This window comes from Pipistrellus kuhlii, unplaced genomic scaffold, assembly GCF_014108245.1.
Source record: "Pipistrellus kuhlii isolate mPipKuh1 unplaced genomic scaffold, mPipKuh1.p scaffold_m20_p_8, whole genome shotgun sequence".
NCBI lineage: Eukaryota > Metazoa > Chordata > Mammalia > Chiroptera > Vespertilionidae > Pipistrellus > Pipistrellus kuhlii.
In genome coordinates, this window is record NW_023425584.1 from 19,913,607 (window position 1) to 20,057,785 (window position 144,179).

A 144,179-nucleotide genomic window follows, 5' to 3' on the forward strand; every position below is an offset into this window, starting at 1 on the left:
CTTCTAAGAATATATCCCAAGAAACTAGAAACACGAATCAGAAAGGATATATGCACCCCTATGTTCATAGTTTTTAGTAAACTTTTATTTTTATATTCAAGATTAAGCATGTACACAATTGAATGTGGAAATAAATAACTAGAAATGCTTTGGAAACTTTTCCATTTCTCTCTCCAAACTCAGTTGTTTTATAAACTCATGAGTCTTTTTACTTGATTTTAAAAAATATGGCAACTATAATAGCAAGAAAAAAGGAACCACAATTTTGTACAGAAACGTGTAGCCACTTGACTATAGGGTTTCAGCTTAACAACAAAAAAGCACACCAGACACAAAGACTCTTCAACAGATTTACTCAAACTGCTTCGCTCGAGAAGAAAAGGCACAGATTTAAGGGGGTGACAGTGATTATGAAGAATACGGTAAATGGAGGCTCAGCCAGTGACTTTATAAACTAAGTCAAGAAAATGAACTCCTTCCAATGATCTGCCTTCATTAAAATGAACTTTTAAATTAAGCTGTATAAACATATGATATAAAGTCGGTACTCAGGAAGTGTCGTTGTATAGCTCCTTATGTACAAATCTTTGTATACAACTTCAGTGTTCCTTATGCATTTCCTGTAACACACTGAGCCACAGTCCCGAGTCTCCAGGGCCTTTGGCAGCTGCACGGCCCCTGGCTCTGCCAGATAGCAGGGAAATAGGGCCCAGTCAAATGTAATCATCTTCGACCGGCTCTCCATTGACATCACAGTAGTGGATAAAAATTGCCACCACTCGCTGAAACACCCCCTTCTTCATCTGACGCATCTCTGAAATTTCTTCTCCGATTGTCTCCATACAGATGTCTGCTGACAGCTGCCCTTTCCTGCGAGGAGCATAGATGGTGCCTTGGAAATTAGAAAGAAAAGGGGAAACATTATTATCAGATGCATTTGGAAAGCAGCTCAATTAAGCTGACCCATGAGATGTGCCTCTATATGGTCACGCACTGCCATTGAGAAAGGTACCGCTCATGGACTGGGTCCCCGTCAGTTTAGTTACATGCCCCATTTGATGCTAAGACAGCACGCATGCTTAAAGGCAGGGGTGGAAATGCCCAGAGAGACTAAGTCAGTCACAGATGTACATGAGTTTTAAAACCCACTTACTTACCAATTAGTTTTTGAAAACATTCTGCAAGTAGATATTCTAGTATGCTAACAACTAGGATCTTTGTCCCAAAGGTCTCTGGAAGGCCTCTCTACCTTTGGGACAAAGCTGAGGACTTGGCCAGCCTGCAAACCAGCCCCAAAGGGCCCTCCACCCCACACCCAGGATAGCCACGTCCCTCCGCAGGGAACCCCACCCTGAAGGGGGTGTGGCCAGCTTGAAAACAGCCCTCAGCCCTTAGCCCAGGCTGGCCACGACCCCAGCGGGGACCCTCACCCTGATGGGGCACAGCCAGCTTGCAAATGGCCCTCAATCCTTTGCCCAGGTCGGCCACAACCCCAGGGGGGACCCTCACCCTGATGGGGATGTGGCCAGCCTGCAAATGGCCATCAGCTCCCTCATCCAGGCTAGCTACGCCCCTGAGCAGGGACCCTCACCCCAATGGGGGTATGGCTAGCCTGCAAAGGGCCCTCAGCCCCTCACCCAGGCCAGCCATGACCCCAGCAGGGATCCTCACTCCAATGGGGGCACAGCCAGCCTGCAAAGGGCCCTCAGCCCCTCACCCAGGCCAGCCATGACCCCAGCAGGGATCCTCACTCCAATGGGGGCACAGCCAACCTGCAAACGGCCATCAGTCCTTGCCCACGCAGGCCCTGCCTCCCAAGGGACCCCACCCTGATCTGGAACTCCCATCCGGCCCCCACCCATGCACCAGGCCTCTATCTATACTAATAAAAGGGTAATATGCTAATTATATTGGGAGACCTTCTGGACGTCCTTCCAGACAAAGCCATGGTGGCGGGGCCAAGACAGAGGTGGTTAGGGGCAATTAGGCCACAGGAGGGGAGGCAGTGGGAGCAAGCAGGCTTGGCAGGCAGGTGAACGGTTAGGAGTCAGCAGTTCTGGATTGCGAGAGGGATGTCCGACTGCAGGTATTGGGCCTAAACCAGCAGTTGGACATCGCCTAAGGGGTCCCAGATTGGAGAGGGTGTAGACCAGGCTGAGGGCCACCTCTCTCCCCTCACTATGCACGACTTTCATGCACTGGGCCACCAGTCTAAATCACAAGTTCCTACATACTACCTAACAAGGAGCTGCTCATAAGTTAGTGTAATGGGAACACATTGGAAACAATATAGTTAACAATAAGGAGTAAAAACATAAACAGGTAATAAAAAAAATCTAGGTAGAAAAATCTGCAGGAATCCTTCCTACCAACCTTCAGAGATCCCTAAGATTATTTATTGCAATAACAGAAAACTGATGAAAACATTTATATGGGAAGTGATTCAACAGCCACACTGCTCCCAACTCCCAAACAATCTGTAAGTATCTAACACAGCAGGACACGCTCAAGCCAGCGAACACAAATCAAGTCAGGTCATACTTACTCTCTTCATCGTCTTCGAAATCGTATCTGGCGAAGCTGTTGGGTTCTGCTGCCCGTAGCGATCTCAACCAGGGGAAGTCAGAAATCATGGAATACGGAGCACCATCCACAACCCCTGCAAGGAGACAGAGACAGACAGTGCTACTGCTGCGGAGGCAGAACGTGAATGTGCTTCTGTCCCTCCTGGCTGAAGAGCATTGGACCAGTGCTGGTTTTGCTCTAGCTTGGTCACGGGATCTTGCTTACCCTTTGCTGTCATTAAGCCTCAGTATTTTTCTCTCTATATGTCTAAAATAAAGAAGTTGAAACAGGTGCCTTCAAGTCACTTCCAACTCTCAAACTGTAGCAAGTTTCCATTTCTTTCTACTCTTTGTGTCCACACAGTTTCTGATTACCTTAGGGACGGTAAAGACTCAGACGTTTACCTGGTTCCTGCTACCTGCAGACATTCTCCAGGCGTCCTCAAACTTTTTAAAGTGGGGGCCAGATCACAGTCCCTCAGAGAGCTGGAGGGCCGGACTATATGAACTACTAATTCCTACTGTAACACCTTGGCTGCGCTCACTGCCCAAAAAACCTGATGGGCCGGATCAGACTCCTCTGTGGGCCGCGTGTGGCCCGCGGGCCGTAGTTTGAAGACCCCTGTAAGCCCCATCCTTCTGCCTAACTGTGAGGCTCCCATCCCATCTTCCTAAGGTGTGTCTCTCCATGCAGTCAGTCAACAGCTCTTCAGCTTCCCAACCATTAACTGCTCACCTTCTAAAGTATAGATATCCCGGCCCCAGGGGTACTTGGGGTGCTTCTTCAAGTCATCTTCAGTTCGTGAGGCTTCGGGGAAGAATTCATACTTAATGAGCTCTCTAGAGGCAACAAGAAAAATCAAACAAAAGTTATAAAACTGGAAATAATGTTGAGATGTAGGGCAGAAAGGAACTGTCAAAATTGTGGCAGGCCCAGATTCTAATGAACATCTCAAAAATTAAATATTAAATACCTAACGGAAGAAGGGTACACTCAAACTAGAGAATACATATCAAGCCAGGTCAAAAAAAAAACTTTACTATCTTCAAAATTATATCAGGTAAAGAAACCACTCTCCAATCAAATAGCTTGTGTGTGGTACTTAATGTTTATATATCAAATGCCTAAACATCAGTTTTAAGATTTTTAATCTGACCTCTTTTTCCATGCCTTAGGGTTAAAGAAATGAAGTCAAATATTCATGTACAGTCTGTTCTTGGAATTTTTTTTACATTTGAAAATAAAAAGCTGCAGATACACATGCATGCTTTTTAATTTTAAGTCCTCATTCACTCAGTTGCTCACATTACATTTCATGCTTCAGCACCTAAAAAGCCCCATGAGATCATTTAAAATAAAGAATAACTAGGCCTTGTTCCCATGGCCCTCCCTCGCAACAGGAACGACTGAAGAGACTGAGTGCCACGGTTACTTACTGATTGATGTTTGCTATGGTGTCCATCCAGCTGCGAATGCGCACCTTGTTGCGCACATTGGGAGGGTTACTGAACTCATGGATAATACAGATGTGGTAGGGGTAGGGGCCACTAAATAGCTTCTGCTCCAACGTCAGTGTGTCCACCTATGGAAGACAGCAGAGTGAGCTGTGGGCCAGGGAACAGAATTCCTTACAACTTTATCTCCTAGAGCTTGGACAATCTTTCCTGGGACCTACATTTTAAATCTCTGGCTGGTTTGAAAATCAAGTATCACATTCAGCCCCGAACATAGCTTGCCATGCTGGGGGTGATGCTTAGCAAATTATTCTGTCTTACAAGCTAAGCAACTTACATTTCTCTGTTAAATAAATGCCTATTAATCAGAGAATCCAGAATTAGGTAACTGATCCCAGGAACTCACATCTGAATATGTCCTCCACAGGCTCAAGTATTGACTGCATCATAGACTGAGTGTGCGGTACCAGATGCCCTATTCAGTCTGGCTGTGGCCTATTCCAGCTGCCTGCCCCCTCGCAGCCTGTGTTCCCACTGCTTGCTTCTCACGGAACGCCGCCTCCTCACCTCTCCTTATGAAATCCCATCTGCCATCTTAGTGATATTCACGCCCACCTCCTTTTCAGAAAGACTTGAAGGAAGAGTCCTTTTCAGGCCCAGAATATTAGAGACACTCAACAAGCAGTTTGTTCAAATATCTCTTCTGGGGCCAGACTCTGACATTGACTAATGATTCCTTTCAGCTTTCTTTAGGCATTGAGCACAGTCTTACATATAATGTTCACTTTATTTTTTGTTTTGCTGAGAAATAATTGACACACCTCATTGTATTGATATAAATTTCAGGCACACAGCATGTTGGGCTTGGTTTATGATTATTATGAAATGATAGGTTCAGCTAACATCCATAATTTCTTATAGGTACAATAAAAAGCTTACTCTTCATAATAATAAAAATAATTGCTACCGTACTACATGCCAGCAACTGCTTAGCATTTCACACATCTGAAGTCTGAATTAACCATCACAAGAATTAGGTGTTTATTCTACTTTTACAGACCGAACTAAGACAGAAGTTAAGTAATCAGCTACAGGTCAGTGAACCAGGATTTGAATCGGGCAGTCTGAAAACAGTCGTGTTGAGTAATAGCTGCCCTCATCACAGAACTTGCTAAAAATCCACAGAGATCTAGCAGAGAAGCATTAAGTGAAGATCGGCAAAATCTTCTAGCTAGGTTAAAAGAACGCTGCAGAATCTAAAGAATCATCTCTGTGGGTTGAGTATGTGAACATGCCAAATCCACAAAAGTTGAAGACTAAGAAAAAATATCACTGCAATACATGTGTCATCAAAAAGGGGCCGAGCTTGGTACCTGCTGCATTGGGCGTAGGTATATGATGCGGTTTCTCTCAGGAGGCATCCGCAGTATCTGGTCTAGTACCTGATCCATGTTCAGTTTCTTGCATTGTGCATAGTCAAATCGGTTTACAAGCGGTGCACTTTCTACTTTTAAATGTTTCAGCACCCTGCATCTGGTAGCTACAAAATGAAAACAATGGTAAGCTCTACAAATAATTTATGCAAAGTAATAGAGCAATGTATGGCCTATGTGGCATCATCTTTGGAGGACTGGCCCAGCTTCCTTAGCATAAAATACCAAATGTAATAAACATCTTTAGCAAAGGTCACGTAATGTCACAAAGTACAACTGACAGTTATCACAATAATTTGAAAATGTGATTCCATCCTGTTTAAAAGAAGGTGGTCATTCATATATATGCTAAAAGGATTTTAAACTCTTTTTCTATTTAAGAGTTTACTGGCAAGTAATCTTAAGACCCATAGAATGAGATGCATCAACATAGGAATTATTTAGGAAACATTTATGGAAAAGAATGAATGATGGGATTATTAAATTCCAAAATATTATGGGTAATGATCAAACAAACCTGGAATAATTGACATATATTACCTTACAGTCACCCACAGAAAATGAGAAGAGTTGATTTTAACTCCCATTGCAGGTATAAAAGCAGAACCTTAAAAGACCCAGAAGTATTTGTATGTTGGTCTAAAGCTGGACCACTAGCCACCTGCAGCTATTTAAATTTAAATGAACTAATATGAACAACCCAGTTCCTCCAGCACTAGCCACAGTTCAAGTGTTCCACAGTCACATGTGGCCGTTGGCTATCAAATCCAAGAGTACAGGGATAAAATAGTATGCCACGTTAAAAAAAAAAAAAAAAAATCTACTTTTTCCAATCTCAACTTTCAATCTGTTCCATTTTATCCCAGATTTAAACCTGGTCCAGCTCAGGAGATGATACTATAAAACTATAAGGCTGATATGCCTCATCTTAACTCTTTTTTTGTTTGATTTTTTTTTTTTTTACAGAGAGGAAAGGAGAGGGATAGAGAGTTAGAAACATCAATGAGAAACATCGATCAGCTGCCTCCTGCACACTCTCCACTGGGGATGTGCCCGCAACCAAGGAAAAATGCCCTTGACTGGAATCGAACCCGAGACCCTTCAGTCTGCAGGCTGATGCTCTATCCACTGAGCCAAACTGGTTAGGGCTGATCTTAACTCTTTAAGGGCATCTTCTATAACACCTTTGACCAAAATGTCGTCATCGTCCTGAGCAATCTGGCCCTGTCACGAACTTGATGTTTGAACAATGAGCAAGTCTCCAGCCTTTCAGACTCATTTCATCCTTCTGTGACATTGCAGGACAGGAAAGGAGGAAAGACAGAAAGAGGATAGATGGTGATAAGGGTTCGATGGTCCTCTGCTGTAAACCCAGACAGGACGAGGTCGGTTCTAATCTCACTTAGTCATCTCAGCCACCATAATTTAGCTCGTGTCTAGGAACTGAGCTACTAATCTAAAGTCCTCTGTCCCAGGAGCTGAAGAACTATTTGGTTTAAGGGCAAAAGGCTGAGCCTGAAAGTCACGTGATCCATCTCTACTTCACAGAAGATACAGGGAGAGTCCAGTGAAGAGAAAACCAGTCAGATTCTCAGAGCACTCATAGTAGAAAAAAGGAATGAAAAGTCAACCCCTAGAGAAGAAGGGTTAAGAGGTAGATTCTCAGACCTCAGAGATGCAAGCATTGCTACCTTAAACTAGGCTGGGTCCCCCTGCTGTTACGATTGTCTGAGCTTTTAAAGGGCTCCTATTCTATTTCAGGAGGATACTACAATCTATATATATGAAACCTAATACCCAAATAGATTGAACAGAACTGACCGGTTGCTATGACATGCGCTGACCACCAGGGGTAGGGTGCATGGACATGGCGTGCGTTGGCCACAGTGGGGTGGTAAAGCAGGTGAAGGGAGGGGCGGGGGGGGGGAGGGAGGCATCAGGCCAAGGCAGGCCACCAGTCGCTGTCATTGGGGCAAGCCTCTGGGGGCTACTGAAAATTCTTTGCTTCTGTGCGTCACGGTCCTGCCCAGCACAAGCACCTGCTGCGGGCACTGGTCCGCTCACACCACTGTCAGCGCCTGGTGCCGGCCCCAATCGCTCTGCACCATGAGCAGGTGCAAGCAGCGTGGTGCTGTCAGTGTGTGAGATTGGCATTGGTGGGAGCAGAGCTGCCAGCAGACAGGGGAACAGAGGCCATGGTGGGAGGGGCCCGGTAGGGGCACAGAGGATGGGCCAAGACCTGCCCCTGTGCCTACTGCAGCCTGCGGTGCACAGCTCCTTTCAATGTGCACGAATTAGTGCACTCAGGGGTAGGGGGGACGGGATGTCCCTCAACCCAGCCTGGGCCCTCTTGCAGTCCAAGAGTCCTCAGGGGATATGCTACTGCCACAGAGGCAGGAGAGGCTCCCACCACCACTGCTGCGCTTACCAGCCATGAGCCTGGCTTCTGGCTGAGCGGCACTCCCTATGTGGGAGCGCACTGACCACCAGAGGGCAGCTCCTGCATTGAGCGTCTCCCCCCTGGGGGGTCAGTGTGCATCATAGCGACCAGTTGTTCTAATGTCAGGCTGAAACCGGCTCTCCAACATCTCCCGAGGGGTCCTAGACTGCGAGAGGGCGCAGGCCAGGCTGAGGGACCCCACTGGTGCATGATCAAGGCCAGGGAGAGACATGGGAGGTTGGCTAGACAGGGAGGGACCCTAGGAGGGCTCCAGGGTGTGTCCAGCCCATCTTGTTCAGTCCTGATTGCCTGGACCCCAGCAGCAAGCTCACCTACCGGTCAGAGCATCTGGCCCATGGTAGTCAGTGCACGTCATAGCGAGCGGTTGAGTGGTCTTAGCATATCATTAGCACATTACACTTTGACTGGTTGAATGGCTGACCAGACAACCGGACACTTAGCATATTAGGTTTTTATTATAGATGATTAGATGTTTCAAGACCTCATTGGTTGGAACAGAGAAAAGTATCACCTTTTCAGGGTGAAAATGAATCTAGGGTTCCCAGGTCTGGTGTTTTCTAGAATTCAAGAGAGTGGTTAAGAGTTTAAATGTTTTATTTCTCCTTTCTAAGATTCACCTAGCAAATGACAAAATGTTTGGTAAGGATTTTCTTGTTCTGTTTACTACCAGTATTACAGAAAAAGTACAAAGAAAAGAAAGCCCCTAATTATTTTCTTTGCAATACTACTGTAATAGAAATTAACATTTACTAGGCTTTTACTAGAGGTCAGACCCTCTACTGTATGTGTATATGTTATGTACATATACAAACCCACATATCAATCACTACATTTAACCTTCATAAGTGCTTTATAAGGTAAGCATAATCACGCATACTTCACATACTGGGGGGAAAAAATAACCCACAGAGCATATATAACTGTCCCATGGCAAGAGACGAGTCAGAACCTCATAATTTTGCATGGATAGATATCAAAAATATAAATTTGAGTGCAATGGAAAAAATTGTTTAGATCATGTAAAGGACAAATCATGTACCTAGAATTTTAAAAGCCCACATAAAATAAAATCCTATTATTTTTTCAGAGATAAACATGTATACAAGCATATAGATGCAAGGATATGTATTAAATACACAAGCATAAATGGAGGGAGCCGATGGGATGGCAAAGTGGGGCAGGGAACATGGAACTATAAAAAAAGCAGGGCTTGGAATAATGACAATATACCAGAAACTGAGGTTATGTTTCATCATGTCAACCAACTCCAGAGCATTAGGCACTCATGGCCTTGTTACCGCTTCCCCCCAAACACTTGCACACAAAACATGTCCAACATCACAAAGCTAGCAAACGGCAGAGACAGGCCCCTCACAAATATTACTGAGTAATTATCTGAGAACTACAGAACAAGGACAGAACTAGATATAATCCAACATAATGATTCCTTTATGAGTCCTTAATTCTTTAACCTCCTTCATGATGCTCTTGTATGACATGGGCCCAAATACATACCATGGATGAACATCATCTTGGGACAGTCTTTTAGCACCAGATCTGTGATTCCACAGTTGGTCATAGTGACTCCAACAAGATTTTTGGACTTCAACACAAGGACCTATGGAGGAGAAAATTTTTTAGGTTAGATGTCTTTTTCGGTACTTTCTTTGGAAAACTTAAATGTTTTCATTGGCACAAGTGAGAAGCCATTGTTACCAATTCCTTCTATTTAGGGTACAAATAGTATATAAAGATGGAAAATTTAGTTCCTTTACATTATTCAGGACCTTGGCTGGCCTGAAAGGTAAGGGAGGGCTTTTTCTTCACCTGCACATGGTCATCCTCAATCACAGGATCACTGGTACTGGTGGACTTATCTGCTGTCCGCTTCCGCTTCATGGTATGCCGTGTCTTTGTTTTAGCAACTTCTAGAGAAAGCAAGAGGAACATGGTCCCCAATGGAATACAGTCAGACCACTACTTCCAACTGACTGTTCCCAAACAAGATCATCTCCATTACCTCAAACAGGGTATCCTTTTCATCCCTGGGGCATTCTGACAATCTAAGGAACATTCCCATCTCTAGTCACTCAAACCATCTGGAATATTATTGGTGGATTAAACATACCAGTTTCTTGCTAGACAACTGTAAGTTCTCGACTACTGCTTAATACATGCATTTCAATGCCTGACATCTGCAGCTATGCTCTGGCTCCACCTGTTCAGTTTTATTCCACACCATTGTCCAAGTAATCTCCCATTGCCAATGCCTCTGACACTATTAACCATTCTAGCTCCATCTGCCCAGAACAACTTTCCAGACTTCACTTTTGAAAATACTACCCTTCCCTGAATAGACCATCTCAAATGCTACCTGCTCTAACCAATCACCTGGATTTCCAAACCTGTTTTGTTTCTCTATTTAAACTTAAAGCTCTTTGAAAGCAATATTACTGCCTTATTTCATTTTCGCATTGTCAGCTATTAGCAACGAGCTAAAATGAACATTCATTGAATGAATGGCACTCAGCATTCATTGAATGAATGAATGCATTAGAGCAGCAGTCGCCAACCGGTAGTCCACAGACCACCGGTGGTCCGTGAGGGCCGAAAGGTTGGCAACTGCTGCCATTAGATACAGTAGGTGGAATAATAACGACAGCAAATATTTACTGAGCACCTTCTCCATGTCAGGTACTTTTTAAAGGGTTTCTTAAACAGCCTTTTGAGATAGATTTATTATTCTCCTTATTTTACAAATTAAGAAACTGAGACATAGGAAGCTTGTGAAGGTGTAACTGGTGGAACCAGGAGCAAAACTCAGATAATCTAGTGTCAATCACTACGTTACAAAAACTTGTAATTCTTTATCTCCCAAACCCTGTTTGGTAAGGCCCTAACTCATTTGCTAGTATTGTTATATTGTTTAACTTGCAAAGCAAGTAAGATCTTAAATACAAGTTCTGAATTTATTTCTAAAACTTAACAAGCACATATATATTCTAAACAAGATTCAGAAAGTCAGTCCTACTTTTTGATAATCATTCTGTAGCAGAGCAGACACGGATGAAAGACTGAGATTCACGAATCAAATCCTACCATATTGCTCTTTCACACGCAACTACTAGACTACAACACTCCACTTGGTAATTCTTCAACTTCAGACATGAAAGATTCCTAAGAAAGGTAGGGAAACAAGGTGCAAATGTTGCAAATTCCCAAAGGCTTGGGATTAGGTGGGAACTCTAAAGAGTTAGTCCAAGTGTGTGTTTTTGACATACCAGAACCTTTCCTCCACCATCTGAAACCTTTGGGGAATTTTACCATGCAAAACAAATGAAATCAGCTGCTTTGGATGAAGCTTAAAAGGGAAGTCAAGAGTTCTTTCTACCCATCAAACTTCCTAAAATGACCCAGAACCCAAGCAAAGCCCAGAGGTTCTGGGAAAACATAAAAACTATTGATCTAGGCAACCCAGTGAAGGCTGCTTTCCACAGTATACCTGAAGGCCGCATCCCACAGTATTCCGTTCCTTTGTGACAATGTTCAGAGCAGAATCTTCTATTAGCATTCTCCTTTCACAATTTTCAAACTCTCACATTCCTGGATTGCTCTCTCCCCTCCTCTTTAATTCATTAAAATATGTGGTTCAAAGTTAAATGTCCTGCTCTCTAGAGTGCCCACATTGGCTGCTTATGTTTCCTAAGAAAAGTTATAAAACTAAATCACACTTTATATACCGATTACCTTGAAAAACAAAGGCTTCCCAATGTATTATAAAAGGAAAACAGAGTTCACCCTGTTATTTTCTTATGCCACTTTCTTTGTTTAGGAAAAAATGTTAGTGATTTCATACATCACAGCGACTTCCAACCTTACTCATCTCATGACACATACAAATATCTAAAATTCTGCAGCACACCAAAAATGTATTTTTGCTGACAAAAAGATGGGTATAATTCTGTATAATTCTGATTCATTCACACTAGATGGCTAGTGTGTTGTTTGTTGTCAATTTTAACTTGACAACCTTAGGGAAAAGAGGTCAGTGTCCCTAACTAAATAGATATTGCTTATTTTAAAAATTCTTGCTACACCGGTTAAAAATCGCTGATCCACCTGTACCAACATACTTCAAATGATGGTTCCTACCACTGATTAAGTTCACAATTATTCACTGAGCCCCATTATTCTAGAAGCTGGACATATAATAGTGAACAAGCAAACATTGTCCCTGCCCTCATAAAGCTTATAGTCTATTGGAAAGACAGTAAAACACAAAATTACAACATAGTGTAGTTAACATTAGGTTAGAAGGTGCTACAGAAACACAACTGGCTTGCTAAAGCAAACCAATCCAGTGTTAAGTGTCAAAGAAAGAAGTTAGTATTTTATGAGAACCACACCATATCAATCCTAAATGTTATTCTTTGACAATTCAATTAGTCAATTTTGTGGTATTTATTTTATAAAGTATTATACAATGAGGATAAAAAAACTTAAGAGGATTTTATTATCAAAATAGGAATTCACAAGACAAATAACTATATTAGCTTCTAACATAGTTTTAACACTACATAAGGTCATAAATTGAAAACTAAATAAAAAACTCAAATGTTTTCTTTCAAGTAATTTTTTTAAAATCCATAACACTCAATCAAGTTTGTTCCTTTACGAGTTGGATTTTTTCTCCTTAAAACTTTTAAAGCATGATGGCTGATAGACATAAAAAACGTGCTAGATTAAAAATAAGATGAAAGCCATCTAAAAAAACTAGTTTTCATCTCCAAAATATTTAGATAATATTAATAGCAGCACTTTGACATTTCTCCAGGAAACTGTTATTGAAAGTACATAATCAACCAAAGGACTTGTATGCATGTATATAAGCATAACCAATGGACACAGACAGTATGGGGATGAGGGCAGGTGCTGGGGGGTGGGAGCATCTGGGGAGAGATCAAAGGACACATATGTAATACTTTCAACAATTAAGATCTTAAATTAAAAAAAAGTAAATGGACATTTATATTGTGTGTAAAAAATAATAAAAAATAATTAACCTACTATTTACACATCAACTACATACATGAGAAGTCTTCTCAAATTAAAAAAAAACACCACAAGATAACAAATGTAATTTACTTAAAAAAGTAAAAAGCGCTATAAGAAATCTTTTTTTTTTTTTAATTCTTGGGAATTATTTAATCTAAGAAAAAGGTCTAGTCACAAATCAAGTCAGAAGGAAACAGTAAGAGGGATAGCAGAACACAAAACAAAAAAGAAGCCAAAGTCCCCTATCTCCCTGTAGTTAATATAAAGGATCTATGCTAAAAACAAAAATAAAACAAACCAAAACCTCCAAAATGGTAACTAAAAAATTTTATGGGAGACTTAAGACAAAATAGGAGAAAATAAGTTCTGAAATAGGAAATCTCAGTGCTACAAAAATGACAATAATCTTTTCAGTCAATGTAATAGAAATCCAAATCAAAACAAGATTTGCTTTTAGAGCTTGACAAAATTATTTTAAAATACAACTCTAAAAGTTAAATGATAAAATATGACAAGTCAAGGAAATTTTGACAAACAATAATGAAAGAGGATAGAACAATAGAATAGAATTGAATGCCCAGAGACAAACTTAAGTGTATCAAAGAGACAAAAGAGCATTTCAAAATAGTTACACGAGAATGGATGTCAATAAATTGTACTGACACAACCTGGTGACAGTTTGAAATAAAATATCAAGTTAGTTCCCACAGATTAAAATAATTAAAATAATAAACAAAAAATGAATTAAAAAATGCAGAGATGTGAACAATTATTTGAAATAGTTGTAGGAAAGGCCTTTCATACCATAAAAACAAAGGGAAAAAAACATAAAAGTAAACACATAGATCTGACTTTACAAATGAAAAAATTGAACAACAAAAGTGTCCTAATGGGGAGTTTCTATTTAGTGGGGAGTTGCTGTGTATGGGAAGTTTCTATGTATGGGCACAGAATTTGTTTCGAATGATGAAAAGTTCAGATGGATGCTGGTGATGGTTGCAAATATATGAACACACTTAATGCCAACGAACTGCATATTTCAATGGTTAAAATGGTAAATTCCATTATTCTTAAAAAAAAATCATAAAGCATTTAAAATTCAAGCTTTAAATTCAAGGAAAATTCAAGGAAAAAAGTATTTTCATCATATGACCAAACTAAGTTTTTGCGAAGCTTAATGAAATCTTTAAATAACTCATATACTATATGTTTTAATATGTTTCTGCTCCTATGAGAATTAGCACGTAATTAAGTTCTCATATTTAACTTATAAAAGCTTATTTTTGTTATTTTAATTCCATATGAAGCAATCAGGCCTACTTAGAATATAAAAAAATATAATAATTTTATGTTTTGCAGGGGATTGAAAGATTTTTAAATTGAGGGAAACTTGGGTAAAATTAAAATATATTACTAGTAGCCTGGAGCATGAAATTCGTGCATGGACTAACCACTCACCTACCTGCCTGTCTGATTGCCCCTAACCCTTCTGCTTGCCTGCCTGATTGCCCCTAACTGCCCTCCCTTGCCGACCTGAACTCGCCCCCAACTGCTCTCCCCTACATGCCTGATCTTGCCTCCAATGCCCTCCCTGCTGGCCTGATCTTGCCCCCAACTGCCCTCCCCTGCAGGCCTGTTTGCCTCCAATGCCCTCCCTGCTGGCCTGATCTTGCCCTCAACTGCCCTCCCCTGCCAACCTGTTCTCACCCTCAACTGCCCACCCCTGCTGGCCTGGTTGCACCCAACTGCCATCCTCTGCTGGCCAATTTGGTTCTGATTGGTTGGTTTCTATGCCAGTCAAGGTCAAAAGCTCTGCCTCCTAGGTAGCCATTGGCTCCTCACAGTTCACCCAGATTTGGTTCTAACTGGTTGGCTTCTATGCCAGTCAGCATCTCCAGGCCTATCTCTGGGCCTGTTTAGAGAGGAGGTGCTGATCAGCAACCCCTGCTGGCAAAGCCCAGAGAGAGAGAGAGAGAGAGAGAGAGAGAGAGAGAGAGAGAGAGAGGGAGAGAGAGAGAGAGAGAGAGGCAACAGCAGATTAGCAGCTGCCATGGAGACTGCAGATCAGACCCTGCCTCTCTTTTTGGGCCTGATCCACAGCCCCCTTGGCAATCAGTGCTGGGTCGCCACACCTGCAGCGGCGGCAACCCAGCACTGACTGCAAGTATGACATCCAGTGTTCAGTGAAGCCTTCAGTTGGTCATTATGGACCCTGGGTTTTTATATATTAGGATTCATTGATGAATGAATTAAGTCATGAGCACATGACTTAATAAAGACAGAGGTAACTTAAAAATAAGGTCTGATATAAATAGAATTATGACTAAGAAATGTGCTCACCCCATCCAACTCAATTCCTTAGTGTTCATATTATAAGTATTAATGAAATTATATATATGTTTGAGTATAACTTTACCAAAATAATCCTTACCTAAATTACTTACCTGCTTATATCCTGGCAAATGTAACAAGAAACAAAACTACACTTCAGAAAAAATTACTAGGTAACTAGAGGCAGATAGAGGGGTATATCCATACATGTTCCCACAGCCCCAGCAACTTCAGGTCCTTACCTTCTGGCTAAGGTTCAAAATTTCACCCACAGTAAGATTTCCCTAAGCATGGGATGGCAGTAGAAGGTTATCTATTGGGGCTTACACATCGGAATCAGTGTTGTGTTTAGGGGAATAAACACGGTAATACTTTTTTCTTAAAAACAACTTCTTGAGTTTTTCTGGGTTGGCTGCTTTATAAGCTTTTTTACACACCCTCTCCAACCCCATCTGCTGAAAATTAGCTCAAATTTGTAGGATCCCAGAACACCAACATAGAATTCATTTGCCCCACTGGATTTATGTAGGAAAACGTGTGGAATGAGCTAATGCCCTTCTCCAGTCCTAACCTGCAGTTGCTAGTCCTGGCAGCATTGTCATACCTGACTCAGATACCAGCGGTACATGGGAGAGTCTGCTCCTGGCCCTTGTTAGGGGCCTCCGAGGGTAGTCTTCATTAGACTGCACGTCACAGCTCTCAGGCTGGGAGCTCCCCCTCCTGTCCTCACCTGTAGCCCCAGAGCCACTCCCATTAGTCCTCTCATCATGTGCTGGGCCTGAAGACCCCCCTTGTGGCAGAGTCCTAAAGGAAAAGGCGGATCTCGTACCATCCGGGCCATTCACAACACAGGCTCGGCTGGTTGAAGGACGTTCCTCATCAGAACACCTGCTAGTTCTCCTTTGGGATTCCTGGGGCCTGTGACAGGAGCATCTGGGGCAGATAGAACTCTCTGCATCTCCCTCCTCCATGGAGTCCTCTGACCCAGCAGGGGAGCAGACACACTGCCTGGACACATCCGCTTCTGCAGGGCTAGGCTCGGAAGAGCCGCTGCTGTTCACCGTCCTTACACAGTCAGGGCTTTGAGAAGCAGTGCTGAGTGAGCTGGAGTTTCCCACTGTGCTGGCGGAGGTGCTGCTGCAGCTGGGATACACATCCTTGTTTTTTTTCTTTTCAGGAATATCCCTAGCTGCTTTCATATCGGCTTTGATCTGCTCACTGGTGACCTGACAGCCTTTCTCACAGCTGCTTTCCTCGAGGGGAAACTGCTTCGATTGGCCCATCTGATGGGAGTTGTACCTCTTTCGAAGTGGAGTCTTGCCTTTTCCACTTACTCCTTATAGAAAAAGAAGAATGGCCCAAGGAAAAAAAAAGATTTCAGTACAAATTCTGGACAAAAGGCAAGAATAAATTTGGAACAGGAAATAATGTACACTAATTTTCCTAAAGTATAATGGTGACATCACTCAGTTACTAAAAAAATTCTCTATGGCTCTCTAGTGCTTTCCAGGTTTATATTCCTCAGTTCAGCCTTCAAGGCTCAGTAGGATGATTCCATACTTACATTCTATTCTTCTCCCCTCTGTATACATTCTATAACCCAGCCCAAAATTTTCCCCAACTATACCCCTGCCTTACTCCCTCAGGGCCTTTGTTCGCATCAATTCTTCAGCCTTGGACCTCTTGTGCCATCTGTTCTGCACCCCCCCTCCCACACCACTGTAATACACTCCCTGTGGTATTATTATACATGTTTCAGACCTGACACTTAAACCAGGCTAGAGGTTCCCCAGGGAGATCATGCCTTGCTCATTTCTATCCCTCATGGCATCTAATACAGTTCCTGGGGCACAGTAAGGCTCAATGAATATATAAAGGGTACATAAAAACAAATCATGTTTTATCAGGCTGGCAGAAGACCTAGTTTCTACATTCAAAAACTGAACTTTCTAGGAAACCTAAGTTAACCAGCTAGTCACATTACTCCTAATTTCCGTTTCCATTAAAGCTCCTTTCAACCACAGTGTAAAGATATCTGATTTTCTTAAAAGGCATAAAATAAGGATTGTGTGATTAGTCAATGGTGAGTAAATTTCCCAAGTCTGAAGAACTGAGCTTTCCATACACAGAAGTGTGTGTGTGTGTGTGTGTGTGTGTGTGTGTGTGTGTATATATATATATATATATATATATATATATATATATTCCAGGTTTTGGGTTAAATGTATAATGAACTATGCATTCAAACATATAAAGGAGAGAGTACCCAAGAAAAAATGAGTGGAGAATTTTAAAACCTCATCCTTTGCTGAAAGTGGTAAGCATATGGTTCTGAGGAATAATAGGGAAGGAAAGACAAGGAATTAAGAACCTAAATATTAAGAAAATTACAGTTTTCTGATGAAGCAAATGGCAGACGGCTGTGGACCAGATTTGAAGAGGCAGGGGATTACAGGAACATACTTAAAAGGATTCCCCAAGCACCAAACCAGCCACCAACATTCACTAAGCACAACTGGACAGGTTATGAGCTGGGGACTGTCTGTGTGTTCATTGCTCTGCATGGTTCATTGACTAAGCCCTCTCTAACCCCTAACCCCCTGACATCACCACTTCCTAAAAGCCTAGCAGTCACAGTCCCCATGTCTGTCTTTTCTTCCCAGAGCCCTGACTCCACAATATTTTTGTTGTGCTCCACTCGCCCTAGATAGCACACCCGGATTGCACTCTCCCTTGGGCTACTGCCTTTCCTGCTCCTGTCACATTTCGTAAGGAAATGTGAACTGCACCGCAAGCCAGGGTGGGGCATCTTATATAAATAAAGGCCATGTGTGTCGGTTCTCATGACTCTCACTAGTAGGTCAGGGCATGACAAAATTTCTCACCTGACAATTCCCTGGACTGCTCTGACTCTCTCTTTTTTTCTTCCCGCTCAGAGTAACGCCGAGGACCATTCTTAGGAATCCAGACTTCTTGGAGCTCTAGACTATCTTCCTCATCATCACTCTCTGAATCATGAACAGTAATTGGAGTTGGTTTTACTACACGCTGAAGACCACTGGGTCCTAAAACAAAAAGCACAGGCGTAAGTTATTTTTTTGCCCAAGAAAAGCTCTCATTCTAAGTATTTGTTTCTAGGAACTTGGGCTCACACACATGCTTTGGCTCTATGGAGCCTCCCTTATCACTCATTTTAAATGGAATATACACTAGCATGAGATACTGTGAAAGCATTTAAAGTGTTATGTAAACATTAAGAATGATTAATATGTCAACAAACTTTATACATTTCTAAAAACAAATTAAAACAGATTATATGGCCTCTCCCTACAGGATCTTCACTATTTGAAAATGCCACATAAGCCGTCCTCACCACTGTTGCCCAATGGTTACAACATCGGCCCATACACCAAAGGGTCTTGGATTCGATTCCTAGTCAAGGGCACTTACCTGGGTTTCAGGTTCACTCCGACCCACATTTGGGGTGCATGTGGGAGTTAAGCAGTCAATGTGTGTCTCTCAGCATTGATGTTTCTCTCTCTTTCTTCCCCTCCCTCCCTCCTCCCCTCTCTCCTTATCTCTATGAAAAGCAATGGAAAAAACATCTTCAGGTGAGGGTTAATTAGAAAAGAATAAATCATGTAAGACATGCTAATATAATCAAAATAACAGTCATGATAATAATTTTTAAAATAGGCTGTTTTTCCAATTTTGCAAATGTACAAAGAAGGCAAAGGAAATGAAGATGAACCTCAGACACCTATGGGACTCTCCACATCCTTTAACGGAATATAGATTTATCTCACTGGATGCACCTAAAGGCTAGCTGCACCGTTACAGTTTGGTTGAATATTTACAGGTATGTAAAGAATGTTTAATCTGCTTAGCACTACACACAGTAAATCCTTAGCTTCTATGAGCCAATTTTCTCTAGAGAATGACTGATATTCGCTCCATCAATAAAATGTAAGCTCCAAGAAACCTCGCCTATCTTTTTCCTGTTAATATTGTACAATTCCTAGCAAAGAATAGGCACTCAATATTATTGGATAGTTAAGTGACTGCATCTGTAAGACACTTAAAATAGGGTAAACATATTTTCAACTCAAAGACAAGGTAGCCTTCCAATAGATCAGGAGTGAAATAATTTTAGTTATAATATCAATTCTGTCCCTTGCTCATTGGCTGAGTGGTCATGGGCAAAAACTTTCACACTTGTGGAAGAATATTAGTTTCCCTACTGCAAAATAAAGGATGATATTAGATCATCTTTAAGGGCCTTTGACTATAGCCTGCCATAGTCAACCAGAGCAAAAGATTAGATCTTGATCTATTTACTAAACCAGGTCAACTCTCCATTGCTTCCCCTAAACACCAAAATGAAGGGAGAGGAGAAGCAAAATATTTGGTCAGGTCATTTATTTTCCCATCAACAATTTGAGTGCTTTCTTTCTCTGCACACACACACACACACACACGGCATGTGCCAATAATGTTGTCACAGTTACAAAAAATTAAGAGCAAACTTTAATAAAATACAAGTAGCAAGGAGGACCCAAATATAATATAGTCATCAATAATAAATTACAGGATCATTAGCCATAATGTAAAAAAATAAAATTAAAATTAAATTAACCATTCTTAGTGTTTTACTTCATTAGTCTGGCCCTAGTTTTCACAACCATGACTGTGGGAAGTCACATGGTTACCTGCTTGTTCCTCATCAACATCCACGGGAAGAACTGCCTGACTATGAGCTGGAGTCTCATGTCCACTCTCAGCCATCACCTCTCCATCTTCTCGTACCATGTCTTCCATCTCATTCAATGCTTAAATAAAAATAAACAAAGTCAAACCTGAAAAGGTCTAAGAAAACCACAAAGGCAGCCCAAACAGGGCACCGCTGAGAAACGAACACGCCCCTGATTATTAGGCCCACTTTGGAAAAATATCATAAAATTGTGCTTCACTATATATATTAACTTTAACAAGAAGTGGCCAACTGTTCTGTAGGAGAGGAGGGATCACTTGGTGAAGAAAGCCCATTACTGTAAGATGAAAGCAGGAACAAAGGCACACAGCTGAGAGAAAACACCATTTTCATTCCTGAAGATGCTATCAGATGGCTGTACTAGGCAACTGTTTGTCTCCCTCTATTTAGTATTAGATCATCTATTAGATGCTATTTGCTTAGAGGGAGACAAGCAGGTAGGAAGAGCCACCTAATGGAACACAAACAGGTAGGAAGAGCCTCCTACTGGAAGACCTTAGGATCATCTTATAAGCAATTAATTTCATAGTACCTGCCAGCTAATCCAGGATGTTCTGGGTAGGCAAGCTGAAACTTTGTTTCCTTTCCTAAGCCCTAAAGCCTCTGGTATCATTTTTGGCTAATATGTGGCAAGGGTTATTAACAAATACACAAGTACATTATTGACATTTTAATAGTATTCAAATGTTTAATTTGCAACAAAGTCTTCACTAGAGTTACTAGAGCCTATCTATATATATAAAAGCCTAAGCAACTGAACAACCGGTTGCTATGACGTGCATTGACCACAAGGGGACAGATGCTCAACACACAGGATTGGGCTCCCTCCTGTCTGGATTGGGCCTGCAGGGATTGGGCTAAAATCAGCTATCCAACTTCCCCCGAGGGGTCCAGATTTCGAGAGGGTGCAGGCCAGGCTGGCTGAGGTACTCCACCCAATGCAAGATTCTGTGCACCGGGCCTTTAATCAATAAATAAAAATGTGCACTTTTATATTTTTTACAGAGGATAAGCACAGTGAACAATTTCAGAATGCTAAGCTTCAATCAGTTTACTATAACTACTAAAGTTTTAATCAGTTTACCAGTCTTAAGATAAAATGGTCACTTTTCTAAGAGGACCCTAAATAAAAAATTGCTAGCTTTGCTAACTTTTTAAAATTAAATCCAAAGCCCTGAAGTCAGTATTCAGGGCACTCAATACAGTACCCCCTTAATCCCTAAATCTGTGTGCCTGATCTCAGTATGAGTCAAGATAATAACAATACTATCCTTTACCCTTACAGCTCAGGCTCAACTCAGAGACAGCAGATGTCCACCCTGTTCATCACTTTATCCTCAATGCTTAAGATGATCAATAACTACTGCTGAGAAATCAACCACCCAACCATTTCTGTTACATGAAAAAAACCAAAAGAGAATATGGTTCCTTATAAAATCTCCTTAAAGAGACAAGCCAAATTAATGCAAGCTGATGAAGCTAAATACAGTAGGGTGATAAAGAGTGGATGGCTTTGCTTCATTCTGGGGTTGGTCCAAAACTCATTAGAAGCCCATGTGTGAAAAGTTTTAAAATTCTACATTAAGGAAAATAAACATGTCAATCCAAATTTTAATCTAACTTTACAAATAATGCTAAATTTGCACCTAGAGTTGAAGCATCAATGTTAGTCATACCAACTAATTCTCATTGATCCTTTTTAATTTTGAATCTTTGTGCCACTTTTTAATGGCTCAGCCTTTCATAGCACAAGATCACAAGATCTCTGATTTGACAAGATTGTACCTCAAATATTTGGTTTGTGTGTAAGTTCCACACAAACTAAAAGCTTAAGTTTCTATGTTAGTATATTTGAGTTCCATTGTTCTCTCTTAAATCAAGCACAGTGTTCTTGAACATATTTTGATTCCTGCTGCACTAATTCACAATGGGAGGCATTTTCCATTATGCACTCAGAAACATACGGCCAAGTAACTTTCCAGTGGAGTCTAGAATCTGTACGGTAAATTAACACCAACCACAACTGGAATCAGAGGGTTTGGGTGGTTCTGTACTACAGCTGCTATCAGTTTCCCATAGATGGTCTGTGTTCTCTGAATTCCAGATCCTTATGGTGCCGGTGACCAGTATGATGACACTCAGGGACCACAAGACAAAGGAGATAATACCTAATCTCACCTCACTCCCTCTCCTTAGTTCCTAGCACCTTCTGCTCTGTACTTTCTTTTTTTGGGGGAGGGAGGGTGATAAGGAAAATTATATAAGCAAAACCCAATAGGTCTTTATTAGTTCATGTGCTTAATTTGCTGGGTGGTTGTGAAGACTTAAAGATGAAAGATATGTGGAAGATGCCAAACACAATGTCAACTACATCACTGGTATTTCTTTTTCTCAGCTCTGGGCATGTGCAAGCTGAATATTCCACATCTATTGTTTAGGGACACATTAAGAATTGCTCTTTTGCCCAAATCCTGAAAGTTAAATCTCAGGTAAGCCAGGCCTCAAAGGAGCACTGAACCCTACTTCCCATAGCATCTACAAGTCCTTCCCATTTTGTAAGTAGCCTTATAGATTCTGTGGACAAGAGGCATTACATGGAGAACTTGAAACAAGCAAGTGGACAGGCAAATTTCATCCATCCCTTCATTACCTTGTCAATTTGGACCATAATGTGTAAAGTGACAAAAGTGAAATGGAGGGAAGGACAGAATAGAGTCAGAGAAGTATAATCCAAAGTAAAAATCATCTCTATCTGGAGCTCACAAAAGATCTGGGTTACCGTCGGCTGCAAACTGCTGCTCTCCTGGTTGTAGATCCGGCTGGAAGTCATTATCCTCATCTGAGTCATCTGGATTATTATTGTCATGGATGTTGGCATTATTCTGGGCATTGTTATCATTGTCGTTGTTAGAATTCTGGTTGCTGACAAGGGCTGAGGACACCCCAATTCCAGTGCCTGCACTCAGACCAACTCGAGCACAGCCCTAAGGTTAAGATAAAACCACATACTTATATCCCTTATTTCATCTCTACATAAGGATATTTATATAGCACTTTATTTATTAAATGCTTTTACATACACATACAAGAATTCATTTAAGGCTCACAACACTTCAAGCAAGATAAATTGTTATTATGCTTGATTTTCAGATGAGATGCATGATGGGAAGAGAGCTGCCCAACAGCACATGACCAATAAGCTGGAACTTGAAACCCAGTGTTCTGACCTCAAATCCACTGACTCAACAGTGGGACTGTAACCATTAAGAACTGACAAGACAGAACATATTTAGTTGAAGCATTAATTTTTTTTTTAAGGTGAGAGTATAAATTTTATTTGTTAGGCAGTTTTAAAATAACATTTTGTTCAACTGGGCAATCTCAAATTTCCCAGGATATACAACCAACTAAAAAAGACAGCAGCAAAGTAAGACATTTCCAAATAAATTCATCATCCTCATTTATATTTTGGGTTCCAGATTAGAGATTTAATCGCCCAACTAATGAGTAATAATTTGTATTAGCCCAAATTTCTGTGTTTGCTCTTACTGTACCTTCAGTTTATATAACTGATTAAGATAGCTTTTCCACTTTTTTCTTCCCCTCTTCTAGAGATCCCTTAATACTCATTTACCAGAAAGAGGCCTTGTATTATTCTGACTTTTATACCTTCACTGAGTCTGGCAGTAAAAAGTCCAATTATAACACTGTAAAGGTATATTATTAGGAATAAAACACTTGTTTTGTTTTCTTCTTTGGGTACCAAAATAAATGAACAAAAATTCTCTCAAATATGATTTACTTTGGGTGGTTCACGAAACATCTGGTCCAGTGAAATAAACTCCAGGCTCGGCAATAATTCAATAAACTGGCCAAAGGAGTCCAGCTTCAAAGCATGGCACCGCACTAAGTTGATATCAACCAATCGTGTCCATCTTGAGTGATCTGTTGAAGAAATGGCCAGAGAGAATTTAAGCAACACTTTCTTCATTACTGATGAATTTTGCTATAGATCACAAAGACTTTTGAATCTGGTTTCTTTAAATATTTTTTCTCTTATCTCTACAACTTGATAACTGTAAACTATGATCACTGTTGCCTAATTTCACTGTGGGAATCTTTAACATGTGACCAACTTAGCCTGGATTTAAACGTGATCCACTCAACAACCTACGTATCTATTCAACAATGGGATACTAAAGAAATATTGGTGCATTAATTTAACAGAACATTATGCAGCTTTTAAAAAAATAAAGAACCGAATATGCTTGATTTGGAAAGCTCTCAAAACATTCCTAGTACAAAAGACAACTAAAGGACTGCATACATAGCAAGGTCCTTTTGTATATATAAATCACTTTCAATGCTATACATGTATAGGCTGCAATATGCCCAAAATAGTCTGCCCAGAGAATATACAAGAAACCGTTGATGGTGGTTACCTTTGAGAAGAGGAGACTTTTCTTTTTGTACCTTTCTGTACTGATTGATATTGTTTGTCAAGTGCATGTATTATTTTAGTTTTTAAGTGTTAACAGTTCTGAGTGATGGGATTATAGGCCATTTTTAAATTTTCTTCTTTATATTCTTCTGTATTTAAGAAAACAAACAAATCAAAAACCCAATAAATGTTATTTTTTAAAAGTGGTCTACACTTCCTAAAGTTTGGATTTCCCAATAACTTCTTGGTGCAGCTGGGCCAGGGATTTCATTTCTGGTGGGTGAGACATGGTCATTCTGAGTGATTATCTCAACTGAGGCCCCAGAGCCCCAAAACAGGCTTGAAGACAGGCTTTATGAGGAGCTATAATATCCCTGGGAGGTGGCTCAGACAGCAGAGGAGGCAGTTCTGCAGGTGTTTGTGAGGGGGCAAGGTTTGATTAAAGAGGATATCACAATGAAAATTGTCTAGTTCTGAATTTATTTACAGGTTGAGAATTTAGGTATTTAAGAAGGATCTTTAAAGAAATAAATAGTGTTACACTCTTGGGGAGAAAAATCAACTCCCCCATAAGGAAAAATACCAAGTACAAAAGTCACAGGGGGGTTAGGGGAAAGAGAGATCTGAAATAACCTAGAATTTTAAGGTGACAAAAAATGTCTATAGCTGGGACCTGTTTGGCTCAATGGATAGAGCGTCAGTTTGGGAACTGAAGGGTCCCGGGTTCGATTCCGGTCAAGGGCATGCACCTTGGTTGCGGGCAGATCCCCAGTAGAGGGTATGCAAGAGGCAGCTGATCGATGACTCTCTCTCATCGATGTTTCTAACTCTCTATCTCTCTCCCTTCCTCTCTGTACAAAATCAATAAAATATATTTAAAAAAAAAAATGTCTATAGCCCTAACCAGTTTGGCTCAGTGAATAGAGCATTGGCCTGCAGACTGAAGGATCCCAGGTTCAATTCCAATCAAGAGCATGTACCTAGGTTGTGGGCACATTCCCAGTAGAGGGGTGCAGGAGGCGGCTGATCGATGTTTCTCTTACATCGATGTTTCTAACTCTCTATTCCTCTCCCTTCCTCTCTGTAAAAAAATCAATAATATATATATGTAAGTTAATGTGTAATATGTCACCTAATTAATGTTAGATATATACCCACTTTGCCCTTTCAGATAATATGCCATTTGAAGGTAATTCAGAGAAAATAACTATAATATCCCAAGCAACAATTTCTAACCTTCATTGTCTGTGCCTGGCCCAAAGAAGTATATATAAAGATCAGGGCACTTGAATTCATAACCTGGACAGTACAAACTTCTGAACAGAAATTGTAAGGAGTTCAAAAAGGCACTGAATATACTTCTTTCTTTGTTATCAAAAGTTCCCAGAACTTGTATGAATAATCCAAGTAAAATATCTACATTTTATATTACAAATGCAATACATAGCACACACAGAAAACAAAGATACATATTATCTCAGCATAAAACACAGCCAGATTTAAGCCTACAGTACCTGAAATCCAATTGTATGGATTATGTAGATGGGGGCAATTATAAATTGCCAGATATTTGATACAGGAAAAAACTTCATTGACTGCCTTCATCCCTATATCGGTGATAATACCAGGATTTTCTACCACATCGGCCAGACCGTACTTCACCAGATCTGCATTAGCCATTCTGCCTAAAAAGAAAAATACTTTTTTTTTTAGAAAAAGGGTTAAGTGTCGAGGAGCATTGCCAATTCTTTATCTTAGCATCCAGTACAATCACTCTCTATGATCATTCTCTGTCATGTGCCCATCATTGTTTTCAGGTTCTGATATAGTTTTAATTAGGTATATTGTACGAATGGACATTAAAGTAAGAATTTATATTAAAAATTAAGGGGGGGCAGCTAATAGGAAAAATCATTTCCAATTATTTACAAAAGGCAAAAAGCAAGCAAAAATTCTTAAAGCAAAACTGACAGATACATTGTATTAGTTCAAATCTATGATGAAGTTTTAATTTTATCTTTAAAAGAAAAATAATACCTTAAAAATATTACTCTTTCACAGTGTGAGGATCATGTTTATGGAGCTGGTTGTGGCCATATGTAGAGAAAAATAAACTTAGGGAATTCAGTTTCATTTTTAGAGCCCATGTTATTGGTTGGTAAATCTGTATCTGTCCCCAAGGCATGGACTTCTAACTCATACACACCCATTCTCTCTGCCACTGAGCTCCTACTGTCTTATCACAGATGAGGGGGTAAATATAAGTTGAAGAGGTCCCTCCATTCTAGTTTATGCCACTGGAAATCACATCTCCTCCCATGTTCCCGATCAGTGTTTCTTTGTCTATCTTCCATCTACTCTCCAGGATGGTCCAGCTGAACAGTATCTAGGTCACATTTCCATTTTCAATGTCCAGCACAGGGCTGGGGATATAGGAATTCAAACAACATCTCTCCCAGTCCTTGTAATCAATTGACACAAAGCACAAAGGAAACAGTTGCTCTGGTGAAACTGCCCTGCATACTACAGGGATTTATACCTTCAGTTCGGAACATGCTTAAAACAAGCAACCTACTCCAAAACTCTTCCAATTTTGCTTTCTACATAGTTCACAATCTCTCTCCGATAGTACCCTTTCTGGGCCTTTATGGGCATTTCTTGCAGATTACCTGAACCCATCCTATACCATTAAGCTAAGCAATTTTGAACCCATCCTTTACCATTAAGCTAAGCAATTTTCTTCAGGCTTCTGATAAAAAGCTTTTTCTTGTCCACTGGACTTAAAACTTGCCTCTTCTCTCCTCTGATCAAGTAAATCTTTAACTGGCTCTGTTCCTTGGGTGCTGTCTTAATAAACAGCCTGATATGAGAAATCCATGGCCCACATTCACTCCTTTGAGACTACTAGCGGACTCCTGCTCTTGGGGTCTCCTGACTGTAACACTCCTTCAAAACCCTGAGGACATCACCAAAGACTCATTTTTGTTTCTTTTTTAGTTCAGCTCATAGTTCTGCTAAAAGTTACCATTACTGAATGCTTTCTAAATGTCAGAAATTATAAGAGCCCATGTTTTCTCATTTGTTAAATGAAGATAAAACCACAACAAATAAGAAAACATAGACTAAAGTAACTTGCTCAAGTCCCCACAATTAGTAGGTAGGCCTCAAGTCCATCTCCTACTCTCTCTCCAAAGCTTCAGCACTAAAGATCACTCTGTACTGCTTCTGGTTTTCAATGAGTGTTTGGTCCCTATCACATTCACAGGAAGCTCTGAGATCATCAATCTATGTAAACAAACAACGCTTCTCTAAGTATTCATCCTTGGGTCACTTTTCTTATATTCCTAATACATAGCATCTGCTTTTCAGCATGTCCATTTCCTCAATCTGGCACGGTCACTTCTACCATAAATGTCTGAGAAGATTTTTGTCTCTTTTTATATTTTGCCAGATTCCCTGAAACAAAAAAAAGTGACTCAAGTTTTACCAGGGGCCACCCCCACCTCCTACACAGATGCTTTAAAATCTAAATTACTGAAGCTGAGATTTAGTGACAGAGTGTGACCAGTGACCTCTCATTCCTCTCTAAATAGAGGCACCTAGATCCTATTCTGATGCAGAAAATTTTAGGCTGCCTTTGAAGAATCAAAGAATAATTATACGAGAGAAATGGATGAACTGCAGCAAATATGAAGAAGACAGCTTATAAAAAAGGTCAGAACTAAGAGACTATTACATATGAAAAAGACTGTGAAACAAGTTATTTTGAAAAGTATAAAAAAATAGTAGTCAAAGGTAAAGTTCTTTCTTTGAAAATGTGTAGGGAGGGACAGAAACACAATAGAGAAATATGCCCTGGTCAGGTAGCTCCGTTGGCAAGGTTGCAAGTTCCATCTCCAGTCAGGGCACATACAAAAGGCAACCAATGAATGAATAAATAAGTGAAATAACAAATCGATGTTTTGAGTTTTGGGGAAGAACAAAATACAAGATTATAGAAAGAACACTAATTACCAAGCTAATATTATAATTTTGTAAAGTTACTACACAGATATTACCTCATTCAAAACCAGAAAAGTTTAATATCAAATAAAGCAGGTCCTACAATGTCATTCATTACAATGTTGATAAGATACCACAAGAACTTTAATCTTGTTTATATCAATTAGCCTATGTGAAATTAGTTTCATTATACACATATTGTTTTGCCATAGTTCCAAGAACTTACCAAAAATGTTATGGAGGGACTTACTGTACACTGATTTTATATGAACTTACTATACTAACTTAGAATTTTAAAGCTACGTTGGTGAAAAGCTGATCTCTTTCAAAGCTATAAAGATTAAGTGAGTCCTGTGTTAAATTGGCTGATTTGATTGTTTTAATCCTTCACCTGTATTAATGAGAACTGCAACAAAGAAAAAGTTTAAAAAAAACACCTATTACTATGCTAATTATTAGAAATGGAAAAAGGACAACAGTCATGCGGTTTGACCTGGACTGTCCTGACCAGAGGAATTAAGCCTTCTATGGTTTTCTACAACACAAATTAGATCCAAAGAAAAAATGCCATCTGGAATGACAGTGAACAGTGTAAGAAAGACTTGTTGCAAATTACATGGGGAATAAACTAATTCTTGCAAAAATAAAAACATGCTGGTGTTCTTGCATGTATGACTAACGTCATGTGGGAGAAAAGTTTGAATAACGAATTGACATGCATTCAAACCCAAAGGCTAAGTTCCCCATTGTAAATACATTCCAGAAAATGCTGTGAACAAGCCTTCCAACAGCAATCATCATTAAATGAATACTGACCATTATGTGCTCACACTATCTGGGAAATCCAGTAGCCCCAGCGGGCTAATTATGGAAATGAAGAGCATGGGCAGGGAATGGGACCTCATCTGAGAGGACCATCAAAAGCTTCAAGAAGTGTGGCAGATCAAATTCAACAAATGGAACCAAGGATGACATTCTGTGAAAAAAATGAAGCAGAATGGGAAAGAAACTTGGGCAGCAAAGCGGAGACAATATCAAATGTAGATATGTAGATAAGGATTTTTTTTTTTTTTTAGTATACTGATAATCACTACATTTTCTATAATATGCTAAATTCAGAGGCAATATTGAAAAAAATAATCACTGACACTTCAAGTTTAAATTAAAAATTTCTTTTTTCAAGAAGTGAGAGTTTAAGTTGTCTTATATTCAGGAAAATATGGAACATCCAAATTCAGGTTTCAGTCAAGTAAGTTCCCTCCAGAAATCCTAAAGAATAAAAAAAATGGGATAAGTCTTACTCTGTAGCAAAAACTCATCTACATATCCCAGATGAAGGGTTTCAAACTGGGGGAACTCCAACTCTGCCATTTTTAGGGCAGAAAAGACGCCATCTTTGGTTAGGGAAGGCTGGATTCGAACTTCATGTAACCTATGGACAAAGATAAAATCACAGTAAAATACAAGCAACCAGAATCATAGTCTCTTCCTAATATAAGGCTCTAAAATAAGTTTATCTTACTAAAGTGTCAAATGCAAACAACTTTTTCCCCCTCCATTAAAAAATACTAGAGATGTTTCCTTTAAAGATACATATTGCAAAGTGTGGGCACATCTTAGGTGGTGCATGGAAGTTCCTATTAAATAACAATGAATTACACAGTAAGAATCTTATATCTTTCCCAGTGCTTTCTTAAACCTGATTAAGTCAAGTAAGAATCTGGTGCTGGTATTTTTTTAACTTCTTTTCTATGCTAACCATTACATCCCATTTTAACAAAGAGCATACAGTTCTACAGTAAGTAACAATACCTATTTATTTAAACTTAGAAACAGTTTTGCTTTATTCATTTTCTTAATATCCAACTGATAAATGAGTTTTGTTTTCGAATAAATTGAAAAACTAATTGATCCAATTTAAATAGGATATTAAAGTACACGTAGAGGTAGACTTTTTGATATAGCAAATAGTAGATATGGCATAGTGATAGGAAATGTGTTATAAGGTCAGAAACTTGAAAAGGCTGATTTTAAACAGATTTCCCAAACAGCAAGTAATGTTTCCAACTAACTAAACTGATTCAGAAAATCATTGAAGTTGAGACATGCTTCCTGAGAGGGCTGCAGGCGCCAGAGAATCAATGCTGACGTCTGTTAGACACTCAGGCACTTCTAGAGAGCTGACTGCCTTTCTCTGATGAGACAACATCCTTTCAGAGATTGCTGGATCTGAAAGAGCTCAACTGGTCATCAATTACAAGACTACCACTAAATGATAACTCTGCTGTTATTTAAAAACTCCAGTGTATCTGAATTCTGAACAAAGCATGATCAAACTTTTCACACATATTCCCCCAAATTTTTGTAAAACAGGAAAATACATATAATTCTAAAAGACGCAGGTGAAGAGAAAACTTACCTACGAGCAGCAGTGATAATGAGGTAACCAAGGTCTACTTCGAGAGCATTTTTGCAAGCTCCCAAAACAATGGTGTGCAAATTTCGGAAACCACCTGGTTAACAAAAAAAAGGAACAAAACATAAAACTTTTCATTTGACCACAGTATTTTTATTAAAGCATTCATTCTCATTTTAAATGATAATTATTTCTTAAAAGGAAATCTAAGTTGTTTTCCCATTCAAATGAGTATCTCAAGATGAATTGGGACTAGTAGTTATCTCCTAAGATAAAAACAGATACCTTCATTCTGAAAAGACAGTCTGATGGCGTCTGAAAATTAGTCCAATTATTTCAATTTTAAGTAAGAATTTTCAGAAAGCCAGAGCTGATGAGGGAATTGTAAATAAAAAAATCCTGATATTTTCTGGCAAAACTCTGAATCTTACATTTATAAGCAATAAAATCAATACTACTTTATTTTTAACTGGCTCTGGCTATGTTTCTAACTTGTAAATATAGAGGGGGGAAATATACAAATTATTAATGTATATAGCTCAATGAATTTCACAAAAGACTGATTTGTTTTGAACTTCTTATAAATAAGACTACACAGTATGCATTCTTTTGTGTCTGGCTTCATTTATTAAACATTTTGTTTATGAGATTCATCCATATTGTTGCCTGTAGCATTAGCTTGATCATTCTCATTGTTGCACAGTATTCCATTGCAAGAATATGTTACATTTTAATTTTCCATGCTATTGCTAATAGGCATTTGGGTTTATTTCCCTGTTAGAGCTTTTATGAACGTTACTATAAATAATTTTGAACACTCTCCTGATGAATACTGTATGTATTTCTGTTGGATTTGAAGTATTATTATCATTATAACTATTAATGACTAGAGGACCACTGCACGAAATTCGTGCATGGGGGTGTGTGACCCTCAGCACAGCCTGCACCCTCTCCAATCTGGGACCCCTAGAGGGATGTCTGACTGCCCGTTTAGGCCCAATCCCAGTAGCATTGGACATCCCTCAAACAATCCAGTCGGACATCCCTCTCACAATCCAGGACTACTAGTTCCCAACTGCTTGCCTGCCTGCCTTCCTGAATGAACCTAACCGCTTCTGCCTGCCAGCCTGATCACCCCCTAACCACTCTCCTGCCAGCCTGATTGATGCCTAACTGCTCTCTTGCCAGCCCGATTGCCCCTATCTGCCCTCCCCTACTGGCCTGGTCACCCCTAACTGCCCTCCCCTGCAAGCCTGGTTCCCCCCAACTGCTCTCCCCTGCAGGCCTGGGTCCCCCTCAAACTGCCCTTCTCTGCAGGCCCAGTTGCCCCCAACTTCCCTCCTCTGCCTCCTCTGGTTACCCATAACTGCCCTCCCCTGCAGGCTTGATCACCCCCAACTGCCCTTCCTTGCAGGCTTGGTCCCTCCCAACTGCTCTCCCCTGCTCGCCATCTTGTGGCAACCATCTTTGACTACATGAGGCAGCCATTGTGTGTGTTGGAGTAACAGTCAATTTGCATATTACTATTTTATTAGATAGGGTAATGTTTATTTGTAATCAATGATACTTGATGACTTTGCATTTATACCAAGGTTGGGGAACATCTGGTCTGGCCCTGTCAAGGCATTAGGGGTGAGTTAATTAAATGTTTGACCAAATATAGAAGGATAATCTTTAAGTTGATAATTTTGTATGGCCCTCAAATGATGTCATAAATATTTAAATGGCCCTTGATAGAAAAAAGTTTCCTACCTGATTTATATTTTGAATATCCAAAGTTAGATTTTCAGTTCTCAAGTATTAATTATCTAGCTAGCTAAATTTTTTGGTATTTCTGTTTCAATGAGATGTGATTAAAATGGAGATGATTCTATTACATATCATTATTTAAAATATAATTAAGGTGATCTAGAGAATAAAATCTTTACTTTTTTAAAAGCCATAATCTAATGGCTGGGTCTATATCCAAGTTGTAAACATGAAAACATTTTATATACTATTAATATAATTATGTTATTAATAGCTGAGTTCTTCTGGTATCCAAATCAAAAAACATCTCTTAAAACCAATGAGCATTAGACTTCCTTGTTAACATTTCTCAAAAACAATCTGAATGTAACAGATATATTAACTAAAGTATTAACAAGCCAGAAAACATGCTTTATCACTCTATTTAAGATTTAACATTGCATAAAATGGAAATGAATACTAGCTTGTGCTCATGGTTACTTACTCTCTATGAAATATACCAGACAGAAAGTGCCATTACTGACAAGCAGTTTCTTTTGAAAAGACTCAAATAGAAATAAATAATACCTTAATGATTTTTAAAAACTGATTTTTAAAATATTTAGTAACTAAAAAAACCCACAAATACCTGATCTCCAACTGTCTTCAACTACATGTTGGATAAGACCTCCAAGGAAAGGAACTCGAACCATTTCTAAGTGTTCCAAGTTTCGGGCAGAGGCCAAGCCTGTTACCAAAGGGACATATTTCAAGGAGTTTGTGGGACCTGGGAAAAAAGAAAAAAGAAAAACAAAATTCAATGAATTATATAAACAACCTTAAAGACAAACGTTCAAGTCAGCAGTTGAAATAACATAAATTCTATGTTGGAAAATAAGAGCCAAATAGTTGGCTCTTTGCCATTTAAACTTATTAGAATGAAAGCATTGGCCTATTAACCATATACTTAGCATAGGATTTGTCAAGAACATTGGATAGGCTTTTTTTAATGTTTGTTTTTTTTTTTAAGAACAAATTCTCTGAAGACTTGACATGGAGATAAAACTAACATGAAAAAAATATAAAAATATAAAAAGGCAGGCCATATCAAGTACAAAAAATAAGATCTTCTATACTTCATTTTAAAAAAAGAAGAAAGAGCACAGAAAAGGAAGTAGGAAGAGGCAGAACTTGAAGGATATATACAAGTAAAGAGGAGGAAGTGTGTTACTCAGGACATATATACAGCATAAGGAAAGCCACTGAGGTGAATGGTGGTATGGTTGTAGACAGTACGTAGGCAGACCTGACTATAAAAGAATGTGTATCTTGGAAAGGAATCAAAACAAAAAGATATCAAAAAGGGCCCTGGTTACTATGAAATTTAGAGCAAAATAGTTTGCACCTGACATACTCAGGAAATGGAGACACTGAAAGTTTTTGAACTGAAAAGGAGTATCATAAAAGCAGTGTTTTATACTTTAAAGTACATTAGATCAACTATTTACATTCAGAATGATTAGGCGACCAGAGACAAAGAAAGCAAACAGAAATCTATTAGAACAATCTTATAAAAAAGGAAGTATGAACGTGCCTGTAAGAAATACTTAAGAGACATAGTGACTCCCTGCCTCCCCCCCCCCTTTTTTTTTTGCTAAAAGTCAGACACAAATCATGTATCTCCTGTCTTCAAAACAAAAAAGTATATTTATCTTCACAAAGTAAGTTACAAAACACATAGTATAGTAGTAGCAAAATATAATTTTGTTTATGAATATAGCTATGGAGTTTGCTTTGGGTTATTTTTAGAAGAACATGTCTAATTCCACCATGACTACGTCCCATTACCTGCACAGTTCCTCATGACGAAAGTTCGCAAGCTGATGCAAAGAAAGTCTTTGAATGGCTGTGGCTTAGTGAGTCTTACCCACTTCATATAAAGGTGCCTTAACATTGGGATACAAGGAATTTCAGGAACATTCACACCTAAAACATACATGTAAAAAAAAAAAAAAAAAAAAAAAAAAAACCAAATAAGAAAATCACCAAGAAACTCTGTATTCTGTATCTAAGTTCAAGTCTATTTTCAAGTTGATAACATATCCTTCATAAATATCTTAATATCTTCTTCAGAACAAATTACCCCATTAAAGTCTATCAAGTTTGACTCACGTAAAACAGTCTTGTAAAACACAATTTAAACAAACCATAAATAGACTAGTACTTTGTTATTTCTTGAGTAAAAGCACATGGGAAGATAGGATTCTAAAGGTATTTTTATATGTTATACACATAAGTCTTTCTCATAATACCACAACCCTTCTAGGATACATTTGCCCAGTGGATATAACATAAATATAGGTTACTGAAAGCAAAAAAGCAAAAATAAGAAGATATAGAAACAATATACCAAATTATTATTTCACTACCAATGTCCAGTATCCTGACCGTGGGAAAACTAAACTTCTCAGCACAAATGCAGGCTAGCTGGCTTTAAAAATCATGGTTTCTGACTGATATCCGACACAGAGATTAAAGCTGTTCTTACAAATATATGAATTGTAAGAATTTGTAGATGTGTAGTAGGAGTCAATCAACATAATATTAAGATAGTGAGAAACCTGTCAGTCATTTATTTTAATACTAGAGGCCCAGTACACAGATTCATGCACCAGTGGGGGTCCCGTGGCCTAGCCTGTGGACATCCCCGGGGTATCCCTGATTTTGAGAGGGCACAGGCAGAGGGACCCCACTTGTGCACAATCAGGGTGCGGAGAAGCCATAGGAGGGCACAGGAGGGCTCCAGGGCATGTCCAGCCCATTTAGCCCAGTCCCGATCGTCCAGCCCAGTCCCGAAAAGCTGGACCCCAGCAGCAAGCTACCCTACCGGTCAGAACATCTACCCCCAAGTCATTGGTCGGCAAACTTATTAGTCAACAGAGCCAAATATCAACAGTACAATGATTGAAATTTCTTTTGAGAGCCAAATTTTTTTAAACAAACTTCTTCTAATGCTACTTCTTCAAAATAAACTCTCCCAGGCTGTGGTATTTTGTGGAAGAGCCACACTCAAGGGGCCAAAGAGCCACATGTGGCTTGAGAGCCGCAGTTTGCCGATCACAGCCCTAGGTCAGTGCACATCATAGTGACTGGTCAAACAGTCAGACACTTAGCATGTTAGCCTTTTATTATATAGAATTTCAAATTGATAGTTATTTTATCCTTCTGATCCATAAGTGGCTTAAAGCTGGAAATCATATCCACAGAGGACCATGTATGGAAGAAAGGGGAGGGTATCTATGGTGGGAGGAAAAGTCAGGAAATATAGAAGAAAAAAGACACGTAACTTGTACATTCTAAATGGAAGGAAGCAGCTCCAGGAACTTGCTCAAGAGTCTAAACACTGCAGGCTACAGAATAGCCAAGGAAGTGACACAAGTCTCAGAGAAATCCAAGGGTCCAGGGTTATGGTATTTCATAAGCAGCAGCTGGCTAAATCAGTTTAATGCAACTTTTAAACTTGAATCAGTAGAAGCCCTGCTAGCAATGGTAACTAGAGGAAGCAATATTAGAATATTTGAATGACTGATTCTTTAAAAACTAAGTTCTACTGTATTGCTAACTTCTTAACTTGGTACTCCCAAATAAGCATGGTTAACTTAACTTTGAATGATGCATACACATTATATGGCAACAGATAGAAAATAAAACTGAGGGTGAGACCAAAGGGAAAAAAACAGGAAGCAAGGTACAGATTGAGACTCAACATGCAAAATACAAAAAGATAAGTATGGTATTTACCATGATGATAGTAGTTCTAATTAGGAAACCCAAGGTAGCAAGGATGAGACAGATGCAGATAAGACAGTTACATCATCTGCCCAATCTATATTTTGCCCCAAAGCCATTCTATACACAAAGGACCTGTCTTCCCCAGCATGTTCATTAATTTACTACCCACATTTGTATAACCATTACAGTGTTAAACTGCTGAAATAATCAAGTGGTTTAAAGCATTTCAATTTACTAAGTACATATATTTTTGCAATGAATTGTGACAGGAATCATGAAAAACAAAAATATAAAAAATACAGTCTATGTACAGAGCTTGTATTTTAACTTCAGATATTATAATGTTATCTAAAAACCTAATTTCAAACTAGATATCCAAGTCCTTAACCAGAACCACTACTTGATCTTGTCAATGAAGGGATGCTGGAGAGCTCTGCTCTTCCTCCATAATTATGCACATAAGTCTTATTTAAGACTTACTCCTTCCCTGACAAGTTTGGCTCAGTGGATAGTGCATCTGCCTGCGGACTGAAGGGTCCCAGGTTCAATTCCGGTCAAGGGCATGTACCTTGGTTGCGGCACATCCCCAGTAGGAGGGGTGCAGGAGATAGCTGATCGATGTTTCTCTCTCATAGATGTTTCTAGCTCTCTATCCTTCTCCCTTCCTCTCAGTAAAAAAATCAATAAAATTTTATTTTTTAAAAAAAGACTTACTCCTATCATCCCTGCTGCTCTCCCTTCTACACCTGACCCAGTTTCAGAAATTTCCAGTTCAGGACCATCCCAAAATACCTGGAATAATGCTTGAAATACAGCAGATACTCAATATGTATATTTTAAGTAAAATATTTAACAAATGAATTTTAAATGCCAGACTAGAGTAACAGGAGTAATCAAAATTCCCTTCAGCAATCTAAGCCAAAGACAAATTAGATAAAATACCTGCCCTTATCATTTACTTAGGTTGAAATTATAACAATAAAACCATAATATGCTAATTAGACTGGACAGCCAAACAACCTTCCAGACATCATTCCAGATGAATCCATGGTGGCAGGGGCTGAGGCAGAGTGGTTAGGGATAATCAGGCAGGCAAGTGAGTGGTTAGGGGCAGGGCAGGCAGGCAAGTGGTTAGGGGTGATCAGGATGGCAACCAAGCAGTTAGGGGTGAATAGGCAGGCAGGTGAGCAGTTAGGGGTGAATAGGCAGGCAGGTGAGCAGTTAGGAGTGAACAGGCAGGCAGGCAGAGTAGTTAGGGTGATCAGGCAGACAGATGAGTGGTTAGGGGCAATCAGGCAGGCAGATGGGTGATTAGGGACAATCAGGCAGGCAGGCAGGCAGGCAGAGTGGCTAGGGTTGACCAGACAGGCAAGCAGACGAATGGTTAGGAGCTAGCAGTCTCAGACTGCGAGAAGGATTTGGCCTAAATCGGCAGTCGAATATTCCCTGAGGGGTCCCAGATTATGAGAGGGTGCAAGCCAGGCTGAGGGAACCCTCACCCGCATGCATGAATTTTGTGCAGTGGGCCTCTAGTTGGGATATAATACCAAAGAATATTTAGACAGAGACTATACACTGTAATCACTGCAAATAAGGTGATCTGGAAAAGACCAGCCTTTTCCCATTTCTCAGAGAAGCAGAGAAGTGGTAAGAGTTTTCCAATGACTCTGGGTTGAAGAATATAGGGGCACTTTCTGCTTGGAGAAGATATGAGTAACCTCAGATCTATAATGAAGATTTTTATTATATAAAATTAGATACATGTACCTATTTGATAAATTAACATAAAAAACATTCAGTTCCTGTTTCACTGGCCATAGTGGGTACCATATGGGATAGTACAAGTATAGGACATTTCCATCATCACAGTAAGTTACACTGGAGAACTCTGCTCTAGAGGGCTGAGCTAGAATCAAGAGGTCGATATTAGAGAACAATGGCAGGATTCTGGCTCATTGAAATGAACAAACAAAAAAAACCCAACAACTTCCAAAACTATTCAAACTATCTTCAAAAAGGAAATAGAGTCGTTGTGAAGCAGTATTTCTCTCATCCCCCACCCCATGCTTTTTAATAAAAAATTTTTATACAAATCTCATAAACTTATCTTTGCCACCATCAATCAACAAAGACATTTCTAAGGAATGGCATTTCAAGGAGTCACAATGACCTGAGAAACATGTACTCACCAACTAAATGTAAAGTTTGAATTTTTGCTCCTATAGGAATTTTCAGTTTATTTTCAGGAGGAATTGGAAATGCTCCATTACGATTCCGAAATTTCCCCAAAATATGAACATGCGGCATATACGTCCAAATGGATTCTACCAATTCCAAATGAGAAGTCTCCACACCCTAGAAAATAATGTCAAAGCGAGCATAAGAAAGACTTTTAATTTAGCACCCAAAGCTTCTATTTCTGTATCATAAGATGTTAAGCATGCAATGAAACTTAAAAGTTTGATATGGATGAAATTTACATGTGAGTGAACATGCGTTATCATTCTTTTTATTTGTTTCATCAATTAGTTGATGTCAAATGTTCAAACTAGAGGTACTCACCACTAAGTTTGGGCATGCCTGCAAAGCTTCCAGAACACCTGGAATGCTAAAAGCTTCATGGCCACGCACCCTCCGCCTCTCAAGGTATCTAGGGTGAAGGCCATATAGCTGTTCAACGTCTGGCATCTTCTTCAATAGTGTCAGAAAACTGGAATCTGTGAAGCCTGAGAAGTTCAAAGATATTTAGAGACTAGTTCATTTTTCTGTTTGTCAGCATTTGCACTTTTGCTCCTCCCCAAAAAGTACTCTCTGGTACATAAAACCTCAAGGGGTCCACAGACCCTACAACTGAAAAAAGAAAAAGAAAAAAAAAAAGTAAGATAAGCTCCGCATCTTCAGAAAGCTAAATCCCACCCCAACCTAGGTTCTTTTAATTCTAATAACTACTCTGTCCTATGTTTAACTTTCACTCTTTAAACATTTTACTTTTAATAAAGATTTTATTTTTATTGATTTTTAGATAGAGGAATGGAGAGAGAGAGAGACAGCGAGAGACAGCGAGAGACAGCGAGAGAGTGAGAGAGAGAGAGAGAGAGATAACACCAATGTGAGACCAAAACATCGATGGGCTGCCTCCTGCAATGCTCCCTACTGGAATCCAGTACTTAACCTGGGCATGTGCCCTGACCTGGAACCTCCCTGATCCCAAATCAAACTGACATATGCCCAACCAACTAAATCTGAGCACTACCAATGTCCATTCTCTTTCATTGTACAGTACATGCTGCCTCTCACTAAAATGTGGGTAAAATTCCACCTTCTTCACAGAGATGGTGTGAGAATTTAAAGAGATTGTATATGTAAACCATAATAGTACTATATAAAAACCTGTTAGCATTATTATAGAATCAGGATTTAAACTCCAGAGACAGGCCAGGCGACATTAATAAGCAATTAATGAGATCTTATTCTAGACTAGAGACTGTTTGCTGCTTTGACTCTCTTTTTATATTTTTTGCAGGGATGGAAGCCTTGGGCTCACAGGTATTTATCCCAGTCTGAAAGAAGTCAGCAACGTACAAATTCTTCTAAACTGTTTAAAATGGGAGCTCTCCTATGCTGCTTTTTATATAGTGCACTGATCTCATCTCCAGAATTCCTGCTGGTCTAACCTCCAATAAGCAAATCTAATGTAAGGAATGGCAGTCATTTTCATATTGCCCTAATTTCTTTCCTGTTATAAATGATCCCTCTCCAGAGTAAGATGAATGCTTCCCCTTTAGGATGATTTCTTTCAAGTATTTAAAGACAACTGTTCTAGCCTCAGGTCTTTGCTTAACAAAAAACGTTTAACTAACAATGGCCAACTCATAAGAGTTACAGGTGACTAAAGACTCTCTGGAAAGGATATGGTTGCCCAAGCTGTACAATATTCCAGTGTTCCAGAGGTAATCTGTCCCATGCCACATAATAGGACAGAATAAGACAATTACCTTCTCAGCCCTTCACATACCCTTAAGGCTCCCCGATACCCAGCCCCATCACATTTTCAAAATATCAGGCTCTGGATACTTTGATGAAAGGTGGTTAAAAAAAAGACATTTAAAATTGCTAAACACAGTAATCAAAGGGCACTAGTTAATGGATTTATGTTAACTGGGGTGGGGGGAAGAATCCCAATTGGCCCTTAATTTTAACTCTTCCCTTTCAGATATGTTCTGCTTTTACAAAGTCATCAACTTCCTTTTTTTTAAAAATATTTTTTTTATTGATTTCAGAGAGGAAGGGAGAGAAGAGAGAGAGAGAGACATCAATGATGAGAGAGAATCACTGATCAACTGCCTCCTGCATGCCCCAAACTAACATTCGAGTCCACAACCAGGCATGTGCCCCCACTGGGAATTGAAACATGACCTCCTAGTTCAAAGGTCAATACTCAACCACTGAGCTACACCGGCCGGTTCAACTTTCTTTTCTCATGGTCTCTTTATCGGAGGTCCGTTTCTTGTGGTTAGACTACTAACTTTGAGTTCTCTTCCTGCAGAGCCAATGTCTTATTTGAAAATATCCAAGTCCTAGTACAGGCTTTTAAAAGTGCTAAATAAGTTCCATGCTGGGACTGGTTTGGCTCAGTGGACAGAGCGTCGGCCTGCAGACTGAAAGGTCTAAGGTTCGATTCCGGTCAAGGGCATGTACATTGGTTGCGGGCACGTCCCCAGTAGGGGGTGTGCAAGATGCAGCTGATCGATGATTCTCTCTCATCGATGTTTCTGACTCTCTATCCCTCTCTCTTCCTCTCTGAGAAAAATCAATAAAATAAAAAATAAAAAATTCAAGTTCCAGAAGTGCAACTTCTGTGGCCTACTAGAGCAGCTTTACAAAAATTTGTAAATATTTTTTTAACCACAGGGCGCCATTGAAGGGGTATAGGAAATCATGAAGAACTGCACTGCAAAAAAAGGACACTTTATCTAATGTGATAAACATATATTTAATTAAGGTAATAAAAGGCTCATAAGTATTTTCTAATCATATATTTGTGGAATAGGCTGATATAGTTCCTTTAAAGAATAGAAAATGAAAGCAACAGACTATTAAAACAGGAAAGCATCAGGCAAAATATATTTTTGTAATAGATTTTTATTTATTTCAGAGAGGAAGGGAGGAGAGAGAGAGAAAAACATCAATGATGAGAGAGAATCATTGATCAGCTGCCTCTTGTACGCCCCCTACTAGGGATAGAGCCCATAACCCGGGCACATGTCCTCGACTGGAATCGAACCTAGGACCCCTCAGTCCGAGGCTCTGTCCATCGAGCCAAACCAGCCAGGGCCACGCAAAAAATGTATTTTATCAAACTAATCCAACCTTAATAATTTAGCTAAAACTCTGCCTCCCTACTTGCAAGATGATTCCAATTGCCTACCTGAAGACAAAAGGATATGATGACAAGTTACCTTTGATGGAAACTTAATTAATGCTAGTTTCCAGGTTAAATCCACTTACCACTTGGCATGTATTCCCACCAGCGCCCAGCACAGAGATCCACAACCCTCACAACTCTCAGATACAGGGTCACTGCTTCCTTTAGTTTCCGGGAAAGACATTCCATACACATGATATCCTGCAGAGGGAGGTACCTTTGTGAGAGAAAGAAACTTGTATTTATCAAGTCGTAAGGACTTCCTCTCCCTGATGGGTGATATTTTTCCTTCTCCCATTCTCTTACCCCTCAAATGAAATAAGACCTTAGGAATATTCATAGGGTTTTAAGATTAATAGGCATATACAGCTTTTTACTAAAAACAGATAAGTCAGCACTCAAGTATCCAAATAAAAAATATTGAGCTTCCTCCATAGGGCATTTGGTAGAACTTGCCTTTCTTCTTTTAAGTTTTTAAGGACAAAAAATCTCAAAAAAAAAGGTATGAAGAAAAAATCTTAATACAATTCAAAATAAGAGAATGCAAATAAGATGAGAGTACTGATCATTTTGAACATGCCCAATATTATTTTACTAGAGGTCCAGTGCGGGGAGGGGGGGGGCAAGCGCACATTATCCCTCAGCCCAGCCTGCACCCTCTTCAATCTGGGGCCTAAATTGGCAGTTGGACATTTCTCACAATACAGGACTGCTGGCTCCCAATTGCTCTACCTGCCTGCCAGCCTGATCAGCCCTAACCACTCTCTGGCCAGCCTAATTAATCCCCTGCCAGCCCAGTCGCCCCCAACTGCCCTACCCTGCAGACTTGTCTCCCTCCCCATCCCAACTGCCCTCGCCTACAGACCTGGCCCCCCTCAACTGCCCTCTCCTGAAGGCCTATCCCCCCCCAATGGCCGTCCCATGCCAGCCTGGTTGTCCCAACTGCCCTCCCCTGCTGGCTTGGTCACTCCCAATTACCCTCCCCTGCAGGCTTGGTTCCTCCCAACTGCTCTCCCCTGCTGGCCTGGCCACCCCTAACTGCCCTCACCTGCTGGCCTGATCGCCCACAAATGCCCTCCCATGCTGGCCATCTTGTGGCAACCATCTTGTGATCACATGGGGGCAGCCATCTTGTGTGAGGGCATGACGGTCAATTTGCATATTACCTCTTTATTATATAGAATAGCTTTTCCAGATCCATTTTCTGTAGTGGCTAAAAAATTCCTCTCTGCTCTCTCAACACCTCCCAAGAAACTATTTTCTCAGATATGTACAGTAATTTTATAGTATATAATTTTCCCTAGATATTTTACCTTTCCAATTATACTCTTTGATAAAAGTATTTCTTTTTTTTTTAATATATTTTATTGATTTTGTACAGAGAGGAAGGGAGAGAGATAAGAGAATTAGAAACATCGATGAGAGAGAGTCATCAATCAGCTGCCTCTTGCGCGTCCCCTACTGGGGATATGCCCGCAACCAAGGTATTTCTCTTGACTGGAATCGAACCCAGGACCTTTCAGTCTCCAAGCCGACGCTCTATCCATTGAGCCAAACTGGTTTCGGCTGATAAAAGTATTTCATAAGCATTAAGTGAGAACACTATCTGAATTGCAATTCCTCTTTTCCAACCTCATTTTATTTTCCTTCTTGAAAATTTTCAATTAACCTTTACTTTGCTGTTTCCAATAATACCAACATATATTTTGTAAGATCAGAAAATATCATTCTCTTTTCAACACCCTTCCATACACACTTATATTAGCTTTTTTAAAAAAACATACAAGCTACCCTTTATGGAGATGGTATCATGTCACAGATGGAAATCACTGCTTCACAACTTTTCAAGGTAGGCTATTCAATGTTTGCCATACAGCTCTCCCATCCTTTCTTTCCTTTTCTGCTCTGTTGTGTTCCCTATCCCTCTATCAGTTGATTTTGGCCAATGTCAAGTCCAGGCAAAGACTTTCTGAATCACCTATTTGAATTCTTAAAAGTCCCTCATTGATTCCTTTAACCCTACCCCTACCTACACTTCTCAAAATAGTCCCTTCATTAAATTATCTTCAAATTCCAACTTGGTGTATCTTGTTCCCTGCTAGAATCCTCATTGATAAAGTAGGTGTTATAATTATTCCATTTTGCAAGTGGTGAAATTGGCTCAGAAAAGAACCTGCAAAAAGTCAACAGCCAGATAAGAGGAAGAGCAGAGATGTCAACACAGCTGGGTATGAGTCTAATTCCTAAAAATTAAGCTAATTCTAAAAGAAAAATCCAACAATGTCTGATGAATATTTCTCTACTCCACTTTTTTCCTACCTCTATCTCTTCTCACTTCCCTTTTAAAACTATTTAAAGAGAATCAAATCAAATAATTTTCTTTACAAAAAAAAAGTATTACTGCTAATTTAATTTACAGTCTCCATAACTTTAAGGGAAGCAGGACAATTTTCAGAAACTATATAACTACACATTTTATAAACAATGAAAAATATTGAATTTTGTTTTGCCACTAAAACACTTTCCCCCAAATCATTGTTATATAAAGTATTTGCCTCAGTTAATATTATATTCCCTTTAAATACAAATAGGTCAGTAATCACACGAAGTTAATCTTACATTTGCCCTCAGAAAAATAAGTTATTTTTTTTCTTCACAGATAAACAGTCAATGGGCTGGAGTTCAAAAGGCAGAACAAATAGATTTTAGAAAAGATGTGTTTAACATGGCACACACAGCAAAGATTAGGTTTCTTTTAAGGAAGCCATAGTTTTACTTATTTCATGAAAACATGTTAAGTAATTATCAAAAACTAAAACATGGATCCTCAGATAAAAACTTTAGCAGCTTAAAAATAATTTTTTTAGAATGAACAGCTGATACCAAATTTAAGTATTCAGCTTAGTTCACAGTTCTTTACATTCTTCCAATTTGCTGCATGTTTTTGCATTATAACCAGAATAACATCCTTGTGCTTGACTCCAACCCTTCCATATTTAAGTATTCTATTTGAACTGTATAATGTTATTTGATCCACTCTTAACTTAAAATACGATCCAATTTGTTCATACTATGTCCTTCCATCATTCACAAATGTCTAACTCACATGCCTAGAAACAATTTTATCTTTGATTTCTTCTGGAATTTTAATAGCTTTATTGTTTATTTCATTGATGTACTTAGAATTTAGTTGTCAGCTATGAGGTAAGAACATGCTTTTATTATTTTCTCCAAATGTTTTTCAGTTTGTGACATCATCAATGAATAATAACCCACATTGCTTTTCCTCAGTGATATGAATACCAAGCTTACTATAAACAAGATCCCCACATATATTTGAATTTACATATGGAGCCTACATCTGGAGTTTATCTATTTTACCCTACTGCCTGGATATCTTCTCCAATTCCGAATCTTTAATTATTGTATATTTTTTTAATGTATTTGAATATCTGATAAGGGTACACTCTTTTTTCAAAAAATTTTGGCTATTCTAATAGAGGTTTTTCTGTAAGATGAACTTCAGTTATGTTAAAAAAAAATCTGTTATTTTAATTGAGCCACTATTCCCAGAACTAAACTAACAAAAACTACACTATGACACAAAATAATGAACTGAAAACAATAAAGATTAATACATATTTATATTAAAAAATAAAGTGTCCATGGTTCCCTACAGTAATTCTGCTACTTTTTAAAAACATCTAAATTTATAAATATTTGATAATTTTAAAAATTCAAATCATTTCTAAGTCTTCATATGGAAATTTCCCCTAGTAAATAATCTAAAATAATTTAAAGTCCAGATGCTTAGAAAAGTTCACTGCAATTGTGTAAGACAAAAACTGGAAACAATCCAGATGTCAAAACACAAGGGGTAAGGTGATTATCATGTCATAGGAATAGAACACAGTGACCAAAATGACAATTATGAAGACCGTGTAGCAATATGAAAAAAGTCGTAACACAATCATAACCATTAACACTTCCAAGCATTTAAATCATGCAAAGTGTGAGGTGCTTTAAATCTCACTGAATCTTATATAATAAAGAGGTAATATGCAAATTGACTGTCATGCTCTCGCACAAGGTGGCTGCCACAAGATGGCCAGCATGGGAGGGTAGTTGTGGGCAATCAGGCCAGCAGGGAAGGGCAGCTGGGGGTGAAGGGGGCCGGCAGGGAAGGGCATTAGGGGGGGACCAGGCCTGCAGGGGAGGGCAATTAGGGGCAACTAGGCCTGCAGGGAAGGGAGGGCAGTTGGAGAGGACCAGGTCTGCAGGGGAGGGCAGTTGGAGGTAATCGGGCCAGCAGAAGCGCAGCTAGTTGTCAATCAGGCTGGCAGGGGAGTGGTTAGGGGTGATTAGGCTGGCAGGCAGAAGTGGTTAGAGGCAATAGACAGACAGGCGAGAGTTTGGGAGCCAACAACCTCCGATTGTGAGAAGGATGTACAACTGCCAGTTTAGGCCCAATTCCCAAGGGTCACAGATTGGAAAAAGTGCAGGCTGGGCTGAGGGACATCCCCTTCCCCAATGCACGAATTTCATGCACCAGGCCTCTAGTCCTTATATAACATCTTTACTAGTATATCTATCATTGGTCCACAGCTAGTAAATGAGAGACTCAAGATTCAAACTCAGGTGTCCAACTCCAGAAACAAAGCATATTAGAATTTGTTTATTGAATGGATCATGACTGAAGTAAGAGAACAGGGGAAACTAGAAAGACGGGTTTTGTTGTTAATGTTGTGGGTTTTTTGTTTGTTTGCTTTGGTTTCTTTAACTATTGTTATAATGCAATTTGGATAAAAAATATTTTTTAAAAAATTTTTGAAAAAAGTTCATCACAAAATAACTTTCATGTGTGCACTTCATATGGTAATAATAGGTATTATTTCACAAACTTTGGATTCAACCATTTACATATATCTGAATTCTGAGCAAAAATATGTTTGTCAATGTGGATTATGTTTGTCAAAGTGGATTATAGTAAAAAAAAAAAAAAAAAAGTCAGAAATGCTGCCTTATGCACACAGCGCTGTAATAACAAAAGTCAACAAATCTTTTAGTCAAAAAGAATTCCAAGAAGCCTGGAATGTTAGCACAGTCTAGAAAATAGTTGTCCAATAGAAATTTCTGCCACAAAAGAAATAATCTTACCTAAAAATATGGCAAAGCACTTCATGTGAAAGTTGATTCATATAATCTTTTGTTTCCTCTGATACTGTTTCCTCAGGGACCTCATTGTTTCCGAGACACCTTTTAACACTTTTCTTTCGTGGACCCATTGCTGCGTTATCTCCAATATAGAAGAGCAAATCTCCCCTCTTGGTTACTTGAATTCAAAGTACCTGAAAGCAAGCAGAAAACAAAGGAGACTAAAGTAACAAATCAGATGCAGCAATTATCCCTATAAAACCTAGATACTAGTAAAACAACATTTACTTTAAAATACAGACAAAGGTAATTACAATGGTACAGATCACATTCAAATTAATAAAATGATTACACAAAAGGTACAGAACATAGTTTTCTGGAGAATAGTACAGTATATATAGCAATTATTTAGAACTAGTGACCCTGTGCATAAAATTTGTGCACATTAAAAGGGGATTAGAGGAAATAATTTAATATTACTATTTGTCCTTCCTCTATAATAGAAGTATCAGAGATGAAAGAAAATTAGTAAAATGTATATGAAAACCTTCCTCTTGTCAGAGTCACCATGAGACCCAGAGTCAAGTCCCCACCCACCCAAATGCACCTCAAAATCGTGTGATACCCAGACCCAGCTGCCCACACCCCCCAATTAGGCTAGATCCAGACCTGGCCAGTCCCACCCTTGTCAAGCCCTGCCAGGCAGGGGCATAGCCACAGGTCCCTGGCCCAGTGCCAGGTGGGGGAGGGGGGGGGAAAGCATGGTCTGAGATCCTTTGTCAAGCCCTGCTGGGTGAGGCATGGCCTGAGGTCCCCCGTCAAGCCCTGCCAGGCAGGGGCGTGAAGACTCAGGTCCCCATGCCTAGCACCGGGAGGGGGTTGCAGCCTCAGGTCTCCCATCAAGCCCCTCTGGGCAGGGGGAGCAGCCTGAGGTCCCCTAGCCCAACACCAGCACCAGGACAAGAAGTGCACCTTGAGGTCCCCCATCAAGCCCCATCAGGCAGGGGGAGCAGCCTGAGGTCCCCTGTCAAGCCCCATGGGGGCGGGGAGGGCGTAGCCTCAGGTTCCTGCTGATTGCTCGTTAAGGCTCCTTAAGGGAACTTGGCCTCAGCTGTGGGTGAGCCATCTTTGTGATGGAGTGATGGTCAATTAGCATATTCCCTCTTTATTAGATAGGATAAGCAAAAATCCAAGGAACCAGGAGTCTTAGATTCTAATTTGTACTCTGTTACTTCTTAGCTAACTTACTCAATTTCACCAAGCATCAATTTCTTCAAATATAAGGCAAGAGCTCTCAATTCCCAGACACTTGATTGCTATTCTCATCAACTGTACCGTAATATTGCTCTTGCATCCAATGCCACTGGCTTTCAGCCTCTATCAGCCCTCACCGGGGCTACAGCAATGGCTTCCTAAATGATATCCGCCACTATAATGCCAGGGCCTGGAATAAGGCCTGTCACACAGAAGGCCTATAATATGTAATTTCTGAATAAATGCTTACCATACCATACTCCACACTGAAGCTAGAGCTATCATTGTACAACATCCCTCTGATTGCTTCCTAAGTGAAAAAGGCAAGATATTCAAATTGCATAAAAGAAAAAGGACAAATATGTTAGTGTTGGCAGGATACATGATAAAATATTAACAGTAGTTACCTCTGGGGAGTAAGAACAGAGGTTTAGGAAAGCAGGAAAGAGACTTTTACTTTTCATATTCTTCTCCATTGTTCGAAAAATTTTAGATTGGTCAAGTGTAGTTCTTAAAAAACAAACAATGACCAAATCAGCCTGCAAAAAATCCTAGTTTCTAGGATAAAATCTTTCCATTGTGGTCTCAAACCACCTTCCCATCCTTTTAATCCTACCACTTGCTCCTCAGGACACTCACTCCAGCTGCACAACATCCTCGGTTCCCTCAAACCATCATTGATATTTCACCCCTAATAAGCTATTGACTCCCAACTAGAAAGTCCTTCTCTTCATTTCCTTATTTTTTTGGCCTAAGAAACCACTAATTTGTGTGTTTCCTTTAATCTGCCTTCAGAATCTATTAAGTCCTCTGTGAAAACTTCTCCCTGGGAGCTTCTACCATAGCAACTTGTGTAATGTTTTATTCATTAAGTCTCTGCCAGGAAAAGGAAAAGAAACTCAACCTCCTGCCTCTAGGTGATAACAAGTCCTTGGCTCATAATAAATTCTCAAATGCCTAATGTATAAATATCCATCAGTCCTTCCATTACTCATATGCACCCAGTAGCTTCAAGGCTGCTAAGAACCCTTTCATGTTCCTATTTGCTACCACAGCACTCAGTGACCTGAGCAGCAAGCCTATAACCCTGCAAACATGTAATCAGATGTTACTCCAATAAGGACACATCACAAACAGCTACCCTGCAACATGTAAATGACTCAACAAGACTATTAACTAGCAATCCAACCATGGGTTAATTCTCTAGCTATCACATTTTAATGTTTCACATTTAAAAGAATCTCCACAACTCTGCTCTAACCTAAGCAGGTGCCCCTGGAAAAGCTCAGGACGTAAAAAGCTTTCCCATTAAAGTTGCTTAGAACAGCAATCGCCAACCAGTGGTCTGAGGACCAGTGGTAGTCTGAAAGGTCCGGAAGGTTGGCAACCGCTGGATTAGAGCATCATTCCTATATGCCAGGTTGTAGAGATTCTGGGTACATTGGTACATAAAAGAAGCAACCAATGAATGCATAAATAAGTGAAGCAACAAACTGTGATTTCTCTCTCTCTCAAAACTCAATAAATAAATTTTTTTAAAAATCTTCACAATTCTGTTTACTCATACCATGCTGACTTTTTATCCTTTAAATAAAAGTCCTTCTTAGCCAAATCCACACCACTTCATAATTTATCCCTATCTACAATCCCACCTTTTATTGTCTCTTTATATTTGGCAATGCTGTGGTTTTGTGAGTCAGATTTAATAGCTCCAATGTACAACCTACATTTGGATTTTTAAAACATGACTGCATCTTAAATATCATTGAGTTTATAAAAGTCCACTTGTTTGGAACTTAGAGAAATATTCATTCACAGATATAACATTATGCACATCATATAGATGTTAGGTCTCCAGAAAGCCCATAAAAATCTCTTTAACCAACATTAAGCATTAACTCTCCACTAAAGGGCCTAAATTAGCAAGATTAACAAAATTTTAGGTGAGATTATATGTGCACTTCCCATATTGTGCCTAGAATTAGACTTGGTCTTGCAAGCTACCTTCCTGGCAGTACGTAGAGTAGTGACTGGCCCCTTACTCTAAGCCTTCGGTGGGGAAAGGACTTGTGGAGGGGTTTAACAGGTCCTATAGACAGGAAGTCCATCAGTCCTCTCTAACCTAAGCAGGTGCCCCTGGAAAAGCTCAGGACGTAAAAAGCTTTCCCATTAAAGACGAATTTATCTTCCCTCACATTGAAGAAGTCATTGATCTCCCCTTGCCACCACTCACTCTACAATGGACACCAAATTGTTTTAATTAAAGTTGATTCATCTTCATTTTCGTAAAGTACAGCTAGGCCATGCTAAGCATTTCATCCCAGGCAATGAGTAACAGAAGCCTGAGAAGAAAATACCAAGACATGCAAATTCACGAGTGACGATGTGGTCTCCCCTGTCCATGCACAGTCTCTCTTACATACTTTATTTCAGTGGAATGAGGATAAAAACAAGTGAAAACAGGAAATTGCCATGACTACCCTTCTATATCTTCGTTTCTTCCTATCCTTACCTCCAAAATATCACCATTTGCCACTTGAGAAGCTCAACAAAAGTAGGGAAGGTCTAAAGCAGCAGTAGGTTAAAAGGGAAAGAAGAAAGTGGAGAAATTTCAGTTATCAGCAGTAGATAAAGATGATGCATTGGAGGTGGCCTGCAGAGGAGTCAGGGAGGTTAGGGAGAGGTGAGTGTATATATATATATGGACTACAGCTTGTAGCACTAGGTCTTATTTCTAGGATTAGCAAGTTCTGGGGGCTTAGAGTCTAAACCTCAAAGAAATGTCATTCTGACAATTTTATAGAATCCTAGAATGTTAAAAGTGGGAGGGGCTTTCAGAAACTACTCAGTCACAGCGTTAATTTTTTCTGGGCCACAAACACATCTGAGACTATGATGAAAGATGCACGTCTTCTCCCCAAGAGGTAAACAAATCATACACAGACTCATGTGTGCTGAATTACACACATACATCTTCAGGGATACATCAAAGATCACCCAGAGGTCCCTAACCAAGACTGGCATCCTCAATTCTCAGATAGATAAACAGTACCAGAGAGGATAAGTCACTTGCCCAAGGGCATATATTAAGTGTCAGAGCTCAGGTTTGGATTCAGACTCCTCAACCTACACTATATACCCTATCAAGTCAGTCCTCTGCACCTTGGCTGCCTCTCTGCACTCTAGAGATATGCCCCGGTGCTTGGAGATGGGCTTCTGGATGCTGTGATAGAACTGCTGCTGACTGCAACTCTCCTCCCATCTAAATTAGGCTCCCACACAACAGTCAACAATAGCCCTGGGTATCCTAGTCATTCTGGAGCTGTCTGTTTAGCAGACCTGAGCCACAGGAAGTATTATTTTTGTCCTGGAGGCCCAAGAACACTCTAAGTAGTAAACCAGTGTTATTTGTGAGTATTCTTTTAAACTAGGGTCCTCCCATAACATAATTTCTCTTAGACATGCATGCTCTTCTCCCAACCTGTCCAGTTCAAATCTCCTCCCATCCCAAGCAAAACTAAACTATCCTCTATTCAATTCCTTTAGGTTGCTCCCAAATTTATCCCAATCTTTTAATCCTTAGAGGTTTTAACACATTTTGCACAATTCCCACAACTGCTGATACCTATAAAGATCTACATAAATTTACTCACATACTCTCTAAATGTTACAACTAAAAACTTTCCTATACCTGTTCCATCTTGTCAACATCTTCTTCCATCCCTAAACTATTCTAATTACTCCCTTACTCAGATCACACCAGACCCTCCAGGACATGTGTTTGTCTCTTACTACACACTTTATAGGGCTGAGATTAAACACCTTACAACTAAACAGAAAACTAAGGGATTTCCTTTACAAAACATCCACAATTCTGTATTAATTTCTGTTCCCATAGCTAATTAATAACAATCCTCTGGAGAAACTTCATAATTGCTACTACCCTTTTCCCCCGAAAATGAGAGTGTCTTATATTAATTTTTTCTCCCAAAGTTGCACTAGGTCTTATTTTCAGAGGATGACTTATCTTTCCATGTGGTAGGTCTTATTTTCAGAGTATGTCTTATTTTCGGGCGATGTCTTATTTTCGGGAAAACACGGTATCTATCCATCCATCCATCACTTAAGTGACCCATCCTTATAACTCAATTATTTATTTACTGCCAAAAAAGTGCTAGATGGTGACAAACTTTCTCCCCATGAATCTCACAGTCTCAGAGTGGAGATAGATTTTACCACCAGTGTCGTACAACTCAGTCATTTTAATTATTATATCTTACTTTTCATTATTCTCATCAAAAATACCTTATCCTAGCCCTAGCTGGGTTGGCTCAGTGAATACAGTGTTGGCCTGTGGACTGAAGGGTCACAGGTTCGATTCTGGCCAAGGGCACATGCCCAGGTTACAGGTTCCACCCCCAGTGTGGGGCGTGCAGGAGGCAGCCGATCAATGATTCTCTCTCATCGTTGATGTTTCTCTCCCTCTCCCTTCCCCTCTGAAATCAATAAAAATATATTTTAAAAAATACCTTCTCCCATATAAAACTACCCAGTGTGCTCATCATTCTATCTGTTCAAGGACTTCTCTGCCCTTCAGACTTCTAATGCCTTTCCTTAATTTCTATGGGCTTCAGCTTACTCCTGTCAAAGTAATCATGCTGTCAATTAATTTGGCCCCATTTCTCACATTAAGGATTTCCAATGTCTCCTAATGAGGACAGCCTCTCTTTCCTAAAGAAATGCCACACCACATCCACCAAGCTGCTTAGATAAAAAACAAAGCACAAACAAAAGGCCAGAATTACAGTAAAGAAAGGGGTTAAGAATCATCCAGCCCAACCCTTCATTTTCTATTGTAGATGAAGAAAGTGAGGTCCAAAGAGGTAAGCTGGGTAGCCCTACCTCATAAAGTAAGAAAATACTGCCGCTAAATGTACCAAGGATCCAGGTCTTCAATGCTAGTTCAAGACTAGCATTGAAGACCTGGATCCTCGCTATATCTCGCTATACATTTTATTTTATCTTACTGAAATATAGTTCTTCTTCTCCTATTCTATGCCTTAGAATCTTTTTTTTACTAAAGTGTGTACCTCCACGCACACAGTAATTTAAACACACACAAAAGTCTATTTTTCACCTAAAGCGGACAGATGATTCACAGCACTGTATATTTTAGAGAGGGAAAGAGCTTTAGGAATCACCTGAACCAGTAACTGTCAAAAATGAAAGTTAAAAATCACAAGCACAGATTTTTCAATCTATATGACTACATGTGTACCCTCCAAACCCACCCTTTCCCTCCCCCGGAAAATCATGGCCTTCTAGAGCCATTCTTCATTCTTCAGTTGTGCTGGGGTTATGGGAAAGGGAATTAAGAGCCAGTGACTTGACCCAACACTTTACTTTGCCAGATGAGAAACCTCAAGTCCAGAGAATGGTATAGATTTGCTCGAAGCAAACCGGTAAGATTTTTACGACACATAAACAAGGTCTCCTATTTTTTAACATTTTACACTGCTGATACTGGTTTATAAAACAAAGTCTTCAGGGCAGAGAGCCCCAAAGGGAGCACAGGAACCTTCCTAGGAGCCCAGCTACCCTTGGCTAGCTTGGTGTCTGAGAAGAAACACGGTAGACATCCCTTATCAGTGACCTCCTGACTATGCAAGATGCAGGAAAGACATGCTTTTCAGGTCTGTCTTCAAGGAAAGAGAGTTGAGAATCCGATTTCCTGAGCTAGGAGGGCCATCAGAGGCATCCAACACATTCATTTTACAGATAAGCAAGCAGTGCCGCAGAAAGGCTCAAGGACCTGGGCAGTCAGTAAGACTGGAACTCGGGGCTCCGGACCCCCGAGCTGGCGGCCACTCAAGGATGTATTCGTCGGGTCCTGCTCAGGGTCATCCCCTCCGTACGCGGACGACAGGCCTTCTTCAATCCCCTGGCTTAAGCACCGACTAAATATTAACGTCCTGGAATTCGTGATGCCCAGAATGAAACAAGTCAGGTGCCTCTACTTGTCTAGGCCAAACCACCCCTATTTTGTTCAAGGAAAGAGCGTGTTCCGAATGCTGGTACCTTGGACCAGGTTCAAGTGAGGAGGCAAACCCCACAAACAGGGCCTAGGAGGCCGAGAACCACAAGCCCAGCCCCTGCTCTCCCGGGAGCCATAGGCCCAAAAGGGGCCCGAGACGCACAGCCGGGAGGTCCGGGGCCCGGGAGCCGCCGTCCGGCCGCCCCCACCCCGCGGTTCGCGCCCCGGCTCCGCGGAGCGCCTCCCGCCCGCGGGCCCCCGGCCACCGCCTACCTACGCCGGCCCGCCGCCTGTTATTGTGGTCGAGAGGGAGGGAAAACTGCGACCGAGGCTTCCCGCGGCCCCCACCGACGCGGCACTTCCGCTTCCGCCGCCGCCCGGGCACTTCCGGAATGTGGTCACCCTGGCTGGGCGCGCGCCGGCGTCCATGTTGGGTGTGGAATGCAGGCGTCAGGGCGCAGGAGCCATGCTCAGTGTGGCCTCCCAGCCCCTCCCTCCCTCCCTTCACACACACACACACACACACACACACACACACACACACACACACACACACACACACACACACACACACACACACACACACACACACACACACACACACACACACACACACACACACTCACACACTCCTGACACGTGACAGTGCCGGACGGAGGTGGGTCAAGGGAGAGTTCCTTCCCTCCCTGCAGGGAGACCACAATCAAGCGCTTCACCTGTAAGCCTCGGGTGTGTCAGGTGAAAACGGACATCTTTATGGTACCTACTTAACGAACCACTGCAGACTTTAATGCTAACACGTGCATTATTATTCTGTCCTGATCCTGTGGGTTGGCCGGTTCAGCTGGGCAGTTTTAGTCCGAGTCTCATCCATTTGTGGCCGGAGGTCAGCTGAGACCATAGCTAACTGCAGGCAAAAGTGGGTGTTGCGTTGTTGGCAACTCAGGCTGGAAGCGCCCTTAGGGGCTCTGGTAGAGCTGTGCATCCAAATGCCTCCAGGGACCTCTCCCTTGCTTTGGGGTTGTCACAGACTCTCCCTTGGTTTGGGGTTGTCACAGACGGGCTCTCTGGTTGGGTTGGAAGCACTCAGGAGCAGGGGGAAGCAACAGGACAGGGTTTATGGTCCAGTCTGGGAGTCCCAGAACCTACTTCTGTCACATTCTCTGGGCAGGGAAGCCACTAAGCCAGCGTAGAGACAAGGGGAGAAGGATAAGGCTTCACCTCCTAGTGAAGGAGTGGCAAAGAATTTGTAGCCATCTTTAATTTACCAAACTACCTCATTTGTTTATTTAGTTTTATTTTTTAGATATATGTAGACTTTGTTAGCACAGGTATCAAAAAGGAAGGCTGGTAGCTCCACCAGTAAAAAGTCTTGCGTGTACATGAATGATGTTTTACATGATTTTTTAAAAATTGTGGTAAAATATAAGTAATATAAAATTTACCATTTTAGTCATTCTCAACAGTACAGTTCAGTAGCATTAAGTATACAGGGTGGGGCAAACGTAGGATTACAGTTGTTAGGAGGTGAAACACAAGGTTATTCTTGTATTATTATTATTTATTAGATTATTTTCCATGCAACTGTGAATCTACTTTGCCCCCCCCCCTGCCCCGTATTTACATTGTTGTACAACCACATCACCAGGCACCTCCAGAACTTTTCCATCTCCCCAAATTGAAATTCTGTACCCACTAAAGGGCAACTCTCATTCTACTTCCTTCCTCTACCCTCTACCCCCATTCTACTTAATGTCTCTAGGTATCTCATGTAAGTGGAATCATACAATATTTGCCTTTGCTATTTTGCTTCTTTCACTTAACATCATGTCTCCAAGGTTCATTTATATTGTAGCATGTGTAAGAATTTCCTCTATTTAAGAATGAGTAATATTCCATTGTATTTATATTCCACATTTTGTCTACTCATTAATGGATTTTTTTTGGGTTGCTCTTCCACTTCTTGATTATTGTAAATAATGCTTCAATGCATATGAGCAAATCTCTCTTCTAGATCCAGCTTGCCATTCTTTTGGATGTATGCCTCAGAGGGGATTGCTACCTTTAATTTTTCCATAGCATCTTCACCATTTTAAAGTCTCACCAACAGTGTACAATGATTCCATATTTTTTACATTCTTGCGCTCTCTCTCTCTCTCTCTCTCTCTCTCTTGTTGTTGTTGTTGTTGTTGATGATGATGATGTTTGTAATCCGCTTAGAACTGTGCCTGGAATACAGCAAAAACCCCACAAAGATGAGCTGTTATTATTTGGTTATTTGGAGGCCTCTTTTCCTTCCTATCTTCCCAGCTACAGTTGAAATTGCAAAGGCTGGTTTCTCAGCATGTGATATTTCTGAAGTACACTTTTAAAGCATCTTAAGTTTTTCCATGTTACATTAGGACATCCTGTAAACGATATTGCAGAGGTATATGTATAGAGAATTGCAGTTTTAAAACCAAACACAAGGCGAATTAGGCCAAAGATAAAGAAGAAAATAAATTGCATGGGAGGCTTCTATAAACTTGAGCTCTGAGCAAGCATTAAGGAACAAAGACTTTGCTTTTTGTTTTTTAAATTTGGACTATACTACACAAGATCGAGGTTATGTTATCAGAAAGTGAAAGCTTAAAGATGAAACTTAGGAAACTCAGCAAGCTTTCTTTTTAACAGTTAATCTTCCTCTGTTTTTTTCCTGTCACTACAGGTAGTGTAAGTCTTTTATCCTGATCTCTAGAGGGGTGGAAATAAAGAAGTTATTCTTCAGGGAAAAATCATTTGAAAAGCTATGAACTATTCACCATCAGCCAACATCTACTAAAAGACTCTATGGGACCTGGGAATATGTTCCACACTAGAGCTGAAAAAATTACTTGGAAACAGTGTCTGTTCCTAAGCAGACTGGGAGACCTTATCTACAAAGAACACTTCTGTGAAATTTGGGAGATCCTGGCACAGTGGTATGCCAGAATGTCAAAGCAGCACAGGAGGTGCTAAATCAGTCCAGTGTTCATGCAGCTGCACTTGAAATAATTGCAAACACCCTCTTCAACTCACCTTTCCTCCTCCCATAGGCTTCTGGGTCACTACTTCTTCATTGTGTCTCTGTCTCATCTGGCTTTAGCTTCTCCCACACAGATTCTTCTTTTTGCGTGTGTACATTTTGTTTTTGTTTATGCATTCTTTTAATCATAATGTGACTCTACCAAACATTTTAATTATCATCACATCTAATCCCTATGATCTCTGAGGTAAGTATCACTTGCCCCATTTATAGGTAATGCAACTTCAGAGAGGTTAAGTATTTTTTTTTAAATGTCACATGGCTAATAAATTGCAGAGAACTATTGCGAAATCTGAGCAATCTGACTTCAAAACCCATATTCCTAATTACTAAATGGTGCCCAGTGCAATTTTTTTTCTCCAAATGACAATCCAATGTATCTTTCTAAAACATTTGTGTAAATTGTGACAATGGCTCCTTTTTGCTTAGACTTTAAACCTCAGATTATATTCTTGTAATTTGTTAATCAGACATCCAAGGCCCAAAATGCTTTAGTCACAGCCTACCATTTCAATCTCATTTTCTTTCACAAACATGTCCCAGGTGCACACAGGACTCACGTCTCCCCTCACATACCTTATGATTCTCGTGCCCTTAGCTGAGGGAACAAATTGCCCCCTAGTAGGCAAAAGATGAATGAACCTCATTCATCTGTTGCAAGGAAAGAAGTGGAGGATGGTGGTGAGGTGGGCCCATCTAAGTGTGCTCAATACTAGGATAGAAATGGATGGCCCTTAAATTCCAAAAGCAGCCCAGCCACCGTGGCTGGGTAGTTGAGTCTCATCCTATGAATGAGGAGGTCATGGTTAGGGCACATTCCTGCCTTTTGGCTTGCTCCACAGTGGGGAGTGTGCAGGAAGCAGCTGATCAATGTTTCTATCTCTCCCTCTACATTCCTCTCTGAAATCAATAAAAATATATTTTTAAAATATTCCAAAAGTAACAAGGAGAAAAGTGGTGTAGTTTTCAAAAGCCCATTGTGTTGTGAGCCTGACACGGTTTATTCATTCATTTAATAAATATTTCCTGAGGGCTTGCTCTGGGGATTGGCATTGCACTAGGCCAAAGAAACAATTGTGAAAAGTTGATGTTTCTGCCTTCTGTTGGCAAGGGGACAGACAATCCATTGACCATACAAGTGAATCGAATCAATTTCTTAAAAATAAACACATGGTTGTCACACAGTTAAGTTTTGTTGAGTGAATGAATTAATGAATATGTAAATCTAATCTACTTAAATTATCCTTTTAAGCATTTAAGTTTAACAAACAAAACCTGTTATTAACAAACCCTTTCCAAATATATGTTTATTTAAACCTATAAATATGGCTAATGATAACTTCTCAAAATGCAATAATAGTCTTAATAAAAATTCTTATCCTTTAAACTTAAAATACTAGGTTTAAATCAATACTCAAAAATTTGAAATGGGAATCATAAGCCTTATCAAATTTTCTTTAATATGCTCTTTTCTTAAAATGTGACAAATAGTTTAAATGAAAATCATAGACTTTCTTAACCCAAAATACTAATATAGATGTGATTTAATCCTCAGATCTAAGCTTAAATTTAATATTTTGGGGTTATAAGACAATCACTTAAAAAGCCATTTTATTTTTCGTGTCTGGGGATTGTAATTGCCTATTAATTGGAGCGGTGTTTGGCTTCAGGATTCCCTTCTCACTCCCACTCCTTCTCTTTTTGGCCCCTGGCTATAAGGACACATGCCTCTGGTGTTAGCAACCTCTATCTCACCATGTATAGAGAGTGAGTACAGGAGATGATGAAACCAGCATTTAATGAAATTCATAGACTAAGCAAAGGGCAGAGGTGGAGATATTGCTTAAGTCTGTGATACTGCTGTGTTTTAATTAAGACCCATCCTGGCTTATCCTAATTGCATGAACCCACACATTCTTGTTTGGCTAAGCTAAGTTTCAGCTGGATTTTCATCACTCTTAACCAAAAGAATCCTGATATATTTATTATGCTGCATAAACCATTGTTATTCTCCAATATTATCCCAGATCTTCAGAAATTTTTTCACTCTAATAGCCTTCATAATGCTTGAGGAATGAAAGGAGATGGGGAGATTCTAACATGTACCGAAGTTATAGAGAGTGGGGCATCAGTCTCAGAAGGTGAAATGAGGGCTGATGGAGAACTGCAAAATTACGGGTAGAGAGCAAGTAGTGGCCATGAAAACACAAATGCCTGGTGTTCTCTGAAACTAAGAGGACAACAGACCTCTTTGTGGACTAGAAAAGTCAAATCATTTTGTATCATTACCAAAGCATGTTTTCCAGAAGGCTTAGATCTCTGGGTGACATTTCCTTGCTTTCTACCAAGATAGTAAAGTTTTTCAGCTCCTGGAAGTATCATAATTTATTATGATACAAATAGTTAACTGTAGTAAAGGCAGAAAAATAGTAGGAGGTTGAGCTTCTGGCAGACCTGAGGACAAGCTCATACCCAGAGGAGGGAAGCATGGCATCCAGAAAAGGTAGTGCCACAGCATCTGTTGTTTTTGTTTGACTTGCATTCATTTCTCCTGGCAGTAGAGCCTCCATATTTTTTGGAGAACAATTCTTTACCCTCATCTAATCCATATATTGGGGACTGCCTCACCCCTAGCTCCTGCAGCGCCATGTAATCCAGTTAATTTTAATGAGAGTTGAGCATACTTGTAGCCATAAGAACTGATTCAGTAATCTTCCAAGGATGGAGGTTGGATGGGGTGGTCAAACCCTATCTGAAAATGAAGACAACATCGAGGAAGGCATAGATGGATAAAAAATTTTAAAAAGGAGAAAAATTTCTGGAAACATTTTTTAAGACTGAATCTAGCTATGCCTGAATTCAGAGATCTTGTGGACTTTTCAGGTACAGGTGCCATAGAACCAGTCCCCTCCCATCTCCACCTTTTTTTCTTTTTATAAAAACTTCATTTACTTTGAATTGGATTTTCTCTTGGATGTCATTGCATGTGGTTTCCCCACTAGAGGGTGTAGCTCACTCACTGTATTTGTTCAGAGAGGTAATACTGACAGGCATTTACTGCCAGCCAGCCACAGAGTTCACATTTCTGATAGTATCCTTGTCTTAGAAGGCCAGGGACAGCAGTCAGATAACCAAGGGATAGAAACTGGAAGAGGAGCCGGGGCCGGTTTGGCTCAGTGGATAGAGCATCGGCCTGCAGACTGAAAGGTCCTGGGTTCGATTCCGGGCAAGGGCATGAATCTTGGTTGCGGGCACATCCCCAGTAGGAGGTGTGCAAGAGGCAGCTGATCGATGATTCTCTCTCATTGATGTTTCTAACTTTCTATCCCTCTCTCTTCATCTCTGTGAAAAATCAATAAAAAATATATATAAATAAATAAAAAAAAAAGAAACTGGAAGAGGACTAAAGTGTCAGGTGTAGACTTGATATCAAGAACCATGAAACCTCCTTAGTCTTATAAAGAAAAAAGGTAAAGGCAGGAATGGCAAATAGGTTTTGTCTTTCATATCAAATTTGATTGCCAAGGCATGCCTGGATTTCTAGGTTAAGAAAGATTTGGAGGCCACTTCCAGCTCAGCAGAGTGGACTAGTTCATACTATCACTGATTACTGGTATCTGGTATGGGCATGAGTAGAAGCGGGAGGATGGGATATAATCGATACTGCCCAACTGTGGGTTTCTCAGCAGGACTACTACTGGCATTTCAGTAGTTCAATCTTCACTGTGTTTACCTGTCCAGTAAATTGCAGGGCATTAGTCCACTGAATGCTAGTAGTACCACTCCAGTCATGGTGATGAGCAAAAATCAAGTCCCCACATACTTTAGGTGCCTCTTATGAGAGCAGTACTGCTCTATTTGAAAATCATTGTTTGACCAAGAGTGACTTGACTTGGATTGAATTACCTGAGGGTTGAGCTAGAGCTCCTAAAATTCTTTAAGACTAAAGGGAAAAAGAGTAGGGATTGAGAAAGTGAAGACTTTCCAGCAATGGGAAGATGCCACCTATGGGGACAGGGAGTCAGGTAGAACCTTAAGCAGGGAATAATAGCCAAGGCTAAGGCTGAAGTTGGTAAAGAAGCAGTCACTCATATTAGTGTAGACAGGGGATGTTGGTATTTTGTAGGTGGGATAATGATCATGTTTTCCCGGTGTTCAGACATGCTTTTGGAGTGGCGTGATCTTTGGTTACAGAGTGGCTTTTTCAGATGTTAATATTCTTTGCAATTATGCTAAACAAGAGGACATCAAGGCCCAGCTGTGAGCAGGAGGCCAACCTGTAGCAATGTCAAGGTCTGTGTATCATGGATTTTCTCTTTCAAGCATTTTATCTTTGTGTTTAATAGTCTTTCATTTTCTTGCTCCCTCACTGGACTGTAAACTGCACAAGGGCTTAGCACTGTTATGATTACCACTGAAGACCCAGAGTCCAGCTAAGTCTCCCAGTCTCATGACAACTTAAAGACTAGTTACTGAATAAATGAATGAATTGTCCAATTAGCCTATCAGACTGAGTGACTTGAAGTTAGGAGTCACTTGCTATTCAGCTCTGTATTTCTAGAAACAAACAATTCTGATGAAGCTTATTAAATATATCTTGAGTTAAAGAGCCTTTCATAAGGTAAGATTTATTGATTTTTAAAAATAAGGTCAATCTCTCTCTAAAAATAAGGTCATATGAATTCCACTTTTTGAAGGAAAGACAAAGCTCAATCCAAATGGGTTCGCTCATGACAAACGAAGAAAAATCAGGGCAGAACCAAGGGTTTTCAGCATATTCCGTTGTATTGAATTTGAAGAGTGAATTCCAAAGCTCTAAGAGAAATTGACAAATATTTAGAGACCAATGGTAGAAATATAACCTTTCTTCTAGTCATACTACAGTAAGTATTTGAAAGGAGGAGAGGCCTTGATTTGTAATCTCCTGACTTATAAGGTAGAGATTTGCCTCTCCCTTTACAACACCCCCGACACACTTCTGCTTTATAATCATGGTGAAACATTATTAGAGCTTTTAGCAAATGTGTAAACTTGTATGTTAAGAATAAAAGGAGAGAAAAACAATGAATCAATGAAGAACCCCAGAAAAATATCACTTTTCTGAACCAGACCTTACTTTAAAATAGATGCTACTTATACAATAACCATAATGGCACTAGCTGGTTTGGCTCAATGAATAGAGCATTGGCCTGCAGACTGAAGGGTCCCAGATTCTGGCCAAGAGCACATGGGTTGTGGGCTTGATCCCCAGTGGGAGGTATGCAGAAGGCAGCCGAACTGTGATTCTCTTTCATCATGATGTTTCTCTCTCTACCTCTCCCTTCCTCTCTAAAATCAATACAATATATTTTTAAAATAAAAAATAAATAAAATAACCACAATGATGGGTGCCCACTGAGATAAGTAATATATATATATATATATATATATATATATATATATATATTCTTTTTCAATTATAGTTTACATCCAATATTGTTCTGTATTAGTTTCAGATGTACAACATAGTGGTTAGAAAATCATGTACTTTACAGAGTGGTCTCCCCAATGTTTCAAGTACTCACTTGGCACCATACACAGTTATTATAATATTATTGACTGTTCCCTATGCTGTAATTTACATCCTGTGACTATTCTGTAACTATGAGTCTGTAGGAAAAATGTGATGAGTCTTTGAGGCTCACTGTGAAAGTACTCTAAAAGCAGCAAACATGAAGGCCTCATTATTGGAGGCAAAGAACATAATGACCAAGAACATGGTAAATGCAGCAGTATGGAAAGCTTAAGTGAAAACGTTTGTCTTCTTCAGCAGAAATGTAATAACAGAAAGCCAATAACTACATTTTGTGCTAAATTATAGTCAATGGACTTTCGGTATTGCATTTTTTCAGGCAAAAAAAAAAATCAATAACCACAGAGGAGTTACTGTGAAATGATAAAAACATTGTTCATGCCCTAACCAGTTTGGCTCAGTGGATGGAGCGTTGGCCTGTGGATTGAAGGGTCCCAGGTTCAATTCCGGTCAAGGGCATGTACTTTGGCTATGGGCAAATCCCTATTGGGTATGTGCAGGAGGCAAGCTGATAGATGTTTCTCTCTCATTGATGTTTCTAACTCTCTATCCCTCTCCCTTTCTCTCTGTAAAAAATCAATAAAATATATATTTTTTAAAAAACATTGTTCATCTTCTATAAATACTTCCTATTTGACATTGGCAAAACAATTTGAAGTATTTTCCTTTTATGTGTAAAAAGCAAATAATTTCCTCCTTCCTACCATGTAGTATTGGTATGGGTCTCATACTTCCCTGATTGGGAAAGTACTTTTTAAGTTATAAAAGATTTATAATCATATATTATTCACTAGAGGCCTGGTGCACAAATTCGTGCACCATTGGGGTCCCTCTGCATGAGAAGCAGAATGAGTTTCTCAATTGGCGAGACAAAAATAATGTGGCAATAGGATACAAGTGCACTAAACATCATGGAGAGGCACAGACAAGGATATTTAGGTGGCCTTACTACAGTGGGAAAAGAAACATATTTTATTTGAGAAAATTGTACTTTCTTCCAGTCCTGCTATTATCTTTGGAGGTGCTAAGAATTATTTGGGAAATTCCACTCATAGATGTATACTCAAGAGAAATGAAAACAATTTGTCTACACAAAACCTTGTATATGAATATTCATAGCAACATTATTCATATTAGCCAAAAGTGTCAACAACCCAACGTCCATTAATGGACAAAACAGTGTAGTATAACCAAAAATATGATGGAATAGCCATATGATGAATATAGTTATTCAATCATAAAAAGGCACAGAGAACTGATATGCTATACTACCTGGATGTATTCTGATAGCCTTATGCTGAATGGAAGAAGCCAGAAACAAAAACTCACATAATGCATGATTTCATTTATATTAATTGTCCAGAATAGGCAAATCCATAAAGCCAGAAAGTAGACTAGTGGTTTCCAGGTACTGGGGGGGAGGATGGTTGAAAGGAGACAACCATCTATGTATTTATTTTAAATGTTTTATATTTTTGGTTGTCTTTGTTTTATATTTTTATATTTATGGTTGTCTATGTAATAAATACATAGACAACCATCTATGTATTTATTTTAAATGTTTTATATTTTTACTAGAGGCCCAGTGCACAAAATTTGTGAATGGGGGGTGGGACCCCTCAGCCTGGCCTGCACCCTCTTGCAATCTGGGACCCCTTGGGGGATGTCCGACTGCTGATGAAAGGAGGCATATATTCCATTAGCGTAAAGGTGTGCTTGGCTCCCTCATCACAGACCAGACATCCCTCTTGCAATCCAAGAAGGAAACAAAAACATATTAACATGGGAAATATCAGAGGTAAATCTATTTTAGGTAGGACTGTCATTGAAGGCATCTATAGGGGTGAAATATTTAGGCTGAAACCCTGATGATGAAGAACTAGACCTGTGAGCAGCATGGAGAAAACATTCTTGGGGGACAGGACAGTTTGCCCAAAGATCCTGAAGCAGGAGAGAACTTTGTACTAGTATATCTGAAAATATTAGGAAGGAAGAGTGAGTATGGTTAGAAGTATATTTAGCAAATGAAGAAGTATACCTCAGATTTGTGGATAAGAACCTGAGGTTTGAAGGAATTTGGAGAGTTTGCCATGTCACTTTAGCACAGGGGCAGGTAGGGCTCACCTCAAGGTCTTCTGACTGAGTGCTGAGACTTGATGCGGTAACCTTATCTTGAAAAGGGAGACTTTTCTTACAGCTAGGATTTTCAAACATTTTTAGGAACAAAACTCGTTTTCAAATAAAATCTCATTTTAAAACCCAATGTTCAAAACAGGTAAAGGGAGGCTTCTCTGCTGGAGTTGGAGGGGGGACTCAGACTCTCAATTGTTTAGTTGTTACTACCCTCCCCCACCTCGGGTTCAGCCAGTGGAACTGAAACCCCAATGACATTGATTTTAGTTTTAAGAATCACACGTCTCCAAAATATGTGGGAGTGTCATCAGTCCCCTACCCAATATTTTCTCAAAAAAGGGTTCTGTTTAGGGTTTGTGTTTCCACTTACATCTTAGCGAAGCAGTACACACAGGAATTCGGATACGTAACATTATTAGAGGCACAAACTGGGCTGACTCTAATGGAGCATATTCGTTTTCGTTGTTCCCATTTCTGTTGATAATAACTGCATGAAATGCCCTAAAACAAAACTCACAGGTCAAACTCTCCATCCTGCAATGATCTCTTAATAGCTTGTATTATAAATGCTTGGGAATTTTTATTTTTTATTTTTGTATGCAGAAGGAAGATAATGATAAAATATGTCTCCCTTTAAATTTTGAACATTAAAACTTCCTGATCTTTGAAGGCTTAGGGCAGGAGACAGGGACAGGCAGAAGAGGTCAATGGGGGCAAAAGGGAACATATGTAATATTTTCAACAATAAAGAATTTCAAAACAAACAAAAAACTTCCTGATCTTAAATTCAGCAGCTAGATTCTTTGGAATTTCCACTTTGCAAGGCAGCTGAGGCAGCCGGATCTTTTACATTGTAATATATATTGTAACCTGTTAGAATACCATTCTGGGCAGTGACAAAAATGATTGTAACTTTCCTGGCCAGTGTGGCTCATTGGTTTGGCATTGTCACAGCACCAAAAGATTCTTGGTTCGATTCCAGGTCAGGGTTCATCTCTGGGTTATGGGCTCAATCCTTGGTAGGGAACATGCAGGAGGCAGCTGATCAATGTTATGCTCTCAGATAATGTTTCTCTTTCTCTCTCCCTCTCCCTTCCTTTCTCACTAAAAATAAATTTAAAAAAATGACTATAGCTACTGTCTAGAAATGACCATAACCACTGTCCACGTACCTTTGGAGTTCCTTTAGTTAACCATACACACACACACACTGCACCATTAAGAAGTCTGCTTCAATATCATGGGCAAGAAGTGAGTAGGACTTGAGTATGGGAAAAATTTAAATAGAAAAAAATTATAAACAAAAATGATGAGCTTTAATTGTCAGTGATTATATAAGCAGATGAAAGGGCAATAAAAGACAGGGATAAGTCCTGGTTTTCCCCAGAATATGTTTGACATAAATGTTTGGATTGAGTCATAATGGATTGCTATTATGGAGATTAAAAAGTCATCAAATATTAGCAGTTTCATATGGTTCAGTCTAATAGAAATACTATAAGCCTAAGACTAGAAAAATCATTCTTATGCAAAAAGTAGCAAGCTTACCTTTTTTGAAATGTCACCAAAAATATCTGAAACAAAAATGTTTAGAGAAAAGGATAAAAAAATAATGTAGTGTTGAGATGTGAAGAATTAACGCACTAAGTAATATCATAAATTAATAACCACGAATGTCAGGATAAAATATGTGGCTCTTCCACACAAGGTTTATGACACCATGCCTGGTTCCCAAACACTGTTTGCTTCCTCTTCTCATGCCTGGGACCCTTACTGTCTCATGTGACAATTCATCTTTTCTCCATTTCTAGTTGTCATCTGACCTTATGGTTTAGACTCAAGCTTTATCATCTGGCACTCGGCATACCATCTACTGCTGGGCTGCTCATTGTGTGGACCCATTTTCGAGAAATGTCTTTGGTCACAAATCTTAGATACTTGCCTTTGTTTCTGATGATTGCCTGTCTTGTGCCTATTTACTCTTTTCCCAAACTCTCCTGCTTCCAAGGAATGTGTTTCCTTTGTTCAAGACTTCTGTCTCAACAACTATTTACCCAAACTGTGAACAGTTTCCTTGACCTTCATATTTTATGTTCTCTTTTATGGCCTCAACTTCTTTTAACTACTGCAGCTGAGCCTCCTTGCTTTCCCGTCGACTTGTGCTGACCAGCCAGATTTAGTTTCATGTCTTGGGCTTCCCTTGTTGGTGTTACTTTGCTGGACTTTATTAGGAAGCACTGAGTCCTCTTTTGGATAGCTGATAGGATTGGTTGTGCTCTATTAGTAAGCCAATCCAGAAAATGACACTTTTGTGTAGAAGGCACTAGAGTGTGTGTGTGTGTTCACACATGAACTACCAGTGTGTGGAGAATGTGGTGGGAAAGTATTAGGAAGAAGAGGGAGGGGAGGTGAAATTGATTGTCAACTCAAAAGACCAAATTATTTGTCAAATATTGATTATACCTCTCATAGATCACCCCTTAAAATATCTCAAATCTGTCTATGGCAGTTCTAGGAATATTTTAAAAATCAATTCAAACACTGATATTTATTGTAGTTGAGCAAGTGAATTTTTTTTACCTCTGAGAAAAACTTAAAAGTTTCAAAAAAATCCCTACATCTAGAAAAAACTTATCATTGGCTTGTTACTTCACTTGGAAGATTAAGTGTTTACTCCCTCCCAAAAGTTCTTTGATAAATACTTACATGAGAAATAGCCAATAGCCAAGACAGCAACCAATAAAGTTTTCATCTTTTCCATAAAGTGACACCACTAGTGTTCCTTCAGTCAAGTTTCCTAACAAATCCTCATAGGCTAAGTTCTCTTGATCCATTCTGAGAATGTCCGAACCCACTATGAAGTCATTTGCAAAGGACTCCTTTACATGTGACACCTGGGGTTAAGTCACCAGATCACTGAAAACCAAGACTACTATGGGGAAATATTTCCTTCTTAATAGACTGTAGAGCATGACAGCATGATTTAACATTATTTTGTTTGATTGTTAAGTTATTCAGTTTCATAGAAGTGATTTTCAGCTAGCAAGGAGCAGTAAATGTGGGGGGAAAGAACAGATTTAGAATGAGTAAATCTTGGGAACTTTTTCAAAATTACATCTGCCTTCAACACCTGCTCTCCTTAATCCCAAAATTATGATTCAGTAGCTCCAGAGTGTAATTTAGTAACACACACACACACACACACACACGTTCAAATTGTCAAATTGTATAGTACAGTCTAATTTGAGAAACAATGGTCTAGGAGACCATAATATTGTACTAATGAGTTAATTCTCTGGTTTATTTTCCCCTTATTTCCTAAAGGCAATTGTTCTGTTTTGTTACAGTGATCTTTATATCTTTTATTGCCATAACCATTCCTACCTCCCTAGTCATAGTATCTACTATTTCATATTTCACCTACAACATATGAAATAACCAAGAGGCATATGTGGAAAGTCAAGTTCATTATATGAGATTTCTCATTACAATACCTGGCTTGCAAAAAAAAAAAAAAAAAAAAAAAGAGCAGGGACTTGGTGACCATGAAATAAGCAATAATTCTATACTGTAGATTGTGTGATGACCAGGTCAATGTCTTTATGAAAACAAAGACATAAGACAAACTGATCTAAATCTTAAGAAAGTCTTATTTAAAATACCATTGGTTTTTAGTCTGTGCTGGCTGACATAGGGTTCTCTTCGAGGCTTTGAATCAAAATAATAAGCTTGAGAGCAAAGATGGGAATACTATGATTGCTCTTTTGGAGTAAGAATGGAGTATAGAAAAAGTGACCTTGGACTTGGAAGGTGACCATCATAATGAGGGGCTAGGTTAGTAAGTAATGCCAGGCCATATTCAATACTCAATAAATAATAGATTTTTAAATTCGTAAATCTTGTGTCAGTCATGATGACAAGTCAATGTTGATTTATACTCAATAAAGCCAGAATATTTTATTGACTCAAACAGGTCAAGAATGGGCTGCTCTTTTGGAAAAGAGTTTTTGTATCAGAGCAGAAAGTAAATGATGATCACTTCTCAGGGATATCCCAGAAAGCTTTCTATGAAGAATGGGGAAGTTAGGTTAGATGAGCTTTATGGTCCATTCTAACTCTGAGTTTGTGTGAGTCATTGATTTCTTGATGGAAAGAGAAAAATGCACTAAAACAACAACAATCAAAACCCAAAACTAAACAGACTTGCTCATCTCTGAGATGAAAGAATCTCAGGATTGCCTGGGCACAGTTCTAAGCTGAGATTCTAAAATTTAATGAAAATCTGAGAACCCCTAGAGGAGCTGTTGCTCCCTAGATGCTGAAAGTGGCCAAGGGCAGTAAGGAGGAGTTAAGAGAAGTGACCTAGCCCATTTGAGGCTTGCATTATATCTGGTCAGATGTATCATCTCTATTAAGAAATGCATATGTCCCAAAACAAGACCCTAGAGCAGGTTTAAAAGACTCAATGAATCATAAAAAAGGTTTCCTTGTATGACTACATAATATGACCCAAATTAATGCTACTTCACATTTGGATGATGCATAAATAGTTCTTTGTGCTTTCACATAATTATGTTATTTGATTGATTGGCATATAAGTCTGAGTTGGGTATTACCTTTATCTCCAGTTTACAGAGGAGGAAACTGGGTCTTAGAGAAGGTGTCTAAGATATGACAACTAGGAAATGTCTGAAATAATCCTTAAACACAACTTCCTAGGCTTGGTGCTCATTTTCTGCAATAGTACCATTTTCCTGGGTCTGTTGCAGTGATAAGCATAGCTGTCAGTACCTTATCACTGTTGCAGTGATAAGCATAGCGATCAGTACCTTGGTTCCAGACTAGAATTAAATAAGAATCCATTGAACTGATTTGGTTTACAAAGTTTAAGCAGCAATCTATGCTCTAGAGTAGAGCATGGCTTTCTGCAGATCCCCAAATGTTGTGGTATAAGTAGAGCTAGCCAGATATCTACTAGAAATATACCTGTTCTCTGCTAGAAGCTGCTTATTCAAGTTTGCTAGGGGGAAGTTCAATGATATCCTCAAGCATAAGAATGGGGTTCATGTGGCTATCTCAAGAATCCAGTGGTGCAAAAGCTGGGCTGTCTCCAATGCTTTGGGCCATGCTTGCTTTGTCTCCAAAACAGAGATAACTTTAAGAAACCAAATACAGTTTGGTGGATCAAGAGCTAGAGACCCCCATTGCATTTAGTAGTGTCCAGGGGCATACTTAGCTAGTGAGAGCATTAACTTCCCTGCCATTGTTCAAAACAAGAGCACCATTTGTGCTTTTCAATATGTCAAATATTAGGAAGCTATTGTAAATCAGTATTTTTTTAAAAATTTCATTTATATTGTTTGCTAAATGCTACTACAAGGACTCTTGACTATGAAAAATGACAAATGCAAAGAGCCATTCCATAGAACTACCCTATATAATAAGAGCCTAATATGCAAATCTGGCAAAAAGACCAGTCGCTATGACATGCATTGACCACCACGGGGCAGATGCACAGGCCAACCAAGGAGGGTACCAGCAGAGTCACCCGCCCCCAATTGCCCCACCAGTCACCTTGTAGAGGGAAGTGACTGGCGGCGGCGGCGGATGGGGCCGGCGTGTGGGCAGCACCAGGCCATCCAAGGCGGTTGCAGTGGGACCCCACCGTTGCCCTGCTGGCCACCCCACAGATTGGCCCTGATTGCTAGTCAGGCCTAGGGCCCTACCCATGCACGAATTTGGTGTACTGGGCCTCTAGTGACAAAATAACTGGAAGCTCCTCTTACCTGTTGCTTTCATGGGCTAGAAGGCGTTCTCTTTAACACTAGTGGATGTAGAGGATGTGCAATAGGGAACTCACATTGACCACCCTATAAGTGATTAAAGACAGTCAGAATCATCCAGGTAAGCTGTTCTGGCCATAGAGGTTGTGATGTTGCCTAGGCAACATAGTGCCAAAGTATTTCAGAGCTTGAACTTTAGAATCAGAGCTTTAGCAGTCAGAACTCTACCATTTCCTATTCATGTTGGACAACAACTCTTGTCATTACTAAATCTTATTTCTCTTGAGTGAGAAAAAAAGCAGATCCATTCATTAACTTATCATTGCTTTTAGAGTTCTTATCATGTTCCAGATGCTAGATTTACCATGGTGGATAATAAAAACACTCTCCTTTATATTTAGATAAAGTTATTACTGGACTCGTTTTATGAATTACATGAGATGATATAGTATAGGACTGGTCCAAGGTTTTCTTCAACTAACAGAACATTCAGGAGGTACACAAGAACTATCTTAAAATTACTGAAAGTTTTAGGATTGGTGAGGCCAATATACCTATGCCTGACCATCTTGTACCTCCCTTTCCCTCTACTATGGATCAAGACTAAGGACTTCCTTAGATCCCCAGAGGTGCCTGACTATCCTGGGCACAGGACTAGACGATGTGCTGTGTGAGAGGATAGAATATTTGGGAGATTTCAATGGGACTGACACTGATATCTAGGCTGCTGTGTATTTGGGGGCTGGGCCAGAGGTAGGTACTTTCTGCCTTTTAAGCCACTTTGTATAAAATCTGCAATACAGCTTCTTCTAGGTACCTGTGCCTGAAATGTCTGCAATAAAGAGGTATTTGTTAAAAAAAAAAAAAAAAAGGTTCTCAACTACACTTTTTCTTTGTGGCTCAAGGGCTGTATTTAGGACAAACGAGGGAGTAAATTCTATGGGGCAAATCTAAGCTTGATAGGAAGTTTTGACAGTAAGAGTTCCCATTAATGACTGTCTCAGAAAGGAGCGAGCCCCTTCTCACTCAGAGTCCAACAGAAGCTGCATGATTATCTTTTAGGAATCTTGTAAAGGCAGTTCCACACTGAGTGTGAAGATTGTAGCCCTCAGTGTTTTATACTTTTAAACAAGAATAGTATCGATATATATTGAGTACTTGTTATGTACCATACCATGAATATTCTAGATGCCCTTGATTTTTTTGCCTTATTCTTCATGAGGACTCTCATATGTCAGACCTTGGTGGCTGTAACAGTGTCTGTGTGCTCTAACAGAAGGTTCATGGTCCTCTCTCTTAGGACAGGATCAGGCAGGTGTGGGGCAGACATGATTGGGTGGGGAGGAGATCAAAAGGGGCAGAACCTAAATTAGAACCATCCATGTGCTTAAGGGACAAACTGGACAACCACAGAATTTAGCTGAGATTATATTTTTAACCATTTATTTGTTGTTTGTAATTATGTGCCAGGCCCAATATTCTGAACTGTATGTACAAAGGTTCATGCCAGATCTTAGGAATTGCTATTGCCCCTAGTGGGGAATGCAGAAACTGAAACCTAGAGGTTAAACCACTAGCTCAAGGTTACTCAGAAGTAGCAAATTTAGATTTGACCCCAGGGCTCTCTATTTCCAAAGCCCTATTGTTTGTTTGTTTTTGTTTTGTTTCTTAGTGTGCTTTATAAAAATTCAAGTGTAATTAATATATAACATTATATTAGATTCATATTGCAGCATAATGATTGGATAGTTGTATATATATTGCAAAATGATCACCACCTTAACCAATAGTTATACATCTTAATCATTTATATTATAACCAAATAATTTCAGCCCGGCAGGTTGAACACATTAATATCTATAGGGTGTGGCAGCAAACAGATGATAGTTCAGACAATCCATTGGCCTCAAAAAGAAGAAAAACTGGAACTCAAACAGGCAGGTGGCGGAAACAGAGACAGGGAGGTGAGTGCCCCAACAGAAGTTTGCCAGTATTTTTGAGTGTCTGCCACTGGGCTCCATTTCTAGGAGAGGTGAGGTGGAAAGGAGGAGGGAGGAAAGGAGCACAACCCAGACGTGCAGAGAACTAGAGGGTCTGGCTACAGGGAAGGTTAGAGAGAGGCAGCCCAGCTAAGGGCAGAACAGCGGGCCTGCTCATGCACAATGCAATTCAGGGACTGGGTTCTTGGTGAATGAAACCCCAACCCAGGCCTCCTTTTTGTTGAGGCACTAAAGGTGTGGCTGAGCACTGCCTGGGATCTCCTCCCAGTCCTATTGTTGGGCACTAAATGCCTTCTGTCCCAGGAAAGAAGCAACTGGGAATGATAGTTTCTTGCATCTCTCAGAACTCCAGCAGTTTTCTCCACTTGTAAGCAGGTACTCTAAAAAAGCTTCATTTTTTTGACTCGGTGTTTTCTCTTTTTCCTTAAATTCTGAAAAGTGTTCAGGATGCATCCATCTGGATGCGTTTTGTTAAGACGTGTATTTATAGATCTGACTTCCATTTCCTTGATCTGTACTCTTATTGTTCATTAAAATTCCAAAGCCAATGTTTCAAAATTTGTTCTGAGACAGACAGGAGTTACCTGTTCCACAAGGACCTTTTTATTAGGATGTAGTAATGCCTGCTGTGTTTATATATGACGAAGAACTAATTAAAAAGGAAACAGAGTGAGATTTCTTATAATTGGAGTAGGCTTCACTTCTAGTAACACATTTGGCAATATATTTAATTGTTTTTGTGTTATTTTAGTCCTGCATCTTTAAAATTTTATGGCAATGCTCTTTTCATGTTACAAATGACAAGGATTTACACAGTAGTGTTGCAAGAGCTGAGAGTAAAGGGTTGGAATATAATGAGGTGTTTTAGGCTGAGGCTTTGCAAGGTAACTGCCATCTTGGTCACTACCACACTATCTCTAGAAAAGCATATTTTTGTGTGTGTGGATTCCTTTTATGGGAACTAGAAGAAGGAATTCAGAGTTTGAAAGCAAACAGAATATTATGCATTAGAATGCTACTATACTTTAAAAGTCTGCGGCTGGATCAGGAGTTGATATCTGCTTTTAGGATTATCTGGGATAAAGCACTATGATTTCCTTGCTTACTTGGGACAGAGGTAAATCCGGTTAATCTTAATTTAGTTTATTTATAAAGCATTAATTGAACACCCTCTTATCTGTTTTATTTATTTATTTATTTATTTATTTATTTATTTATTTAGAATTAAGTAGTGCACAGACGGTGCTTTCCTAGCCTGAGGAAGAAGAAGGCATCAGCTTTAGGTCCTTTGATTTTCTGATTCCCATATGGTCTTAACTGGCTTTCTCTCACAGAATATGACCATATGATAGTCTATTAGACATCACCCCAAAGTGAAACAAATCTAGAAGATTCTGCTCTTAAAAAAAAAAAGGAAAAAAAAAAGAAGAAGAAGTCAGGTATGTTTATTTCACTTAGGTACACGTTGTTCTACAATTCTACAAAGAAATCAAGATGATGGTGGCAAGATTATATGGGAGAAGAAATGTGCCTCTTGTGAATAGAATCACATGATAGATTCAACATTCCCCAAAATGTACAAATTTAAGTTTGTTGTCTGTTTCCTTGTGGAGAGGAAAGAGTAACAAATGAAATATTGAAGCCATAAGCATTTTATTAGCATCCAAACTTTACTAATGAACCCCCAAAATGTACTAGGTTACTTCACTTACTGATGTATTTAAGAGGAGTGATTGCAATTTAGAAACATTTAACATAAGATACAATGCTCCAAATACAACACAGTATATGTCCCTGAAAATAATATTTTAATGGATTATTTTATTTTAAGGTGATGCATATTTAGATGCCTCCTGTCATAGCATTGTAACTTTTTGCTTATAAAAAACTCATTCCATATATAATATACCATATATATTAGATGTTTGTTTTTATCCATTTATATTTTGGAAATAGTTAAAAGGAACTATATGTTTCTATACATTCTAGTTTATAACTTACCATTTACCTTTTTTTTTTTTTGAGCTGATGCTACTTATCTTGCAGATAATTACTTTTTAACCTTTAAAGTACTGTTAGCTACTTAATTTTTTTTATTAGCACTACAACATACATATTTTGTGGAGAAATCATACTCTGAAACAGAACAAGTTCTTTAGGTTTTTCAGATATTTTTCCCCCTTTTGTACCAGTCATTAGAGGACTCTAATGTATTTAAACTGTTGAAGCTCAACAATAAACATTCTAACAGATGCAGACTGGCATGCCTAGGAGGAGGAATGTTTCTTGTCCCTGGAAATAATCAAGCATAAACTGTGAGATGACTTGGTAACATTTTTTGTAGAGGGAATTTAAGCAATAAATTAGTAGTTGGAAGTGGAATTAGATTACCCTTAAGTTTCCTTCCAATTCAGAGATGCTAGGCTTCTCTGGTTGACTATTACTACCTGAATATGTAGGGATACAATGGTACCAAGGACTCCACATCCTATGAATTATGAGAATTCTGTTCACCACACTCAATGTGAGATGATCCACATATTCCTTGTGCCTTAAACCACTTCTTTGAAATGTGATACATTTGTCTTAACACAATTATTATACTTTAAATATAGAAAAGAAAAATATTTCAATACTTACTCCATTTTAAAACAAAAGAAGCAATCATTGATATAAGTTCTGTCATCAGATCCACAAACTGGTCTTATATTATATAACACAGTCTCTCCTCCGGTGGTAATTTTGTAAACGGACTACAATCAATCTGAAAATAGATATTAAAAATCTTTAATTCCTTCTACCAAATTTTTATTCCCAGGATTTAGAATTTTCCAAGTTCAGAAGGCTCCCAATGCATTCATTTTTTATTCTAGTTGACTGTCCTCATCTAATTTCTTTGAAATATATCAAGTATAGATATGTTTTATATAAGATATAAAATTATGAGTAGTAGCTGGTAATCAAATCACAATTTATTTAAATGTAGAATGCACCCAATGTAGTTAGTACTGACTGATCTGTCAGGTTTTTTTTTTTTTGTTTGTTTTTTTAAGCATCAATTCTTAATGCTCATTGTACATTTTGTTTCCTACTTTTTCTCTTTCCCTTAAAAAGTTCTAAATGAATGAAAGTGGGAGATGTATTATAGAAATAAATACTATTGTTTTAATAACTAGTATACTATTGGAAACTTTTAACTATTGGTAACAAATTACTTTCTATACACATCATCAGCACATAGATTTTGTTAATACTAGAGGCCCGATGCATGAAATTTATGCAAGAGTAGGCCTTCCTTCCTCCAGCTGCTGGCATTGGCTTCCCTCCAGCTGCCTGCAGCACCCAGGACCCAGGATTCCCTAGCAGGCATGGCTTTTGTCCAGAAGGTTGTCTGGTCTAATTAGCATATTATGCTTTTATTATTATAGGTTATAGTTGAGGGCCGCTGTTTGAAATTCCTGGAACAAAGCCAAGGGGATGAGCCACTTGTGGGAGCAAGTAGACAATTACTAAGCAAGAATTTCCTGTTTTGATCTTTTTTCATCTGAGCAAATTGAGGAGTGTGGACAGAAAAGTCAAACACATTAAAATTCAAACCCTAACTCTCCTAACCTGGGACAATTATTTTGCCTCTCTAAGCCTTAGTTTCATTATCTGCAACATGAAGGTGATATACCTACATTGTCAGATTAAAATAACAAATGCATAACTGAGCAATGTGTGTGAAATGCTTAGCACTACACAGCATGGAAAACACTGAATATATAATCACTATAACTTCTCTCCCTAAGCTTCCCTTCCAGGTCTGCAAAAACTCCAGTTCTATATAGAAGACTGCATTCCCAGCTCTTTCTGCCCAAGAGTTCCAGACAGGATATTTTACTAATTGTTTAATATTTCTATTTGGATAACCTGAAATATGCTCCAAGTTAAAGTTGAATACCTCCTCCCCTTCAGATATGTTCTAGGAGTGAACTTAGTCATTCCTCTAGTCACTGAGCCCTCATCTTAGGCCTGAGCTGAGTGCTGGAAATACAAAGATTAGTAAGCATGCCATGACAGCAGAGGCACCTCAAGTCTAGTGGAGCAGAGCAGAAAGTGTAGTGCCCCATGCTGCGCACACACCAGCATGATTTCACTTCCTCTCCTTGCCTGCTCAACTCCCAGGGCCAGAATTGGTGTAATGGTCAAAAGTGACCAGGAAACGACCACGGCTTAGTGCTCATTAATCCTTGTCATTCTCACACAGCTACTAAGTCGTGAAGGATGGCTTGAATTCAGGCCTGCCTGACTCCAAACTTATGTCCTTAACATTATTTTCTTTAATAGGATAAATCAAAAGACTCAAAGATGTGAAAGGAGCTGCCTAGGCCAAAGGGTCTCACCACTAAAAAGCTGTAGAGTTTGGACTAGAACCCAAAGTGCCTGACTGCTGGTTTAAAGTTTTTGCAATCTCACCTACATTTTCCTATCAACAGTCATTACTTAATATGAGCCATGAAGGAAAGCTTCATATGAGCCCAAATCATCATCATCTTCTTCTTCTTCTTTTTTTTTTTTTTTTTTTTTTTAAGAAACAGAGAACAAAGAAAGATACATGTGGATCACTTAAAAATGGTAAGAATCAGGACTTGTCCTTACTGAGCTTTGCTATGTATGGGTACTGTGCTAAATCTTTCCAAGCACTAGGGCTTTAAGTATCACCTGATCAAAGAGTTGGCACTGAAACCTAGATACTGGTATCTAACCATTTTTTCCCCATCACCTCCCTTTCAGAAGGAAATGTACACTTTTTGAATAAAAGCACTTTTGAAACTTTAAAAAATAACTCTTCTAATGGGTAGAAATGTAATTATGTACAATGTCAAGCTTTCCTTGATATGGGCATTGAAATTATGTAAAATCAGCAGTTTCAAAGCAAAACAGATGTACTGACCTCTTGACCTTGTCCCGCACATTCTACTTCTGTAAGAAAAACAAATACAGATAAAAATTAATCTCTGGAAGAACCTAATTTCATTAGTAAATAATATTTATGTTTCAGCATTCTCAACCTGTCATTATAAGTATAAGATTCTATTCAGAACTTCTGTATCAGCATATCAAAAGTTGACCCATAAAACAGATTTTTGTTTTGGAGCAGAATTAGAGTGTAGTCAAAAGTATGGAAAAGCTGCTATAACAACAAAGAGTCTTATTTCTTCCTGTCTCATAATCAGAGTTCAGGAAATAGTAAGAGAAAACAATGGAGTTTTTAGGAAGTGTCTGCTCTTTAGTAGCAGGCAGAGATGGCAGGGGTTGAGAATTCTAGGGAGTCAGATCTTAGCTCAATAGTGGAAGGAAAGTTACAGTTCATGCTGCCCAACAATGGGTTGGACTGCTTTATGAAAAGATCAGTCCCTATAAATAATGATATCAAGTCAGAGTAGAGTCTGGATGAACACTTTCCAAAGAGGTTACACAAAATGGACTTGGCCTTAGTTGACCATTTAGGTCCACTCAGTGCCTGAGATGATTTAGTGATTTATTGGTGGAGACCAAAAAAAGGGGCTTTTCAAAAACTTCCCCTATTATCTATGTGAAGTGTATACCCCAGAATTATGTGGGCAGAAGATGACAGGAGCTATAGGTATCAAGGGAGGAGCAGTGTTAGGAGGGAGATACTCACCAATAAGTGCCAGGGTCAAGAGTAGGACAAAGGCTGTCACTCTCATGCTGCTGACAAGGCTAAGGGCAGTCAGATGGAGGCAAAAGAAGTGACTTTCTGGTGTCTGTCCAGCCACTTGCCTTATATATTGTCAAGAGTTCCTGCCTCAATTGTGAAATACCTATTTGCATGATCAGAATCTTGGAAGGAGGTCAGAAACATCATCAGGGTATGGAAGTTCTTTTCTTGTGAAAGACAGATGATTTTATATGACTTTTTAATAGATAACAGGACCCCTTAAAGTTGTCATCATTTCCTTGTCTCTTTCTGATGTGAAAGTTTGAGTGCTTTCACATCTATTACACAGTTTGATCTTCATAATAAATCTGTCACATAGTTATTACCATTTTTTTTGTTTGTTCTACAGATGAGGAAGTGAAGTTACAAGGAAGTGAATTACTCTTTAGCAGGAAGATAATTTTTCCAAGTTCCCCACATGTGGAGACCTGGTACAACTGCTGTTTCCTGAAATGGTGGAAGCTGGTGGGGGAGCTGAGATTGAGTTTGATATCAGAAATGAGCTTGGTAAGTGTTCAATATTTATTTTTCCAAATTGAGAAATTGTGTTCAGTAATTAATTGCTATGCATTTTTCAAGTTCTGTGTCTTTGTACTTGCTTTCTGTTTACCTGGAATTACCTGTCCCCTGCCCAACCAACCCAGTCATACTCAGATGAATTACAACTCAAGGGGAGGTTTCCTTAACACCCTATGCAGACTTAGACTCAATTTCCTCTATGGCCCCAGAGCAATTTGGTAATGTTTATGAAATACTAACCATGAATCAAGCATTATACTAATTATTATACTAGGTATATAAAAATGTATATACAGTCCTGCTCTCAAAGAGTTTTCAATCTGATAAGCATAGAAGAAATACAACTACCAACTATTCAGGACAATTTAAATACAATGTAATACAAAATGCAAGGAAACAGCAGGTGAGCAAATGATGGGCAGTCAGGGAAAGGCTCTAATATTTATGTGTGTATCTTGTGGATGCTTAGTGTTATTTTACTTAAGCACCACAACAATAACCCCATATGCCAAGCACAGGGTTTAGGTACCCACCCAAAGTTACACAGCTTGCATGTGACAGAACTAGTTTACAAACTAACTCCTGACTCCTTAGCCACTTCTCTGCCAAACCAAATTCAGAGAAGGTTTCACAGGAGGGCTAAATTTGAGCTCAAACCAGAAAAGTAACAGCCATTTCCAGTAAAGGAAACTGTGCATGTATAGACACAGAGTCAGGGAAGAGGAGAGTCAGTGTCCTTCAGAGATAATGGGAGAAGAAGAGGCTGAGTGGGTAACAACATGTTTGGAGTCTGGATTCCATCCTGTAGGTTAGTGGTCGGCAAACTCATTAGTCAACAAAGCCAAATATCAACATTACAACGATTGAAATTTCTTTTGAGAGCCAAAAACCGGCTTCTGTGCATGGGCCACGAAGTTTCAGTTGCACTGTAAGTGTGCACCTGCATGTGGTATTTTGTGGAAGAGTCACACTCAAGGGGCCAAAGAGCCCCATGTGGCTTGCGAGCCACGGTTTGCCGACCACTGTCTAGGCAATGGGTAACAGATGAAGGGTTTTGAACAGGGAAGTAATAGTATCAGATTTCCACTACAGAAAGATTATTCCAATATGGTACCTAGTAATGACTTATATACCAGCATTTAAAAGAGTGTATAATTATTTTTTAATTCTTATTTATCTCCCCCTCTAGACTCAGAGTTTGAGCTTTAATTGTATTGAATTCCATTTCATTTCGTGAATATGTGATCATGTGTGTATTTGTGTGTGTGTGTGTATTTGTTTCTTGGAAGCCACTTGGGATTCATTGTACAAAACTTTCTCCTGAACAACCAAATATATATGTTCCTCAATTTTCTGTGAAAACTGAGATATTACACCCTGATCTAAGACACAAAAACAGACAGAAGTCAAGATAAATTATTTGGGGAGAGTCTTTTAATGAGGTACAAAAAGAAGTCAGTAGGTCAGTTGGGCATGATTTGAAGGAAAGTACAACAACTTTTTCCACTCAACAAAGTTGACTCCATGTCTGTCCCTGCCCCGCATCCTCTGCCCACCCAGCCCCCAGAACCCCTGCCAAGAGGAGGAAGAAGGACACCAGAGCCCAGGGATGATGAAGAAGACTCAGGATATCACTGTTCCCCATCCACGTCTACAGAGGAGTTAACATCTTCCTTCATGAAGAAACTGAACCTTTCCAGAACTTTTCCTACAGGAAGACACAGTTAAGGATTTATTAACACAAGAGGACATTTTGCATGATAGTAGAGCTGAAAGGAACCACAGAAATCTTGAGGCAGAACCTTATTTTGCAGGTGAGGCAATGGAGCCCCTGAAAAGGAATGTCCTTTTCAAGGCAGAAGCAGAATTTCCCTAGGCTGGTGAATCCTTCACCCCACCTGCTGCTTCAACTGATCCCAGGGCCCAGGCTGGTCACTCAATGTCTTTAAACATCAGAGGATGGATTCTGCCACAGGAAGTTGAGGTGCCTGCAGGACCTGTGATGGAGCTGAGTCCCTGCTTTAGGAGGACAGCTCCCATTGCATGTCCCCTCAGTAACCTTGAATAGAAGCTAGTCTCTAGGCCAAAGGCCCAGTGTGTATGTTAGAGAAGCGTTACTTTTGTGAAGCAAACATTCCTGCAAGGAGTAAATATGTAGACATGCCTGTCTGGGCTTAGGGCTTAACTTGATATTTTAACTTATTCTGGACTCAATTATTTTTTTAGTGTGGGGCTTAGGACCCTTTCTGCAAGCAAGCTATTATATGGAACTCCACAACTTAAAATAGTCAAAAGCTGAACTTGGAGACCACCCCCAAATTATCCCGTTAACACTTTTGGCAACTTCTGATTGCCTCTACTGTACCTCTGAACTCGGGCAGCAATTTGAAAACTCATGCAATTGTTGAACTTCAACTGAGAGATGGGAGTTGGAGGTTCTGTAACAAATAGTTGGGCAAATAATGGTGGCCCAACCCTGGTCTGACTATGAGGTGATCAGTTTTCCATCCACACCAGCTGCTTCTGGGTGGGGATAAGTACAGCTCACCCAGAGTTAAGCAGGCTCATGGAAAGAAGAGAGGTTTGCAGTAGAGGGCACTGGCCCCAGCTTCTTCCCCCTCCCTGACCCCATGGGGTACTCACAAGCTCTCAGTACACAAGTAGCATTCATTCCCATAGGTGATGTAGTCAGAACCACAAACAGGCATGTATGTGATGGGGCAAGGGATAGCCACCACTGGGTACTTCTTGTAGATGCTGCAGTCCACCTGTGACATACACAAGGGGAGTGTTCTGCATTGCTCCTGGATACCAGGCTAGGCCACCCTGGCCTCTATTGTACAGGAAGCAGAATATCAACCTACACGTTCCAGCTCAGATATTCTGATGCTGGTGTCACTACTTTAAGCACTAATGTCACTCTGACAAATACCAGTCACACTGGCACCACTTCTATTATGACTTGTCCATGTAGTCAACAATTTCAGGCCAGCATTAAACTTAAATCTTACAGGAATTTTGTTTACTCTTCAGAACAACTGAATAGAGTAGGTTCTACTATGACCCCTATTTACAGGGTTGGGGGAGATGAAGGCTTGAAAGAGAGAATTTGTATAACATAAAAGCTAGGAAGTGGCAAGGTTGAGATTTGAATCCAGAGCCTGTGCAATTAACCAAGATCCTACCTCTTCAATGTTGTCTTTTCCATAAGACTTAACCAATGTTTCAACTGAAAGTCATCTCTCTCTCTCTCTTTTAATTCGGGAATGATTTTAAGGCGGTGGTTATTTATGTCGTATGTCTTCAAACACCAGATCAGATATCTTTATCTGTGTCTGCCTCCACTTTTTACCACCCTAAACATACTGACTACATCTACATACATAATCCTACATCCACAGTATATTTGGTAATTATTTGATGACTAAGTGATAGTCAGTAGTAACTGAAATGTAATTCAATATACTCACGGTTGTCAAAGGTAGACTAGCAGCTTCTGAAATAGAAATAGAGATAGCAATGTTAATAATAAAGCAAAGTCTTGAAGTCTCATTAATGTCATTTTGATTCCAGAGATTAAGACACTGTGTTTCCTCTGGCAATAAGTCTCAGCACACATCCCATTCTTATGCAAAAATTTCAGCCATTTGCAAATAGCCATTAGGTAAACTGTTGGTTCAGGCAAGAGAATTACTCAAATTTCCTCCCTTCCTTACCATGGGACACTTCTGGAACTCATTGTGACTTTAATAATGGTTTAAAGTCAGATCAAAACAGGCAGCATTGCAGCCACCACTGCCAAGAACTGAAGCACCATCTTGATATTCTTTCCCTTCTAATTGATATGAAAGGATGCAATATAATTTTAAGGTGTTTACATGTTATTTTATTTTTTTAACCATATAAAAGTCTAATTGTTGACTCCTGGCCCTGGCGAATTGTACTTTATTTCAATCCTCCTGAAATGATTTAGGGAGGCATCCAAGTTGTTCTGCATCTTCGCTCGGAGGAACAGTATCCAATAGTATATAACAACTTCCAATGTTCTTATGTAAAAAAGTTCATTTCTTTGTTCCACGGATGGAAATAAAAAACCTTGAATGGGAAGACACTGGACCTAACTCCCCATACCCCCTCACCCCATTTCTATTAGGGATGTAAGATTCTCTCTTCCCAGGCTGGGGATGTTTCTTTTCTAAACAAGTATGCTTTTTATTCTAAACCCATATAGTTAAAATCCATACAACCAGACACTTCTCTCAGATGCTCACCTCCCAGGAAAGGTTACTCGGAAAAACAAGCTTAATGGTTGTTCACTCTCTACCCTTCCCTCACCTGAGCTGCTGCAGAAGTAGGTCACTGTGCAGAGCAGGAGGAGGCCCCCAATGATCTTCATGGTGGAGGTGGCTGCTATGCAAAGGCTGCTCAGGCAGTCACAGCAGCTGGATCAGCCATGAGGTGGGAAAGGGACCATGTTTATATGGCAGTGCCTGACTTCCCCGCCTTCCCTGTGAGGTCATTCAGAGTCAATGTTGGCTTTGAGAGGCTCTCAGAGCACAATGTCACACCCTGGGTGGTGCTGTAGTCCTTGTCACTTAATTGCTACTTCCTTTCTGAGCAACACATTAGTTATTTGAGGTGAGAACTATTTTTCTGTGTGTCCTGAAGGTGGGACTGTTATGATTCTAAATCTCTTGTATTAGAAGAACTTGACTTGGCCTACTTATGAAATAAGTGAAAATATCAAAGTTTCTTTAGTTCACAAAAAATTCAGATTAGACAGATTATACTTATGTTTATATTTTGGCTTCTGGGAAACTATGGTTTTATTTTTGAGGCAATAAACCTATGAAGCAAACTGGATCTAGTGGAAGGAACAGTGATTTTAGCATTTGTGAAATTTGGAGAACAGTGTTGACATTTTCTTAGCTGTGGTAAGTCATTTATATGCTGTGAGCCTGCAGCTACCAGGAACACTTGGTGATGTTGTGGTAACATCTAACCCCATGATTTATGTGCCTTAGAACAAATTCTATTATTTAATCAAGCTGAACAGGTAAGGTGGTCAGCTAATGGTCCTGCATTATCTTCAACGGATCCCAGGTGGGCAGAGTTCTCACTATTTGGAATGTTGTTCATTGTCAAGGTTAAATGAAGATGTGTTCTTGAGGATCTCCCTTTTCAGCAATTAAATACTTCAGTCCAGAGGTGACACCACTGTCCTTTCCCTCACCTTCATGTGGGAGAGCCCAATCACAGAGGATGTGGAGTGTGATATAACCTTGCCCCTGGACAACCAGATGGGAGAGAACTAAAAATAGTTTGCAAATGACACAGAAACTATCCAGAATTAACTCCATCTCATTTAGATTGGGAGGTATTACTTGCCACAATAGTAGAGTTTATGTAATTGGTGTCATAGGATCAATATAATCTAGTAATAAGAATATAGCCATGACCCAGCTGGTATGGCTTAGTGGTTGAGTGTTGATCCATAAACCAAGAGGTCAAGATCCAATTCCCAACCAGGGAAATTGAGCCAAAGCCCAGGTTGCAGGCTTGATCCCCAGTAGGGGGCATGCAGAAGGCAACTGATCTATGATTCTCTCCCATCACTGATGTTTTTATCTTTCTCTCCCTCTCCCTCCCTCACTCTGAAATCAATTAAAAAACATATTTAAAAAAAATAATATGGGCATGAAGTTCAGTGCATTTTGTTTGTAATCTTACTTTAAATATATGTTGACTCTGTGACTTGTGAGTATATAAGTTAATCTCTGGATATTTTAGTTTCTCAGCTGTGACAGAGAAATAATGTTTATCTCACAGAGTGGTTTTGAGGGTTAAATGAGATTTTATATATACTAGAGGCCTTGTGCACAACATCCGTGCACTCCAGGGGGGAAGGGGAAAGTCCCTCAGCACGGCCTGTGCCGTTTCACAGTCTGAGAGCCCTTGGTGGATGTCTGACACTTAGATAGCAGATCTAAGCTGCAGTTGGACATCCTTAGTGCTGCTGAGGAGGTGGGAAAGGCTCACCAGCCTTTGGGCTGAGCAGTGCTCCCATTGTGGGAGTGCACTGGCCACCCGGCAGCAGCTCCTACATTGAGTGTCTGGCTCCTGGTGTTCAGTGCGTGTCATAGCAACTAGTTGTTCTGTTCAGTTGATTTGCATATTACTCTTTTATTATACAGGATAAACCGTGTGTTGTGTGTGTGTGTGTGTACCAAGATAATAATTAGAGCTTGATATATAGTACTTTATATGGAATGTGAGCTTCATGGTAATGCAGTGACTTAGAGAAGTGGCTAGTTTAAAATTAAGAGACACTGTGTTTAGTTACTCTGATATACTGCCTTCACATTTTTAACTTCAGAGATAGATTTGGAGACACATTGAACATTGGAATAACAGAGTGGACCTGGCAGAATTAAAGCACTCAGGAAGGACAGCTGATGTTTCCAATGAGCCAGAGGGAGCTGAACAGTGGGTCAGAGTGCATGGCATTTCACGGGTGAATACCATCTGGAAAGAGCGATGGGGACAGGGGATGACCGAGAGTCAGGAGACAAGGGTTCTTTCCCTCATCAGAGGTGCAGTGTGTGACAGTCCCTTCTCCATGTTGTGCTTTCTGCTTCCCAAATATCTAGTGAGATTAGCCTAGGTGGCTGCTTCAAGTTCTCCATTTTAAAATTAGTATCCTTGGACACTGACTTGTACAAATGATAAATAGGCTGATTTGGGGTGAGTGGCAAGAAGCTGGAATTCCCATATGTATTTAGGTTTTTATCTCCTAATTGCTGCACCCCCCCCCACCCCCACCACCACTGGGCTCCTTCCTTGCTGGCATCTAGCAGAGACTCCATTTAACACCCTGGAGGCGAGGCCCAGATTTGGCCGCACTAGCTCTAGCCTTTTGTCTAGCCTCTTCTCCTTCCCCTATGTGACGATGCCTTATACTCCAGCTCTTTTCTTATCTTCTTATTTTCAGTTTTTGATGTAGTCCCCACTGTGATCATGCCTCTGTGTGCACTGAGGCACAATGACATTTGCATTTTGATCTTGTGTTCTAGCAGGAGTTCATTCCCTGTTTTTAATGGGAAAAAGAAGTTAGCACATGCAGGAATATTTTGATTCTACTCAATTTTCTTTGAATGATTAAGAATAAATAATTCCAATCATGGAACTATCGAATTGAACAGTAATGGTTTTTTTTTTTTATTGGTTCATGTTGCTCCTAGATGACCTCACACTATTTGGATCTAGACCACACACACACACACCTACCTCCCATCTCCTTTCAGTAAAATAATGTCTTCTGTGCTCACTAGGGAAGGGAACACCTGTAGCCCCAGAATTAATGAATACCTGCTAAAACCGCCAAAATAAAACATCAAATAATGGATGGTTTTAACATCAGAAATTAATGTTCTGCCTGGCTGGCATGGCTCAATGTTTGAGTGTCGACCTATGAACCAACCAAGAGGTCATGGTTTGATTCCAGTCAGGGCACATGCCCGGGTTGTGGGCTAGATCCCCAGGATGGGGTGTGCAGGAGGCAGTCAAGCTCTCTCATCACTGATGTTTCTATCTTTCTCTCCCTCACCCTTCCTCTCTGAAATAATTCTTTTAAAAAAGAAATGAATGCTCTCACAGTCCCAGGTGTTGGCAGGGCTGGTTTCTCTTGAGGTCTCTCTCTCAGGCTTGTAGACAACTATCTTCTCACTGAGTCCTCACATGGCCTTTGCTCTGTGTGCAGAATCCCTGGTATCTCTTCATTTTCTAATAAGATTAAAGTACTATTAGATAAAGGCCCACCTTTATGACTTCCTTTTGTCCTTATTGCCCCTGTAAAGCCACAATTTCTAAACATAGCCACACTAGGAGTTAGGTCTTTAACACATGAATTGGGGGAGACACAAGTCAATCTGTAACATTCTGACATCTGTGCTCCCACCCCCAAATTCATATCCTTCTTACATGCTGAGAATCATAGACCTTTAGTCTTCAAGATACTGGTATCCATGAAAAGTTAACTAGTATTTCCTAACTAAAGGATTTTCTGGTCAACCAGATTTGGGAAAGCCTGGATACTTAAAATTTTATTTTGGGGAATTACTTATTAAAGGCTCCATTATTTTGTGGGTTTTTTTTTTTTTTTTTACAATACAATACAGACTTTCCCCCACTTTTAAAAACTCAATTTTCCCCAAACTTAATTTGCCACAGTTTATTATTTTACAGAACATTTAATAACATCAAAAGTGATGCTAGTGTTTTCTTGGACATTAAGAAAGGATTTACTGTAATTTTCCCTAATGTCATGATATCTAATATATAGACTTGTTACCAAGTAAGGTGACTGCCATTTTTGGTTTGCTTAGACTGCTCAGAAAATTTTTTCAAAATAAAAAGAACTCCATTTATATATGGCTTCCAGACATTCTAGTTCTCTACAATGAAGCCCAATAGAACAAATCTGTTCTCTCTTTCTAAGTAGATCTCCTCAGATATGTAAAGACAGCTCTAGAGAGCTCAGAAAGTCTTTTTTTCTCTAGATTGGACAAATCATCTTCTTTAATATTTCCTTAGCCCTGTAAGGTCTCCCTGTCCTGACATATTAACATAGCATCACTTAGCAACAGTCAGACACAGTCACAATCAACCACATCACTTCTCTGTCCCAGTTTTCCTCACTGCAGGTCCACAGATGAATAAGACAGAAAAGGACTCTACTTCTTGGAACTTACTTTCTTGTAGAATGAAAAGAAAACATAATCAAATAATGTAATAAATGAGTTAATATGTTGACAAGTATTCAAAAGAAAATATATCATGGCTAGAGAATAACATGGAGATAGGAGACAAATTAGATTGAGTAATCAGAGAAGATTTTTATGAGGAGATGATATATTTGAACAGATACCCAAATGATGAGAAGCCAGCCTAGAGATTCAATTTTCTCCAGTTTCACTGTTATCTAAAATGGGTGTTTTCCCTTATAACTTGTAAATCAGATAAGCTCTAGCCTGTGTTTTGTGATTACCATAAATGTTTATACCAAATTCTATGTGAGATTGGATTTAAAATTTTCACCTATTTTTCTTTTTTAAATTACCTTTTCTCCATGTTTCTCTTTTCTTATTATTTTCTATTATAAGCTTTTCTTATGGTGATTTTAATTAGAGTCTTTGTCTAGGAGTTCATGGTCTCAAATATTTAATTAGTGTCTATTTATTGAACTTTTATTATTTGCCTTACTTATTATTATCTGACTGTTATTATGTTGTTTTATGCATTGTCATCACAGCATTTCTTACGCCCTGCCATTGCCTGTTCCTCTCCCTGTCTATTATTCATATCTCATCACTAGAATGCAGGTTCCACAAGAAAAGGATCCAGCCTGTCTTGTTTGCTTAATCCAGCCCCTAGCACAGTGCATTGCACAGAGTAGAAACTCTCAACAAATAATTACTAAATAATTACAAGGAGTCCTTAGTCAAAAGGTAGAGGAACATAGAATGCATCCAGCATATGGGAGAAATAATCTGTTCTGCATCAGCGAATTATAAAATAAATGCTTACTTAACTGGAACTTCAAGTAATTCAACCATTTTAGAGTGATTGTACACTTCAATAAGAAGAGCAGATTGTGTAAACGTTTAACACATCCTCTTCTACTTTCCCCCCCCAAATGGTTCAGAATTGTCTTTAATTTGAAACCATTCTATGGCCTGACTGAACTAGGGCCCCTTTGCAGAGCTACCTTCAGTGGCAAAAGGCCAGAAGATAAATGTACCCAATAGAGCGGACAGGGAACCTTTACCTACTTCTCTGCAGCTGCTACTACCATGCCATCATGTGAGGGATCCACCAGTCCTGGTAGTGTCCAAATGTAATTGAGAAGGATTTATCAGCTAATCAAAAGCTTTTATTCATTAAGGTTATGCCTAAATACTTTAAGATGCATACTACCTAAATGTAGCATGTCCAGACCATAGAAAATGAAATAATAAAAATAGGACATGAGAAATGACTGAAGTATATGAGTGGAGAAAAATGATTTGAGTATGTATTGATTAGAAGACAGAATATTCATCTTCAACTGCTGTGAGTGAACTTCTATTCTGTCATGAAAGGCTCTGACGGTTGAAAGCACCATCAATGTAAGTTTTGAATCAAGGCAAGCAGTGCTTCCTAATAATCATACCTCTACAGCGTTATTCATACTTTATTAGGCAGTGAACTTCCTATTGGTGGGAAATCTGGGTACATGCTATCCCATTAGGAATACTGTGGAAGAAGTCACAGATTGTTTAGGTGATCTCTGAGTCTTCAATCCAATTCAGAAAGCCAGTGACTACCTGAATTAGGCTCTCCGTCAATGCATTTTGGGTTTAATTGATCTCATTTTACTCATGTTTGATATACTGACAAACACAAAGTAGTATACATAGCAATGCTAATTATATAAATGCTATATAATTTTTATTATCCGAGTTAAAATTGTCATTGTAGAAATAAAACAAGTTAGCCCAGAGAGAAGTTACCTTCCCAATGTCACTTCCTCAATAACAACATTACTTGCATTTTCAATTCTGCCAGTTGTTGAGGACATACTGAGGAATGGAGGGACTCTGTTTAGAAAATAGTTCTCACCACACTGAAGGGAATGTAAAATGGTACAGCCACCATGGAAATAGTTTGGAGGTTCCCTTAAAAATTAAGAATAGAACTTATCCAGCAATCCCTCTTCTGGTTATCCAAAGAAATTTGAGAACATTTATTTGAAATGAACCCCTATGTTCATTTGCAGCATTATTCACAGTTGCCAAGACATGGGAACAACTGGTGATGACTTGATAAAGAAGATGTGGTACATATACACAATGGAATACTACTCAGCCGTAAAACAAGATGAAATACTGATATCTGCAACAACATGAGTGGATCTTGAGAATATCAATATAAGCAAAGTAAATTAGAGTGAAAAAAGTAAAAAAACAATCAAACATGATTTCACTCATGTGGTTATAAAACTGAAAACAAATGAACAAACAAAAACATGTAGATTCAAAGGGAAAGGACAGAGGTAGGAAAGGATAAAGGGTTTAAATATACAGTGAAGGAAGAAAAGTTGACTTTGGGTAGTGAATACACAACTATATAGAGACTAGAGGCCTGATGCACAAAATTCATTCATGAATAGTCCTTCACGGCCCTCGCTGCCTCAGCCCTCACCAGCCCGGCTATCTCTAGGCCCTGCTTCCCCCCCACCCCCCCAACCCACTGGTCATTCCAGAAGGTTGTTCTGGAAGGTCATTCTGCCATCCAGTCTAATTAGCATATTAGCTATTTATTATAAAGGACTAGAGGCCCGTTGCACAATATTCGTGCAATAAGCCCTTGGCTTCACTCCCAGCTGCCCGGGAGCCAGCATGTCCTCACTCCTAGGCTGCCCAGAACCAGCAAGTCCTCGCTTCTGTCTGGAGCACCACTCCAGTAGCTCCCTCCACTGCTCCCTTCCCCTCATAGCAGGCTTCACACCGCTCCAGCCTGCATGTGCAAATTAACCTCTAACCTCTATCTACTCACTTTGATTGGCTGTGGGCATAGCGAAGGTACAGTCAATTAGCAATTTTTCTCTTTTATTGGTGCATTATAAATTGCACACTTAAAGGCTATATAATTTTATTATCCAATGTCTCCCCAATAAATGTAATAAAATAGAAAAAGAAAGAGAAAATAGTTTTAAAATATAGTGCACTAGAATCACCTGGACAATTAACACAGAAGCCCATGCTCTTTAAAAAAGGATAAGCCTGGGCCTCTATATACAAAAATTTGTACAAAACCAAAGAAGGCAGAAGCAGTAAAAGGAGGGGGGTCCCTGTTGCCAGCTGAAGTAAACTGTAAATTAGCTGGAAGGGTGATGGAAAGAGTAGTTACAGGATCTCCCTCTGGAAGATAACTGGTTAAATCAAGAACTTGTCAAACTAAGAAGAGACTGACATCTAGTGGCAACATTAGGTAATGACACAGAGCACACAGAAGCCCAAGTTTTTCAGTTCATTTCCCCAGCCTGAAATGTAAAAATAACACGATCTCCATGTATTAATCAAGACCTTTAAGTTTAACTGACAGATTATAAATTGGATTAAGCAAAACAAAACAAAACAGGAATTTATTGACCAATGGGATAGGAACGATGAGATGGAGTGAAAATTAGGTATGCTGGAATCAGGGGAATCACATGATATGATATCAATACCTTCTAGCTCTCTCTAAAACTTGTCTCTCCCCCCACCCCCCCAAAAAAAAAAGAAAAAAGAAAAAAACAACAACTTCTGGGCTATCCTTCTCCCTCTTCTTATTAGCAAGTGGAAAGTTTTCTCTTAATGCAGGTTGGCTTCACTCATGAATATCAAGTAGAAAGTCTCAAACAGCTGTATGAATGTGTTTGTGGGAGTTGCAGGGGGCGGGGTGAGGAGAGGGATTATTCTGCTCAGGTGTTTAAGTGAGATGAGAGATGAGTGGGGTAAGGCTGGGCCTTGCAGATAAACCTGCAGTTTGCAATAAATTTAAACTAGTAGAGTGTTAGGTAAGCCCACCTGATCACAGATCTTAGATTAGTGGTTCTCAACCTTTTTTTTTTTTTTTGGCTTTGCCCCACCTAAGCATCTCTAAAATCCTGATGCTCCATGTGACATATAATTCTTGCTATTCAAGAAGTGAACTCCTATTCTCATGGAGGAAGCCTAAAAGGCCATTAACTTGGTCTAAACAAGCTTCTAAAGAATCTGGCATCCATGAAAGAGAAAAGTAAAAGAATAAACGGACAGTTGAAGTACTGAGGAAGAAATAACTAAGAAATTATTTTAAAAATAATAATAATATCAAGTGATATAAAAAATAGCCAATAGCAAATAAAGTTTCAAAACACATAATAAAAACTGAAATGCAGACATATGTCACAATATACATTTATATACTGTATACCAGGCCCTGAGAACCATACAAAATGCAAAAAATTCACTGTTAATAACTCATTCTCAAATTTCCTCCCTTAAAAATCAAATTTCCCCTCTGTAAGGCATGTGCCTTATGTTGGAAACCACTGTCTTAGGCCCACACACAATGAAAGCTGACTTTAAACAATCAGCACCCAGGTATGAACATTGATCACCTTTTTTGTTATAATGTTTATTTGCAATAAATGCAGTATTTAGTTCTCCATTAGCTTAATCCCCCCCCCCCTCCCCGATTTCATTACAAATTTTGGTGCAGCATAGATAGACAGGCATGTTATTTATTATACATCTTCAAATTCCAAGAGAAATTATTTTCAGAATTAAGTAATGAAAAGAACAAATGAATGGAATACTGTTACCCATGCTCACATTTTCCATAGTTACCAAATTTAATATGATAACCAAATTCCCTAAAGAGAAGAGAAAAGAAGATTAGCATCACAAGGAAAGTGGACATTGTTACACATTCTCTTATCTTTCAAATGTCATCCTAAGAAAGGGAGCTGCTTTTACAGTTGCCTTTATTCCCATCTCTTCTCCCTTCCTTCTTATCACCACCACAGCTTGCCTATTCCTCCTCTATGTCAAGATTATTCAAAGTGTTATGTGAAATTTTTCAACAGAGAATCTTTCACCCCTAACCCATTCCTATTCTGATACATTTCCATTCAACATAGCAATGCCAGATTTTTTTTTTCTACCAGGAAGTTAAAAAATAACTACAATAATGTGATGCACAATTCACATACTTTACACACTCTGCTCAAATTCTCACTAGGTTTACATGACCATAGCTACAGTCTATTCTCTAATATTTATATTTTCCAGAAGTTAACCTCTGCCTAAATTTCCATCCTTATATGTCACTGTTATCTAAAAATTATATATTTGGATATAATTATGTAACATTATATAACACTAGAGGCCCAGTACATGAAATTTATGCCCAGCCTATACCCTTTCCAAACCCCTGAGGGGAATGTCTGACCGCTGGTTTAACTAAACCAGCGGTCAGACATCCCTCTCATAATCTAGGACCACTGGCTTCTAACTGCTCACCTGCCTACCTGCCTGATAGCCCCTAAATGCCCTCCCTCCCCCCTGCCAGCCTGATCACCCTTAACCACCCCTGCCTGCCAGCCTGGTTGCTCCTAACTGCACCTCCCACTGGTATGGTTGCCCCTTCCTGTCCCCCCTGCCGGCCTGGTCGCTCCCAAACTACCCCCCTGCCAGCCTGGTCACCCCCAACTGCCCCCTCTGCCAGCCTGGTCACCCTAAGCAGCCTGCTATTCAGTCGTTTGGTCATCCCTCACTAATCCTCCTGCCAGCCTAGTCGTCCCACGCAGCCTACTGTTTGGTTGTCCATTTGGTTGTTTCAGTTGTGATGGCCCCTGGATTTTTATATATTAGGATTCCTTTCAACACAATTTTCTCTTTGTTTTCCTAAATACATTGTACATTTTATCAGTTACAAGTGTTTTCTCAAGCAATGAGCCCTGTGTAAACTGCCTATTCTATTTCTTTTGCAGTTTTTATTTTATTGAATGTTCACTACATTTTTTAAAAAAGAAATCACTATATGTAGTTTGTCTGTAATCTTTGGTGAATAATAGTGGCTATTGAAAAAAAAATCCCATGCACTAGTAAATCCAGTTCCTTGGCTAAGATTATTTGACATTTCTGTGATGAAATATAGAGAAAAAAATGACATTTTAACTTGAACTTACCATTGAGCAAGACAAAAGAAACACTCATTCTGAAAAGTGTGGCCATTTGTAGCACAAACAGGGACAGATACATCAGGGCATCCGTGTTCATCTGGGTCATAAAAGAGATCCATTGGGAAGTACATCTTACATGAGGGCTGCAAATAATATAAAATATCATGTAAATAATGATTGATAGATTTCTCCTATTTATTCCTATCCTGCCAATACTGCCCCACATGGAAATAACATCAAATATTACTGGTCGGTTGATCTTTTATAAGGGTTTTCTCTTCTCTGGTCTTTGGTTCTGCAGGGTTTTTTGTTTGTTTTTGTTTGTTTCTTTTTTCTGACAGCAGTGTCTTTGCTCACCCCACCATTTCTTCAAGTATGAGCATTATAACATCTCAACTTCAACCCCAAATGCAAAGTTTTCATTTAAACTAGGATTCCCAATGTCAGAAACTCACTATAAGGAGTATGTGAATTAGAGGACAGGGTGAGGGCTTGTCAGAAACAGACTTATAGATGCAGAGAACAGAGTGATGATGGTTGCCAGCGGAGAGGGGGACTGGGTGAAGAGGTGAAGGGATTAAGAAGTACAAAACAATCATGGAGATATAAAGTACATCACAGGGAATATCTATAATAATAAAAGCATAATATGCTAATTAGACCGATGACCTTCCAGACAAAGCTGGGGCTACAAGGGCCAAGGCAAGCCGCTGTGGTTGTGAGGGTTGAGCCCCTTGCATGAATTGCACGCATTGGGCCTCTAGTCATCAATCCTATATAATAAAAGCCAAGAGATATCATGCCCTCATGCAATGCCATCACAAGATGGCTACCACAAGATGACTGGCAGGGGAAGGCAGTTGTTAGCAATCAGTTCGGCAGGGGAGGGTAATTAAGGGCAACCAGGCCAGCAGGGGAGAGCAGTTGTGGGTCATCAAGATGGAAGGGGAGCATTTATGTTTCAATCAGGCAGGAGGGGAGTGGTTAGGCTGGCAGGCAGAAGTGGTTAGGGTTAATCAGGCAGACAGGCAGGCAGGCAAGAGATTAGGAGCCAGCAGTCCTGGATTGTGGGAGGATGTCCCAGATTGGAAAGGGTACAGGCAGAGTTGAATGCCTCCCCCCACTCACCCAGCATGAATTTCGTGCACTGGGCCTCTAGTAATATTATAATAACTATGCATAGTGCCAGGTGGGTACTTGAAAATTTAGGGTGATCATTTATGTAATTTATATGATTGTATAACCATCATACCATACACCTAAAACTAATATAAAATAATATTGAATAGCAACTTTAATTGAAAAATAAAATTTAAAAAAAGTTTTAGGGTTTATATTGAGACTCAAAATAATTCCTGTATATACCACAGTTTAGCCTTGTGACTTTGAACAATTGACAGGTATGGTTTCATTTAATGCTCAGAAGTATATTTTCCTATTATCATGCTTATATAAATTTAAGTCTGGAGAAGTTAAGATACATTTCCAAGGTCACACAGAAATCTTTCCATTCTACTTTACCACTATGAAGTTTATTAGGGCTCTTGTGTCAAGAGAGTGATCAGGTTAGAATTAGAATTCAGAATTGAGAAATTTAAATTTACTAGAGGCCATTTAGCAGGGTCCCGTGGTCTCAGTCCTGCAAATAAAGACACAATAGATTAAAAAAGTTTTCCATAGAATATGATTTTGCTTATTCAAGTTACTAACTGAATATAGAAGTGTAATTTAATTACTCATTTGCATAAAATTATAAAACAGAATTTGTGAGAAATATAAAACTTTATATATTTATTTATTATTTTTTTTATTTTCACAGTTCTGACTTCATTTATAAATTTTCTGTGTTATTGAGAAAAGAGTAAAAGCCTATTAGGATTTTACAAATAATGTGCCAACCACATTATTTTCATTAAGTGACTTGGCTTTTGTTAGCTTTAGTTTCATCTTCACAATAATTGGGGTAAGTATACGGCTCAATATGGCTTGGCTGGGTGTGGCTCAGAAGTTGAGCACTGACCTAGGAACAAAGAGGCCACAGGTACATGTCCAAGCATCAGACTCCATCCCAGGAGAGAGCCGATCGATGATTCTCTCTTACTCATGTTTCTATCTGTCTACCTCTCCCTTCCTCTCTGAAACCAATATATATATAATTTTTATGGAAATTTTATATATTTTTTAAAAGTTCAATATGACTCAGTAAATAAAGTATTAGGTTTGTTCCTATCAAGAATTAAAGATGACAGTGAATGATGATGAGTTCCTTGACCCTAGAGAGGCTGAGGGAGTCAGTGAACTGGTTTGGGTGAGTGGTGCTGCTGTTGCCTGGGGAGAGCGGATGACCTGCTAGATGTGGGAGAATGAAATAAGACCTATTGTAGTTCTGCTCCTCATCTCTCACCATCAGATGATATTTAAAATATCCAAGAATACATGTTTCAAATGAGAGTATTATGCTAAGTAAAATAAGTCAAACAGGAAAGGACAGAAACTATGATTTCACTCACATGTGGGATATTAAACAAAAAGCAACAAACAAACAAACAAACTCAACTGGTACCTATCTATAGCATATTATTGTTTATGTAAGAAAGTAGGAGGGATAACAGAATGTACATATATATATATATATTTATTTGAGCAAAAAGAAATACAAGTAAGATAAAGTAGAATCTATTGAGATTGGGTACATATCAGATGATGGTGGGATTGGAGTAAAAGGAACAAGGTATGGAGGCAATGACATATGTTTGGACCTAAACTTTTGTTCATTTTGTTTCATTTTCTCTATGTTCACAATAATTTTGAATTGTCCTTCTGATTTTTCTTGACTCATGCATCATGTAGAAGCATGTTACTTAGTTTTCAGATAGTGATGTTTTTAATAATGATGCCCAATTGATACCAATTTGCATTATCAAGACCAAAGGCCAATGTTTCAGAAAAACATTTTCCACCCATTCATGTTATTGTTTTTCATCCCTACAACTAAAAGAAAATCAGATAATTCTCTCCTAAGACCTACACGTTTGCTTACCTGAAAAAACAGTAGGTGCGCAAATGGAGGAGACCAAGAAAAATACGAGCACACAAGGAAAGACAGCCATTCGATCTCACTTAATGTCCTGCTTGGGTGAGGCCTGTAAAAATGCTCAAGAGAGTTAATTCCTAGTCCTTTGCACAGCTGGCTTTCCAAATATGGGATAACCTAGCACCCTGAGGTGGTGCCATTTCCATACACATGGCCATAGCTATCTCACCTTGTCCTGGTCTCCAGGGATTCAGACTGGAGAGAGCCCTTCTGTCTAAAGAAGGAAAGAAAATAATTAAAAGAACGTTTTCTTTTTTCTTTACCAGCAGCCAGTATGTAGACCCCGTCCTAGTTTGGAAGAGGAATTAGGCTCTGGGCTTTCACAAGGGCTGACCTCAGGCATGTTATCTACAAAAAGGATCACCCTAAAATAGATCATCTCCACTATACACTCATGCTAGTGAATGCAGACTATAAGAATTTTTAAGAATTCAGAAATCACAGGTGTGAACTCAGGTCTGTCCTGCATCATCAGGAAAATGTCATTTTATAGTGTGACTCATTTGATTCCCAGGGTCCGACCAGTTTCTCCCACACTGAAGTCCTCTTTTTTCCTAATGAAGTTTCTTCTTCTAGGTTAGTTACATGCACTCAAATACAAGGAATGAATTCAAATTGGAATTGTTGGTCCTGGCGCATAAAAATTATGTATATCTTCCCTGATGCAAGAATAAGTATATACAGTAATAGCTAGATCTAGAATTAATTTTTAAATTTTTATAAATTATATGACTCATATATAGGTACACAATGATTTTTATGACTCATATGTAGGTACTCATCGGTATCTACATATAATGTATATACTCAAATTCTGGCTCCAGCCCCTCTTAGAAATGTGAGCCCAAGAAGCATCAACTTCATAGGATATTAAGAAAATCAAGTGATATATATGAATATACATAAAGAGCATAACTATATTAAATTGCCAACTTCTTTGGCCAAATTCTTCTTTTGCAAGGATGGAAATATTGAGGCCCAGAGGAGAAGTTACTTTCCAAGTCATTTTACAATACTACCTTCCTCATGTCCTACTCTATCCATTCTGTCTTCTCCAAGGCACAGCTGGTGGGCACTTAGAGAAATGAGGAAGGAAAACGTTAGCTACAAAGTTTTCCCTAAGCTACAGGGCTCTCTCCAGTCTGAATCCCTGGAGACATCTACTGACAGAGAAGAAAGTCAAAGAGATACCAGAACAGACTTGATGAATGGGTAGAGGTGAAGAGATGCTACCTGAATAAGGCTTCTACCAAAAGTCAGCTTGCTGCAGTTATCCCGAGGTCACGGCTAGCAACGAGCAGAGTCGCTGTGATCAGGAACACCTAGGCTGTTTATAGTTTGCTCTGTCCACCTCCCCAAACCACTCCTTGTGATGTTTCATGCTCCAGTGAGCAAGGACAGCCCTGGAGGTTATGTACTTGTGGTTTTTATAGAGGGAGAGCACATAAGAATAGACCCACACTTGTTTTATAAGGATTATTCATGTTGCAAACTGTAGATAAGAGGTTTTCTTGCAGACTCTGGGAAACTGGAGGATGTGCTGCAAAAAGAAAATACATTTTTTCAAAGCAGACCAAGAACACCATACCCTTTGATTTGGTTGCTGTGCCCGGACCCTGACCCACTCTGGGAGTTTGCCTCAGGAATGCTGACCATCTCCCAGTCCCAGGAACTGGCTGAGCTGTTTGAAACATCATAGCAGATTAGCCACCTTCTTATCAGACTTCCAGCTCCTGAAGGCCAGTCCACAGGCCCTACCCCCCTCCTTTGCTGAGAGCAGAATTCCAAGGTGACCAACTGCTCTCCCCCTACTACCAGCATCATTGGAATAAACACTCAGACATGACTCAACCCTGCCTTAGCTAAATTTGGCTCAAGTAGCGACAGGTGGCTTTGTACCCATTGTGTTCAGAATCAGTTTCTCGTGGTGGATCATAAGAACAAGAAGAACTTGCATACTATCTGATGACATTTGCAAATCACATTACCTACCACATTCTAGATGATGTGATGAACTTCCTTGCTGAATTCAACATTAGTTCCAATCTTCGCCATCTCCTCTCCCTGCTGAAGTCACTCTTGCTTTTCAGAAGGTTTACTTGTTTTACCCTTCTAGGACGTGATTTCTGATATTAGCCTGGGACACTCTGGCCCCATAACCAATCATCTTTGCAATACCCAAGCCTCCTCAAATCTCCACTTGTTTCCCTCCACTACGTCTCATCTTTAGCAAGCCTGAAAATTATTTGCCATTATCGGGAACATTTCTTTCTCCTAGACTTGAATATCTCCTTTTGCTGCAGTGTAGTCTCTTCCCAGCCTGAGTCCCAAGGTCTGACATTTATAATTAGCCCTTTGATGTGACTGTACTCTCTTAATGTCCTACCCTTTAGTCTTCCCTCTTTCTTCCAAGCTGGGCAAAATCCAGTTTTCTATTTCCCTGGTCCAGAGATCATTTGTGGAACAAGGAGAGAACAAATTCTGCACAATGGACTCTACAGTCCTGCTATAATCAGCTAAGCCCTCTAGATTCCTAAAGAAGCCTCTTAATGTCATGTTGCCTCCTATGCCACCCATCTCCATATCACTTCTTTTTACTCATTTTTAAAAACTATCTGACCTCACTTCCTCTACCTCACTTTGAATGGAAAACTTCACCTCTTCTTTACAGAGCAGGGAAGCCTCAGGATGGATAACCCCATTTTCTCCCCTTTGCCATATAATTCTGAAAATTAATTTCTCCATCTACCTGATTTTCTATTTTATCATCTCCATATCAATTTTCCTAGAGGTCTTCACATTCATCTATCTTTCTTTCTTTCTGTCCGTACCTGGCTATATGGTTGACATTCCAATAACAATAATCCTATGAATTTTATATCATTCTGAAACGTGGATAAAAAAATAAAGAAAACAATGCTGATAATTCATTTGCTGACACCAACTAACTAGTAACAAAGCTACTAAAGGGCAGAGATGCAATTCAAAAACACGTTTAATTCTGAAGTCCATGTTCACTTATTTTCTCTATGTTTTCTCTCACTTTGGTCAACAATGTTCCCTTCCTTTAACTTATTATCCACCAGTCTTAGATCAATACACCATGAATGTCTTTTGTGATACCTTATACCTTTCTTGGCCAGTGTCTTTGATTTTCCCCTCTTTTTCTCTCTTCCAAAGCCAATACTCTCTACAATACTGCCTCTCTACAATACTGCCTCATATATAATTAAATTGTTTGCTCTATGAAGGAATAGACCCCATCTATACCCAATTTTGCCCTTGCAAATGTAGGGCATCACAATTTTTTTAACAACTTGATAGTGTACAAAAGGAAGAAATAAAGGAATCCATCCTTCTTCTTCTTCTTCTTCTTCTTCTTCTTCTTCTTCTTCTTCTTCTTCTTCTTCTTTACTGTGTATATTCTTAAAAATGTGTTTTCACCAATTTATTGGCTTGATTTTTTGTCTTTTTGAGATGCATTTTATTTCTGGACAGCTGGGAGCATAAGAATCATAAGAAAAACCTGAAGACCCTCTTAGCCACCTCCTAGCAACCCTGGCTATGGCTAGAGGAAGAGACTGGGGTCCCAGCTTGAATGCAATTTTCATGGGTGGCTTCCTCTGTGCTTCTATTGATGCTGCTGCTGCTGCTGCTGCTAAGGGTAGAGGGGGAGCCTGAGGGCCATGTTGGAGGCCTGGAATGAGGGTAGCAGTCTTTGAATCTAGACTGATTGGGGAAGTGGACAGCCTTGCTTCTAGGCTGGCTGGGGGATTGGCAGGGTATTCAGAATTCTTATCTTTTGGTGGAATCTCTTGGATTGAGGCAACACTGTAGTCAAGGGCATGGTAGGGTGTTACCCTGATACTGCTTTTCTTCCTCTTGGTTTTCATGCTATCTAGAATTAGCAAATCTTCATGATATTATTACACTTTCTTTATGTTATTGACTCCTGGATCTCATGCTGGTTCTTCATTATTTCTGGTACCTGAGGGTCCAAGTCACCCCAGGGTGGCTCAATGTATGGCCTCAGTTCCTCCTCCTGGTCCATGTTGACCCATGGGTACTTTATTATATCTTCCACGGTTGATCTTTAGCCAGCATAAATAGTAATTAATTTTTTAAAAAGTTGTTGACATTCTAGAGACATAAAAGATATTATAGTTCATAGAAGTGCCCGCTCAGTATCCATTTCTTCTCTTGCCCAAAGATCAGCCTCACAAATAACACCCTGTCTGTCCATAGAGAACTACTCCAGACTCCGTAGGTCAATCTTCAGGCCATAATAGGGTTAGGACATCAATATTTCTGGGAATGTATAGGTAATGGATCCACAGAAGGTGCTCAGTTTCTAATTTGTAAATTCTGTACTAACGCCAAATGATACTTTGAATGCCATGTTACTCTCTCTGAGTATGCTCTATGGCGTCAGATCCCTATGTATGATGTCCCTCTGTTGGCAGTACTGAACTGCTGATAGACTTGCTGAAACATGGGTCAGGCTTCCTTCTCAGTCATGCATCCACATTCCCCCACTTTTAATAAAAAAGTGACCTCTGCATGAAGAGATACTATTTTTCCTGGGTGGAAAACACCTCAAATAACTGTGATATTTAAGTGATTCAAGCCTTTAAGACAATGAAATTCTCTTAAATCTTCAAAGGAGCCTTGAAAACTCATAATTTTCACAGCCACATCTATGCCAATCAAAATGTGCCAGGCCAACCTCACCTCTGCAAAGGATCCATTGCCTATGGGGTTCAGGAAGATTTAATCACCAATGCTCCTCATTGGCGGGGATGGCTGCAGTCATTACACACAATGTAATGACTCTGTGGCTGTAGCTCAGTCACTCGGAACTGTAGCTGCAAGTAAGTTATCATCATCTTAGAAACTTAAAAAACACACACCAGTTACTAGGATCTTTTAGAGCAAATGGAATTGCAACCTTGGGGAAGGAACATGGGCACAAGTAATTTTTAAAGTTCTCCAGGTGATTCTAATACGTATTTTCCGGTGTATAAGACGACCCCCCAATTTACAGTTAAAATGTAAAAGAAAAGACTTACTTTGCAGTCAAGATCTGCAGGAATTTTTGTGCAGTTTTGGTCTTTTGCCCCCGATTTTCTGTTGCCATTTTTTCATTTCAAACGTCGTCTTATACGCCGGAAAATATGGTATCTATTCTATGCTCTCAACCTACAGGAGTTACAGATATATTTGCAAATTATAGTTTCTGAAATTCTTTTTCTGCCTTATCTCCTGATCCTACACAGCTCCCTTGCTTAGCAAGACTTCATGTCTTACCTATCTTAGGATCTTTAAACATACACATTATTTTCTCCTCTCCCCATTCGTTATACCCATCAGATGAAATTGTCCTCTAAACTTCCTGCTGTAGGAATGGCTTTGATGACCTATGTGTGTGGCAAAGTCTCAGTCACTGCCAGGACATTTGTCCCTCTGTCTCTTATCTCTCCTGACATTTGTCTTCCTTTAAAATACACTGCTCAACAGAGAGGAGCTGGCTGAGGCTGCACAAGTAAATAAGACATCCACAGACTCCCTGTGTATTGTGTATTCTTGAGGTAGGTAACTTGGGGCACACGTTATTGTGATTTTTTTTGTATAGTATTGCTGTCAAAACTGCTGCAGCTCTGATTCTTAAAGGAATAATTGTCCCTGGATCTCTGAAGGATAGATTGAGCATTCAAAATGGCATATATTCTTAATCGCTCCAGAAGATAGCTCGCTTGAGCTTTTTTCTATATGTGTTGTTTAACATGTTTACTTTTAATTGATTTGGGTGCAGTCTTCCCTAATGAAAAGCAAAGGGGTTTAGCCCTGCCCAGTATAACTCAGTGGTTAGAGTGTCACTTCTCCGCTATCTTTCCCTGTAAAAGGGTCTCAGGTTCAATTCCTGATCAAGGACATGTACCTGGGTTGCAGGTTCTATCCAGCTCTTGTGCAGGAGGCAACCGATAAATATGTCTTTCACAGATGTCTTTTTCTCTCTCACTTTCTCTCACTCTTCCTCCCTCCTTCCTACCCTCCCTCTCATCCTCTTTCCCGGCCTCCATCTCTTTCACTCTCACTGAAAATCAATGGAAAAATTATTCTTGGGTGAGAATGAGACAGAGAGAGACAGAGAGAGAGAGAGAGAGAGAGAGAGAGAGAGAGAGAGAGAGAGAGAGAGAGAGAGAGAGAGAGAGAGAGAGAGAGAGAGAGAGAGAAAGTGAAGGAGTTTAACAACTCAGGTGTTATAGCTGTTCTTAGTCAAGTTGGAAGATCCAGAAAGTGGCTTTCCTTCACTGAATTCTTTATGGGGCTGGTTAAACATTCTGGTTTCTTTACAGCTTTCTAAGGAGATGAAATGGCTAACTTCTCATTGAATATCAAAGCCACATTTAAAAAAAAATCATGTTGGCATTTCCATTTTCTCCTGGTGAGTACAGTTTCCAATCCTGGATAGAGCATTTCTCATATCCTAAAAAATGCAGGCAATATTTGGTGTCATCTAGGAACAAAACTCATTGTTCCATATGGTTTAGAATCCTTGAATCAGTAAATCAAATAGAGAACAATGTACATGCCCCTTTAAGATAATATTAATGGATTTAAAACAATCCCTATATTGCAAAAGGTAAGAAACTGTATAGTGGATCTGAATGGCCCCTGGATAATGGGGAAGGGAAATACATCCTGTTTCCAGCCTACAGAGCTTAAGTATTTGAAGAATCCTCATCAGTTTTGGAGGTCATATCTTCCAATGGAATTTTCTAGAATAATCTCTCTCTGTTCTAATACTTTCAGTTATCAGTTCCACCATCAAAGCCTTATGTTAGTCAAACCCTCTTTGATAAGTCTAGGGGCAACTCATCAGCCTTGAAATTGAGAGTTGTTTATTGTGAGGCAACTACATGGACATTGGAAAAGCATCGAAATAATGTCTCAATTAATTCCCTTTATATTAGAATGATGTTAGCAAGTTATTGTCTTGCTTGCTCTTCAGTTTCTTTATCTAAAATAATCAGTAACATAATGATATCTTCAAATAAAGGTTTTGTTGGATTTAAATAATATAATGCTTTTTGAACAAAGTTAGATCTACTGATTTCTCTGTAGAAATCAGCATTGTACACAGTTTTAGCAAATGTACTTTTCTATCCACAGTCAATGTCAAAGAAGGCTCACTCATGCCATGTTGTGTCCTCATTAAAAGAACTGCACCCATGTCTTCTCACAACAAATGTGAAAATATCATTGAAGATACCAAGTTATTTAAAGTCTTTTATATGTGCAGGGACTAAATCAGCTAAATGCTTTGATTTTTATGTGTGGGTAGACTACCTCTCACTTATTAGGAAGTGGAAAACATCACAATCTTATAAATTATTATAAAATGAATTGTTATATGGAAAAATTCTTGCAATAATAATGGTGTTACAAAGTAAAATCCTAAATTATTACCCTCTCCAGAGAAAATATAGAAATTCCAGCACCCAGAAGCATACATATTCATGCCTATATTATTCATTCTTAATAAGAAGTATAGTACTATACAGTGTGGAAGTATAAGAGATAATTCAACCTTTCATATTCCAGCATATAAATGTTTCCAACTTTTTCAATTATAGATTATGCATCAGAAAATAAATAACCTTGTGCATGTGTAATTTTATTAACAATTACTTTGAATAATAATTTTTGGTTCACAGCAAAATTGAGAGAAAAGTACAAATATTTCCTATATACCCTATTTCCCCCTGCACCTACACATGCATAGCCTGGTCCATTCAACACCGACATCAGAGTGGTATATTTGTTAAGAATGATGCAAACACATTGACACTTCATACTCACACAAAGTCTTTAGTTTACTGTTGGTGTTGTATGTCCATAGTTTGAACAAATATATAATTAGATACATTCATTCATCATTATGGTATTATCTATTTTTACTGCCCTAAAATTCCTGTGTGTTCCACTTATTCATCACTCCACATCCCTACCGCTGACAACCACTGATCTTTTTACTGAAACTGTAGTTTTCCCTTTTCCATAAGATCAAATAGTTGGAGTTATACAGTAGGAAGCCTTTTCAGATTGGCTTCATTCACTTAGTAACATACATTAAAGTTCCTCCAGGTCTTTTCATGACTTGATAGCTTTTTTTTGTTTGTGTTTTTCTTTTTCTTTTAGGTCTGAATAACAGTTCATCAATTGGGTATACCAAAGTTTATTTATCCATTCACCTAAAGATGGACATTTTGATTACTCCCATGTTTTGGCAATTATGAATAAAGCTTTTCTAAACATCAGTGTGAAGGCTTTTACTGCCATAAGATTTCAACTCTTTTAGATAATAGAAGAGAGCCTAATCTAGTAATTACTGGATTGCATGGTAAATAAGTTTAGTTTTGTAATAACCTACCAAACTCTTTTATAAATGGTTGTTCTATTATGCATTTCCACCAACAGTGAAAGAGAGTTTCTGTTGCTCCATATCCTTGCAAACATTTGGTATTGTCATTGTTCCGGAATTTGTGCATTCTAAATAGGTGTGTGGTGCATTTCATTTTTACAATTTCATTTCCTTGTGGATGTTTCAGTGGAGAATATTTGCTTATTTGTCATCTTTATAGTTCTTTCTCAGAGGTACCTGTTAAAGTCTTTGGCCCATTTTTAAACCCTGTATTTGTTTCTGTATTTCTGAATTTTAAGACTTCTTTGTATATTTTAGATAAAAGTCCTTTAACTGATGTGTCTTTTGAAAATATTTTCTCCCAGTCTATGGCTTGTCTTCTCATCCTCTGATTATCATCTTTCACACTACAGGAGTTTTTAATGAAGTCTGGCTTATCAGTTATTTCTTCCATGGATCATGACTTTGGCATTGTATTTTAACAATATTCACTATTTCCTAAGTTTCTCCGATGTTACCTCCAAGGAGTTTTATAGTTTGCATTTTACATTTAGGCCTGTGATTCATATTTGTGTTACTTTCTGTGATGGGTATAAAGTCTATGTTTACATTTATTTTATTGAATGTGGATATCCAGTGGTTCAGGCACTAATTTTGAGACATTATCTTTGCTTCATTGTATTTCCCTTGCTCATTTTTCAAAACACAGTTGGCTGCATTTATGGGGGTCCATTTCTGGAATCTCTGTTCTACTCCATTAATCAACTTGTCTCTTCTTTTGCCAATAACACACTGTCTTGATTATTGAGTTTGTTATACTAAGTCTTGAAGGTGAGTAGCATCAATTCTCCAATTCTGTTCTTCTCCTTCAATACACTTTGGTATTCTGTGTATGTGTTTTTTTGTTTGTTTGTTTTTTTGTTTTTGTTTTTGCTTTTCTGTATAAACTTTAGAAATGGCTTAATAGCAACCACACAATAATTTGCTGGGATTTTGATTGGGACTGTATTGAATCTATAGATTAACTTGGGAGGAACTGACATCTTGACATAGGGAGTCTTCCTATTCATGAACATGAAACATCCATCCATTTATGAGTCCTCAGGCTAATTAACATAAAATCCATTCCTCACATATCAGCATATTTAGTTTGAACTAATTTTGTCAGCCTGACTATATAGACCCTATTTTAACTCAGCTGGGCTATATTGACTAGATCTTGTTTTCTTCACTTATTCTTCAGATCAAATGATTCAATTTAAAATTTAGGGCATTGTACCTTGTAGTCTCAATTTCACCACTGAGTCTTTTTTCTTTCTTGGTCTTAGTATTTGCATGTTGTATTCCAGCCCAGATTCAAAACTGGCTGCCTGATATTCATCTGGGAGCTTTTAAAATATTCTTGGTGGTGAAATTGTACTATAGCTTTAGATGTTCCCATTGTGGGAAATTGGTTAAGAGAAACATGATAACTCTCTGTACTATTACTTACAGGTTTATGAGAATCTCCACTTATCTCAAAATAAAATATTTAATAAACCATATATCCAATTCAGTCAAATGTGCCCCTGGTGTTTCAAATTACTAAAGGCTTACGTATGGATGTAACTACAGTTTCAAAAATTATTCTCTTGGAGGAGAAACCAAGATGGCGGCGTGGGTGACCAGCTGGTTTGCCGTTCCCACAACAATTTGAGGACTGAAACTAATATGAAGGACATCAGTCATCCGGGATTGCGGGAAGGAGGTACTGGGTAGTTAGTGGTCAACAGTTAACATGATGGTGGGAGCAATGGGGGACCGATGGGGCTCTTAGATTGTGACCAGCTGGAGAAATGGAAGAATGGCAGGCCCAGAGCAGCCAGGCCTGGAGCAGCAGCAGCCATGGCCAGAGCAGCCAGGCTCGAAGCAGCCAGGCCCAAAGCAGCCAGGCTTGGAGCAGCCAGGCCCGGAGCATCCAGGACCGGAGCAGCATCCAGGCCCGAAGCATCCAGGCCCAGAGCAGCAGCAGCCAAGTCTGGAGCAGCAGCAGCCAGGTCTATAGCAGCCAGGCTCAGAGCAGCCAGGCCTGAAGCATCCAGGCCCAGAGCAGTCAGGCCCAGAGCTGCCATATCCAAAACAGCAGCAGCCAGGCCCAGAGCAGCCAGGCCCGAAGCAGCCAGGTCCAGTCATCCATGCCTGGAGCAGCAGCATCCAGGCCCAGAGAAGCCAGGCCCGGAGTGTTGTGGGGTCGAACCCTGGATTCAAAAGGAAAGGAAAGAAGGAGCAATGAAGCCAATTCGGGTACCAGAGTGTTATGTCCGTCATCACAATGGACTCAGAGAAGCTCCAGTGTCCCTTCACCCTAAAGGATGGAGAGTTGCCCAGACGACATTTGAGAGTGGGAGAAGAAAACCGAAGGCTATGCAAGGGACTAAGGTGCCAACATGGAGTCATCTGAAGAAATTAAAGAGTGAAGTAGAAGCTACTTCTTTAATCATGTTCCTGCTCATGCTAGCATTTGTTAGCTTCCAGTCTTCTGCAAAGTCTTGTGCAACAAGTCCAAGGACTCTGAGTAAATCTACACCAGCAACAAAAGAGACTCATTTAGTAGCTAAAAATATTAATATTGTATGTCCATAATTCTGATTTCTCATTTTGTTGTTTTGCATTGGCATTGTTGTTATTATTTAATAGCCAGAGTTTTATTCTTGAAATTTTTTCATGGTGCAAGGGACTGGTGTCCATGTTGATGAAAATACCTTGGCAGCTGTGGTGAATGGCAGTGGCTGCATTGGCAATGGATGGGGTTGGCGCCTTCCCCTGATCAGTCTGATTACTTCCCCCAAAGGGAGTCCAGATTGTGACGTAGATCCACTCTCAGCAGGGAACAGGCCTAAGCCATCAGTAGGTCATCCTCCAAGGTATCCCAGTATTTGAGAGTTGGCAGGCTGGGCTGAAGGACCCTTCCCCAATGCACGAATCTAAAGCACCAGACCCCTAGTTGAGAAATGTTTCAGTAGTATCTCTCACAAGTTGTTTTACAGACTCTAGGCAGAACACAGAATACCTCTGCCTTATGTTACTATGAGCAGTCTATTCTAACCCCATCAAGCCCCTCAACAGCAAGCCATTACAGGAGACTCCTCAGCTGGGTGTAGGTGGTTGACAAAGAAAGAGGAACAAAATAGGCACAGTCTCTAGAGCTAGAGGCCTCAGGCTCCACTGCCTCCGGTTTCAGGGAGGTTGAGTGGGGAATTTATGATCTGGTCAGGGTGTGCAGCATTGCTGTGAGGCCTGCTCTCCAGTAATGTCCTTCCTGAAATGTTTCTATATTCTGAGGAAATGGAGAATCTAGTATGCATATTTCCTGAAAGCATATCAGGCTTCTGTGGGCTGAGCCAGGGTTTGGGAATGAACAGCTCCTTCTTAAGTGTGCCTAGAATGTGTTCTGGTGTTTCTCTAGGGTCTCTACAATGCCTTCTGTTCTCAGGTGTGTCTCCTTGGTCCCATGAGGTTGGGCAAAGAAAAAAGGGAAAAGTACCTTATAATTAGGAATCTAAGGTAGTAGCAGGTCCTTTGCCTGTAAGAAACTTTCCTTTAGAAAGAGGAAATTTGTCTCTGTGTCAGGTGTTTTAAACATTTCTTTTGGGTTTCTTCTACAGACTTTATAAAATGTCCTTTTTCTCATCATGGATCAAAGTTATTTTCATCACTGCCTTGTTATTTCCTCTTTATTCTGGTGAGTACATTTTCAGTTCTGTATGAAGCAATTCACACATCCTAGAAAATGCAGAAGGCAACATCTATTATCTAGAAATGGAGCAGCTTCTTTCATTGGGTTTGTAACACTTAAACTGGGAAAATGAAAGCAGGCATGTTACAATTCCCCTTTTCAGATTATACCTATGAATTATTTCTCCTCATTCCACCTTAGAGAGATGGAGGTAGAGAGGTTACAATGAGCAGTAGAACTTAGCTTTTTTTTTTTTCCCATTTATGACTAAAGTTATTTACCTAATTATTATTTTGGAGGTCAGATTCCATGTTTGCTTTAATAAACGCACATTGGGTGGGGAGGTGGTAATAATGTCTCCCAGATCAGATAATCCTAAGCAATCTCATTTGTTTGCCAGTTCTCATTCCTGTAAAGTCAAAATTTTGTATAAGGGGAGAACTCATTCAAATTTTATCTTCCTAGAGTCTAGTGTAATGAAGTAGCTGTGAGTTGTTGAATTTGGCCCTGCTATTAGAACTGAGTACTAATTCATGAAGTAATAATTTCTTCATGTTAGGTGACCTTATGCTAGGCATATTAAGTGGCATTGTCTTCTCTGACTAGGATGTCTCATTTATTTAAAAAATTAATAAAAAGGAATAGGGAGAAACCAAGATGGCAACATAGGTAAACACCTAAATTGCTGCCTCACACAACAATTTTAAAACTACAACTAAAAGACAAAACGGACATCATCCAGAACCACGGGAGTGGAAATTGTTGTGCTGAGTGGAAATTCTACAACTGGAAGGAAGGAGAAAAGCTCACGAGAATCAGAGGATCTGAAAAAGGCTGAGGTATGAAGACACATGTGCAGAGAGGAAGGACATCTGAGTGCCTGGCTGGCTTTCTCTGGCAGGAGGGAGAAGGAAGCTCCTGACTGCACTGAACCCCAGTTCCGACTGTACCCCACTTCTGGGCAAGACCTTGGAAAGCCATACAGGGGTGTCTGGATTGAAAGGAAGAGAGAGAGAGCACATGGAAACTTGGGAAAGCCATGGAAGATAAGGGTCTGAAAGCGTGTGTGCAGAGAGGACTGACTGCTGAGGGTGCTGCTGGCTTTCTCTAGCAGAAGGGAGTCAGAAGCTCCCGACTGCACTGATCCCCAGATCCCGACGAGATTCTGTGGAGCCAGACTCATAGTGGGGTTGTGGGGAGGGGCTCGGGAATCTGGACTGTCAGGAAGAGAGCACATGGAAACTCAGGGGAGCCATAAAAGACAGAGGTCTATGGACACATGCATGAGTGCACACAGAGAGGACTGACTGCTGAGTGCACTGCTGGCTTTTTGTAGTGGGATAGAAACAGAAGCTCCTGACTGTGCTGAACCCCAGTTCTGGGCATGAATCTGGGAATCCAGATTCATTGGGGGAAAAAATGGAATGTGTGGCAGGGGGCAAAACTAGAGGGTGGCTTTCTGTCAGAGGTACTTATAGCAATTAATGAGGGACACTTAGATCCAGGAGCCTCATAGGGCAGGGCTGACGGGAAGCCAAGATTGTCTGCTCAGCCCTGAGACTCTACCCATCTAAGCTGAGCACAAAAGCTTTTGCAATTTTGCAAGTCTTGTCTCATAAGGCTGTCTGTCTCAAGCAACGGAGTTCTCCCAGCATAGACACAGCTGATCCTCACAGCCAATTGGCCTGGAGGTCAATTCCTCCCAGTGATACCAACAACAATCAAGATTTAACCACAACAAGGCTGTACATACAGTCCACAACGGTGTGCACCAAGAGGGGAGGCTGAGCCACTGGGCCATATAGACAAAGAAACAGATCCCAAAGAAAGAAATGGAGGAAAGCAAATGACTGGATATAGAATTGAAAACCACGGTTATAAGGTTTTTCAAGAATTTCTTAGAAAAGGCTGACAAATTTAGCAAGACCCTTGAGAATATGAAAAAGGACCAAGTAAGAATTAAACATACAGCCAAAACCGGTTTGGCTCAGAGGATACAGCATCGGCCTGTGGACTGAAAGGTCCCAGGTTCAATTCTGGTCAAGGGCATGTACCTTAGTTGAGGGCACATCCCCAGTAGGGGGTGTACAAGAGGCAGCTGACCAATGATTCCCTCTCATTGATGTTTCTAACTCTCTATCCCTCTCTCTTCCTCTCTGTAAAAAAATCAATAAAATATATGTTTTTTAAAAAAGAAATTAAGCATACACTGACTGAAATAGAAAATATTATACGGAGACCTAACAGCAGAATCGAGGACCACAAGAATCAAGTCAAAGATTTGAAATATAAAGAAGCACAAAATTCTCAACCAGAAAAGCAAAAAGAACCCAAAAATTTGAAGATAGTGTAAGGTGCCTCTGCGACATCTTCAAGTGTACCAACATCAGAATTATGGGGGTGCCAGAAGAAAAGAGAGAGCAAGATACTGAACACCTACTTGAAGAAATAATGACTGAAAACTTCCCCCAGTTGGTGAAAGAAATACTTACAAGTCCAGGAAGTGCACAGAACCACAAATAAAAGGAATCCAAAGAGGACCACACCAAGACACATCATAATTAAAATGCCAAGAGCAAAAGACAAAGAGAGAATATTAAAAGCAGCAAAAGAAAAAAAGTTAATACCTACAAGGGAGTATCCCTACAACTGTCAGCTGATTTCTCAACAGAAACTATGCAGGCCAGATGGAAGTGGCAGGAAATATTCAAAATGATGAATAGCAAGCAACTACAACCAAGATTACTCTACCCTGCAAAGCTCATTCAAAATTGAAGGTCACATAAAGAGCTTTACAGATTAGAAAAAGCTAAAGGAGTTCATCACCACCAAACCAGTATAATATGAAAGGCTGAAGGATATTCTTTAAGAGGAGGAAGAAGAAGAAAAAATTATAAACAACAAATACATATCTATCAATAAGTGAATTTAAAAATCAAGTGAATTAAAAATCTGATGAACAGAATAAACTGATGAATATAATAGGATCAGAGGCATAGAAAGGTAGTAGACTGACCATTCTCAGAGGGAAATGGGTGTGAGGTCTTAAGAGACGGGACAAAAATCGTACACCTATGGATGAAGACAGTGGGGTGGGTTTAATAAGGACAGAGGGAAGGGTGGGAACCAGGTGGAGGGAAACTATGGGGGGGACAAAAGAGGAACAATTATAACAATCTCAACAATAAAGATTCATTAATTTAACAAATGAATAAAAAGAACTAGTATCTTCACAGGAGAGTTTGATGATGACTGCACAACCCTTTAAATTGTTTTTCACAGACAAAAATTAGAAATTATATTTCCAAATTTGGATTTATTTTGTGAACTTACTATTTTGATATTACCACAAAAGGCTCACCTCAGAACTTGGTGGTCCTGAGTAGGCAATTTGTATAGAATTTTGCTACTAAAAAGTATAGGTTCTTCCCACCAGAGACTGATTTATTTTCCTTCTTATTTTTACATTTTCTTTTGTGTGCCTGTTCCAGAAGCTTCTTTTTCACAAAATAACCTCAAAGAGGTAAGTTAGTACTGATTAATTTTGAAATTAAAAATGCTTTCAATATTCTTAGTTATATTTTTTATTGATTTCATACAGGAAGGGATAAGGAGAGAGATAGAAATATCAGTCATGAGAGATAATCATTGTTAGGCTGCCTCTTGCTTTCCCCACACTAGGGATGCAGCCTGCAACCTGGGCATGTGCACTGACTAGCCTTGGATCCATGATCTCTTGGTTCATAGTTTGATGCTCAATCACTGAGCTACACTGGCCTGACAACTTTTGATTATTTTATATTGTAAGTTTTAACAGCAAGTTTCAACAGACAGCCCTGCCAGTGTTGTTCTGTGGTTAAACATTGACCAATAAACCAAGAGGCCCTTGGTTCAATTCCTGGTCAGGGCACATTCTCAGGTTGTTAGCTTATTCCTCAGTAGGGTGTCTGAAAGAGGCAACTTTTTGATGTCTCTCTTATCATTGGTGTTTCTATCTCTCTGGTCCCTCTCACTTGTTCTTTTATATATATATATATATATATATATATATATATATATATATATATATATATAATTTATCTATATAATTATATATGCATTCAATTTATATATATATATATATATATATATATATATATATTCACCAAACAAAATATGCAACAGATCTTTCAAAAATTTTTATTTAAACTGTGCCATTATTGTGCTAAGTTCGATAAATACAATCTATCCAGCCATATAAAAATAATTGTTTTTTTGGACAAGATAAAATATTCCATTATTTTAAGTAATATATTATTGGGTATCCTTGTTTTCTGCAAAGGTTACAGTCTATTTAAATAAAATTATTTATCTAGTAAAACAGGAGGATTGCAAAAATTATCCATTGAAAGGTAGATAAAATAATAATGTTCATATATTCATAGAGGAGAATATTATATAAAGGGGAAAAACACCTAAATAGATAAAGGTTACAAAGGCAGTCATGTCAGAATACTCATCATATTATTTATGTAAATTACCAATAATGCTATTACTATTCAAATTTTACATATATATATTTACACATATATATGCAAATACTAACATATATGAATACATCCATATGTGGTGATTATCTAAATGTATCTTATTCTCTAGTAGTTATATCATTGAAAAAGATAGGGAAATTATTAAAATTCCTTTTTACTATATTTTGTTGTATGAAATAATGGGATCATCCAAATACAGGTATGAGTAGAAATGAGATGAGAGTGGTTACATTTAATAACACATTCAACCATTTGTCTGCTTTTTAAAAATGATATTGAGTTTGTAAAAATATATCAATAATATTTTATGACTAAGTAGATTGTGTGTATCCATACTACAATATAGATAATTTTCATTCCCTTTGAATGCATGGTATCTTATACAAAAGGTTATAGACATTATTTTAAAAAAGTTCATTATCTGACAAATTTTATATTGTTCTTTGTTTGACAGCCAAACTGTGAGCAGTATAAAGATGATTTATATATGTGCACCAAAGAAATGGATCCAGTCTGCGGAACAAATATGAAAACTTACGGCAATGAATGCAATTTCTGCAGTGCAATGTTGTAAGAATTTAAGGCTAAATATTAGCTCTTCCAAAAAAATGAGATAACCATTGCAAAATGATAGAAAAACCTATGTTTTGTGCTGTGTACATATTAGTGTTTATGGGAAAAAATTGTACTATCTCAGCAAATGCCATAGAATCACACTGGTACCTCTTGCAGGAGTTCTCATTTGCAAAAGAAGATCTGTATTTGACTTCTCAATATATCTGCTGGATATTCTGGAAATGTACAAATCAATTAATTTAACCACTAGGACTTACTAATGGGTCTATGACCAATATATTGACTTCTGAAATCCATATGATAACTGATCATCCTTGCGATGTAGCACCAAGCTACAGGGAACATACCTGAGCAAGAAACCCTACTTACTACAGAAATTTGGAATCCATCGCAATGGGCCTATTCATGCTAGGAAAGGACTCCTCTGAGGGTCAACTCTGTCTTCTGAGCTCCATGATAGACTGCAAATCTTCCTTAGAGAGCAGGGCACAGCAGCGCCCTTCCACCCAACCTCCTTTCCTATCTGCTTCACTCCAAAGGAGTTTGCAGTCTAAAGGTTCAGCCAGTCTTCCTACTTCCCTCTTCATTATTTCTCAAGGTTATTTCCTCTTATTTAATCCCAAAAGTTGCTTCTACTTCTAGAGAATCATCAAAATGATCTCCAATCCTCTCCTCTCTCCATTTTGGGTGGTTTCCACCACTGAGCCAGGACTGACCATGTAGGAAGAGCCCAGTAGCTCCAGTTGAGGGAAGGATGTGTGAAGGTTCTGGAGAGCATGTGGGTCCCAGTTGGTTGTGGAAGTGGAGCACAGTCTCTCCACATCATGCTTCGCATTTAGAAGCACTTAGTGCAATATCCAGGCAATTTTAAATGCTATTTATAATAATATCTCTTTCTTTCTCTTTTTCTTTATAGAGAAAGTAATGGATCATTTAAATTTAAGAATTATGGAGAATGTGAAACTTCCTGAGCTACACACTTATATGGCAGTCCTATTTTCCAGTGGATTCTACAGCAAATCTGAGTCTTTCCAATCAGGGTGTTAAGTTCCTAGGTGACTGGACAAAGTCTTCTGTGCTATACAAGATGAAATGTAGAGTGTTGAAAATTGTCTTTCAACTCTAAGAACCTTTGATTTTCATTCTCTGTTCAATTATTAAATAGCAGATGAAAAACTATCACAATCGTGTGTTTGATAATATAAACCCTAATACAATTTCAAATCATAAATATTTCAATAAATACAATGGTAAATAATATTATCTTTATTTAAAATACAACCTTTTGTTGATTCATGGATTAAAGCACATGATTACTTTGATAACTACAAGTACTACTTTCAAAGGTAAAAAAAAAATAATTACCTGGGTGTTCATTAAAATTACAGACACTTAGGATCCTCTTTATCAGAAAGATTGAAAGCCTCTAGAAGAGGGATGTAGGACTTGAATTCTAAGAAGTACCCAGGGTCAATATTTCAATGATGAATATTAGGCAAAATTGATTTGTATTCTAAAACATAGACCTTATCTATTATTATAATTGAAGACATTGTATAATTTCTGAGTCTTGGGGAAATTACATTATTTTCTTTGTCACTCGAAAATCAGTCAAGACAAAGTTTGTTAGTGTTCTTGATATGATTTAGATTCAAGGTCCTTATCAGATACAAGAGGCCCAAGTGCCCAGACTTGTGCACCGGTTGGTTCCTTTGGCAAGCCTTTGCCCACTTGTAATCCAGGACCACTCAAGGGATGCCGGCAGTCCGATTTCCCATGAGGAATGTAGTAGTGCACACAGTGGCAGGTGGCCAGCAAGGAGCCTGAGCTCAGGTCAGGCACCATGCTGTTCATGCTCATCCCAGCCCTGCTGCACCTTCCTCTGTCACTCTTGGTAGTGCTGCTGCAGAGACCTGAGAGGCTTGTGCCACCACAGCTGGGCTTGCCAACCATGAGTCAGGTGTCTGGACCCTGTCAGTCAGCTGAGTGGCACTTCCACTGTGGGAGTACTACACTGACTATCAGAGGTTAGCTCCTTCATTAAGCATATGCCCCCTGGTGTTCAATGCGTGACATAGTGACCAATCAACTGGTTGTTCAGCTGTTTGGTCATTTGGTCACTTAGGCTTTTATATATATGAACTAGAGTCCTAGTGCACAATTTGTGCAAAAAGGAGTTGTCCCTCAGCCCAGGCTTCACTCTTTCCAATCTGAGACATCCCGCTCACAATTCAAGACTGCTGGCTCCCAACCGCTCACCTGTCTGCCTGTCTAAAGCCCGACTGCCCCTACCTGCCCTTCCCTGCCACCTGATCACGCCTAACTACCCTTCCCTGCCAGACTGGTTACCCACAACTGCCCTCCCCTGCAGGCCTTGTCCCTCCCAACTGCCCTCCCCTGCTGGCCTGGCCACCCCTAACTGCCCTCCCCTACAGGCCTAGATCCCCTTCAACCGTCCTCCCCTGCAGGTCTGGGTCCTACCCCTAAACCAACTGTCACTCCTCTGCTGGCCTGATCACCAACAACTGCCCTCCCTTGCAGGCATGGTCCCTCCCAAAAGCCCTCCTCTGTTGGTCATCTTGTGGCAGCCATCTTTGACCACATGGGACAGCCATCTTATGTGTTGGAGTGATGGTCAATTTGCATAGTCTGTTTTCCCTAATATTCAACTTGTCTTTTTTACTTTGCTACAATTTTTACAAATTTAATGAATTCCAACTCATCTCTATTTTTCCTTTATTTCATGTACCTTTGTTGTTCAGTAAAAAAAATTGCTCTGTAACCCAAACTGAAAAATATCTGCACCAAGGTTTCCTTCTAAGAGTTTCATAACATTAGTACTGGCATTTTACAGCTTTGATAGATTTTGAGTTAATGTTTGCATGTGGTGAGAGTTATGGCTACAAAGCTATACATTTTGCATGTGGCTATCCAGTTGTCATAGCATCATTTGTTGAGAAGACTATTTAATTTTCTTAGAACTCTTGTCAAAAATCAATTGATTCATCAAGACAGTGTATATTGGTGAGAGAATAGACAAATGATGTGTGGAACAGAATGAAGAATCTAGAAATAGATTCATATAAATACAGCAAACTTATCTTTAAGGAAAGAGGAAAAACAATACAATGGAGCAAGGATAGTTTTCTCAACAAATGGTGTTGGAATAATGGGATATCTGTGTGCAAAAATCCTGGACTCAGACCTTACATCCTTCACAAAATATATTTAGACAAAAATATAAAGTGCAAAACTATAAAACTCCTAGAAGAAAATAGAGGGGAAAACCTGGTTGACCTTGGGTGGTAATGGCTTTTTAGATACAAAAGTAAAGGCTTGTTTCATGAAAGAAATAATTGATAAACTGAAATTCATTAACATTTAAAATTTTTCTGTGAAAGACAATATTAAGAGAATGAGAAAATTCTTGGTATGAACTGGGAGAAATGTTTAAAAAAAAACACCACATCTGATTAAGGATTGTTATTCAGTATACACTAAGAACTCTTAAAACTCAAACATAAGAAAACAAGTTACCTTATTAAAAAGAAAATGGGCCAAAGACTTTAACAGACAACTCATTAAATATGCATAATGGCAAAAGAGCATATGCAAAGATACTCAAGATTACATGTCATCAGAGAAATTTAAAAAATGAGATGCTACTACAACACTAGTACTCTGGGTAAATCTTGCAACACTGATAATACCAGATTTTGAGGAGGATGTATAGCAAGAACTCATACATTGCTAATGGGAATTGGAAATAGTTCAGTCACTTTGGACCTGGAAGTTTCTCTTTTTTGATAGTTGATACACTATTAGCCCTGTTCACAAATCCATGCTCCAATAGGTTATTGCCACCCTCATGTAGCTCTCCCTATTCCTCCTCACATCTCACTGCCCTACCCCATCCTGAAATTCTCTGTAATTCACTGTCCCACCCTCCTGCAGATCTGTGATATGGTTGTTATTTGGTTCTTTGTTATGCCTCTGGGCCTAACACATAATTAGCATATTCCTCTCTTATTATATAAGATACACATATACATATATAGAGAGATAAACACACACACACACATATATATATTATATATACACACACACATATATCCTATCTAATAAAGAGGGAATATGCAAATTGACTGTAACACCATTACAAAGATTGAGGCACCCATAGCTAATAAGGAAGGAATATGCAAATTGATAGTCACTGCATGACAAACATGGAGGAGGTTGGGCCAGAACACAGGAGTTCTCCTCTACCCCACCTGCGGAGGGCTTCTGAGCCTGCTTCGTCACTGCTGCTGCAGGGATGGGAGTCCATAGGGGTCTGGCACCTGGCAGCCCCAAGCCCCAAGGCCACAGTGGCACAGGGGCCGAAGGAGCAGCAGAGGAGAAACAAACCCACAGAAAACCTGTGGAAAGGGAGATAAACTATCCTAATTTTATCTCCCTTTCCCCAAGATGAGAAAACTGACACTGATTTATTTAGTGATATGGCCTACACCTTTCTATAAGCATAGGATATGCTATGATCACTCCCAGGAAGGTCTGGTCAGAATATTGTCTCCAGGGAATAACACTACTGTGGCAAATAATCTGACCAGAGGAAACAAGCTTTTGCTGGGTTTATTCTGAAAGTCAGAGAACATGCCACCCTAACATATGCTGTGTTGTTATATTGATGATCTTGAGCTGCAGATGCTTGAAAAACAGCCAATGCAAGGAGAAGCTTTCACTGAAATTTTCTGATCTGCCTAAAATTGGACACACTCCCCGCCCCCCCAAAGAAGGGAGCTTAAATGTCATAGGTCCCCTCGATGGGAAAAGTGTCATCATCCAGCGAAGTCTGACTCCTATCACAGGACAGGAGACTAGAAGTTGTCATCACACCCAAACTTTTTTACAAACTATCTCCCCCCACATCTATTCATCTTTCCTAAAAATCATATACTCTCCTCCAAGAGACCTACATCTCCCGTCCCCTTTCCCTAGGAAGAAGGTATTATGGGCTCTAAGCCACTTTGGGGAGTTATTCATTTTTCCCTGGAATCTCCCACATATACCATAGGTACACATGTTAATGAACTTTTGTTTTTCTCTTGGCAATTTGTCTTTCATTACAAGGACCTCTGCTAAGAACTCAGAGGTAGAGGAAAACTATTTTTCCTCCTCCATAATTCTATCTCAGGAAATCAATTTCTGGGCTGAACAGTGAGGTTGGCTCAAGTGCCAAGGGGAGGGAAGCTTCTAGGAGGAAATGAATCATATTGCATCAAATTAGGACAGCGAGCACACCCATGTTTTCTGGTGGGAGTTTAAAGTGGTTCAAGATTTTTTGGAGGATGATTTGGCAAAATTGATAGAAATGTTCAAGGTACATCCAAGAGTCTTCTAGGATTCTCATTTGCTGAGATAAAGCACAAGTGCAAAAGCCCTGGTCAGGATGCTACTGTGGGCTCCCCTTCCAAGATAGGAATACCTGCTAACAACCTGCATTTTTAGGACAAGGTGGCACTATACTATTAAAAAGGTAATATACTAATTAGACTGAATATCTTTTAGATGACCTTTGGATGTCTCTCTTGACAAAGCCATGGTGGTGGGACTGAGACACAGGTAGTTAGAGGGGATCAGATAGGCAGGGGAGAACAGTTAGGAAGATCAGTCCAGCAAGGGAGAGCAGTTAGGGAGATCAGACAATCAGGGAAGAGCAGTTAGAGTGATCCAGCCAGCAGGCAGGTAAGCAGTTAGGAGCCAGCAGTCCTGAGGGGTCCTGGATTGGAGATGGTGCAGGCCGGGCTGAGGGCCCCCTCGCCCCCCCGCTCCCATACAAGAATTTCATGTACCAGGCCTGTATATATATATATAGTATACCCCTTTATGCCCAGCCCTTAACCCCCCAACTAAGTATACTCTTAACATAAAATTGAGATATCATTTCCTTGATATTTTACCCAAAGAGTTGAGAATTTATGTATACACAAAAAATATTTATTAATATATTATAGTAGCTTTTTCTCAATTGCCAAAAATTGGAAAACAGAGATATCCTTAAGTACATGAATTCATGAGCAAATCTGGATACATTTCATTAATGGGATATTACTCAGTGATAAAAAGTAATGAGCTATGAAGCCATGAAAAGAATTGAAGAAAACCTAAATGCATATAACTAAGTGAAATAAAGCAAATTTGAAAAAGCTACACACTGTATGATATTCTCTAAAAGGTAGAACTGTGAAGACAAAAATATCAGTGGTTTCTAGGAGGAATGGGGAGAGATATGAATAGGCACAGCACAATACTTTTAGGGAAATGAATATATTCTATCAGATATTTATAATGATTGAGGGAGTTCATTATACTTTTGTCCATACCCATAGACAAATCAAGAATGAGCCATAAGGTAAACTCTAAACTATGGCTGACTTTGATGTGTCAATGTAGATTTATCCTTAGTAAAAAAAATAAAGTACCATTCTGGTGAGTGATGTTATAATGAGGAAAACAGTAAATTAATTGAGCAGGAAAATCTCTGCATTTCTTTCTCACTTTTGTGGTTAAAACTGTTCTAAAAATTAAGTCTTAAAGTCAATTAAGCATATATGTATGAATTTATTTTGACTATATTTTATTCCATGTTTATATATGTGCATCTTTATACAACAGCATACTATTTTTATCACATAGCTTTGTAGTCTGTGTTAAAATCTGAATATTGAATATTCCAAAAAAATATTTTTTAGGTTATTTTGGCTACACAGAGTCCCATGCATTTATAGATGTGTTATATCTCCTCAAGATCCCCATTTCAACTTTTGGAAATATACCTAGAAATGGAATTCCTGGTAATTCCATTTTAAAGTTTTTATTATTTCAACTGTACTACTTTGCATTCCTATAAACAATGCACAAGGGTTCCAATTTCTCCACTTCCTTACACTTATTATTTTCTGTGTGTGTTTTTTTAAAAGTAGTAGTAATATTAATGCACACGATACACACACACTCACACACACTAGAGGCCAGGGGTCAGGTGCCTGACATTTGTGCACTGGGGGTGGAGTCTCTCAGCCAGGCCTGGGCCTCCTCACAGTCTGGGATCCCTTGGAGGATGTCTGCTTGCCAGCTTAGGCCTGCTCCCCATGCTCACCAGCCAGGAGCCCAGCTTCTGGCTGAGCAGTGCTCCCCCTGTGAGAATGCACTGACCACCAGGGGACAGCTCCTGCATTGAGCATCTGCTCCCTGGTGATCAGTGCATGTCATAGCAACCTGTCCTTCCACCCTTTGGTGAATTTGCATATTAGGTTTTTATTATATAGGATACACGCATACACACACACACACACACACACACACACACACACACACACAAACACACACTTGTTATAATCTCTTCCAAGCTGCTAATTTCAACTGCATATAAAAACAAATTGATTGAAATTCTGCTCCCTTAGTTTATGTTAGTAATGTTACAAACTCTTATCTTTTTATATTGCCTACCAATTATAACATGTAGGGTGGATCAAAAGTAGGTGATAGCCTGTGTATATTGCATAATCACAACTGCATAATTACTTTTGTCCCACATTGTATTCAACATTAGGTTTTATGCTCTGGTCTTTTAAACCCTATAAAGGAATAAAAAATGGATTTTTGAAAATTACAATAAAGTTAGATCTTATACCAGTAATTGTCAAGATATTTATCTTTACTGGAGAATTTTATATTTTCATATCACGTTGGTTTACTTTCTATTGTTCTTCTTACTCTAAACTGAAGGATTCATTTATTTCTTGTAGAGTAGGAAATGCCATTCTGTTTTTTACAATGACTGTACCAGTCTGCATTACCACCAGCAGTGCAAGAGGGTACCCTTTTCTCAGCATCCTTGCCAGCACTTGACATTTGTTGATTTGTTGATGATAGCCATTCTAACAGGTGTGAGATGGTACCTCACTGTTGTTTTGATTTGCATCTTTAGGATGATTAGTGACTTTGAGCATGTTTTCATATGTCTCATGGTCTTCTGAACTAAAGTGTCTTTTAGTTCCTTTGCCCAATTTTTGAATGGATTATTTGTGTTCCTTTTGTTAAGTTGTCTGAGTTTCCTATAAATTTTTTGAGATTAAACACTTATTGGAGATAACATTTATTCTAGGGATTCAAGGTTGGTTCAAAATCCACAAATCAATAAACATGATACATCACAAAAACAAATTGAGAAACAAAAATCACCTAGTCATATAAATTTATGCAGAAAAGGCATTTGAAAAAATATAACACCCTTTCCTGATAAAAACTCTCAGCAAAGTAGGAATAGAGGAACAATACCTCAACATAATAAAAGCCTTATATGACAAACCTACAGCCAAAATCATACTCAATGGGCAGAAACTAAAACTATTTCCCCTAAGAACAGGAACAATACTAGCATACCCACTTTCACCAGTCCTATTCCTCAAAGTACTGGAAGTGCTAGCTATAGCAATCAGATAAGAAGAAATAAAGGCATTCATATTGGGAAAGAAGAAATAAAATTGTCATTATTTGCAGATGACATGATATTATACATTGAAAACCCCAAAGATTCCTTCAAAAAAATACTGACTTAATAAATGAATTTGGTAATAAAGCAGGATACAAAATTAACATCCAGAAATCTATGGCTTTTTTATACACCAATAATGAAATCACAGAACGAGAAACTAAAAAAAACAATCCCATTTACCATTGCAACAACAACAAAAAATTAAATACTAGGAATAAACTTAACTAAGGAGGTAAAAGATCTATAGATGGAAAACTATAGGATGTTAACAAAAGAGATAGAGGAAGACATAAACAAATGGAATAATATTGTATAATGTATTCATGGATTGGTAGAATCAACATCATTAAAATGTTCATATTACCCAAAGAAATATATAGATTCAATGTAATTCCTATTAAGATACCATCAGCATATTTCACAGACTAAGAACAAACTCTCCAAAAATTCATCTGGAATAAAAAAGACCTTGAAGATCCATAGCAATCCTGAGAAAGAAGCACAAAGCTGGAGGGATCACAGTACCAGATATCAAGCTACATTACAAAGTCACTGTTCAAAATTGCCTAGTACTGGCACAAGAACAGACCTATAGACCAATGGAATAGAACAAAAAACCCAGAAATTGACCCAAACTACTATGTTCAATTATATTTGACAAAGGAGGCAAGAGCATACAATGGAATCAAGACAGTCTCCTTAATAAATGGTATCAGAAAAATTGAACAGATACATGCAAAAAAAACCCTGAAACTAGACCACCAATTTACATCATACACAAAAATAAATTCAAAATGGATAAATGACTTAAAAGTAAGATGAGAAACCATAAAAATCTTAGAAGAAGCCACAGTCAGCAAAACAGCAGACATATGTGGAATCAATATCTCTACCTATACAGCTCCTAGGGCAACGGAAACTAAACAGAAAATAAACAAATGGAACTACATCAAAATAAAAAGCTTCTGCACTGCACAAGAAACCATCAAGAAATCAAGAAAGCCCTATGCATAGAAAACATATTTGCCAATGTTATCTCCAATAGGCTTTTCTTTTAACTCCCTGCAATGTTCATAGCCCTCTAGTCAATAATTGAGTTTTTTGTTTTCAGATTCCTAGAATTCATTACTAGGGTGCTGTTCTAGGAATAGATACCAGAGGGAGGCATTGCAATACCTGCCTGCAAGGGCAAGAGCCATATGGGACTGTCAATTGTATTTTCTTTTCAAAATATAGATTGGAATCTCACATCTCATTTTTTATTCCCATGTCAGCAGCACTTAGTATGGTTTATTAATCCTTTCTTTTCTTTCCTTTTTTTTTTCAGAATCAGCAGAATATAATAAATTCAATGAATGAATGAAGGAAGGAGTAATAGTGCTTCCTAAGTACTACTGTCTTTTTTGATGCTCTTTAAAAATTGATGTTTTATTGATTAAGACATTACATATATGTCCATATCCCCCATTGTCTCCTAAGCCCATTCCTGTACATGCCCTCACCCCCCTGCTGTCTCTGTCAATTGGTTATGCTTATATTTTATGCACTTTTAAAGACTTGGCTCCAATGTTGTCACACTCTTATTGTTTTTCCTTTATCATTTCTTGTACCTATGGGTTTGTTTTATTGATTTCATTTGTTATTTTGGTGCTGGTACTCAATGTACAGTCCTCTTTTCTATTTCCCTAAGTGATCTTATCCATTCTCTTGAACTTTAATTCCATTTTACATCAATGACTACAAATTTGTATCTCTAATCTTTGTTTCTAAATTCCAGATTCTTGATATATCTCCATTCCCACACAGTACTTTCATGACCTGCTCAAATCCTTTTTGGCTCTACCTCTCAGTTATGCTTTTTGGCTCTACCTCTCAGTTATGGGGCTTAACTTCCAACTGCCAGTATGTGCATCTCTTTGCTAAAGGACTTTCTCTGAATACTGTGCCCTTATACACAGAGTGCCAGAAGCACCAGAAAGGCAACCCATTTTGTGGTCACCTCTCAATCAATGACTGATGAGGGTTGGTATACAATCATGTCGTCTTTCTGCATGTAGAGTTGGATAAATCTGAACTTTATGTTACACACTACCTTCAGAGTCTCACTAAGGAGTGAACTCTACTTACACACAGTGGTAAGTAACCTGTTATAAAACACACTGTTCATTTTTTGCCTTCATTTTCCTGCTTCTTATCCTACTGATGGATCCTGTTTTGTCTCCTGAATCAACACACTTATTCTCAAATCTTTATCACAAAATCTACTCTAGGGGAGCCCAGACAAGTATATATTTGAGACACTCAATATATTGAGATCATATTGATATATATCAAAATTAACTTGTGAAGAACAACCCATGAGCCAGGAGATCTAGGTTTCATTCCCAGTCAGGGTACATGCCTGAGTTGTGGGCTTGATCCCCAGTAGGGGCATGCAGAAGACAGCTGATCAATGATTCTCTCATCAGTGATATTTACATCGCTCACTCTCTTGCTCTCCCTTCTCTTTAAAATAAATTTTAAACAATGAGCAAGGGATCTGTACAGACAATTTTTGAAAAGCAGATGCAAGTGGCCAACAGGTACATGGAAACGGGCTGGAGAATCTTCAGGGAAATGCCAATCAGAGCCACAATGAGATAACACCATACACCTATTAGAATGGCTATCATCAAGATGAGGAAAAGGAAATTTTATACACCATGGGTGGGAATGTAAGTTGGTATAAATAAGATGGAGAAGAAAATGGAGGTTCTTCAAAAAATTTAAAATATAACTACCATCTAACACAGAAAATTCCCACTTCTTGATAAATATAATGGAGATGACAAAACTTATGTCCAACATATGAATGGACAAAGAAGATGTTATATAGACATTAGTGTGTTATTCAACCACAAGAAAGAAGAAAATCCTCCCATTTGTGCAAATATACATGGTCATTGAGAGCGTTATGTCATGAGAGATATCAGACAGACAACAACAAATGCTGTATAATAATATCACATACATGAAACCTCAAAACGTTTAATACAAGTGAGAGTGAATTAGTGATCTTTTCTTTCAAAGAAGGGAGCTTACCAGGATCTTAGGTATCACCATTTTTGACATGATGTTCAGATTCTCAGGGAGCAGCCACCTTAGGCTCTGCCTTACTCCTCCCCTTCCTCTCAATTAGCCAATCATGCAATAATGGGACCATAGCTTTGGGCCCTGACCAATCAAGTCAGAGTTCAGACTGAGGGGCAGGGCAGACCTGAGTCAGGAAATAAACCCCAAATGGACTTTTCATTTGATGCTTTGCTCATGATTCTAGCTAGCAAGAGCACCCTTCTGTGCAGGAGTAAGTATGCCTTGCAGATCCAGTTTGGAGTAATTGTCTCATTCCTATAACTTTGTTAAGAACATTTCATATAAACAGAGCATAGAATGGTGGTTATGAGAACCTGGTAACTCAGGAAAATAAAGATATGTTGATTAAAAGTTACAAAGTTGGAGTTAAAAGATGAATAAGTTCTGCAGATCTCTAGAACATTGTGAGTTTGGTAAACAATAAATCCGAGTTGCTAAGAGACTATATCTTAAATGTTCTCACCACAAAAAAGAAATGACTATGTGACCTGGTAGGAGTTTATCTAACACTATGGCATTAATCTTATGTAGTATACAAATATATCAAATTAACATGTTGTAGACCTTAAAATCACACAATGTTTATGTCAATTGTATTTCACTAAAAAGAAAATAAAAAAGCCCTGTAAAGGTCAAAGTTGTTAAAGAAATATAAATTAACCACAATGAGATACTACTCTATAAGTAACAGAATGGCTAACATTATAAAGAAGGATCACACCAAGTGCTGGTGAGGGTGTGGAGAAACTGGAACTCTCACATACCTCTACTGGAAATGTAAAGCAGGACAATAGTGTGGTGAAGAATTTGGCAGTCTCTTTAGAGAGTAAGAAACTTTTAACTTTATGAAATACCCTATTCATAAAGAATTCCAGCCCTCCCACTGCTAAGCATTCACCCAAGTGAAATGTATGCATATGCTTAAGAATGACATGTATATGAATAGTTGTGGCAACTTTATTTTGTATATTACAAATTGGAAACAATGTAAATGTTCTGATACACAACAGCACAGATGTTTCCCAAAATAATTTTGCAATGAAAGGCAAACTATGGTACATATGGCATGTTAAATCCTTGTAAAATTCTTGAAAAGGTCAACTAATCTAAAGTGACAACAGATCACTAGCTGCCTGGGGAGAGAGGAAGGGAGGGACAGGAGGAAACATTTGGAGTGATGGATATGTTCACTGTCTTGATTATGAAGATCATTTCAGGGGTGCATACACATGTCAAATTTATCAGACTGCACAGATTAGTATGTGAAGTTTATTATGTGTGAATTAAACCTGAGCAAAACTGTTGGGAAAATGTTGTAAATTGTAAGTTATTGTTATTTTACATTTTTCTTTTCTTTGCTAGTATATATTGACCTTGTATCCTTTAACTATCAATATAATGCATTTCTTTTTAATTTTTGTAATTGCCCCCACCCTTTTCTTTTGGTCCCTTTCTGGAGGGGGGAGACAGAGAGACAGAAACATCAATGTGAGAGAGCCACATTGATTGGTTGCCTCTTGCTTGGGCCCCTACCAGGGCCAAAGGTGAACTCAGCAAGTGAGGTACATGCCCATGGCCAGAATCATACCCAGAACCCCTTAGTTCTTAGTCCTATGCTCTACCCACCGAGCCAATAGTCTAGGGCTGTAATTGCCTTTACATTTCTTAGGCTATTCTGCAGTGACCATTTGCCTATAGAGACAATTTTACTTTTCTTTGTCAATCTTAAACTCTTTTGCCCTTCTGCCTTTTCTTTTTCCTTTCTTTATTGCACTATCTGATATCTCTTCATCTTATGGGGAAGCAATTAAAATTACAGCATGAATTATGCTGTTTGCTGTGTTTCTTGATAGCCTTCATCAAACTGTCTACTTACATTTTAGTCATCAAAATTATTTTTTATCATGAATAGCTGTCTATTGAGCTTGCCATATGATTTTCTCCTTTACTCTGTTAATATATTGAATCATATTTCTTAGTTTTCAAATGTTGAATCAACATTGAGTTCAGGAATATCCTACTCAATAATAACAATCTCTTAGAAATATTGCAGTATTCAATTTGCTAATATTTGGTCAATAAACGATACAGCCTTTATGTAATAGGGTTTCATTTAGTATTTGAAAATACTTCTGTCTTTATTCTATGCTTATCTGGTACAGGCATTTATAGACCTTTTTATGTAAAAATCATTGAAGAACTGCTTGCAGCTATTTTATTTTAATTCATTTTTAAATAATAAGTTAACTTTAATCAAATATGTAAAAACTTTAAGATTTATAACATATTAAGCCACAGAGCTAAGACATGAAGCACAGTTGTCTAGATTCTTTTGTTGTTGTTAATCCTCACTGGAGGATATTTTTGTCATTGGTGTTTAGAGAGAGTGGAAGGAAGTGGGTGGGAAAGGGGGAAAACAGAGAGAGAAGCAGCAATGTGAGAGAGACACATGTATTGGTTACCTCCCCCATGTACCCTAGTAGGGCCTGGGGATGGATCCTCAACCCAGGTATGTGCCCTTTAGTGGGAATCAAACCCAAAACCCTTCAGTGAATGGGCTATTACTCTAACCACTGAGGAACACCAGCCAGGGCTGGCTTTAGATTCTTAAGAATAATCTATCATTATCATTTTAGAGTTTCCCTTTTTGAGAGTGGATCACAGAAATTTGAAACAAGCTACATTTCCAAAGAAGCCTAACATGAATGTGTGATAAAGCTACACCCAAACAGGTCTGTACAATATATATTTTCACTAACTATAAAAGCTCTGGTTGATGGAAGTAGGAAGATTGGTGTAATACTGTTCCAGAGATTGCTCTGTGGCTCTAGCTCAGTCACTCTCAACTGTAGCTGCAAGTTACCACCATCTTAGAAACTTAATAAAATACCAGTTACTAGGATCTAATATAACAAATGCAATTGCAACCTTGAGAAGGAACATGGGCACAGGTAATTTTACAATGTTCTCCAGGTGCCTCTGATAGCTTTCTCTGTTTTATAACTACTGATGTTCCAGACATATTTGAAAATTGTAGTTTCTGACATTCTTTTCCTGCCTTATCTCTTGATATTACATAGCTCCCTAACTTAGACTTCTTATCTTACCTATTTTAGGATCTATAACATACTTATCATTTTCTACTCTCCACATTCATTATGCCCATCAGATAGAATTGTCCTCTAAACTTCCTGCTGTAGGAATAGCTTTGATGACCTTTCCAGTCAGTGCCAGGGAAGTTGTCCTTTCCTCTATGTCCTTTCTCTCTTGACATTTGTCTTCCTACATAGCAGTGTTTAACATACATTGCTCAACATAGAGGAGCTGGCTGAGGCTGCACAAGTGAACAAGACATCCGTAGTCTCCCTTTTATTGTGTCTTCTTGAGGTGGGTAACATGGGACACACATTATGTATAGTATTGTTGTCAGGAATGCTTCAGCCCTGGTCCTTCTAGGAATCATTGCTCCTGATTTTCTGAAGGAGAGACTGAACATTGAAAACTGCATGTATTCTTAAATGTTAAAGGAGATGGTTTCATTGAGGTTTTTTTTTCTTCTTCCATATATACTACTTAATGTGCTTAATTTTATTTGATTTGGGTGCAGAAGGAAGAAAGGGAACAGTGTTCCTTTTGAAAAGTAAAGGGGTTTAGTCCTGTCCAGTATGACTCAGTGGTGGGAGTGTCATCCTCCCTCACTCCCAAAAAGGTTCCCCAGTTTGATTTCTGGTCAAGGTTAAGTACCTGGGTTCCAGGTTCAATCCTGTCACTGGTCTGAGCACCTGCAGGAGGCATCCAAGGTATGTCTCTTGCACAGTTCTCTCTCTCTCTCTTCACCCCCCTCTACCTCTCTCTTAGTCCCTTTCAATCTCTTTGAAAATCAATGGAAAAATTATCCTTTGGTAAGAATTTTTCTTTTAAAAAGTATGGTATTTAAAGTATTCATCCTTCCCTAGGTTTCTCCTATCTTATCATCTAGAAGTTTTAAAGTTTGCATTTTATATTAGGTCTGTGCTTCATTTGGACTTCATTTCTGTTATGGCTATAATGTCTGGGTTCAAGTTAATTTTATTGGATGTGGATATTCTATTGTTCAGACACTATTTTGAGAAACTATCTTTGCCTCATTGTTAATACCTTTCTCATTTGTCAAAAATCAGTTGTGGATATTTAAGGGGGTCTGTTTCTGGGATGTCTGTTCTCTTCCATTAATAAGCTTGTCTCTTCTTCTGCTAAGGCCCAGTCTTGATTACTGAGTTAGTTATAGTGAGTCTTAAAGTTGAGTAGCATCAATCGTCCACCTTTGCTCTTCTCCTTCAATACTCTGTTGGCTATTCTGGATCTTTACCTTCCCTATAAACTACAGAATTGGTTTAATATCAGCCACACAATAACTTGCTGGGATTTTTATTGGAACTGTATAGAATCAAGAGGTCAAGATAGACGTTACTGACACCTTGACAATAGGGAGTCTTCCTTTTCTGGAATGTGAAATATCCATCCACTTATGAGTTCTCAAGCTAATTAAAATAAAATTCATTGCTCATGCTTCAGCCCTTTGGTTTGAACTAATTTTGTCAGCTGACCATACACTCTATTTTAAGTTAGCTGGGCTATACTGACTTGATCTTGTTTCTTCACTTTTTCCTCAGATCAGATGATTCAATATAAAATTTAGCACACTGTACTGTGTGGTTTCAATTTCATTCAAGCCTTCTTTCTTTTATGATCTTAATATTTGCATGTTGTACTCCAGCCAAAGACCAAAGCTGGCTGCCTGATATTCACCTGGAAGCTTTTTAAATATTGCTGGTGGTGAAACTGTACTATAGCTTTAGGCTATATCCCCTTGGGGAAAACTGATTAAAGGGAACATGATAACTCTCTGTACTATTACTTACAGCTTTATGAGAATCTCAATTAGTCTCAGAATAAAAAGTTTAATAAACCATATCTCCAACGAGTCAAATGTGCCCCTAGTGTTACAAAATACTAAAGGTGTATATAGGGATGTAATTACACCTTCCACAATTTATTCTTCTCTTTTCGCTTTGATTCTCCTTTCTTTCCATCTCAATACCTTGTAAAGCTTTCACATCTCTTCTCTATTTTAGGTTTTAAAAACACTGTTTATGACCTTTATACTCATCTTACAGTTCTGAGAATATCATAATATCATCCCAAAGCTTCTATTGAGGGAAGACCTTCTGAGAGTTAGTTTTAAAAAAATATATTTTGTTTTATTTTTTTTTACAGCGAGGAAGAGAGAGGGATAGAGAGTTAGAAACATCGATGAGAGAGAAACATCGATCAGCTGCCTTTTGCACACCCGCTACTGGGGATGTGCCTGCAACCAAGGTACATGCCTTTGACCGGAATCCAACCCAGGACCCTAGAGTCCGTAAGCCCACGCTCTATCCACTGAGCTAAACTGGTTTTCGGCTCACCTCACAGTTCTGAGAATATCATAATATCATCCCAAAGCTCCTAGTGAGGGAAGACCTACTGAGAGTTACTGATGTGGCAAGTCTCACAAGCTGTTCTATAGCTTCCAGGCAGAACACAGAATACCTCTGCCTTATCTTACTATGAGCCATCTAATCGAACCCCATCAAGCTCCTCAACAACAAGCCAATACAGGAGACTCCTCAGCTGGATGAATGTGGTTGACAAAGAAAGAGGAACAAAATAGGCACAGTCTCTAGAGCTAGAGGCCTCAGGCTCCACTGCCTCCGGTTTCAGGGAGGTTGGATGGGGAATCTAAGAGTTGGCCAGGGTGTGCAGCATTGCTGTCTGTGAGGCCTGCTCCAGGACTGTCCTTCCTGAAATGTTTCTATATTCTGAAGAAATGGAGATTCTAGTGTGCATATTTCCTTAAGGGGTGTCAGGCTTCTGTGGGCTGAGCCAGGGTTTGGGAATGAACAGCTCCTTCTTAAGTGTGCTGAGAATGTGTCCTATTGTATCTCTAAGGTCTCTACAATGCCTTCTGTTCTCAGGTGTGTCTCCTTGATCCTGTGAATTTGGGCAAAGAAAAAAGGAATAGTCCAATATAATTAAGAACGTAGGGGAGTAGCAGGTCCTTTGCTTGTAAGAAACTTTCATTTATAAAGAGGAAATTTGTTTCTGTAAGTTGTAAACATTCCTTTTTTTTTTCCAGACTTGATAAAATGCCTTTCTTCTCAGCATGGATCAAGGTTGTTTTCATCACAGTTTTGGCATTTTCTCTTTATTCTAGTGAGTACATTTCAATTCTGGATGAAGCATTTCATACATCTTAGAAAGTGCAGGAGACAACTTCTGTTATCTCAAAATGGAGCATCTTCTTTTATTGGGTTTGTAATATTTTAACTGGCATAATGAAAGCCCTTTTAAAAAATTACATCTGTTGATTGCCTTTTCCCCTTCCCACCTGAGAGGAATGAAAGCAGAGAGGTGGGTTTGAATGAGCAGAACTTTGCTTCTTGTTTTTTTATGACTAAAATTATTTACCTAATTATTATTATTATTAGTTTTTGGAGGTCAGATTCAATGTTTGCTGAATGCAGAGTGTAGGGAGTAATGATGCCTCTTTGATCTGACATTCCTTGGCAATTTGATTTGTTGTCTGCCTGTTCTGAGGCCACTAAAGTAAAAGCTTTGTGTAAGGGGAGAACTCATTGACCCCCTCCTGGAAACTTATCTTCCTATAGTGCAAGGAGACTGAAGAATTTGAGTAAAGTAGTTTTAAGGTGTTAACAGACCTCAGATATCAGAACTAAGTACTATTTCATTAAGTGGTAATTAATTTTTTCATGTTAGGTGACTTTATGCAAGGCATATTAGAGACATTAAACAAGGCATTGTATTCTCTGACTAGCATGTCTCATTTATTACAAAATGAATATAAAGAAACATGTTATCTCCACAGGAGAGTGTGCTGATTGCTGCACAACACCTACACATATTTTTCATAGATGAGAATAATTTGGAATTTTATTTCCAGATTTGGAGCTATTTTGTGAACTTACTGTTTTGATAATACCACAAGAGGCTCACCCCAGATCTTGGGGGTACTGAGTAGGCAATATGTGAAATATTTCGCTATTAAAAGCTATAGGCTCTGACTGTTTTCTGATTCTTCTGATTTTCTGATTCTGATTCTGAATCTTTCTGATTCTTCCTATTTTTATGTTTTCTTTTATGTGCTGGTTGCAGGAAATTCTCTTGAAGCTAAACAAGTGCGCAAACCAGTAAGTTTAATTTTGATTAATTTTAATATTGAAAAAGGTGAACTTTTAATTGTTTCATATTGTAGGTTTTAATAGCAAATTTCACAAAACTGCTCTGCCAGTGTTGATTCAGTGGTTGGTTAAGCTTTCACAATGAACCATGAGGTCTCTTGTTCAATTCCTGGTCAGGGCACATGCTCACGTTTGGGCTAAATTTCCAATCAGGGTATGCCAAAGGCAGCTAATGAATGTTTCTTTATCTCATTAATATTCCTATCTATGTACACCTTTTACCTACCTCTATTAAAAATATTCACCAAACAAAATGTGTAAGAGTGATCTTCAAATAATTTTTTAATTGTGCCATTATTATTCTAGATTAAATAAAATTAAGTCAGTCTTAAAAAAAACTATTTGGTATTTTGGACAAGATAAAAACATCTCATTATTTCAAAGATTCCATTATTGGGTATCCTTGTTATTTGCAAGCATCTGATAAATGTTGCAGTGCATTTAAAGTAGAATTGTGATCCTAGCTGGTTTGGCTCAGTGGATGGAGCTTCGACCAGCTGACTAAATTGCCCCAGATTCGATTCAAGTTAAAGGCACATGGCTGGTTGTGGGGCTCTGTCCCCAGTGGGAGCATCCAGAGGCAGCCAATCAATGATTCTCTCTATTCATTGATGTTTCTATATCTCTCTTCCTCTCCCTTTCTAATTGGAATCAATAAAAATGTTTAAAAAAAGGAATTCTGCCTTAAGACCGTAACATAGAAATCTTACCTGAGTTTCTAGCCTTCCCTAAAACTTACCAGTCTCCACAACTGCATGAGCCATTGGTTAAAATCTCTTTTTCTCTCTCTCCTTAAAAAGAAAAAGAAATAAAAGAAAAATAATGATGTAGAATTGTGTAGACTAGCAAAACAAAAGGATTACAAATATTCACTTGAAGGTGGATAAAATAATAATTTTCATATATCCACAGAGCAGAATATTATATAGAGGGAAGAAACTTCTTAATAGCTAAAGTTTACAAAGACATTTTAAAAGCCAGTCTGTCAGAATACATACTATGTAGTTTATTTAGGTAAATTACCAATACTGACATTACTAACCAAATTTTATATACTTACACAAATACTAATGCATTGAATATGTACATACCTGCTGATAATCTAAATGTATCAGATACTTTAATAGTGAAACCTTAGAGAAAAATAGGGAAATTATTGAAATTTCATTTTACTAAACCTTGTGGTATAAAATAAAGGGGAAATCTGATGGAGGCATGAGGAGAAGTGCAACAAGAGTGGCTAATTTATACAAATACATTTAGCCATTTGTCTGTATTTTACAAATGATATTGGGTTTGTAAAATCATATCAATAATATTTTATGACTAAGTGGATGATTCATTTTCAAACCTCATTACACAAGGTTTTCATTCCATTTTAATGCGTGGTATCATATACTAAGGTTAAAGAATATTTCATTCAAAAATTTCATTACCTAACAAAGTTTATGTTCTTTTTTATGTTTGACAGCCAAACTGTGATGCATATGTGGATAAACCACATAAATGCCCCGAACTAGTGGATCCTATCTGCACAAGAAATGGTCGTTTTTTCAAAAACGAATGTCTTTTCTGCTTTGCAGTGTTGTAAGAATACAAAATACTTAATAAACCATCACAAAATGATAGGGAAACTCAAGTTTCTGATAGCCTCGGCATAGACTGGGGGGGTGGGGGGGGTGTTGTACTATCTCAGTAAAGGTGACAAAATCACACTGGTACCTTTCCCAGGAGTTCTCATTTACAAAAGAGGTTTGGTATTTGACCTCTCAATGTAACTCTGTTGGATATTTTGCAAATGTACAAATCAATTAATTCAGTTTACTCATTAGGACATAAAAATGTCAGTCTATGGCCAATATATTGAATTCGGAAGTCCAATAATAACTGATAATCTCTATGATGTAGCTTCAAGCTACAGGGAACAGAATTGAGAAGAAACACTGCTTTACTACATACATTTTTAACCCATCACAATGGGCCTATTCATGCTTAGAGGGACTCCTCTGATTTTGGTCCATCATGTCTTCTGAACTCCAAGATAGACTGCAAACCTTCTTTAGAGAGCAGGGCCTTCCAGGACACTTCCACCCAACCTCCTTTTCTATATCCTTCACTCCAAGGAGTGCATTTTAATAGTTCTGCTGGCCTTCCTAGCTTCCTCCTCGCTTTCACTCAAATTTATTTCCTCTTATTTAATCACAAAATTGGCTTCAAATTCTAGAAAATCATCCACACAATCTCCAGTCATACCTTTTTCAGTATGAGCGGGTTGCCAGACCCAGCCAGGACTGACTCTGTAGGAAGAGTAGTCAAGTAGCCTGGATGAGGGAAGGATGTGTACAGAGCTGTGAACACGTGGGTCCCAGCTGTTGGTTGAGGTGGAGCACAGCCTCTCCACAATGTGTACTCAATGCAATATCCAGTTAATTTTGAATACTGTTTGTAACAACTTCTGTTTCTCTTTTTCCTTTTCAGAGACTTTCATAAGCCACCTGAATTTGGACATTATGGGAATTGTCCATAGATAGACCAACCCTATTATGCAGTGGATTCTACAGCCAATCAGATTTCTTTCAATCATGGCTTTAAATTTCTAGGTGAATAGACAAAACCTTCTATGCTATAAAAGATGTAATATAGAGTGTTAAAAACTGTCTCTCCATTCTAAGAACTTTTTATTGATTTTTTCTCTCTCTTCAAATATTAAATAGCAGTTGAAAAACTATCTTAATCTCCCATTGGATAATATAACACCTAATACAATTTACAATAATAAATATTTCAAATCAATACAATGTTGTATGTTATTAGCTTTTTAAAAATTACACCTACCAATAAAAATGGTAGCAGAGTAAGTAGATGCTTCATGGACATGCTCCAAGGAACAACTTGGAATTACAACTAAAATATTAAGAAACTTCCTGAATAACCAATGGAGACTCTCAGGAGAGAATCCTGAGATTTGAGGACCAAAGGTGGAGATCACATAGAGTCTGGTAGGAGGGGAGGAGGAACAAAAGTGCTGGCCAGGCACTCACAGAAAGTAATTGAAAGCCTGGAGGTATATCCCAGCTGTGGGAGATTGCCACTGAGAACCCTGAGATGTAATCCCCAAGCTGATCCCTCCCGCCTAACCCCCCAGGAGAGCACCATTCCTTAGAAGGCTACCCACATTACATCTGGCTGTCTGCCACGGAGTGACAGATAAAAATTCAGGCACCCTCTTAAAGGGCCAAGGCACAAAATGCCCAGAGCAGCCACCCACCTGTGCTCCAACAAAGAGAAGGTAAAGTGAACTGGTGCAGTGAGAGTAGAATCCAGGACAGATGACTAGGAGATAGAGTTCAGAAGGCCAACACCCTAAGTTTCCTGGGATGTCATTTTCTCACTCAGCAGAAGACATCTTTCTCACATAGATATCTGTCTGGCCTGGGGGAAGATATATTATATGACACACCTTATTGGAAAATACTTTGCTCTGATGTCTTTAAGAGATTAAAAATAACAATTAGCCTCCAGGCAGAAGCAACTGTCCCCCAGCCTGTTGAAAGAACTCTCAACACACAAGAGGATAAATGCAGAGGAGGCAATTCAAGTTGGAATCTTATCAGTCTGTAGGCAGAGGAGGGATCTGGAAGCTTTAAATCTTTGCCTGACCTAAGTATTCAGAAACAGCCTTTAACACTATCCTGTACTAGAGATTGAGATGTGTAGAGGATTTACCTAATACATAGTAATAAAGCCAAACAGACAGCCAAAATGAGGAAACAAGAAACAACCTCCAAATGAAAGACCTAGAGAATTCTACAGAGGATAAATGAAGGAGACATAACAAATATATCTAAAACAGAGTTCAGAGTAATGATGATAAGAATGCTCAACAGCATGAAAAATGATATAGTAACTAGGAAAAAAAAGTAGAGTCTGAGATAAAGAAAGACATAACACAAATAAAGAACATTGGAAGGAATACACCACAGATTAGGGGAAACTGCAGATTGAATCACTGAATTAGAAGACAGAGTTGAAAAAAGTCAGTCAATCAGAGAACCAAAAAGAAAGAAAAAAAAGAGGACAGCTTGATTGAGCTGTGTGGTGACATAAAACATAACAATATTAGAATAGCAGGTGTGATATAAGAGGCAGAAAGGGAGGAAGGAATACAGAACATGTTTGTAGAAATAATGGCAGAAAACTTCCCTAATCTGGTAAAGATAAAAGTAACACATGTACAGAAGCCCCAGTGGCCTAATGGATAAGGCATTGGCCTCCTAAAAGTCACACATGTTCATGAGGCTTAGAGAATGCCAAATAAGAAGAACCAAGGAGACCCACACCTAAGCACATCATAATTATAATGCCAAAAATCAAAGACAAAGAGACAATCTTAAAGGCAGCAAGAGAAAAGAAAACTGTTACCTACAAAGGAGTTCCCATAAGCCTGAATGGCATTTCTCATCAGGAATTCTATAGGCTAGAAGGGAATGGCATGAAGTACTCAAGGTAATGGAAAGTAAAGATCTGATACCAAGATTATAATATCCAGCAAGACTATAATTCATAATAGATGGAAAAAATAAAGAGCTTCCCAGACAAAAAGAAAAGGTTAAAGGAGTACATCATCACCAATCCAGCATTACAATAAATGCTAAAGCTCTGCTGTAATGATTAGAAGAAACAGAGAAACCTAACCATACAGAATTAAACTGGGAATAAATGAGTACCTATAAATAATAAACCTAAATTCAAATGGATTAAATGCTCCAATCAAAAAGCATTTGGTAGATGAATGGATAGAAAAACATGGCCCAACTCTAAGCAGTATACAAGAGAACCACCTCAAAGCAAGATACATAGAAGTAGTAAAATGGATAGAAAAAAATTATTCCATGCAAATGAAAAGAAAAAAAAAAAGCTGGAGTAGCAATACTGATATAAACAAAATAGAACTTGAAAAGACAGCCATAATAAAAGACAGCAAAGGTCACTACATAATACTAAAGTGATCAATCTAACAAGAGAATATAATACTGGTAACATATATGCACCAAATATTGGGGCACTAAAATATATAAGAAAATTTATGGAGGAATTTCACAGAGAGATCGATAACAATACAGTCATAGTAGGCAACCTTAACACCCCTCAGACTCCACTGGACAGACCTTCCAGACAAAAATTTAGCAAGAAAAGAGAGACTCTAAAGGAGACAATGGATCAGATGGATTTAATTGAAATTTATATAATATATCACCCCAACGCAGCAAAATATACATTCTTCTCAAGAATACATGAATCATTCACAAAGATACACCACAAGTTAGTGTATTGAACAAAACAAGTCTCCACGAGTTCAAAAAGATTGAAATCATAACAATCACCTCTCAGGTGACAGTGCAATGAAATTAAAAGTGAACTATAGTAAGAAACACCAGAACTTTCAAACACATGGAGGCTAAACAAAATGATATTAAAGAAGGAATGGGTTACCCATGAGATAAAAAGAGACAAAAAAACCTTCCTAAAAACAAATGAAATGATCACACTACAAGACAACATTTCTGGAACACAGCAAAAACATTCCAGAGAGGGAAATGCATAGGACTACAAGTATACTTCAGAAAACAAGGAAAGTCAGCAATAAACTATTTAATCCTATAACTTAAGGAACTAGAAATAGAATAATAAGAAAAGCTCAGAGTAAGTAAAAGGAAGGAAAAAATAAAGATTAGAGCAGAAACAAATAATACAGAAACAAAAGCAATACAAAAACTCAATGAAACAAGAGCTGTTTTTTTGAAAGGATAAAAAGAATTGATAAACCATTAGCCAGACTCACCAAGAAAAAAACAGAGAGGACCCAAATAAATAAAAACAGAAATGAAAGTGGAGAAGAAACCACTGACAGCATGGAAATACAAAGGATTGTAAGAAAATAATATGAAGCACTGTATGCCAACAAGTGGGACAATGTGGATGAAGAAGACAAATTCCTAGAAAAATATAATCTCCAAAAACTGAATCAGGAGGGATCAGAAAACCTGAATAGGTCAATAACAACTGAAGAAATAGAAGCAATAATAATAATAATAATAATAATAACCCAAAACAAACAAAAAACCTCCCACCAAAGAAAAGCCCAGTTTGGATGGTTTCAGAGGGGAGTTTTACCAAACATTCAAGGAAGAAGTAATAACTGTAAACTCAATCAATTTCAGAAAACCCAAGAGGAATTAAATGCCCAAATTTTGTAAGGACAGTATTATCCTAATTTCAAAGCCAGATAAAGACATTACAAAGAAAGAGAATTACAGGCCAATATCCCTGATGAACATAGATGCTAAAATCTTTAACAAAATATTAGCAAGTCAAACCCAGTAATATATTAACAAGATCATACTCCAGATCAAGTGGGATTTATTCCAGGATGTGAGGCTGGAATATTTGGCTAAATATACCCAAATCAATAAATATGATATATAACATAAACAAATTGAAAGTCAAAAGTCACATGATCATATCAATAGATGCAGAGAAAGCATTCAACAAAATCCAACTCAAATTTTTTTAATAAAAATCTCTCAGCACAATGGGAATTAGGGAGAGTATATCTCAACATGACAAAGGCCATATATGACAGACCTACAGCCAACATTATACTCAATGGATAAAAATGAAACCATTTCCCCTAAGAACAGGAATAAGACAGGAATATTCACTCTCACCACTCCTGTTCGACACAGAACCTGAAGTACTAGCCATTGTCATAACACAAGAAGAAGAAATAAAAAAAATTTATATTGGAAAAGAAGAGGTAAAACTTTCATTATTTGCTGATAACATTATACTCTATATAGAAAACCGTAAAGACTCCATCAAAAAACTAGTAGATTTAATAAATGGATTTGGCAATAGAGCAGGATACAAAATCAATACCCAGAAATCAATGTCTTTTTTATACATCAATAACGAAATATTGAAATATTTCTCACAGAAAGAGAAAATAATAAAAAATCACATTTACCATTATTTACCATTGCAACAAGAAAATTAATATATTCATTAATAAACTTAACTAAGGACCTGTACAAGGAAAATTACAGAATATCTTAAGAAGAGATAGAGGAAGACAAACAAATAGAAGAATATAATGCATTCATGAATTGGTAGAATCAACATTATTAAAATGTCCATACTATCCAAAGCAATCTATAGATTCAATGCAATTCCCATTAAGATATTTCACAGACCTAGAAAAAAATCTCCAAAAATTTATATGGGGGGAAAGCCCTTGAAGTAATCCTGAGTAAGAAGCACAAAGCTGGAGGGATCACAGTACCAGATATCAAGCTATATTTCAAAACCACTGTTCTCAAAACTGCCTAGTACTGGCACAAGAACAGACATACAGACCAATGGAATAGAACGAAAAATCCAGAAATCGACCCAAGCTACTATGTTCAATTAATATTTGACAAAGGAGGCAAGAGCATACAATGGAATCAAGACAGTCTCCTCAATTAATGGTGTGTGGTAAATTGAACAAATACATGCAAAAAAATAATAATAAAACTAGACCACCATCTTACACCATACATATAAATAAATTCAAAATGGAGAAAAGACTTAAAAGTAAGATGAGAAACCATAAAAATCTTAGAAGATGAGAAACCATAAAAATCTTAGAAGAAGTAAGATGAGAAACCATAAAAATCTTAGAAGAAAACAGCAGACATATGTGGAATCAATATCTTTACCCATACAGCTCCTAGGGCAATGGAAACTAAGGAGAAAATAAACAAATGGAACTACATCAAAATAAAAAGTTTCTGGGCCTCACAAGAAACCATCCACAAAAAATCAAGAAAACCCTCTGCATGGGAAATCATATTTGCCAATGTTATCTCCAATAGGCTTTTCTTTTAATGCCCTGCGACATTCATAGCCCTCTAGGACTGTCAATAAAGTTTTGTTTTCAGGTTCCTAGAATTCATTACTAGGGTGCCGTTCTTAGAATAGCCACCAGAGAAAGTTATTGCAATACCTGCCTGCAAGGGCAAGAGCCATCTGGGACTGTCAATTGGATTTTCTTTTCAAAATATAAGATTGGATTCTCATATCTCAATTTTTATTCCTATGTCAGCAGTATTTAGTATGGTTTATTACTCCCTTCTTTTCTTTCCTTTTTTTTTTCTTTTCAGAATCAACAGAATATAATCAATTCAATGAATGAATGAAGGAAGGAGTAATAGTAGCAGCTAACACTCATTTAGTGCTTCCTAAATATTCCTGTCTTTCTTGATGCACTTTTGAAAAATTGATGTTTGATTGATTAAGGCATTACATATGTGTCCATATCCCCCATTGTCTCCTTAGCCCATTCCCGTACATGTTCTCACCCCCCTGCTGTCTCTGTCAATTGGTTTTGCTTATATTTGATGCTCTTTTTAAAAACTTGGCACTAATGATATCACACTCTTGTTGTTTCTCTTTTATCAGTTCTTGTTCCTATAGGTTAGTTTTCTTGATATCATTTCTATTTTGGTACTGGCACTAAATGTACAGCCTCTTCTCTTTTTTATTTCCCTAAGTGATCTTATCCATTCTCTTGAACTTTAATACCATTTTACATCAATAACTAGAAATTCCATTTTACATCAATGTATCTCTAGCCCTTGTTTCTAAATTCCAGATTCTTGATATATCTCCATTCCCACACATTACTTTCATATCCTGCTCAAATCTTTTTGGGCTCTACCTCACACTCATGGTGCTCAACTTCCAACTGCCAGATTTGCATCTCTTTGCTAAAGGACTTTCTCTAAATACTGTGCCCTTATACACAGAGCACCAGAAGCACCAGAAAGTCAATCCATTTTGTGGTCACCTCTCAATCAATGACTGAGGGTTGATATACAATTATGCCGTTTTCCTGCATGTAGAGTTGGATAAATCCGACCTTTATGTTGCACACTACCTTCAGAGTCTCACTAAGGAGTGAACTCTACTTATACACAGTGGTAAGTAACCTATTAGAAAACACACTGTTCATTTAATGACTTCACTTAATCAATACCTTTACCCATACAGCTCCTAGGGCAATGGAAACTAAGGAGAAAATAAACAAAATGACTTCATTTTCCTGCTTCCTGTCCCCAATATCCTACTGATTTGTCCTGTTTTGTCTCCTGAATTAACACATTTGTTCTCAAATCTTTACCACAAAATCAAATTGTGGGGAAAACCAGACAAATATATATATTTGAGATACTTCAGTATCCTATCCAATAAAAGAGTAATATGCAAATCAACTGTACTCCATTACAACCACATGTCACACCCTCCAATAAGGAGGAAGTATACAAATTAATCCAAACAAGATGGATGAGGCCACAGCATGCAACAGGCTTGGGTTTCCCAGCAATGGACGAAGCCATGCTTCCTGCACACCCTGGCCGGTCCAGGGCTCCACTCAAGACTACCAAGTTTTAATTATAGAAGATAAGTAAATCCCAACAAAAATGACTATGGCCATGGAGCAAGCAGGAGGTTTGGGTTTCCCTGACAATGGAGGAAGTCAAGTTCCTGGCCGGCCCTGACCTCTGCTCAAGGCTACAAAGTTTCAATTATAAAAGATAAATAAATCTCAGATACCAGGGCCTCTTTCTGGGTTGCTGGGGGGCATGGTTGGCCTGCAAACCACTACAAACCCATCGTCCAGGCCTCCATATGCCCCAACGGAACCCCCATCCTGATCCAGTACATCCTTCAGGGCAAACCAGCTGGTCCACACCCATGCAGCAGGCCTCTATCCTATCTAATAAAAGAGTAATATGTAAATTGACCACCATTCCGACACACAAGATGGCTGCCCCCATGTGGTCAAAGATGGCTGCTCCCATGTAGACACAAGATTGCTGCCACAAGATTGCCAGCAGGAATGGCAGCTGGGAGGGATCAGGCCAGCAGGGGAGGGTAGTTAGGGGTGACCAGGCCAGCAGAGGAGGGAAGTTGGGGGCAAACAGGCTGGCAAGGGAGCAGTTAGGCATCCATCAGGCTGGCATGGGAGTGGTTAGAGGGTGATCAGGCTGGCAGGTAGAAGCAGTTAGGGACAATCAGGGAGGCAGTCAGGCAAGCAGTGGGGAACCAGCAGTCCTTGATTGTGGGAGGGATGTCCTACTGCCCTTTTAGGTCGGATCTACTGGGGTTAGGCCTACAGGGGCAGTAGGAAAATCCTTAAGGGGTCCCAGATTGGACAGGGTGCAGGCTGGGCTGAGGGAATCCCCCTTGTGCACGAATTTCATTCACTGGACATCTAGTATTGAGATAATATTGAGATATCTCAAAATTAACCTGTGAAGACCAAGTTTTTTATTCTCCCAGATGCCAGCTAATAGGGTGGAGGAAGGGGAAAGAATTACAAGCCTCTCCATTTTGGAACTTCCTTAGAAGGTGGACATATTATTTTAGATAAAGAAAACTCAGCCCTTAAGCATCACAAGAGGCCCTTATTCCCTCATAGGTGACGTCCTCTGTAGCAGGCATGTAAGTGATAGCCTGAGACCAGCTTTTGGCTTGTGACATTTAGCCAAACTGCAAATTTTGTTTTCTTTAAAGTAAATGACATGGAACTTGTTGGTAATGACAAGAATATTTTCTGTGTCGGAGCCAAATCCTTAAGCAGCTGTAAATATAAGCCTTAATAATCATCATCCCTAATTCTGATTTCCAGTGATTTGATCATGTCCAAATTGTCCATGAATATCTTTGGTCACATAAAAATGTATTTAAAATTTGATCCTGTCAAAAACATTCACTCTTTCCCTAGCCAGTGTAGCTCAGTTGATTTTGAGCACAATTCCATGCACTCAAATTCCACTGTTTCAATTCCCCTTCAGCCCTGCTTATGGGTTAATGTTTCTTTCTATCTCCCTATATCTGTCTCCCTCCTTCAACTTCCTTTCTATTTAAAAAGAAATCACATATACATTTTTAAAATACATA

General features: G+C 38.9%; 4 protein-coding genes across 16 annotated transcripts; all 4 read right to left on the minus strand.

The window, feature by feature from the left end:
* Nucleotides 1–336: 336 nt before the first annotated feature.
* FBXO38 (F-box protein 38) lies at nt 337–54,717 on the minus strand. 13 transcript variants are annotated; one of them, XM_036423589.2, is made up of 22 exons: nt 54,590–54,717; nt 47,032–47,222; nt 41,958–42,091; nt 39,012–39,175; nt 38,639–38,804; nt 34,506–34,643; nt 33,307–33,444; nt 30,933–31,026; nt 29,815–29,945; nt 26,026–26,196; nt 23,873–24,015; nt 22,850–23,054; nt 20,009–20,128; nt 18,185–18,364; nt 16,129–16,632; nt 9,741–9,841; nt 9,429–9,531; nt 5,393–5,559; nt 4,002–4,147; nt 3,301–3,404; nt 2,546–2,659; nt 337–892 (listed from the first exon to the last, which is right to left on the minus strand). In XM_036423589.2, the coding sequence occupies exons 2-22, from the start codon at nt 47,157–47,159 to the stop codon at nt 714–716; spliced, it is 3,330 nt and encodes a 1,109-aa protein (XP_036279482.1). In that variant the 5' UTR covers nt 47,160–47,222; nt 54,590–54,717; the 3' UTR covers nt 337–713. The 13 variants fall into 13 exon arrangements, 12 of the variants coding, with proteins under 12 accessions (XP_036279482.1, XP_036279477.1, XP_045432890.1 ...); XM_036423584.2 differs by having other exon boundaries at nt 15,904–16,632; XM_045576934.1 differs by having other exon boundaries at nt 16,129–16,635.
* Nucleotides 54,718–74,312: 19,595 nt separating this feature from the next.
* SPINK9 (serine peptidase inhibitor Kazal type 9) lies at nt 74,313–78,753 on the minus strand. The gene is given in 5 exon segments (XM_045576368.1): nt 74,313–74,472; nt 75,509–75,575; nt 75,578–75,632; nt 77,805–77,833; nt 78,537–78,753. Coding segments are annotated over 5 exon segments (255 nt in total). The 5' UTR covers nt 78,583–78,753; the 3' UTR covers nt 74,313–74,414.
* Nucleotides 78,754–80,520: 1,767 nt separating this feature from the next.
* SPINK7 (serine peptidase inhibitor Kazal type 7) lies at nt 80,521–83,619 on the minus strand. The gene is made up of 4 exons (XM_036424053.2): nt 83,448–83,619; nt 82,583–82,608; nt 81,756–81,880; nt 80,521–80,820 (listed from the first exon to the last, which is right to left on the minus strand). Exons 1-4 carry the CDS (start codon nt 83,506–83,508, stop codon nt 80,775–80,777), a joined length of 258 nt encoding a protein of 85 aa, XP_036279946.1. The 5' UTR covers nt 83,509–83,619; the 3' UTR covers nt 80,521–80,774.
* An 8,717-nt stretch (nt 83,620–92,336) lies between these two features.
* SPINK13 (serine peptidase inhibitor Kazal type 13) lies at nt 92,337–97,114 on the minus strand. Its single transcript, XM_036424054.2, has 4 exons — nt 96,905–97,114; nt 95,469–95,503; nt 93,871–94,007; nt 92,337–92,553 (listed from the first exon to the last, which is right to left on the minus strand). The coding sequence occupies exons 1-4, from the start codon at nt 96,972–96,974 to the stop codon at nt 92,499–92,501; spliced, it is 297 nt and encodes a 98-aa protein (XP_036279947.1). The 5' UTR covers nt 96,975–97,114; the 3' UTR covers nt 92,337–92,498.
* Between the last annotated feature and the right edge of the window lie 47,065 nt (nt 97,115–144,179).

What these genes read in the sequence shown, in the direction of transcription:
- FBXO38 (XM_045576929.1), bottom strand. Translation starts at nt 47,159, where the DNA reads ATGGGTCCACGAAAGAAAAGTGTTAAAAGGTGTCTCGGAAACAATGAG. An exon ending in TCAAACTTTACATTTAGTTG is followed by an intron (nt 34,644 to 38,638) that starts GTGAGTACATGT and finishes TGTATGTTTTAG; the next exon opens with GTGTGAATGTTCCTGAAATT. An exon ending in AGATGAGTTTTTGCTACAGA is followed by an intron (nt 26,197 to 29,814) that starts GTAAGACTTATC and finishes TTTTCTTTTTAG; the next exon opens with GCAGAATGGCTAATGCAGAT.
- SPINK7 (XM_036424053.2), bottom strand. Translation starts at nt 83,508, where the DNA reads ATGAAGATCATTGGGGGCCTCCTCCTGCTCTGCACAGTGACCTACTTC. An exon ending in CTAGTCTACCTTTGACAACC is followed by an intron (nt 81,881 to 82,582) that starts GTGAGTATATTG and finishes TGTATGTCACAG; the next exon opens with GTGGACTGCAGCATCTACAA. An exon ending in TACTTGTGTACTGAGAGCTT is followed by an intron (nt 80,821 to 81,755) that starts GTGAGTACCCCA and finishes GTCTTCCTGTAG; the next exon opens with GAAAAGTTCTGGAAAGGTTC.
- SPINK13 (XM_036424054.2), bottom strand. Translation starts at nt 96,974, where the DNA reads ATGGCTGTCTTTCCTTGTGTGCTCGTATTTTTCTTGGTCTCCTCCATT. An exon ending in CGCACCTACTGTTTTTTCAG is followed by an intron (nt 95,504 to 96,904) that starts GTAAGCAAACGT and finishes CTTTATTTGCAG; the next exon opens with GACTGAGACCACGGGACCCT. An exon ending in ACCCTGCTAAATGGCCTCTA is followed by an intron (nt 94,008 to 95,468) that starts GTAAATTTAAAT and finishes TATTATTTGCAG; the next exon opens with CCCTCATGTAAGATGTACTT.